At 41.8% G+C, this 144,179-nt stretch overlaps 1 protein-coding gene and 3 pseudogenes across 1 annotated transcript; 1 reads left to right on the forward strand and 3 right to left on the reverse strand.

Annotated features, from left to right (window-relative positions):
• Positions 1–12,622: 12,622 nt before the first annotated feature.
• LOC150039602 (integrator complex subunit 13-like) lies at positions 12,623–61,059 on the reverse strand (annotated as a pseudogene).
• Positions 61,060–61,116: 57 nt separating this feature from the next.
• On the reverse strand, positions 61,117–66,473 carry LOC150039603 (tripartite motif-containing protein 43 pseudogene; annotated as a pseudogene).
• Positions 66,474–69,814: 3,341 nt separating this feature from the next.
• On the reverse strand, positions 69,815–70,630 carry LOC150039604 (tripartite motif-containing protein 43-like). Its single transcript, XM_090327736.1, has one exon. The coding sequence runs from the start codon at positions 70,628–70,630 to the stop codon at positions 69,815–69,817; it is 816 nt and encodes a 271-aa protein (XP_090183862.1).
• Positions 70,631–110,571: 39,941 nt separating this feature from the next.
• Positions 110,572–111,917, forward strand: LOC150039605 (tripartite motif-containing protein 43 pseudogene; annotated as a pseudogene).
• The last annotated feature ends 32,262 nt before the right edge of the window (positions 111,918–144,179 follow it).

A 144,179-nucleotide genomic window follows, 5' to 3' on the forward strand; every position in this document is an offset into this window, starting at 1 on the left:
ATTTTTCCCTCCGTGGCTAGAGTGTGTTGTGATCTCGGATTGTTCCTTCCGGTATGGAAGAAAGCAGGCTGGGTTGATGGCACAAGTTCTTCAAAGCTTTTTTATCCAGATAATTGTTGGAATTTGCCGGCTTACGTAAATATTTATGGATTTACTGATTAGGCCTGCACCAATATGAATGGAGTCATTGCCTTTTGTCTTCCTTACTTCCTAGAATGCTTCCTTCTTTCCATTCAAGGTAAACTCTAAACAGCACAGGCTAAGGCCTAGACATCGGCCTACTGGTAGAGTGCTTGGTGAGCATGCACAAACCCCCAGGTTCTATTCCTTCCTTTCCCATATTCAAAGAAAACCACAAGTTGTGCTCTCTTTCAAATGATATAGTTCTAGCCTTGACCAAAAAAAGCATATGAAGAATGCTCTGATTTCAAGCAAAAAGAATGGGGGGAGGAGAGAGGAACACACAAGCCAACCTCAAACTCTGCCGCATACCTGATTGATCAGAAGTTCCTTAAAAAATGACGAACCCCAAAAGTGACAACATACATCCAGGGATAAAGGACAGGCAAGAATTCTGTCCAATACACTCACACTTCTTGACCACCTAACAGCAGGTACCAACAGAAAAGAAAACTTACCCTTACCCCCAGGTTTTAGGAGGGAGTGGTAGGAATTCACTGTGGATTTTCCACACCTCTGTGCATAGTCTACAGCTGTTGAATCCAAAGTACCCAACCCCCCCCAAAGACCACCAGAATCCACTACCAATGCAAGCAACAAAGAGCCCTTCACTAGCAAGCTGGAGCTTGGTCCTCCGTGCCTTAGAAACCAGTGATGCTTGGACTCCCGAGTACAGAATAAGGACAGCTTTTATAGTACAGAATAAACATTTTTCCAGTTTTCACAGCCTTAGCCTCATGTTTTGGTTAATTTTTACATTGGAACACTCCTTCATTTCTTATCGGCTGTGATGTTCCGGTTTTTCACAGAAATTTAGGTCAGGATGGCCTTGCTAGCAGTGGAACACAACTGCAGTCCTAGAGATTACCTTTGAATGTCCTTGCTAGCTGTCTGAGTAAACAACTGATTGAGCATATTACAGTTCTCCTGAGAAGAAACAGTTAGGGGATTTCTCAGACTTGACCTCTGCAGAATGGAGGCTGCTTTAACAAGATGGAGTCAGTCTAGTTACATCTAGTTTGGCTACTTCTCCTCACAGCAAGCAGTGACACCTGTGTCCAAACTCTAAAGTACCCTGGTCTTTCCAGTGACAAACTGTCCCTGAAACCAAGAAGCTAACAAAGTACTTTGCATTCCAGTCATCAGGCCCCAACACCACCAAGCACTAAGACCAAGGAAGACAATCCTGGAAGACAGCACTCACCTGCACTGATATGCATACCAGTCTCTTGTTCGCAATCCTGCTCAGGAAATTTTGACTGAAGTCCATGGTTAACAAAGACTGAAAAAGGTATAGGGGCCGGTTGTCTCTACAGAACTAATCTCCCCTCTCAGACTCTACTGGTAGAGTGCTTGCCTAGGATGTACACACATGCACAAATTCTATTCTTTGCAACCACATACATAGAAGAGCTAGAAATGCTTCCAGTCTAAGTGGCAGAACAATTTCCATGGAACAACAACCCAAGGGAAGTTGTCAGGCCCCGAGTTTCAGTCTCAAGACTAAAAAATAAAGAACAAAAAACTCTAAATGCATCCCCCCTCAAAAATTTTGTCTGGGTCTTTATGAATGCTCATGTCTTGGGCCTAACCTGTGCTGTTTCAAATGTATCTTTCAGAGAGAAAGCAACACTGAATGGAAAGAAGGAGGAATGTCAGTAGGGAAGAAAGAAAAAAGGCAATGATTCCATTTGTATTGGTGCATTCCTAGTCGAGGACTCCATAAATATTTACCTATTGCGACAAAGCCAATACACATCTGGACAAAAAAAAACCCACTTGGAAGAACTGTCTGCCATCAACCCAGCCGGCTTTCTACCATACCAGAAGGAATGAGCCAGGAGCACAACACACTCTAGCCATACAGGGAGGAGTTGGGGAGGAGACAGGCCCAGACTCTAAGAGGCAGTGACACCAGTTCTCAAGACAAAGGCAAATGGACTCTTTTGGGATGATACTTAGTTTGAATATGGTAATAAAAGGATATATAACGTTCTTCTAACTTGCTTTTTTTGGTTTCTCTCAGTAATTCAGTGTGCTGTTAGGCTGATATTTTCACACTGAACAGATAATTTCTTATAATTACCAAATGTTCTTATCAACTTTTGAGAGTGTTGAGTGAACTTGCAATCCAGACAATCAGGAGGAAGACCATATTTCTTCATGTCTTTACCCCCTTCCAGGATTTAAAGGTGTCCTAGAATTTCACACAAAAGGAATGACCGCTGTCCTCAGGTTGATTGTTGCATGGTTGCTCCCTCACCCGAGGTCCAGGCTAGGAAGTTCCAGCAAGCATCAAGTGGAATGCCATGGGTGGACAAAGCCCTGGAGTATGGGGAGTGGATATTAAAGTGGACTTAGTGATAGCATTCAAGGAGGAAATGAAGGGCCAGATGCACAGGTGCTGGTCACCGGGATTGTTGGTGGAGAAGACAAGAGGCCACACACCTGTGTTGCCCCAGGGCAAGGCCCCAGGGCAAGGGCTTCTTGGCGGATGGCCTTGACCCAGGGGCCCCAAGCGGACTAGCAAGTGGTGCCTGGGGGTTTGTGAGAAGGGCGTGGCTAGAAGGCCAGGCGAAGTGCATGTTGGTAGACCCCGGGCTGGGAAGCCAGGATTGGCTGTTGCGAACCAGGGAGGAGCTTACAGGGGAAGCTGTCGGGTGCAGCCTGAGCAGATATAAGGAGCGGAACTGGCCAGCTGGTTCTTTCTGGACGACGGCGCCTGGAGGATCAGGAGGGAGAGGAGTGCCTCGCAGCGACCGACCAGAAGGAGCAGTGCCAGAGCATGGTGAGTGAGTGATCCACGGGATCCAGCCACGTGGGTGAGTGACCCGGGCCACTGTGGGACGACTCGGCCGGGTGGGCATCGGGATGGAGGCATGGAAGTGGGTGATCAGGGCCGTGAGGCAGCTCCAGGAGCGCCTGGGCTCCAGCACCGACACGGAGGAGCTGCGAAAATCCTTGAGGCTGCTCTCGGTGCTGCCGATCACGCCCGAAATCCTGGCAGCCACGGGTGTCAGCAGGAGAGTGGAGGGCTTGCGGACACAGCCTCGGGTGTGCCTGGAGGCTCAGGTGCTGGTCCAGCGCTGGGAGACCTTGGCTGCACTGAGCCTCAAATCAGAGGTTCCGAGTAAGATCCCTGAGCAGGACGGCGCTCAGGACCCCACGAGGGAGGGTCTGGGGCAGAGAGATGGGAAGGGGGAGCCGGTCCAGGGGGAAGAGGAGCAGGAGGACGAAGACCAGAAGGAAGAGTACCAAGATGAGGAGGACCAGGAGGAGGAGCAGGAGCAGGAGGCAGAGCAGAACCGGGAGGAAATTTTGGAGTCATCCAGTGAGGACGTGATGTGTCAGAGCACCGGGGGTAATCCACTGGATCCTGGAGCTAAGGTGAGTGACACGAGAGTCCCTGAGGAGGTGGTGAGTGGGACGCAGACGGAGTGGGTTTCGGGAGCCTTGAGGCAGCTCCAGCAGCACCTGACCTCTAGAAAAGATGGGGAGGGAGTGCGACAGTCCTTGAGGATGCTGTCAGTGCTGCCTATCACCCCAGAAATGCTGGCAGCCACGGGTGTGAGAAGCACAGTGGAGGGCTTCTGCAAACACCCGCTGGTGGGCACTTTGGCCCAGGAGCTGGCCATGCGCTGGGAGACGTTGGTTCTCCTGGGCCGCAATTCGAAGCAAATGGCCGAGCTTCTGCTGGGCCAAGCCCCTGGACAACCAGGGAATCCAGAGGCCAGAGCAGAGGAGGAAGAGGAGCAGGGGGGGGAGCAATGGAAGGAGAAGGTTGCGGCCCCTTTTCAGGAGAGGTGGGCGAGTGACCTGGTGGATCCAGGAAGCCAGGTGAGGGGCCCGTGCGTCTCGGCAGCTGTGGTCGGGGGTGGACACGGGACGCAAACCCTGTCGGTATGCAGAGCTGAAGGGAAGCTCCAGCGGCTCCCGGCTTCCTGCCCCAATGCAGACCAGGTGCGCATAGCCTTGCGTCTGCTGTCTGTCTTGCCTGTCACGTCTGAGATGCTGGCTGCCTCAGGAATCAGAAGAAAGGTGAAGGGTTTCCAGAAACACCGCAGGCTGGCTGTCTGGCCAAGGAACTGGCCAAACGCTGGAAGACCTTGGCTCTGCTGAGCCGCAACCCAGCTCTTCTTCCCGCGCTTCTGGGTTGGGTGCCTGAGCCAGACAGGGCTCAAGAGCCCACGGGGAATCCTCTGGACCAGGGGATGCGGGAACAGGAGACGAGAGAGCAGGAGGAGGAGTTGGATCGGGAAGGGAAGCAGAAGTGGGAGGAGGTAGTGGAGACATCCACTGAGCATGTGTTCTGTCTGAACACGGAGCAGGACCCCCTGGATCCCGAAACCCAGGTGAGTAGTGCAAGGGTCCCTGACGAGGTGGCCATTGGCGTTCAGACCGAGTGGGTGTGGGGAGCCTTGAGGCAGCTCCAGGAACGCTTGGCATGCAGCACCCACGGGGAGGGTGTGTGCCAATCCTTGAGGCTGCTCTCGGTGCTGCCGATCACAGCCGACATGCTGGCCATCACGGGTGTGAGAAGCACAGTGCGGGGCTTCCGGAAACACTCGCAGGTGGGCACTTTGGCCCAGGAGCTAGCCATGCGCTGGGAGACCTTGGTTCTCCTGAGCCGCCGCCACCCAGTGCTTGTGTCAGCACTTCTGCTGCACAGGCTCCCTGAGCAGCTAGGGTCTCCAGAGCTCAGAAGGGAAGGTCTGGGACTGGGAGAGAGGGAGGGGGAGACATGGAAGGAGACAACTCTGGCTCCTTTTTGTCAGAGCAGGGAGGGTGGCCTGATGGATCCTGGAAGCCAGGTGATTGGCCGGTGCGTCTCTGCCGATGTGGTGGTTGGTGGCCATAGGTCGCAGCTGGAATGGGTGTGGGGAGCTGTGCGGCAGCTCCAGGAGCGCCTGGCCTCCAGCAGCGATGCGGCAGAGCTGAGCCAGGCCTTGAGTCTACTGTCGGTCCTGCCTGTCACGCCTGAGATGCTGGATGCCACGGAGCTCAGAAGGACAGCCAAGGCTTTCCGCAAGCACCCGGTGGTGGGCTGTTTGGCCAAGGAAGTGGCCAAGCGCTGGAAAACCTTGGCTCTCTTGGGCCGCAACCCAGCGCTCATGGCAGAGCTGCTGGGCCAGGTCCCTGAGCACGCCGGTGCTCAGGAGCCCAGCAAGGCTTCAGTGGGGCCGGTGGAGTTGGGGCTGGCACGGAAGGAGAAGTTTTTGGAGTTGAGTGCAGGTGGAGGCTCCTGGGGAAAAGGCGGGTTTCCAGGGCGCCAAGGTCACAGCTGCGGGCCAGTTCAACCATGGCCCCAGGGGCCGTGTGAGGTCCAGTGGGCTGGCAAGCGGTCTGCCAACATTTGTCCAGGCAGCGGACAGGAGAAGCGTCCACGAATGGTCCCAGCATCCCCTGGAGTCAGCAACGGAGGGCTTCCTTGGTCTTCGGAAGGCCGCAGAATCCCACAGGTGGCCGACTCCACGGGTAGTGAGGGCTTGCTGAGCAGTCGGTGCCCGGTTACCCTGAAGATGCCAATGAACTCACTCCCCAAGCCCGGCTTCCTGTCCCCTGTTCCTGCCCGGCGGGTCCACTCTCTCATGCCACCCAGGGCCCCAGTGGCTCGCAGGCAGCCCCAAGTTGTCAGGCCAGCACCCTATGCCAAGCCCATCACAACTACCCAGCAGCCCGGTGGAGGTAGCGATGGCCTGAAGACCCTGGGGCCCGGCGGCACGGAGCGGCTGTGGCAACTGTGCTGTGCCCGAAAATTCAAGGGCGCAGAGCCGGGCCCTGGCGAGTCCTGGCGCCAGCTGTTCCTGCGACTCTGTGGAAACTCAGAGCAGCGCCTGCCAGCCGCCATCCCTGGGTCTCCGGCTGTCCAGGCCCACAGGAGCCAAGGTGGACAGCGCAGGGGCTCCAACACCCACCCACCGAAAAGGCCCCAAGCCAGGCCCCCGGTTGCGGAGTCAGGATCGCAGGGGCAACCACGTCCCAGGTAGTCCAGCCGCTGCCGGCCCTGGCCCGCACCTGGAACTGGCAGGGACCTGCTGGCCTGATGGGCACCAATGCCAGCTCTGCCCACACTGAAGCAAGAGGAGCAGGAGGAGGGTAGCAAGCTTCTGGGGGCACTGGGGCAGGTGCTGTGGGCCGCGAGAGATTTCATCCCACAGGCATGAGGGCACCCTGGGCCCCCTCGGGCTCCATCACAACTGCTCCTACGCCCTCGGTCCACACCAACAAAGCAGCTGTCAAGAGAACTGCCCAGCTCATGGCCAAGTTCATTGGCCCTTACATCCATGGCAAGCACAGCTTGCCTGGCCACTAATCTCGGGAGGCCTGGACACCAGGGGCCTGGGCAAAGGACCTTGCCCTTCGGCTCTCCTAGGCTACTGCTGGGGTCACCGCCTCTCAATGGGCCAATACTTCACTTACCACCACACCCTTACACCTCCTAGCTCCTCCTCCCTCCCTAATGTTCACCTAGCACACCTGCAAGCAACGTGTCCTCAGACACACATATCCCACTGCCATTGGCTTTCGTGTCCTACCTACATCCATAAGGAGAATACTCAGGGAAGGAGGAGAATGTCTGTTCAAATCCAGAGCACAGGTGTGTGGGGCTTCTCCATCAATGCAAACACGTGCCCCAAGAGTGCACACATTGAGCAGACAAGATGTATTTAGGGCAAAAGTGATCAAGGCAGTAGAAACCTAACACATAACTTTTCTATACCAACACATAACTGATCAAGGACAGAATCACAGGGAATTTCAAATCACAGACAATGCCCGTATGCACCAGAAAACTTACACAATCACACACACACACACACACACACACACACACACACACAGAGAGAGAGAGAGAGAGAGAGAGAGAGAGAGAGAGAGAGAGAGAGAATATTTTTGCAACCTTTCTCTCACTTACAATGTGTGTAGCTTTCTTAGAATGAATGAAGTGTTGACCACTCTGAAGGACTCTGGGAAGGGCAAAGAAATCAAATGGGTTCAAAACATTTGGGATGATACTAGACTTTTGGCTCTAGTTTGCAATCCTACTCAGAAAATTTAACTTTATATCCGTGGCTACCCAAAACAGGACAAAAGGAACAGGGCCTGATATCTCTACACAACTAAGCTCTTCTCAAGGACTCTACTGGAAAGATTGCTTACCTAGGATGCACAAACACTTGAATTCTATTCCTTGAAACCTCATACATAGCAAAGCTAGAATTGGTCCTGTGGCTTAAGCAGTATAGCAATAGCATTGGAACAGCAACCCAAGGGGAGTTCTCAAGCCCTTAGTTCTAGTCTCAGGACTGTGGAACGAGAAAACAATGGATTAGCCTTCCCAAATCCAAAACTCATTTTGCTTGCTGTTGAATGGCCCCACACCTACAGCCTCTGCTTCTGTCCCATCACCTGGAGGTAATGGTGCATTTTGTCTTGGGTTTTACCTTCTGTTAAGTGGAAAGGAAGTGTGGGTGGATGGAGCACAGTTTTTCACTGTACTTCATCCCCTGATATGTGTTGGCATTTTCTTTGTTGGTAATTGTTTTTATCGAATCTCTAATCAATCAGGATGCCACACACTTTATGGTGCTCCTGGGATTTTTTTATTCGTTTGTTTTTGTGTTTTTGTTGTGTTTTTATTTATCAAGCCTGAGGCTTAAACTCAGTGCCTGACCACTTTCCTTGAGATTCTTCTTCTCCGGGCTAGGACAACCATTTGAGAACATGCTTCACTTCCTACTTTTTTTTGGTATGTGGAACCAAAGACTATTACTCGGATCTTCATGTATGCTAGTCAAACATACTTCCACTGGGCCAAAATTTGGCCCTAGTCTGTGCTTTTTAGAGTCTCTTTCTGAGAAAAAGTGTAGTGTTGAGGGGATGAAATAAGGAAGGAATGAAGGAAAGAAGTAAGAAAGGAAGGAAGACAAAAGGCCATTACCTCCAGTTGCGTTGGTGCAGTACTAATCATTCTGTTCTAATAATGATTACTTCCACTTTTACATCCATCACACTGCAATAGAACAGGAAATCAGCTTCATCTAATTATAAAACAAGAGACCAGCTACAAGAGACCTGCTTCTAGGGACTGAGCTAAAGAAAATGAATTTTTACCAAGTCAAAACAGTTAAGCTCCAGAGTCTTCTAATCTCATGCCTTCTATCCACAAGCAATGATTCCAATGAAAACATAGCCGAAATAGTTTAGTTTAAACACTGAAAATTACATTACTATAGCTCATTTGGGGATGGTATTCGCTGCTGATTTACCCTGTTGCACCATCTATGATAATTTAGGCACAGCATACACAATTGTCCTAGGATCCTCTGGTACTGAGTTGACAAGCTTCAGCTTAGACATTTGTGCACTCTGTGCCTTCAGGTCAGAATTCTATCAGAGATATAATTCAATCATTGAAAATGAGGGAAATTCCCCTGGGCCTGGACTACTCTGATTATCCTAACTTTCCTCGGTCTTCATTTCCTTAGAATGTTTTTTCTGGTTACAATTAGATGCTCATTTTTATATGTGTTATATATGTGTATATGGAATACACAAACATACATTTATAGGTATGTATTTATATATATATACATATATATACAGAGAGAGACACCACCACTCACATTCACACACACAGACACACGCACACCCATATAACATATGCCCTCAACTACTTAGGGGCATCTGGGTTAGCTCCATGTCCTAGCTATGATAAGTAATTCTGCAATGAATATGGTGTTGCTGAAAGATTTCATATGTGTTTGCTTTTAGTAACTTGGTAAATGCCCAAGAGTTAGCTTGCAAGACTGTATAGAAACTTCTTAATTAGTCTTTCAGGAACCTCCATATTGCTTCTGATATTGTTTGAAACATACACACATATGTGTGGCTCCTCAATATTTCCACACAGAGACCCAAATTGTGAGTCACTGCTTGTGCTGTTTGGATCTTATATCATCCTATTAAGGCTACTAAGCACCTGTTGTTCCTTTGTTCTTGACTTATCTCACGCAACCTGATTCCCTCTTATTTCATCCACTACCCAGTTAATGCCATTATTTTATCTTGTCTATAGCTGTGTAGAATTCCTTTGTGTGTGTATATGTAGAGATGTAGATAGATGGATAGATAGATAGATAGATATAATCACACACACACACAGAATATTTTGTTCTACTTCTATCTTCAACTCTGTGTGTATCTCTCCCAGATTCAATAAAGTACTGACTAATCCGTGGGACTCTGGGAAGGGCCAAGATCAAATGGGTTCAAGACATTGGGAAAGGCAGCAGATTTTTGGCTCTAGGTTGCAATCATTCTCAGGAACTTTTGATATGAATTCCATGGTTCCTCAAAGTCATGCAAAAGTTACAGGGCCCTATTAACCCCAGAGATCTAAGCTCCTGTCAATCACTCTACTGGTTGAGTGCTTGCCTAGGATTCACAAACACTTGAATTCCATTCTTTGCAACCACATACATAGAAAAGCTAAAATTGGTCCTTTGACTCAGTGGTATACCAACAGCTTTGGAAAAACAACCAAAGTGGAGTTCTCAGGCCCTGAGGTTAGGTCACAGGACTGCCAAAAAAAAAAGAACTAATCATCCTTAAATACATTCCTCATTTCACTTGCTGTAGGATGGCCCCACAGGTGTCAGCAACAAACAACTACCTCTTACCCCTCCGTCTTATCCCCAGGGGGATATGGGTGTGTTTTGTCTTGGTTTTGTACCTTCTGTAAGGTTGAAAGGAAGTGTGGGCTTATGGAGCATAATCCTCACTGTCCTTCATTACCTGATGTGTATTGACACTTTCTGAATTGGTAAGTATTTAGCGAATCTCTGATCCATCATTTCTGTCCAGAATTTAGGGTGGTCTGTGTTTTGTTTTTGAGACCATGGAGGCTGAAACTGAGTACCTACCACTTTCTCTGAGCTTCTTCTTTTCCAGGCTAGAACTATCACTTGTGCCCCTGCACCACTTCCTGCTTTTTCTTAGTATGTGAAACCAAAGAATAGTACCTGTGTCTTCATGTATGCTAGTCAAGCACACTTCCACCCTGCCAAACTCTTGTGACTACCCTGTGCTTTTTAAAGAGTCTCTCTCTGAGAGAAACAAGGGGTGTGGAAGGAGGGAAGACAAAAGTCCTCTGCTGCTATTTTGTTGATGCATAATATTCTAATGATTATTTCACCATCTACTTCCATCACACTGCAACGGAACAGGAAAGAATTCATGACATAATTTCTTAGTTTTTGTTCTTCTTTAATAAATATTTTTATTAACATTGATTTTTACATCGTATTTCAAATATCATTTTTAATTAACAAATATTCGATAAGGGATTCTCTATATACAATCACTCCCACATAGATTTTAAAATATAATTAAAATTAAGCTGAAGGTTTGTTTGTATGTCATAGGTCCATATCAATCTACACAATACAACATTTTTTCTAGAGTATATATCCCATCCTATATTATCTATTGTCTATGGAGTTACATTTATGTCAAGTATACCATGTCCATAATATTGGTTACGCAAATATTGAGTTATCCGTCTTGTACTGTTTGGATTTAATATCCACATATTAAGGATACCAAGAGCCTTTTATTCTTTTGGTCTTCACTTATCTCACTCAACCTGAGTAGCTCCAATTTCATCCATTATCCAGTGAATGTTATTGATTTATATTATCTGTTGGCTATGTAGATTTAAATTGTATCTATCTACCACATTTTTATTATCCATTCCTCTGTGGCAGGGCGTCTTGGTTTTTTCCACTGCTTGGCTATTGTGAACAATGCAGAGATGAGCATGGCTGAACAGGTGTCCTTATCATATCCCAGGATATTCAGCTGTGAATCCATCTGGCCTGGGGCTTTTCTTGGTTGGGAGGTCTCATTGCCATTTCTTTTCAGTACCTGAAATAGGTTCAGTGTGGGTATGTTAATATTGGCTAGAAATTCATCCATCTCTTCTACATTCTCAAGTTTGTTGGCAGAAAGTTTTAAAAAGTATTCCCTTAGGATGCTCTGGATATTGGTAATTTGTGCCGTATTTCCATTCTCATCTGTGATTTTGTTTATTTGCTTGTGATCTCTTATTGTTTTGGTTAGGTTTCCTGAGAGTCTGTCAATATTCTTAATATTTTCTAAGAATCAATTCGTTGCTTTGTTGATATTCCGTCAATGGAGAAGAAGTATCACATGTTCTTTTCTGGTCTCCTCTTCCGTTAATATTAGAAAATCCTTGGACCCAGTGTGACTGATTGTGATCTCTAGATGCCATAGCAATAGTAATCAACCTGTGCTTTCAGCACTGCTGTGGGCTGACTGCATTTTAGGAGCTTGATACATGTTTGTCTTCCAAGAAATATTTTGTCCATCAGGAGGTGTCTGTCACTCTACTCAGATCAATTCCTGAAAGGAAAGCTTGATTTCACAACAAGTTTTGACCCAGTAAGTAGTGGTGATGACTGAATAGACCCACAGGGAACCAAGGAAATCGTGGAGAGGGACAGGAATCAAGGATAGACTACCAGGGTGTTTTATTTTCTGAGTCATGAGGCTTGAACTCATCCTGAATGCTGTCCCTGAGCACTTCAGCTCAAGGCTACTTCCCCTCTCTTGAGCCAAGCCCCACTTCCCATTTTGTAGAGGTTAGTTGGAGATAAGAGTCTCAGGTCCTTTAGTGCCCTGGTTGGCTTTGAACCTTGATCCTTAGATCTGAGTCTCCTGAATATCTACGTTTACAGGCGTGAACCACCCAGACCAGCGATAATCATTTTTATTCATCATTTAGCTTGATGAAGGAAAAACTTCATGTACATTTCAGGCCCATAGTCTGGAAATTGTATATTTCAGGTTGCACTGGAAGTTCCCAAATTCACACTCAATGATTTTCTTTCCATCAAGAGAAATTCTCCTAGACCTTGAGCATTTTCCTTGAGCATAGAATTAATAAAATAAGTTCATGTGAATTTCTCTTAATTCGGTATTTATTATTATCCTTCCTTCTTCTTTTGTTTTCTTTCTGTCAGTACTATGCCTTAATTCAAAGCTTGGATTCTATCCCTGAGTTTTTGTGCACAGGGAAGCACTCCATCACTTCAACCACATCTCCAGCTCTGGGTGTTTTACTGGTTAGTTAAATTTCAGTATCTCAAACTCCCCCCCACACACATATTTGAACACAGATAAATGTCAGATGTTTGGCTTAAGGCAGGGAAGAATTACAGCAGGGATGGGTGGGCAAAATGCAGTCCGGATCCTCCAGAGGCCAACGTCCAGAATGAGCCAGCTGGCCAATTCCCCTCCTCATATTCTGCTCTAGCTTCCCCACCATTCTCTGACAGCTCCCCCTATATGCTCCTCCCTCCCTCACACCAGCCAATCCCTGGCTGCCCATCTAAGGGTTTCCCAAAGTGCACTTTCCCTAGCCTTCCAGCCACACCCTCCTCTCAACTGCCCAGGCACCACATGCTAATCCTCTTGGGGCACCTTTATAGAGGCCATCCAACCAGAGTTTCTTGCCATTGGCCATGCCCTGGAGCAACACAGTTGTGTGATCTCTTGTCTTCTCCACTAATACTGCTTGATAATCAATCCTGGTGACCAGCACCTGTGCATTTGGCCTTTCATTTCCCTCCTTGAATGCTATCACTAAGTGCATATTAATATCCAATCCCCACACTCCAGGGCTTTGGCCATCCATGCCACCCCAGGGCCCTTCATCACCACCTGGTGCTTGTTGGCACTGCACAGGCTGGACCCTTGCTGAGGGAGCAACTATGCAACAATTATCCTGAGGGCAGCGGCCATTCCTTTTGTTTGAAATTATAGAACAGCTTTGAAATCTGAAAGAGAAAATAAGCATGATGTAAGTATGGTCTTCCTATATCAGTCTCCTGAATATCTGGATTGCAAGTTCACTCAGTACTCTTGAAACTTGAGAAGAAAATTAGGTATGATAAGAAAACAGGATTATCAGTTTGTTGTGAAAATATTGGCCTAATAGCACACTCAATTACTAGGAGAAGACCAAGAAATATGGAAGCATTATATGGGTACTTTCATTACCATATTCAGGCTAAGAAACTTTCACAAAAAGTGCATTCACCTTTTTCCTGAGAACTGGTGTCTCTGCCTCTTGGAGTCTGGGCCTGTCACCTCCCCAACTCCTTCCTACATGGCTAGAATATGTTGTGATCTTGGCTTGTTCCTCCTGGTATGGTAGAAAACAAGCTGGGTTGAGGGCACACAGTTCTTTAAAGTCGTTTTTATCCAGATAATTGTTGCCAATTGGCGGCTTAGGTAAATATTTATGGAATTCCTAAGTCGGCCTGCACCAGTACAAATGGAGTCATTGCCTTTGTCTTCCTTCCTTCCTTGAATGCCTCCTTGTTTCCATTCAATTTTGCTTTTGCCCTGAAAGATATACTTTAAACACAACAGGCTAAAGCAGAGACATTGTCCTACTGGTAGGGTGTTTGGTGAACCTGCACAAAGCCCCGGGTTCTATTCCTTGGCTCCCCATACTCAAAGAAAACCAGAAGTGGTACTCTCCTTCAAGTGATAAAGTACTAGCCTTGACCAAAAAAAAGCTTAGGGAGAGTGCTCAGACGCTGACTTCAAGCAACATGAATGAAATCTCGTCTCTGTGTCTCCTTGGTTCTGCTGTCATTTGTCGCCAGATTCTTGGAAGGACAGCTGCACGAGTGGATGGCATTACAGATGACCCATTTCAAGGAAGTGGAAATCACAAATTTCTTCTGTGACCCTTTTTAAGTCCTGGATATTTCCTGTAAAGACACACTCACAAATGCTTATCTTCAAATATATTATTGCTACCATATATGGATTTCCTCCAATCTTTGGAATCCTTTTCTCTTACTATAGAATTATTTCTTTGGTGCTGAGAATTCCATCATCAGGGGGGAAGTACAAAACTCTCCTCAAGCACTCTCCTGGTAGAGGCTTGCCCAGGATGCACAGACACACAAAATCCATTCCTTGGGAGTACATACACAGAAAAGATAGAAATAGAGCTCTGCCTCAAGTGGTAGAGCAATAGGCTTTGAACAACAACTCAAGGAAATTTCTCAGGCCCTTATTTCCAGTATCAAGACTGCCAAAGAAAAAGAATTAAAAAGTCCCTAAATGCGAACCCCCCATCAACAATTTTGTGTGGGTCTGTATGAATTCTCACCCTGCACTCTATCAGTAGACCAATATTTTGGGCCTGGCCTCTGTTCTTAATAATCTTCATAATCTGAGAAGCACTAGCTTCTAAACGAGTAGTTAAATCAGTAGAACTTACAGCTACTAATGTAGAATGAATCCATGTGTGTCCCCCACCTTTTCACACATTTGAAGAGCCTGTCTTCATTAAATTATCTTAAATAAGAAAGGAAGGAATTGAACCCCCTAAAACTAGTTTCACGCCAGCTAAATGCAACCTATATGTCTTTCTCTATTAGATACTAGTAAAATTATTACATAACTTTGTCGAAGTTGAATTACAGGGTAATTCCCTGTATATCTTTATGGCATACCCAATACAACTAGGACTTCCAGATGCTACTTCACCTATCATAGAGGAGATAACTGATTTTCACGATCATACTCTCATAATCGTATTTCTTATTAGTACATTAGTCTTGTATGTTATTTCCCTTATATTAACTACAAAGCTAACACATACCAGGACAATAGATGCCCAAGAAGTAGAAACAATCTGAACAGTATTACCTGCCATTATTCTAATTATAATTGCATAATCTTCATTACGTACCCTATATATATTAGATGAGATTAATGACCCCTATTTAACTGTAAAAACTATAGGACATCAGTGGTATTGGAGTTATGAATATACTGATTATGAAGATTTAATATATGACTCATATATAATTGCTACCTCGGACTTGAAGCCGGGAGATTTATGATTACTAGAAGTAGATAACCGGGTAGTTCTACTAATAGAATTACCTATTCGAATATTAATCTCATCAGAAGATGTGCTTCACTTGTGAGCAGTAGCATCACTTGGCTTAAAAACTGATGCTACCCCAGGGCGGCTCAACCAAGCTACCTTAACTTCTTCACGACCAGGACTATTTTATGGTCAATGTTCAGAAATCTGTGGTTCAAATCACAGCTTTATGCCTATTGTCCTAGAAATAGTACCTCTAAAATATTTTGAGTCGTGAGCATCAAATATGTCATAGTCACCACTATGAAGCTAAAATTAGTGTTAACCTTTTAAGTTAAAGATGAGGTTATTATTAATCCCATAGTGATATGCCTCAACTAGATACTTCCCCTTGATTCATTACTATTTTAGGAACTATAATTACTCTATTTATCACTTTTTCAGATAAAAATTTAAAAAAATTACTTCTATAATAACCCATCTATTAAATCTTTAGGATCAACACAATCCAAAACCCCTCGAGATACAAAATGAATGAAAATCTATTTGCCTCTTTCGCTACCCTTGCACTAATAGGATTACCATTAGCTATCTTTATTATTATATGACCAACATTATTTTATTCCTCAACAAACCGACTAATTTCTAATCGCTTATCTACCCTACAAACATAATTAATACAAATAATTACAAAACAAATAATGTTAATGCACAACCCAAAAGGATACTTTTGAGCCTTTATACTAATTGGTCTTATTATGTTTATTGGATCAACTAACCTTTTAGGCCTATTGCCTCACTCTTTTACTCCAACAACACAGTTATCAATAAACATGACTATAGCTATCCCATTATGAGCTGGTACTGTGATTTTAGGCTTTCGTTAGAAAACAAAAATATCTTTAGCTCATTTCCTGCCCCAAGGTACACCTATTCTACTAATTCCTATGTTAATTATTATTGAGACTATTAGTCTATTTATTCAACCAATAGTCCTTGCAGTTCGACTCACAGCTAATATTACCGCAGGACATCTATTAATTCATTTAATTGGAGGTGCATCACTAGCAATCTATTCTATTTCATCACTTGGATCCATAGTAACTTTTATTATCTTCATCCTATTGACAATTCTTGAATTTGCAGTAGCAATAATTCAAGTGTATGTTTTCACACTTCTAGTAAGCCTTTAGCTACATGATAATATGTAATGACACACCAGTCCCACGCTTTTCATATAGTAAACCCCATTAACAGGAGCAATATCAGCTCTTTTATTAACATCTAGCCTAGAAATATGATTCCATTTTAATTCCTATACTTTACTAATTATTGGACTAACTATTAATACTTTAACAATATACCAATGGTGATGAGACATTATTTGAAAAGGGACATATCAAGGTCATGACACACCTGTGGTACAAAAAGGCTTAGTTATGGAATAGTTTTATTCATTATTTCAGAAGTATTCTTTTTTGCAGGTTTTTTCTGAGCTTTTTACCATTCTAGCTTAGCACCAACACCTGAACTGGGGGGGGGGGGTGCTGGCCACCTACAGGTATTATTACACTAAATCCTTTAGATGTTCCTCTATTAAATACATCTGTACTACTAGCATCAGGAGTGTCAATTACATGAGCTCATCATAGCCTTATAGAAGGTAACCAAAATAATATAATTCAAGCACTAACTATTACAATCGCATTAGGACTTTACTTTACCATTCTACAAGGATAAGAATATTTAGAAACTTCTTTACCATTGCTAACGGTATATATGGATCCACTTTTTTTTATAGCTACAGGCTTCCACGGACTACACGTTATAATTGGAACTACCTTCTTGTTTGTATGCTTATTACGTGAACTCAAATACCATTTTACATCAACTCATCATTTGGATTTGAGGCTGCTGCTTGATGCTGACACTTTGTGGATGTAGTCTGACTGTTCCTATATGTATCAATCTATTGATGAGGATCCTACTTTTTTAGTATATAAGTACATTTGACTTCCAATCAAATGGATTTGGTTATTAACCCCCCAAAAAAGTAATTAACTTAGCAATATCCTTAACATTAAATTTTAGCCTCTCAATAGACTTAACCATAATTGCTTTCTGAATTCCACAAATAAACATTTACTCAGAGAAAGTACACCCATATGAATGTGGGTTTGATTCTATAAATTCTGCACATCTTCCTTTCTCTATGAAATTTTTTTAGTAGCTATCACTTTCCTCCTTTTCGATCTAGAAATTGCCTTACCGCTACCGCTTCCTTGAGCTTCTCAATATCAAAACACTCAATCAATAACAATCCTATCACTAGTATTAATTACTATTCTAGCCCTAGGGTTAGCATATGAATGAAGTAACAAAGGCCTAGAGTGAGATGAATAATGGTGGTTAGTTTAACAAAAATGACTGATTTCGACTCATTAGATTATGATTTAATTCATAACCATCATATGCCCCCCACAATATTAAACCTTTACCTAGTATTCTTTATCTCTTTAATTGGAATAATAATTTTCTGATCCCATCCAATATACTCTCTTCTATGTTTAGAAGGAATAATATTATCCTTATACCTTATAATAAGTGTATCTATGGCAATAAACCACCACATTTATTCATTTATATTTCCAATTATTTTATTAGTTCTAGGAGCATGTGAAGCAGTAACTGGTCTCTCCCTACTAGTTAAAAGCTCCACAAGCTATGTATCAGATTATGTACAAAACTTAAACCCACTACAATGCTAAAGATCATTTTCCCACTAATTATAATTATTCCAATAACCTGATTATCTAACAAGATAATCTGATTCTATTCAACAACCCATAGTTTTATGATCTCCTTAGCCTCTATTATTAATCTTGTCTCCCCATATTCTAGCGTACACTTCTCCATCTTGTTTTTTTCTGACCTTCTATCCATACCTCTACTAATTCTCACTTCTTGATTAACTCCCCTAATACTTATAGCAAGTCAAAACCACTTAGCCAAAGAATCCCCATTATGAAAAAAGACATATATCTCACTTTTAATTATTCTACAAACACTGCTGATCATGACTTTCTCAGCTACAGAGCTGATCCTATTTTATATCCTATTTGAAGCTACCTTAATTCCAACCATAAGTATTATTACACGATGAGGGAATCAGACAATACGACTAAAAGCAGGCTCATACTTTTTATTCTACACTCTACTGGGCTCTATTCCACTCTTAATTTGCTCTAATTTACCTATACAAATCTACAGGAACCTTAAACATATGTTCACTACAACATATACCTAAAATTGATATACCCACATGAACAAACAATGTACTGTGACTAGCATGTATAATAGCATTCATAGTAAAAATACCATTATATGGTCTACATTTGTGACTCCCTAAACCCCATGTTGAAGCCCCAATTGCAGGTTCTATAGTACTTGCTGCAATTCTTCTAAAATTAGATAGCTAGGGAATAATACGAATATCATTATTTATCAAGCCAAACTCAGAAAAGATTATCTCTCCATTTATCTTATTAACTCTTTGAGGTATACTAATAACTAGCTCAGTTTGCCTAGGCAAACAGACCTTAAATCACTAATTGCTTACTCATCAGTTAGCCACATAGCTTTAGTTATCCTAGCTATTATAATCCAAACCCCCTGAAGTTATATAGGTGCCACAGCTATAATAGTCTCTCATGGGCTAACATCATCAGCCTTATTCTGCTTAGCCAACAGTAATTACGAACGAGTTCATAGCTGAACAATACTATTAACATGAGGCCTACAATCAAGTCTACCCCTAATAGCTATATGATGATTTTTAATCTCATTAACCAATCTAGCCTTACCCCCAACCATTAACTTAATTGGAGAACTGTTTATTATTATTTCAACTTTTAAATGAGCCACTACAACCATTCTATTAACAGGATTAAATATACTAATTACAGCAGCTTATACATTATATATACTAATCTCAACTCAACGAGGAAAACTTCCAACTCATCCTCTAAACTTAAAGCCTACCCACACTCGAGAAAACTCCCTAATTTTATTACATTTACTCCCTATTGCTCTATTAACACTAAAACCATAACTAATTTTGGGCCCTCATTTTGTAATTATAGTTTATAAAAACACTAGATTGTGAATCTAGAGATAAAGATTAAACCCTTTTAGTTACCCGAAAAAGTAATTGTTAAGAACTGCTAATTCTTATGCCCCATATATAAAAATATGGCTTTTTTACTTTTATAGGATAAATAGTAATCTGTTGGTCTTAGGAACCAAAAAATTGGTGCAACTCCAAACAAAAGTAATAAATCTAATAATTTTTTCTTTCATGTCTATTCTTATTATTCTTTTAAAACCATTAATATCAAATACCATGTATAATAAAAACTTAAGTACTCATAATATATTAACTGTAAAATGGGCATTTATCATAAGCATTATTCCAATAATCATTTACTTGAATCTTAATAAAGAGATTATTATTTTAAACTGACACTGGATTACGATTCATACTATTAACATCACAATAAGCTTTAAATTAGACTTCTACTCAATTATATTTATACCTGTAGCCTTATATGTCTCATGATCAATCATAGAATTCTCATCTTGATATATAAAACACCATCCCTATCTTAATCGATTCATAAGCTACCTTAGTCTATTTCTAATCGCTATGCTGATTCTAGTAACCGCAAACAACATGTTCCAGTTATTTATCAGATGGGAGGGAGTAGGGATTATATCCTTTTTACTCATTGGGTGATGATATGGACGAACAGATGCAAATACAGCAGCCTTACAAGCTATTATCTATAATCATATCGGAGATGTAGTACTCGTAGTTGCTATAGCATGATTTTACAAAAATTTTAACTCTTGAGAATTTCAACAAATTCTTTCTTTAAAATTGACATCAAATCTACCCTTAATAGGATTAATTCTTGCTGCTATTGGAAAATCGGCTCAATTTGGACTACATCCTTGACTACCGGCTGCTATAGATGGACCCACTCCTGTATCAGCATTATTACACTCAAGCACTCTAGTTGTAGCAGGAATTTTCTTACTAATTCGATTGCATCTCTTATTATCTAATAACCCCATAATACTATCAACTATAATATGTATTGGAGCAATAACAACCTTATTTACAGCTATCTGTGCACTCACACAAAACGATATTAAAAAAAATTATCGCTTTTTCAACCTCCAATCAATTAGGCTTAATAATAGTAACATTAGGAATTAATCAACCCTATCTAGCATTCTTTCATATTTGTACTCACGCCTTTTTTAAAGCAATATTATTTATATGCGCTGGGTCCATTATCCATAATCTTAACGATGAGCAAGATATTCGCAAAATAGGAAGTATCTCTAAATCAATACCTATTACTTTTTCAGCTATAATAATCCGAAATCTAGCCCTTACAGGAATACCTTTTCTATCTTGCTTCTACTCTAAGGACCTAATCATTGAATCAATAAATACTTCTTACGTCACCTCATGAGCCCTAACAACAACACTAATTGCTACATCATTAACAGCAGCTTACAGTACACGACTAGTTTACTTTGTCCTATCCAACCCACCACGATCAATAACTATAGTATATAGAAATGAAAATAATAAAGAACTCACCTTTCCAATCCAACGTTTATTATTAGGAAGTATCTTTGCAGGTTTTATCATATCAAGTTATATTCCACCAATAAATACACAAAATATGACTACACCTATTATAATTAAATTAACAGCTATATTAGTAACAATTATAGGAGCCATAGTAGCCATAGAACCTAATTTAATGACTCAATATATAAAAGTATACCCTAACAACTATAAATTTAATTTCTCAATCATCTTAAGTTATTTTCCACTGATTATGCATCAACTCCTAACAATAAAAACACTAAAATTTAATAAAAAATTGCAACTTCATTGTTGGATTACATGTGACTTGAAAAAGTGTTACCTAAAAATATTGAATTTACACAGAGTATGGTATCTCCAATAACTTCAAATCTGAAGGGGCTAGTTAAATTATATTTTATATCTTTCATAGTATCTATAATTATCTTAATGATATTGATTGTCTAGCCCCACGAGTAATTTCAATAATAATAAAAACTCCTACAAGCAGGGATCAGGCTGAAATAATCATAAATCAATTTCCTAAGCTATACATACTACCTACCCCGATAGAATCCTCATGGACTACCAAGATCTCTTCACCCTCATAACCCAGTAAATCTAATTCTAAAATAGGAGCTGACAATAATTTTAACTCCCCAGCATCCATAAACAAGGCAATTAAAATAATCTCTAAAATAATGCCAGAAAATAATAAGAATCATAATCAGATATTAGAACCTCAAACCTCAGGGTACTCTTCTGTGGCTAAAGCAGTTGTATAACCAAAAACTACAAGTATTCCATGTAAGTAAATTAGAAATATTATGAGTTGTATATAAGAGCATCCATAATATAAAACAATTCCACACCCAGCACCCCCACTAATAATTAACCCAAACCCCGCATAAATTGGTGATGGCTTAGCCACCACCACAACAAACCCAAGGACTATGGCTATTAAAAGAAAATTATTCAAATAATTCATAATTTCTACATGGATATTAGCCACGACTAATGACATGAAAAATCACTGTTGTTTATTCAACTATAGAAACTAATGACAATTATACACAAATCACACCCGTTATTAAAAATTGTCAATCACGCTTTTATTGACCTGCCTGCTCCACCCAATACTTCAGGTTGATGAAACTTTGGATCTTTACTGGGGATATGCCTAATTCTGCAAATCTCACCTGGTCTATTCTTAGCCATACATTACACATCAGATACTCTTACAGCTTTTTCATCAGTAACACATATTTACCGAGATGTAAATTACTGCTGACTAATCCGATATATACATGCTAATGGAGCCTCCCTCTTTTTTATTTGTTTGTACATTTATATTGGATGTGGAATTTACTACGGATTTATCTTTATGAGGAAACATGAAATATTGGCATCTTGCTCCTATTCTTAACAATATTTACAGCCTTTGTAGGATACGTTTTACCCTGAGGTCAAATATCATTTTGAGGTGCTACCGTTATTACAAATCTCTTATCAGCTATTCCTTACACTGGACAAGACCTAGTAGAATGAATTTGAGGTGGTTTTTCAGTAGACAAAGCAATCTCACACGATTTTTCGCGTTTCACTTTACCTTACCATTTATTATCGCAGCTTTAGCTATAGTTCATCTTCTATTTCTCCATGATACAGGATCTAACAACCCTCTAGGAATCCCCTCAGACCGTGATAAGATTCCATTCCATCCATACTATACCGCCAAAGATTTTTCTAGGAGTAATCCTACTCATTATATTATTTTTAATCCTGATTTTATTCTTCCCAGATAAACTAGGAGATCCAGATAATTATATACCTGCTAATTCACTTAATACCCCACCACATATTAAACCCGAAAGATATTTTCTATTTGCATATGCTATTTTACGATCTATTCCCAATAAACTAGGGGGTGTAGTAGCCCTAGCCGATCAATCCTAGTTCTAGCCCTACTACTATATCTACATACATCTAATCAACGAAGCCTAGTATTTCGTCCATTCAGCCAATCCCTATTCTGAATCTTAGTATCAGACCTGCTTCTATTTACATGAAGTGAAGGACAACCAGTAGAACCTCCCTTCATCATTATTGGTCAAACAGCTTCAATCTTATATTTCTCTATTCTCCTAGTCTTAATACCCATAGCAGGCTTAATTGAAAATAAATGACTTAAATGAAGACCGCTCTAGAAGTATAACTTTAATACTTAGGTATTGTAAACCTAAAAAGGGAGATATATTCCCTTAGAGCAGAACAAGGAAAAGATTTTTACATCCTACCACCAACTCCTAACATCCTGATTTTTGCTAGTTAGTTGAAAACAAGAGTTTCTCAGAATTCCCTGCGACAGTCTGGCTTCCACCTGTCAATCTCAGACCTCAGCTTCTGGAATAGTTAGGATTGGAAATGTGATCCACCTGCACCTGAAACAGTGTATATTTTTACGGAACAAGCAGTTTCAGCTTCCTCCTATTCATTTGGTTAAACAACAGTTTACTTGGTGAGAGGAGTTGTTCCATCAGAATCTTTTCCTGCCATATTTTACTCAATTTGTGTGTGCATTGATGCACATGACCCTATATGTATTTATGCATCATGATAATTGAGATCTAATTTCCATGTTTTAGAGAAAGAGAAATGTCCTTTGTTTCTCTGAGCCTGACACATTTCAACCAGTACCACATATGGCTATACCATTTCCCTACAATTACCATAATACCAGAAAAGGTAAGTGAAGAGGAAACAGAAGTAGATTCATGCCTGCCTGTTGTCATGGTAGAGAAGAATAAGGATGTTCTTGGGACTGGATTTTCTTTTCACTGGGCCAAAAATATTCACTGCAATAATGGATGGGAACCTGCTTTGTTCTGCTAAATCAATATTGCTATAGTGCATTGTCCTACTGCTGGCTCTTCCTGAAAACCTCCAGCCCAGTGTATAACCCAGAATCTCAATCTACACATAAAATCCCACTCTCCCACCCTCTCGGGGGATGGGCTTCCTAGAGCCTTGGACGGGGTACTGGCTCCAAAATAGGCACGCAGACAGAGACATGCATCATAAACATGTAAAACTCTGCCTTGGAATCTGTTCCCCCGCCCACACTGCACAAGAGTGGGAGGTACTGTCAGGTGATCTTGGTCAAGACAGCCTTTATGTTCTTGGCTTTCCAACACAGCTGTGTGTCACTGGACACACATGTAGAAAAAAGCCTGAGGAACAAAGCCTACCAGAGAGAGAAGATTCTAGAAGTAAGAGATTGCCAAAATTCACAAAAACTCACTAGTATACTGTACTGCACACATGGTGCATGATCCAAACTTTTTAATACTTGAGTTTCAAATATTTAGAGCTGACAATTCCTGGATATGTGTTTTGCTTTCTATCAAGATGTTTTTGTTCTTGAGCAGATATCCAGGTGATAAAGCACACAATCTAATCCAAGTTACAGATTTCCTTCTCCTGAGAATCTCAGAGGATCCAAAATTACAACCCATGTCCTTTGTACCTGATCACTGTCCATGTACCTGATCACTGTCCTGGAAAATCTGCTGATCATCCTGGCCATCAGATATGACCCCCACCTTCACACCCCCATGTACTTCTTCCTCTCCATCCTCTCCTTGGATGACATCTGCTTCGAATGACATCTGCTTCATGTCTATCACCATGCCCAAGATGCTGCTAAACCTCCAGATCACAGCAGAGCCATATCCTATGCAGGCTGCCTCACACAGATGTGCCTCCTCATCTTTTTTTGCTGTATGAACATTATGCTTCTTACTGTCATGGCCTACTTTGTGGCCATCTGTCACCCCCTGAATTACCCTCCATCATGAACCCTCATCTCTGTGTCTCCTTGGTTCTGCTGTCATTAGTCGCCAGCTTCTTGGATGGACAGCTGTATGTGTGGATGGCATTACAGATGACTGATTTCAAGGAAGTGGAAATCCCAAGTTTCTTCTGTGACCCTTCTCAAGTCCTGGATCTTTCCTGTAAAGACACACTCACAAATGGTATCTTCAAATATGTTCTTGCTACCATATATGGATTTCCTCCAATCTTTGGAATCCTTTTCTCTTACTATAAAATTATTTCTTTGGTGCTGAGAATTCCATCATCAGGAGGGAAATGCAAAGCCTTCTCCACCTGTGGCTCTCTCCTGTCAGTGGTGTGTTTATTCTTTGGGACAGCATTGGGTTTTATATTGGGTCAGCTGTGTCACATTCTCCCAGGGGCAGTGCTGTGTCCTCAGTGATGTATTCAGTGGTCACTCCTTTCCGGTATCCCTTCATCTACATCCTGAGGAACAAGTACCTCAAAAGTGTCGTGATCAGGTTGTTCAAACTAGGAGCTGACACCAGGAGGTAGAAAATCCGTCTGTAATATGGTTGTGCAGAGGAAAAAGATTTAATCCAAATTCCTGTAAATCCTACCTGTCTGTACGCATTCTTTGTATTTGTCTAGTTTCATTAGTATAATTGATGACACAGGAGTACTAGAGAAAATTGCTGGCTATGTCAAGGTTATTCATGAGGAAGGATCCAATTGTTTTAATGCATGTCTGGAGATGATAGTCCAACTGAATTTCGCAATGTTTGAGATGTGAAGTTTCCATCATAGATATTTACCTCAATAAAAGTGGAGAGAAACAGATTATTGTACTTTTAGTAGCCCTGGTGTTTGAATTCATGGCTTTCTCATTTCTTGGGAAATGCTGTAATCCAGCTGTTTTGTTTTTAGCTATTTTATACATAGGCTCCAGGGATTTATTTCTTTTTTCATATATTTTTTATTGTAATTAATTGAAGGATTACATTATATTTGCCAGATAGAAGGTACATTAGTTCACATATATTGATACCCTTTCTTATGTCTTGGCCCCCATTTCCCTCCCCCCACCCCCTGGACTAGAATTAACTCCAAATGGATCAAATACCTCGAGGTAAAAGCCGACAAACTGAAAACTTTACAAGAAGGATTAGGAGATACACTAGGCCTCCTTGGCACAGGGATATATTTCTTTGTTGATCAAGGTGGTGAACTCAACCTGAGCGCTGTCCCTGAGTTGTTCAGATCAAGGCCACTGCCCACAATTGGCCAAAGCCCCACGTGCCATTTTCTAGAGGTAAATTGGAGAGAAGAGGCTCAAGTCCTTTTTTGCTCAGGCAGGTTTTGGAACTTGATTCACAGATTTCAGCCCCGTGATTAGCTAGGATTACTGACTAGAGCCACCCTAAAGGCTAGGATGTAGTGCTTGTTAAAGGAGAGGTCTGGCTTAATATCAGAGCTAAGCCAAACCACTTCTTTTGAATATATGTCAATGATATAGGTGTACTTTTACTTGCTTCTTATGTCACTTGCATTTTCCTCTTCTGTCTTCAGGATTTTCTAGCTGTCCTGTGAATGTAATTAAGTTATTCTGGCTAGAAAAAAGGTTTGAAAACCCATTTTAATTATTCAGTAAACAGGAAGGCTGGAGATGTAGTTCAAATAAGGAAAAAAGAGATGAGAAAACAGGATAGAAACAGGAGATCCTGAATTTCAACTCTGGTATTGGACAGAAAACCCCACTGGTGTTATCATTATGTTTCATGTCAATCCATGAAATTGTAATTGGGCATAGCTCAGATGTAAGGTTAAGATAAGTACGACCATATTCATAACTAGAACCCTATACAAAGAGTGTGTGTGCACATGTGTGAATTGTGAGCATGTGACTATGAATAATACATGGGGTTTCTATAATCTCCATGTGTGGGGCTACTGATACTTTTAACTCAGGTTTAATCAATGGATTGCCAGAAGCACTGTGGTATCAGAGTAGGTTTATGATGTCACAATAGGACAGTGATGTCACAGGTATTCTAAGGTCAAAATAGTTTTCTGACATCACAATGGCACAATGATGCCAAAATACTGATGTGAGGTCGTGATGATTTTTTGCTGTCACAATGCCTGTCATGTCTGAAACTTAGGCTAATATCAAGACATTAGGTCAAAGCTTCTCTGCTATCAAAATGGCCATGTAATGTCACATAGGTTAGAAGGTTATTGTAGGTCAGTGATGTCATTCCATCAATGTGATGTCACAAACAAAAGAACTTGTTATTATTGCAGTGTTTGGAATATTCACAAGGTTGTTTCACAAAGAGAACAGACTGAAATGAAGATATCTGTGTTGCTTTCTTAATAACAGATAGCTGTTTAAAAAATAAAAATGGAGGTAATATGGGGATCTTAAAACTCCATTGGCACTACAATGGGGTATGGAAGTATAAGTGGACAATGTGTGTGGAGAAACCCTGATAAAAACAGAAAATTGCTAGTTTGTCTTTTGTTTTACCTGTGTGTAAGCAGTAAGAGACAGCCAATGGATTCCAAATGTTTAACATGACACAGTGATCCTGTCAAAGACAGGATGAGTTCCTGATATCTACCTCTTGGAATGTATTCTTTGATCTGTAAAACAAAACTGCCCCCAACTAATATATGGAAAGACCCATTAAAAATGGAAGATGGTGCCCCAGTGCAGTGGCTCACGCCTGTAATCCTACCTACCCAGGAGACTGAAATCTGAGGATCACAGTTCAAAGCCAGCCTTAGCACCAAAACTAAAGAACATGAAACTCTTCTCTCAAGCTAATCAGTGGAAAATGGGAAGTGTGGGTGTTGCTTGAGCTGATGAGCCTTGAGCTGAAGAGATCAGGGACAACACCCAGGCCCAGAGTTCAAGCCCCATGACCCACAGGAAAACAAACAAACAAACATGGAGGATGGAGAAAGCTCAAGATTTTAGGGGTCTGCCTTTCTTCTGTCATAATATCCACTGGAAAGAACCAGGAGTAATGCAGACAAATGTTCCATACAACTCCATAGTGCAACTGTGCACCTGTGATCCTAGCAACCAGCACAGACATGATTCCACAATCTCTCCTTTTAAGATCAAGAAGTGAGCAACATGGCTCACTTGAAAATTTAAAAAATCAGTACATGAATATTATTCAGGCAGCTACCACTCAACACATAATATAAGAATATCTCTTAGAACTAGATTTGCAATATTGCCTCTCAGGAAGTGTGTGTGTGTATTGGGACTTGAACACTGGTCCTGCTTGGCTTTTTTGCTTCAAGGCTAACACCCTACCACTTGAGTCATACCTCTACTTACAGCTTTCTGTTGAGAACCTGGAGATAAGAGTTTCATAGACTTTACTGTCCGGGCTGGCTCTGTACTGCAATTCTCAAATCTCTGCCTTCTGAGTAGCTAGGATTACAGGCATAAGCCGCCACCGCCATGAAGCAACTATTTATACCACTGTTGATGGGAACCTGTATTTTTGATAACTGAACTGAAGACACCAATAAGTATTTTCACTATGCTCACATTCCATCTGTAAGAAGGTTCTACAAAAAGGGACCCCACTACACTGCTAGTGGGAGTGTAATCTAGTACAAACCACTCGGGAAAGCAGTCTGGAGGTTCTTCAAAAACTAAATGGGCCAAGAGCGTGGACTAGTGGTAGAGTGCTTGCCTAGAGTGCAAGAACCCCTTGGTTTGTCTCCTCAGTACCACATACACAGAAAGAGCCAGAAGCGGTGCTGTGACTCCAGTGGTAGAGCTCTAGCCTTAAGAAAGCCCAAGGACAATGCTTGGACCCTGAGTTCAAGCCCCACGACTAGCCAAAAAATAAAAAAATAAAAAAATAAATACAACTAAACATAGACTTTCCCAGCCATACCACTCATACACATCTACTCTGAACACCATGAAACAGGATATAAGGACATGCGCACATTCACGTTCATTGCCATAGCATTCACAAGGGCCAATATATAGAAACACCCCAGATGTCCCACAGTAGATGGACACAGCAGTAGTAGTATCCACAATGGAATTTTACACCGCCATTAGAAAGAATAAGGTCATTTGTAGGGAAATGGATAGAACTAGAACAATTCATGTTAAGGGAGATAGAGAAGTCAAGCTCCAAGATACAAAAGATGTGTTTTCTCTCTGACACAAAAGTTAGATCTAAAATGCACTAGGAGGGGCTGAGAATGGGGCTTAGTGGTAGAGTGCTTGCTCCGCATGCATGAAGCCCTGGGTTCAGTTCTTTAGTACCACACAATAGAAAAAGCCAGAAGTGGTGCTGTGGCTCAAGTGGTAGAACACTAGCATTGAGCACAGAGAGGCTCAGGGATAGAGCCCTGGACCTGAGTTCAAGCCCCAGGACCAGATTAATTAATTAAAGCAAGCAGTGGAATATGACAAATTTAACAGAATTCTAGGAACTCACACAAGGTTATGGAACTTGAACTCTGGGCCTGGGCGTTTTCCTTTAGCACTTCAGCTCAAAGCTACCACCCTACCCCTTGAACCACAGCACCACTTTAGAGACTTTCATGCCAGGGCAGGCTTTGAACTGCAAGCCTCAGATATCAGCCTCCTGAGCAGCTAAGATTACAGGTGTGAGCCACTGCACCTGTCTTTTTTTTCTTTTTTAAATATTCTGTCTTCTTTACCTGATGTACATATTCCTGGGTATATCTTTGGGAGGGTAGGAAAAAGCACAGAACTTGAGGGGAAAAGGGTGAGAAGGGCAGCAGTGGAGCTCAATGGACAGTGATGAAAGAGGGTAGAAACAGGGGAGACGGATGGGAGACAGTGAGGGAACAGAAGACATTGCACAAATGAAAGGGCATGTACTCATTACACTACTCATGTAATTTTAATACCTCTGTAAAATAACATTTCTAAAATAACAATAAATTAAAAATAAAACAAGCAAAAGTTGTATGGATTTATAAAAATATAACAAGTTTTTTTTCAATGACTTAAACTGTACCAACTGTAATTTCTACATTTACCTAATGACAAATCTTAGAAATGGTATCGAGAGGGGGCCTGATGAAAATATTTATCCAAACTATTACATTTTGTTGCCAGGATACTGGGTCATTAATTGAAAACAACTTTGTCTAACAGAAATTACCTCTGATAAGAAATATCCTTCAGGCTGTTAGTTAAGTGTATTTGGCACAGTGTGTGTGTGTGTGTGTGTGTGTGTGTGTGTGTGTGTGTGTGTGTGTGTGTGTGTTGATAATAGGTGATTAACTCAAGGCTTGGGCACAATACCTGAACTTTTTCAACCAAGGCTGAGACTATACCATGAGTCATATCTCTACTTCTGACTGTTTGCTGGTTATATAGTGATAATCAAACTGACTTTCCTGCCCAAGCAGCCTTCAAACCTCAATCATCAGATCTCAGCTATCTGCGTAGCTAGGATTACAAATGTGAGCAACTGATGTCACCAGATTACCACTATTTAAACAACAACAAAAGCAGGCTCATCTTGTTCCTCAGTTCCTGGTGTCTTAAAGGAAAACCTAAAAGTAACAACACTATAAATAGGTGTGCTCAAGCACCAATGCCACCCATGCTGGAGTGTGATATTTTGCTTTTAGTTACATAGAATACCCCTGTTTCTTAACATTAACCTTAGTGAAAACAAGATCCCAGCCTCAGAAATGAGAGGAGCTATTAACAAGCTTCAAAAAACCACCAATCTGGTTTTATTAAGAAATGGTTCCTTTTAACTCTGAGAAACCTAAATATTGTTATAAAAATATGAATATATCGACATGCTCTAGAAACAAGACTTAGCAGATAAAATAATCACTGATTATTTAAATTGATAATTGTTCAAGTTGATGTCATAATTTCTCCTTTGTATTGTGAAATATTTACCCTATGAAGCACAAGTTACCCTGGTCATCCTTTAAAGAATTGTTCAGCACCTCATTCTGGAATTATGCTTTAGGAAAAATATTCTAAATGTTGCCTACTGCTGGAGGTTCGCACCTGCAATCCCACTCTGGAGGCTGAGCTCTGAGGATAGCTGTTGAAGCCAGCTCAGTCCATGAGACTCATCTCCAATTAACTACCAAAAATTCAGAAATTAAGCTGTGATTCAAGTGGTAGAGCAACAAAAGCTCTAGGACAATACCCAGTTCTAGGGTTCAAGTTCTGTCTCAGCATTTTTACTCAGGACTGACTGATGCTTTACCACTTAATTCACACCTCTACTTCCAGCTTATTGCTGGCTAATTGAAGATAGGAGTCACAGAGACTTAGGATCTCAGGAGGCTGAGATCTGAGAATTGAAGTTCCTAAAGCCAGCCTGGGTACTAAAGTCCATGAGACTCTTATCTCCAATTAACCACCAGAAAACCAGAAGTGGCCCAAGTGGCACTGTGGCTCAAGCGGTGAGGGGTGGTAGCCTTGAGATGAAGAGCTCAGGGACAACACCCAGGCCCAGAGTTCAAGTCCCATGACCACTTTAAATTGGATCCTGAGGATCTCAGTCTCCTCAGTAGCTAGGATAAGAGGCATGAGCCACTAGCACCTGGCCTCTAACCTCCACATTTGTGTACCTAGATTTCAGATATGTGCCACTAGTCTTGGCCTCCCATTGTATTTTGAGATAGAGGAACGGAGGGAGAATAAGAAAAGGATGATACTAATCAAGATGCATTATATTCATAAAATTATGTTGGACTGAAATCCACTTGTACATCACTTAAATTAGAAAATGTTGAAAATAAGGAAACATAATCAAATATTAAATTAAGTTTGCATCTATCTTAGAAGACTCTGTCTGAAGCTGCAAAAATTTAGATTTTATGGCCCATTCAGATAGCATATTAAGACAAAGGTATAGATTCAAGCATAAAAAAATGCCAATATAGCCGGATGTGGTGACTCATACCTGTAATCCTAGCTACTCTGGAGGCTGAGATCTGATGATCGAGGCTCAAGCCAGCCTCATGAGACTCTTATCTCCAATTAACCAGTAAAAACCAGAAGAGGTGCTAAGGCTCAAAGAGTAGGGCAGTAGCCATGAGCTGAAGGGCTCAGGGACAGCACCCAGACCCAGAGTTCAAGCCCCATGACTGACCCGTCCCCACCCCCAAAAAAAGCCAGAACTCAATATTTTTATTTATCAATTTACTTTTTAGTGTTCTGCACTTGAGCCCAGCACCACTTCCAGTTTTTTTCTTTTTTGTTGGTGTTTGTTTTTTTTGTCAGTCCTGGGTCTTGAACTAAGGACCTATCCTTGGGCTTTCTCAAGACTAGAACTCTACCCCTTGAGACACATCACCACTTTTTTTTTCTTTGTGTGTGGTACCAAGGAATCGAACCTGCATGTTCATGCATGCTAATCAAGTACTTTACCATGAGGCCAAACTCCTGGCACTACACTCCCAACTTTTTCTGTGTAAATGGTACTGAGGAACCAAACCTGAGTCTTCGTGTATGCTAGGCAAGTACTCTACCCCTAGGGCAAACTCCCAGCCCAATACTCAATATTTTGCATATAAAAGGCAAGTAGCTAAGTATGTTCAATCAAATATGCTCAATGTAAATAAATTCACATATTACAATTTCCTAAATTAAGTCTAATGCTTCAAAGCTTTATGACACTGTGGAAAATCCCATATACTCTCACTTTGGCAACCCCTCTGTAACAAACTAACATCTGGATGCTGCTTTCCTACATGTACACATTTAGAGACCTGCTGTGAATCTATACAGGCTGACAATCTTAATGGTTTCAGACAATAGGTGATGAACCTCCCAAACCTAGCTATTTACTGTTCACATTGATACTTCCAGGAACCCCCAGTGTCAATCAATGATAGAACATGTGCATATGGTGATTTTGAACAAGGTTCTAGCTCACTAAGACTTTCTGCAGTAAAATCTCATTGGATTTATATTTACCAAATATCACCTGTAACAACGCATACAAAATTATTGTGTTCATGTATTGTAAAAAGTATAATTGAGGGCCGGGAGTTTGGCCTAGTGGTAGAGTGATTGCCTAGCATGCACAAAGACCCGGGTTCATTCCTCGGTACCACATACATAGCAAAAAGGCGGAAGTGGTGCTGAGGCTCAAGTGGTAAAGTTCTAGCCTTGAGAAAGTCCAATGACAGTGCTCAAGCCCTGAGCCCAAGCCCAGGACTGGCATGCGTGCGTACATATATATGTGTGTGTATGTATATACACACACACACACACACACACACACACAAACACACACACATATATATATATATGTATATATATATATAAAATTGAGCTTTGGGTCAGTATAATCTCTGTAATAGAACTGAAAGCAGAATCTTTTTCTTCAGGGATATCTTTGATACTTATAATAACTAAATGTGTACTTAAGTTTCCAGGAAAATAAATGAAACAAAGGACTTTTCCCTTCGCTAATAGACAATCACAGAGAAGAGAGGGGGGGTGGAGGAGGGAGAGACAGAGACAGAGACAGAGAGAAACCTAGAAATAGTATTTAACAATTTTCTTACATCATAGTATAAGCTTCAAGTTGAACAGTATGAGAGTAATTCCAATAAACAACCATAAACATAAACCAGGACTTTTTTTAAGTATGAAGAAATTAAACTATCCAGGGATGAAAGTAGTAAGTTTTCTTTCTTCTAAGTTTGTAATCTCATTTATGCTTTTCTTTCAATATGAAAATAGAAAGTACATTTTTTACTAAAAGTAACATCTAACATTAGAAATCATAAATGTACACAAGCTACCTGGAAATTCTGGTTTAAAGTGTAGTTTTAAACACACACACAAAGGCAAAAATAAAGACAATAATCTTTCTTGGAAAAGCATTACGATTTATAAGACATAGACTAACATAAATTTGATATCACATATTGCAAATCTCATCTAAACCTTAAATTTTCCAAATTTTATCATTAGGTATTAAATGAATAAAATAGCATCTTTTCCAAAGTGACACTATAATATTTTGCACTTTAGGTTTTTAACAGTTTTATTTGGCAAAGAGAAGCCTAAGAATCTTTACAAAAACATTTCTAGAGGGAATACATTTTAGTATAAAATAAACATATTTGATTAGAGAGGACAGATCTCAAATGTATATTTTTGATTTTGCCAATATTATAGCTAGTACAAAAAAGATAGTTCATTGAAATATTTCAAAAATGTAAAAACCAGTCTAGCTAACATAAGCTATACAACCTTGCTGTAAAAGTACTTTTATCAAACTCTGCCCAAAATATTTTTGTAATTATACTCAGAAAATTCAGTTCCTTGGATCATTTTTCACTGCTGACTAGCTTTTCCATTTTCTGTTGTCTCCATTCTGAAAAAAAAAATAGGTTGGTAAAACATTAACTATATCCAGAAAAAAATCATATTAAGTGAAGTAAGCCAGACCCAAAGGAACATGGACTCAGTGGTTTTCCTCATTTGTAATAATTAGTACACATCTAGGACTCTCCTAGCAGAGGATTACAATAGCTCAAAACCTAGGTACTAAGGTCACATAGGATGAGACCAAATGAAAGGAACTGTAGGATATGGAAACAAGAGCTTTATCTTGTGTGATTTTTGTTTTTAATGTACTATGTTATTTCTCTTCTCTTTTTTTGCCCTTTGATAAGGCATTTGATGAGACATTAATCTCATATTGTGACTGTATCTGACTTTGTTACTTGGTATACTACGTATAAGTTTATTTGAAATAGGAAAGGGAAGGGAGGAACACAAGATGATTGGGAGGAGGTGGGAGGAGGGTAATAGAGACAAAAACCATGAGAAGGGGTATCAATGTGTGAAAAGTAATGTACCTACTACCTGGGGAATGTAACTGTAACCCCTCCATAAATAATCCCGACAATAAAAAAATATATAACAACTAAATTAAAAAAACATTAACTATAACCATATTTCATCTACTTCTTATATGGAAATGAAAACCTAATATACTCAAAGAACAAAATACAAGCACATTAGGCAGAAGAATAATAGTTAGGGGCCCTCTAATTAACAGAAGTTTTCTCATGTTGAAGATAAGTGAAAATGGACCCTGGAGAGATTAAGGGCTGTCCCAAAATTACATTTCAAAAGCCATCAGTGTGTGTGTGTGTGTGTGTGTGTGTGTGTGTTTATGATACCACTCTTTCTCTTAACAAAACTAAGGAAAGCATCTCTGTTATTTAATAAGAGTTTTATTCCTTTGCTATTAAAGGAATTCCTTTACCAATACACTTTAAAAAATTTCTTCTAAATTGCTCAAAATCAGAGGCCAGGAGTTTGGCCTAGTGGTAGAATGCATGCCTAGCATTCATGAAGAGCCAGGTTTGATTCCTTGGTACTGAATCCATAGAAAAAGCCAGAAGTGGTGCTGTGGCTCAAGTGGTAGAGCTCTAGTCTTGAGAAAGCCCAAGGACAGTCCTCAGGCCCTGAGCTCGAGCCCAGGACTGCCAAAAAATCTTTCTAAATTGCTCAAAATCACTAAATGTAGGATTCACTATTCTATTATAAATAATGCTTTAATATTATATTACTTATCATACAAATATTTCTCTTTGTTTTCTGGTTTTTGTTTTGTTTTGTTTTCAGTCAGTCATGGGGCTTGAACTCTGGGCCTGGGTGTTATCCCCTGAGCTCTTTTGCTCAAAGTTAGCACTCTACCACTTTGATCTACTTCTGATTTGCTGGTGGTTTAAGAGTTTCATAGACTTTCCTACACATGCTGGCTGTGAACTGTGATCCACATATCTCAGCCTACTACACAGCTGGGATTATAGGCATGAACCACGGTGCCAGGGTCCTCTGTGTTATCTTACACACACTCCGTGCTCTCTGAGATTTTCTAAAATGCCTACTAACCATTAAAAGCATTACTGGTATGAGCACACTATAAATCAGTAAAATCTGACCTTGTATACACACCAAAGTCAAGTGTTTTTTGTTGTTGCTGTTTCTTACTTTCTGTTTTGGTAGTAAGGCTTGAAAGCAGGCCCTTGTGCTCTCATGTGGCTTTTCTACTCAGGCTGTTGTTGTACCATTTGAACATACCTCACTTCTGGCTGTTCTACTGATCAATGGAAATAAAGAGTTTCACAAATCTTCCTGCCTACTGCAGCTTTGAACTGAGCTCTTCAGATTTCGTATGGGCCACCACAGTGCCTGGCTACAATACCGTGTATTCAAAATTCTACCACTCAACAGTAGTAACAAATTTGCTTTCAACCAACAAGCAGTGATTATCAAGCACTGTACAGACAATAAAATAATTTTCAACCATAATAACACAAACCCATTTTCCTCCTTAAGATGTTGATATAACTCGGCTCTGTTGTTAACTGAGTTTAAACGTCCAGCAAACTCCTAATGTTTTCTGGAATTGGCAGTATGGATTCTATTACTCCACAAGGACAATAAGGACACAGGCCCTGGTGATGTGTAACAAAGAAAAGGAAAGACAAAAGGTGTATGATCACAAAACTTATAAATAAAACAGGCTTACTTTTAATATGATTGCTCGTGTTACATAACCAAGCCAGTAACATTTTTTGCATATTCTAAAATTTACATGTGTTTTAAGGTCTTTCAATGTACTCACTCTGTTCAGTGAGTTTTTGGAAAGATTCAAATGACTAAATACAAAATTATATATATGTGACTAGAATGTGTGCATATTTTGTATGCAAAAGCTAAGGGACAGTGAGTTCAAGGCCTAATGGGGTTTGGGGGAGAAAGCGGGTAGGGGTGGAGGAGAAGAACTCATTGAGCTATCTGATACAAATGTTAGAAGACTCTTTACAACCTGACTTCAAGATTTAATGTGAAAAGGACAGATACACAGACCAACAGGGGACTAAAGAGAACCTAGTAACATACACATATAGTCCACTAGGTTCTTACAACTTACAAAGGCTCTTCAGTGAAGAAAGGATACTCCTTTAACAAATGCTCCTACAACAATTAGAATACTAAATGTAAAAAAAATTAATAAATCCTGACTCATGCTTTTCACAAGAGCAAGGAAAATTATCATATCTTAAATATACAAACTAAAAATCTAGAGTTCCTAAAAGAAAATGTAAGAATAACCTTTCTGAACTTGGATGTCATTTCTTAACACATGATCCCCAGAACATCACAAAAGTTAAAACGGATATATTTGACATCCTCAAAAGTAGAAATTTCTACATTGCAAAATCAACAATTCACAGGAGCAATACACTTACACAAAGCATTCCTGTTACATACCTAAGAATTCATAAACAACCCAACTTAAAAATTATATCATTGAATATTCACTGAATTAAACATAGCAGATGACTAATAAATGAGTAAGGGCTTATCATGGCTAATACAAAGAAAATGTAAATTAAAGTAATAATGAATTATCAATGAATATTATAGCTATTAGAATAGCTAAAATAGCAAAAAAGGTAATCTTGACATATCAAATGCTAATATAAACACAGAACCACGAGAAAATTTCTTTTACAGTGGAGAGTTCAAATGGTACAGATACATTAGAAAAGTAATCTGGCACTTTCAATGTCAATGGACTTAACTCTCCAATTAAATGGCATAGGCTGTCTAGTTGGATCAAAAAGCAAGAGCCATCGTTCTGCTGTCTTCAAGAGACACATCTTGCACAAAAAAAATCATCTTTGAAAGTGAAAGGTTGGAATAAACTCTATCAAGCTAACGGCCCAAAAAACAGGCTGGAGTTGCCATCCTCATATCAGATAAAATAGACTTCAAACCAAAATTAGTAAGAAAAGACAAAGAAGGTTACTACATACTACTAAAGGGATCTTTCCTCCAGGAAGACATAACGATCCTAAATATTTACACACCCAATCCCGGAGCTCCAAACTTCATCAAGCAAACTTTACTTACACTGAAACCATACATAGATCGAAATACAGTGATTGTCGGTGACTTTACCACACCACTCTCCCCTATGGACAGATTGACAAGGCAAAAACTCAACAGAGAAACCTTAGAACTGAACAACTATATAGACCAACTAGATCTAACAGACATCTGCAGAATATTCCACCCAGCAACAACACAATATACGTTTTTCTCAGCAGCACATGGAACATTTTCCAAAATAGACCACATCTTAGGCCATAAAACAAACCTGGACAGATTCAGAAACACAGAAATTATACCATGCACACTCTCAGACCACAAAGGCATCAAACTGGAACTGAACACACATCTCAACCAACGAAAACCCTGTAACTCATGGAGACTGAACAACACATTGTTGAATCACCAATGGGTCATCGAAGAGATCAGAACAGAAATCCAACAGTTTATGAAATTTAACAGTAAGGAGCACACAAACTACCAACTCCTTTGGGACACAGCAAAGGCAGTACTCAGAGGAAAATTTATAGCGCTGAGTGCCTACAACAACAAGTTGGAAAAATTGCAAACCAACAAGTTAATGTCTCACCTTAAGATACTGGAAAAAGAGCAACAAACCAACCCTAATCCCAGTAGAAGAAAGCAAATTATTAAAATCAAAGCAGAATTAAATGATTTGGAATCCAAAAAAACTATAGAAATAATCAACAAAACAAGGAGTTGGTTCTTTGAAAGAATTAACAAAATTGACAAGCCCTTAGCAAATCTTACCAAAAAAAGAAGAGAGCATATCGAAATAAACAAAATCGCAGATGAAAATGGTAATATCACGACAGAAATTACCAAGAGCCAGAATATCATGAGGGAATACTTCTCAAACCTTTATGCCAACAAATTTGAGAATCTAGATGAAATGGATGAATTCCTAGCCAATATTATCATACCCACACTGAACCAAGAAGAACTAAGCCAACTCAACAGGCCTATTTCAAGCTCTGAAATAGAAATGGCAATTAGAGAACTTCCACCTAAGAAAAGCCCAGGGCCAGATGGATTCACAGCTGAATTCTATAAGGTCTTCAAAGCAGAGCTCACACCAATACTCCTCAAGCTCTTCAATGAAATTGAAAATGAAGGTTCTTTACCAAACTCATTCGGTGAAGCCAGTATAACCCTCATGCCCAAACCAGACAGAGATTCATCAAAGAAAGAGAACTATAGACCTATATCTTTGATGAACATCGATGCAAAACTTCTCAACAAAATACTGGCCAACCGTCTACAACAACTCATCAAAAAAATTATACACTATGATCAAACTGGATTCATCACAGGGAGGCAAAGCTGGTTCAACATACGCAAATCAATTAATATAATTCAACACATCAACCGGAGCAAGGACAAAAATCACATGATTGTCTCAATAGAGGTGGAAAAGGCATTTGACAAGATCCAACACCCCGTTATGTTAAAAGCTCCCTTTGACAAGGGAGCCAAAAAATAGAATGGAAGAAAGACAGCCTCTTCAACAAGTTGTGCTGGCAGAACTGGTTAAGCACCTGCAGAAAACTAAAGCTGGATCCTTGTTTGTCACCATGCACTAGAATTAACTCCAAATGGATCAAAGACCTGGAGGTAAAAGCTGACACATTGTAAACTCTACAGTAAGGAATAGGAGATACACTAGGCCTCCTTGGCACAGGTCAAACTTTCTTAGTAAGGACCAAGAATCACAACAAATCAGAGAAAGGCTGGATAAGTGGGACTGCATTAAACTGCAGAGCTTTTGTATAGCAAAGGACGTAGCTAGTAAACTATTCAGGAAGCCTACAGAGTGGGAGAAGATCTTCACCAACCAAACAACGGACAAAGGCCTCATATCTAAAATATATCAACAACTCAAAAAATTGAATCACTCCAAAACTAACCTCCAAAGTAACACCCATCCCATTAAAAAATGGGCCAAAGACTTAAAGAGAGTCTTCTCTGAAGAAGAAACAAAAATGGCCTATAGACACATGAAGAAATGTTCAACATCTCTGGTCATAAAAGAAATGCAAATAAAAACAACTCTAAGATTCCACCTCACTCCAGCTAGAATGGCCAAGATCAGGAAAACAAATGACAACAGATGCTAGAGGGGATGTGGCCAGGAGGGATCACTACTACACTGTTGGTGGGAGTGCAAACTCATTCAACCACTATGGAAAGCAGTGTGGCAGTGTCTCAAAAGGCTAAACAGAACTCCCCTTTTACCCAGCAATTCCACTACTTGGCATTTACCCAACCACCCAGAAACAAGGACATACTAAACCCACTAGCACAACAATGTTCATTGCAGCACTATTCACCATAGCAAAGATATGGAACCAACCTAGATGTCCCTCAGTTGATGAGTGGATCACCAAGTTGTGGTATTTGTACACAATGGAATTCTGTGCTGCTGTCAGAAAGAATGACTTTGCCCCATTTGTTAGGAAATGGAAAGACTTAGAAAAAATCATATTAAGTGAAGTAAGCCAGACTCAAAGGAACTTAGGCTCAATGGTTTCCCTCATTCGTCATAATCAGTAGAAACCTTGGGCTCTACTAGCAGAGATTTGCAATAGAGCAAAATCTTGATACATAAGGACATATAATGTGAAGCTAATTGAAAGGACCTCCAGGATAGTGAAACAAAAGCCATATAATGAATGATTGTTGTCCTTAATGTACTATGTTGTCTCTCATCTCCTTTGCTGTCCCTTGGCTATATCATATTGGTATAGTATCTCACTTTGTTATCTGATATATTGAACTTATTTGTATTTGGATATTTGAAATTTGATAGGGAAGGGGGGAAAACCAAGACGGGTGTGGGGTGTGGGGGGGGAGGGAAAAGGGTACCAAGACATGTGAAAGGGTATCAATGTATGTGAATTAATGCACCTTCTATCTGGCAAATATCATGTAACCCTTTTACTAATTACAATAAAAAAAGAAAAAAAAGAAAAGTAATCTGGCAGGTTTTCCTTTAAGAAAGTAGCAATATAGGGACTGAGATTTTGATCTAGTGGTAGAGTGCTTGCCTAGCACGCACGAGGACTGGGGTGTAATTCCTTGGTACCACATACAAAGAAAAAAAGCCAGAAGTAGTACTGTGGCTATAGTGGTAGACCTCTAGCCTTGAGAAAATTCAATGACAGTCCTCAGGCCCTGAGCCCAAGCCTAGGACTGAGAAAAAAAAAACAAAAGGAGCATATACATAGGAAACTCAAGTGTATTAAGCCATTTAAAAGTCCAGCCTCAAAACTCAGCATATTATTTGATTTCATTTAAGGCACTCTGAAAAAGGCACAATTTTGAGTTGAGCACCGTTACTCGTATCTATAATCCTAGCTACTCAGGAGGCTGAGAACTGAGGATGGCAGTCTAAAGCCAGACTAGGCCCTAAAGGGTACTCCAGTCTGTGAGAGGCTTATATCCAATGAATCACTAGAAAATGGGAAGTAGGGCTGTGGCTCCAGGAGTAGGGCGGCAGCCTTGAGCTAAAGAGCTCAGGGACAGTGCCCAGGCCTGGCACCCCCCCAAAAAAAGCCAAAAAGCTACTTAAGAAGTTGGGAGTTTGGCCTAGTAGTAGCATGCTTGCTTAGCAAGCACAAAAAACCAGGTTCAATTCCTCAGTACTACATACAGAGAAAAAGCCGGAAATGGTGCTGTGGCTCAAGTGGAGAGCTCCAGCCTTGAGAAAGCCCAAGGATAGCACTCAGGCCCTGAGTTCAATCCACAGGACCGAACAACAACAACAACAACAACAAAAAACTACTTAAACAAAATAAACTTTTTTAGTCATTGCTAAGTTTGAAAGGCTCAGTGCTATCCTCAAAGTTGCTAATGAACAACAAAATAGTTGAGTTTCTCTGTTACTGTCACACAAAGGGAACTGAAGAGATTTTTAACCAAATCTATGAAATTAGAATGATCCACTTTTTGGAGAGGGGGGCAGGAGGAAGGGTCATGGGACTTGAACTCTGGGCCTGGGTGTTGTCTCTGAGCTCTCTAGCTCAGGGCTACTGCCCTACCCTTTGAACCACAGTGCCACTTCTGGTTTTCTGGTAGTTAATTGGAGATAAGAGTCTCACAGGCCTTTTGAGTTTTTTAGTGGCAAGGGCTGGCTGTCTTTGAACCTGGACCTTGGATCTCAGATCTCAGCCTCCTGAGTAGCAAGGATTACAGGCATTTACCACCAAGCTGGGCTAGAATAATCCAGTCTTAAGAACAATGCACAAAAAATTGACTTTGTAAAGTCATAGGGGAATGAAAATTCCAAAGCAGATAAAACAAGGTAGTATACCGGTGTATGGAAACTTTTTCAAACAAAATTGGGATCGTAAGACTGTATGAGTCTGTAGCCTTCCCAGGACTCCCTTATTACTACATATCCATGAACTCGTTCATTTAGCAAATACAACTGACAGAAGCACACCAGAGGCTGTATGTTGGGCAGCAGTGATTTAACCAGTTAATGAAAAATATTCTCTTCCCTTAAAATGTTTCATACTGACAGCAGAAACTATGTACTACTGCTACACACTACCTGAGTAGCTAGCAATCCCGGAAAACAATTGAAGCATAAAGAAGCAGCACCTGACTAAACTGTGAAAGGACATCAGGGATCTTTCCTTGGGAAAGGATTTGATTTCCACTAATACCTGAATTTTAGGCAGACATTACAAGAGAAGAAAGGGCATTCGTAGGAATACCAAATCTTGAGCTATATAAATTCTGCCCTATGAACCACTGTCATTTAATCATTCATTTTGTGTTTCGTTGTCTCTAATTATTTGCCACCATAAATACTTTTTTTGGCCAGGCCTGGGTCTTGAATTCAGGGCCTAGGCACTGCCCTTGGGCTCTTACCTCCAATTAACCACTAGAAATCCAGAAGTGCCGCTATGGCTCCAGGGGTAGGGCAGTATCCTTAAGATGGAGACCTCAGAGACAGAGTCCAGGCCCAAAGTTCAAGCCCCATGACTGACAAAAAAGACTGGGAGTTTGGCCTAGTGGTAGAGTGCTTGCCTAGCATGCACGAAGACCCGGTTTTGACTCCTTGGTACCATACACATAGAATAAAGCCCGAAGTGGTGCTGAGGCTCAAATGGTAGAGCTCTAGCCTTGAGAAAGTCCAAGGTCAGTGCTCAGGCCCTGAGCTAAAGCCCAGGACTGGCCAAAAAAATACTAAGCTTAATTAGAAAAATCTTTATGAATATAGTTAACCATGATTATACCTTACCTTTTGATTTTTCTACCTGTGGAGTTTCATCCATTTCAACAAGAGGCTTTTTGTTTGGAGGTTCTGGAGAATCAGGAGAATCTTTTATAATTTCAGCTTCAGCCAATTCTTCCTTTCCACGTTCTAAAATTCCTTTCAATCTTTTAGAGATAGAAATAATAAAATGTTAAGAAACTTTTAGAAATCTATAAATGGTTCTGATAATTAAACATTATGAATATTAGTTTTTATAAACCAGAGCTGATCACACAAAGTAAAACTAAGAACCAGCAACTTCTATGAAAAATCCGGTATGAAACAGAGCATAGGTGGCTTATGCCTATAATCCTAGCTACTCAGGAGGCTGAGATCTGAAAAAGTGGTTTAAAGCCAGCCCAGGCACTAAAGTCTGTGAGACTCTTATCTCTAATTAACTACCAGAAAACCAGAAGTGGAGCTGTGGCTCAAAGTTATAGAGCACTAGCCTTGAGCTGAAGAGTTCAGGTCAGGGACAGCACCCAGGCCCAGAGTTCAAGCCCAATGTCCAATCACCGCAACCACCCCACCTATCCCGCCCACAAAAAAAAATGAGATGTAAGAATTAATGAATTAAATTCAAATTTCTCTTTGCCTTATAATAATGGAAATCAGGAGTTAGTTCAGGAATTAGCTATAAAATGGAAAAAACTAGGAAATATGAAGCTAAAATTTATAAGGTGAGATGGCATTTCAAAGATCCTGCACAATTTTAAAGATATGGAGAAAGTACTCCAAATCACAAATAAGACTAAGATATTTACTGTTACTTGTTTTGTTTTCTATGTAGTATGGAAACATATTTAATTTCCACAACTTAGAAACTTAACTCTAAGCTTTTACGGGGGAACACCATCACTTTCAAAACATACAGAGGTAAATCTGAAGGTCAGTGCAAAATGAAGGAGTTCTTTTTTCCTGTTCTTAATAGTGAGCAATTTCATTTCAGATGCTAAGAGCCCAAAGGAAAAACTAAACTTGCCAAGTTTAAGAGAATAGTATTCTTTCTATTTACAAAATTGTGTCATTTCTAGAATTACTGTGAAAATATACCAGTGGAGCTTTTGGTAGGGATATGGATATGAGTTATAGATATGTATCCACCTTAAAATATATGGGCAGGAAAGATATTTATCAGCATTTATATAAAGAAAAAAGTAATCTCGTACACAAACAACAACAAAAAAAACGTATACATTGTAAATATCAAGAAGTCACGTCTCTGAATCCTGCCAGGATTTTTCCTGTTCATAATCTTTTGTTACTTTGTCTGACTTATCCTCCTTGTCCTCCCACTTTCTGCCCCTTTTCTTTCTTTCTTCTTCTTCTGGGGGATTGCTCCTGCATGCCATCAGACATTCCAAGATGCTTCTCAGAGTTGTTGATATGGGCTCTGACAAGTGTTTCCAATTCATTCCACATGATACGGTACTGTTCATCTCTGCAGTGAAGAGTTAAAATAATGTTCTCACAATGCCCTTAAATAATATTTAAACATAATACTGAAGTATCACTTCATACATGCTCACATTAAAAAAAGAAAAATAAGTAGTGTTGCACTTCTATGAAATCTTAAGAAAACACTTTTTCTGTAAATTCTGTGTTTATGAGTTATGAAGACAGCCAGATGCTAATGGATACCCTCTTTAATCTTAACTGCTTAGTAGGCTGAGATCTGAGAATCATGATTTGCAGCTAGCCAGGAAGAAAAGCCCGAAACTCCTATTTACAATTAGTCAGCAAAAAGCAATAAGTAGCAGAGTGCCGACCTTGAGTTATAATACCAAACAAAAACATGAGGCTAGTATGGACACAAGAAATAAAATTAATGAAGTATAAATACAGAAATTTAAATCAATTTATGGTCATGAAAAGGAAATACACCTTCCTTCTTTTTTTCTTTTCTTTTTTTTGCCAGTCCTCGGGCTTGAATTCAGGGCCTCAGAACAGTCCTGGGAGCCACAGCACCACTTCAAGCTTTTATCTATGTTTGTGGTACCAAGAAATTGCACATGGGTATTTGTGCATGGTAGGCAAGCACTATACTACTAGGCCAAATTCCCAGCCCCTCTTCCTTCTTTCTTACTGGACATGATTAATGGATTCTAAGTCAGAATGAACTCATTTTAACTACATCATATTGCATATGTGTATATATACTTACTTTCATTTTTTTCCATGCCAGAATGGGGGCTTGAACTTGCAGCCTCAAACTCTTGCTTAGAATTTTCTCTCAAAGCTGGTGGTCCAGCAGTGGAGCTATACCTCCACTTCCATATTTTTTGCTGGTCAATTAGAAATAAAGAGACTCATACATTTCTGCCCATGCTGGCTTCTAACTATAATCCTCAGATCTCGGCCTCCTAAGAAGCTAGGATTATAGGTGTGAGCCATCAGCACCAGTTCGTATTTCACATTTTTAATCTCATGTTTAAATTACTTACATGTGAAGTAAGTTATCTTAAAAAATTCAATTCAAATGATTGTAAAGAATAAAGGGGAAAAAACACTACCTTTTATGACCCTTTCCTCTGTTACCAACTGTGGAAATAAGTAGAGGATCGTTTTTTCTTTCCATATCAACTAAGTTGTATATTGTTTTTGACAGTTTAACACATCTTCTTCTGTCAAACATTCTTTCACAATAAGACTGGCTAATGGAACTACCTGTTAGGATTTGGTTTTTTTTTAAAGAAAAGAGAAAAATCTGTCTTGAAATCAAATTTATCGAAGTATGGAGACACAATCTGACTTTATTACCACAGTAAAGGTATCTGTAACTATTAACTTCAGTTCTCAACTACTAATCCTTTCATTGTAACCAACTCACACATTTCTTTTTTTTTTGGTTTGAGAAATGACATTAGTTGCAAATAGTTTCTTTCTACAAAGAAGATATAATAGAGATAGAAAAAAAGAAAATTATATTTAACACTTACCGCTTGCATGTTGAATATGGTGGTTTGTGGAATAATCATGGGCCAGTATCGAGTGTGTTTTTCTAATTGATCTTTTGCTTGTTCCAAAGGGATCTCAAGACTTCCATCGATTTTATATCTGGGGTCTAGAAAAGGAGTTAATCTGTTTTCCCTCATAAATTCACCAAAATCCTAATGATAACCAAACAAGATAAATTTAGAAACTATGTCTGATGTTTCAGTATGGGTTACATGTAATAATCTCTTCCCTGTCTTCTGTCCTGTGATTTATTTCAAAGTACTTTCTCTAGCAGTGGCTCTCTCCTCACTACTTTGTTCTCTCCTTATGAACTTTGTTTTTATTGAATGGAAATGAAGAAAGCTTCAAACACGCACCGGTGGTGCATTTTCCCTTCAAAATTCCCAGAAACATTCATTTTACTTTATCTGGATAATTTAAGTCTTCTCTATTGTATGAAAAAATTAGTTAATGCATCAGAAAGAAGATCAATTTGCTTACTCTAAAACCTACCTAGGATAAATTAGCAAAATGTTAACAGTGGTTATCTTTGAATGATTATAACTTGTTCACAATTTTTTGTTTTTGGTTTTTCAGATATGTCCCACAAATAAATACTAATGAATCTTCCTCTACCAAAAATATTAAAAAAAAGGTCTGTTTAAAAAGAGAAAAGTAGTTACTTAAAATAAATTGCAGGCCAAGTGATGGTTGCTCATATCTATAATCCTAGCTGAGCAGAGTGAGAGCTGAGCAATATACTTTGAGGCCAGCCCAGACAAGAAAGTCTTAGAGACTCTTATCTCCAATTAAACATTAAAAAGCCAGAAGTGGAGGTGTTGCTCAAGTTATAGAGTGTTATGTGCAAAGCCCAGGTATAGCACTAAGTTCAAGGCCTACTACACAAACACAAACACACACACACACACACACACACACAAACACACATACAATTATGACAGCAATTACCTAAAATAAATGGCAGAAAACACTTTGCTGGTTATAAAGTATGTTCATGTGTGTATAAATTACATTTTAATTTCCATAACCATGCTAAAGGTAGATATCCATAAAGTATAAGTATGAAAAGGGAGGCAAAATTGAAACAAAAACAATAGAATTTCTATGAAAAACATACACCATTTCCTTGTATTATATCCTATTTTTGTATATTCTAAAAATAATACACAAATTAATGTTACTTTAAAGCAACAGCAAATTCAAATGTTTCTGCTTGCAATTTAAATTTTTAGAAATTTATTTCCATAAATCTTAGATCAAATTAATTTTCCATCTCTATAATTCCAATGTTTCAGTAGATTCCAGTTACTTCTAAGTATACAATGAATACCTACCATGAAAATCTCTATCACGATGGAAGGAAGATGGCACCGAGACAATAGGGACGCTGCCTAGCTCTCTCTGACAAAAAGAGAGAACCAGGGAATCCCACGAGCCAACTACCTAAAGAAATCCACAACAACAAACTCAAAAAGCAATGGAGAAGGACTCAAACTGGAAAAGAAATCCAGATAAAGCTCACATCCAACTATCTCAAAGAGTTTGGAACGTGAAGAGCCCTCCTCCAACTCTCGCCGCCGGATCCAAGCTGCCAAAGCCATGGCAAGCTGCGAAAAGTGGCAGCTAGCGCCGGATGAAGCCACGAAAAGCGGCTTGAGCGGGTGCCGGCTCCACGCTGGGAAAGTGGCGGCGGGCACCAGCTCTAATCCACGAAAAGCGGCGGTAGTGGAGGGCACCAGGATGGGAGCCCAGCGGCTGCAGAAACCAGCACAGAACCGGGCCAGCGAACAGCGGAAGCAGCGGAACCCAGACGCGGAAGCAGACAGCGAGCAGCGGAACCCAGACGCAGAACACAGGCGGCGGCAGAGACCCGAGGGGAGTGAAAGACTCCCCACTACAGTGGAGCATCCGCAGACGGACTCAGAGGCCTGAGTAATACAGCGCATCCCCAAACACATCGGGAAAGCAGAGCGGGTGCCAAGCAATAGAACTTAACTCAGACCCCAACACCCCGCCCCGGGAAAGACTGGCGGGAGCAGGGGGGCAAGGAATTTAGAATCCTGTCCCTTCTCTCAACAGCCCCCTCCCTCAGGCCATTGACTGGAGATTGACAAGCAGGCTACCCATAAGACCCAGCATCCCACCAAGGGAGGCGGGGCTGTCCCAACTCCCATCTGCCCAACGGGCTCAACCCCAGCCCCCTGACTGGAGACTGACAAGTGGGCAGACCCTAAGACTCAGCACCCCACCAGGGGAGGCGGAGCTGTCCCAGCTCCCACCCGCCCACCAGGCTCCTTTCCCAGGCCACTGGATCTGGAGAGTGGAGGGCTTTGTGGCCCTGCCTTACAACAGTGGGTAGGGGGTGCAGGAAAATAGGAGCCAGAATCTGCCCACCCTCAATTCTTGAGCGGGGCATCCTCCAGCTGGGAATCCTGAGCAAGACTCCACCTAGGGGCCCCCCACAGTCACAGACTCTGACAAAGCAGTGGAAACACAGCAGGGATCTGAAGGCCCGACCAGCAGCCAAGCTCCCCTTCTGAGAACCAAAAAGGCGCGGCTCCGCCCTTGGAGCCCATGTCCCCAGCTGGGCCCCGCCCCTGGGAAAAGAGGGGTCTCCTGCTGGTCCTGCTGAGAGCCCCTGAAACTCTCAATCCCCAGACCCTTGGGTTGGGGCCGCCCCTGGAAGCAGCACAGGAAAAAGTCCGCCAACCGCGCTCAGAGGGAAGCTCGCAGATCCATCCCATGGTCCACTGTGAGGCCACTGGTTGGGGAAAGAGCTAGTCGTGCAGCAACACATAAGTTTTATTCTAATACTTTCCAAAATTTGTACTCAAATACGCTACCTACTTACCCCCTGACTTCTCCCATTCTATTTTTCTATCTCTGGACCTCTGCTCGTCTTTCAACCCTTATACTGCATGGATCTACACTTGATAGCTGTTGAGCAACACTGTATATCTAGGTGTTTAATTATTCTCTAGGCTCAGAGGGACTTAAAGACAATAGAGATTGGATTGAGAGGCTTATTGTTTTGGGTATAAATCGCTTATTAGAGTGGTCGGTAACTGCACAAAAAGAAAGAGTGATAACACCAATAAAAACTTGTGAACATCTAGAGTCTGCCAGCTACAGAGGTCTAGGTTGGTTATATCTGAAAAACTATAATCGTGTTTAGTATTAATCTTGCTCCCATTTTCATATGGGCAGAACAAGAAACTCAAGAAAAATGTCAAATCAAGAAACAACAACCCCCACCCCCCTCACCCAAGACACAGAGAAGAAACGGGTTTGATTCCTTTGTACCACAGCCAGAAGTGGTCCCAAGTGGGAGAGCTCTAGCCTTGAGAAAACCCAAAGACAGTGCCCAGGCCCTGAGTTCCAGCTCCAGGACTTGCGAAAAATAAAATAAAAAATAAATTTTAAAAAAGCAGTGTGTAAATTACTATCCCACAATCCATAAATAGATCATCTAGGTGAAATATTAACAAACTTCACGGCTAACCTATGGCAAAGACCAAATTGATAATAGGCATATGCAGAATATTCTACCTACCTAAAGAAAAATAGGCATTCTTGATGGAACTTCCACCCAAAACCATAAAGCAAGTTTTAGTAAATACAAGAAAAGTAAAACATTTTTTGCCCTTCGGTTAATCTTACATTGTTACTGTATCTGACTTTGTTACCGGGTGTATTGTACATTCATTTGTTTATTTGAAAATAGGAAAGGGAAGGGGAAACACAAGAGGATTTGGAGGAGGTGGGGGGAGGGAAATGGGGACAAAAACATGAGAAGGGGTATCAATGTGTGAGAAGTAATGCACCTACTACCTAGTGAATGTAACCCTCTATATATTACCCCAACAATAATAATTAAATTAAAAAATTTTAAAAAGAAAAGTAATTTTTGTATCTTTAATAGATACAAAAGGGATCATAATAGAATAAAATTACTATCAGGAAAAACTATAAAAAGCTACACAAACACATAGAGACTAGATAGTATATTTTTAAATGAATAGTGAGTTATTAAAAATAATAAAAAAGGATTCCCTTAAAAGTAAAAATTAAAATCCAAAATACTTGTTTCTCAAGAAGCTGAGATCACAGTTTGAAGACAGTAGGAAAATCCATCAGAATCTTAAACCACTGAGAGAAACCCAGAAGTGGTGTCTGGGGGGAGATTTGGGGAAATCCAAAATACCATACCAACAGGATGTTGGTGGGTTTGCCTATAATCCTTGGTACTGAGGAGGCTGAGATCTGAGGATTACAGTTTTTTCATTGTAATTAGTAAAACGGTTACATGATATTTGCCAGATAGAAGGTGCATTAATTCACATACATTGATACCCTTTCACATGTCTTGGTACCCATTACCCTACCCCCACACTCCCCACCCGTCTTGGTTTTCCCCCCTTCCCTATCAAATTTCAAATAACCAAATACAAATAAATTCAATATATCAGATAACAAAGTGAGATACTATAACAATATGAGATAACCAAGGGACAGCAAAGGAGATGAGAGACAACACAGTACATTAGGGGCCACAATCATTCGTTATATGGCTTTTGTTTCAATGTCCTGGAGGTCCTTTTCATTAGCTTCACACTATATGGCCTTATGTACCAAGATTTGGCTCTATTGCAGATCTCTGCTCGTAGAGCCCAAGGTTTCTACTGATTATGACGAATGAGGGAAACCATTGAGCCTAGGTTCCTTTGAGTCTTACTTACTTCACTTAATATGATTTTTTCTAAGTCTTTCCATTTCCTAACAAATGGGGCAAAGTCATTCTTTCTGACAGCAGCATAGAATTCCATTGTGTACAAATGCCACAACTTGTTGATCCACTCATCAACTGAGGGACATCTAGGTTGGTTCCATATCTTTGTTATGGTGAATAGTGCCGCAATGAACATTGTTGTGCTAGTGAATTTAGTATGCCCTTGTTTCTGGATGGTTGGGTAAATGCCAAGTAGTGGAATTGCTGGGTCATAGGGGAGTTCTATGTTTAGCCTTTTGAGGCACTGCCATACTGCTTGTACTGTATCTTTAAATAGACTAATTACTAGGTAGATTGTTGAAATGTTGAATGTATTTGACTTCAGTTTAAACAAAAAAGCAAAGTGAATAGTTAATTCCTTTTTTTTTCAATCAAAACCAAGTTATTGTGCATGTTTTAAATTTTGCTTGAAGGAAGAACAACATGCTAACACATCTGCCAACAGGATGTTGGTGGCTTTTACCTATAATCCTTGGTTATGAGGAGGCTGAGATCTGAGGATTATAGTTTGAAGCTGGCTTAAGCAGAAAAATGTGTGAGACTCTTGTCTCCAAATAACCAGCAAAAAAAGCCAAAGCAGAGTTGTAGCTTAAGCAGTAGACTGCTAGACTTCAGCAAAAAAGCTCAGGGACAGTGCCTAGGCTCTGAGTTCAAGCCCCAAGACGGAAAGACGAACAGACACACAGACACACACACATACACACATACCCCAAATGCCAAAAACTATGGGATGCGGAGAGGGCAGTTTTAAGAAAGAAGATTGTAGCTATCTAGTACTTTCATTAAAAGCAAATAATTCATACATTTCATAAAATACATAAAATAATGAAACATTTTAAGAACTGAGGGAAAACAAGAACAAGCAAATCTCAAAATCAAGAAATGAAAAGAAAGATAAAATTCAGGAAGAAAAACAATGGCAATCATTTCTTCCTAATCACAATATCAAAATAATGCAATGACATAGCTCAGTACTCAGAGAAGACTTAAATTTTAAATGCACAACTAATTACACCCTGTCCTAATCTATTTAGAAAAAACATTAGCTAAAGGGTCCAGGAAATAAATACACAAATAATATATGCGTGACTGCCATTCACAAAAACCACAGTAAAGCACAGTTCACTGGATTCCTCCAGTAACAACAAGTACATGTAGAGTAACAAAACTGACAAATGTCTGCATAAGTACAGGGATAAGAGCACTTCTAAATGAAAGATCCACAGCTTTCTTGAGAAGTAATGATCAGGCCCTAGGCACAGTTCCTATGTTCTTTTGCTCAAAACTAGTAATCTTCCACTTTGAGGCATAGAGAAACCATTTCTATTTGCCAGGAAACGTTTTCAAAATTAATTAAACCATTACATTTCCAAAGTTTGCCACATTCTTTTGTTAAACATTAATATATATTTATTAAAATAAGTTTGCTTCTGTTAGAAACTAGCAGTTGAGGGCTGGGAGTTTGGCCTAGGGGTACAGTGCTTGCCTAGCATGCACAAAGACTCGAGTTCAATTCCTCGGTACCACATACATAAAAAAAGCCAGAAGTGGTGCTGAGGCTCAAGTGGTAAAGCTTCTAGCCTTGAGAAAGTCCAAGGACTGGCAAAAAAAATCTGGGATATGTCACAAGCATATAAGCATATCTACAATATCTACAGTCCATCACTATCTCACTTCAGAACAAACACATATCACATGACCAAAGTCAATCACTTATTCTCTGACAGCACCTATCTACATAAAAGAGCATTATAAAGAGTTTAACCAAATGTCAAGGCTTAAAGGTTTAGAGAATGACGTTTAAATCTTAAAATTGCCTTAAATATCCAATCCTAATTGGATGAAGAATTTACAATTCATCTAAGCCAGCTAATTTATAAGCATTGAATGTGAGTTCAAAATACTGTGTGATTTCCTTCATCCTTAGTATCTTTTCCAGTTCCTGTTAAGACTCATCCACTTATATTTTTGGTCTGGTAACAGCTGTTTTTTAAATATTTTTGTAGATTTATATGCCCTTAATAATTCAATGGTAAATTTATTTTCATGTTAAATTATATCACTGCTGGAAATAAAGTATTTCATATTAAATTTTTAAAAATGCAAATCAGCCAGCCATGATGGGTTGCACCTGTAAGCCCAGCTATTTAAGTGGCTGAGATCTGAGGATGAAGGTTCAAAGCAGCCCAGGCACTAAAGATTGAGAGACTCTTATCTCCAATTAACCTCCATAAAATGGAAAGTGTGGCTGTGGCTCTGGGGATAGGGCAGTAGCGCTGAACTAAAGAGCTCATGGAGGGGCCAGGAATTTGGCCTAGTAGACTGTTTCCTAACATGCATAAAGACCCAGGTTTGATTCCTCAGTACCACATACATAGAAAAAAGCTGGAAATGGTGCTGAGGCTCAAGTGGTAGAGCACTAGCCTTGAGAAAGTCCAAGAACAGTATTCAGGCCCTGATGCCCCTCAGCAGATAAATGGATCAAGACAATATAGCAACATGGTACTTATACACAATGGAATTCCATGCTGCCATCAGAAAGAATGACATCGCCCCATTTTTAAAGAAATGGAAAGACTTGGGGAAAAAATCACAGTAAGTGAAGTAAGCCAGATCCAAAGGAATATACGTTCCATGATTTCCCTCATTTGTAATAATTAGTACACATCTAGGATTCTCCTAGCAGAGGATCACAATAGCTTAAAAGCTATGTACATACAGGATGAGACTATACAAAAGGAACTCTAAGATATGGAAATAAGAGGTTTATCTTTGTGACTATTGTTCTTAATATACTATGTGCAGTTATTTCTTTTCTCTTTTTTCCCCTTATGGTTAATCTTATGTGGTTATTGTATCTGACTTTCTTACCTGGTATATTATATGTATGTTTATTTGTTTCTTTGAAATAGGAAAGGGAAGGAGGAAAACAAGATGATTGAGAAGGGGACAGAGAGAGGGAAAGGGGGAAAAACATGAAAAAGTGTATTAAGTTTTGAGAAGTAATGTACCCACTATCTGACAACCGTAACTGTAACCCCGTAACATTACCTTGACAATAAAATACAATTTAAAAACAAAAAAAGTTGCATTGTACTTGTAACCCCTCTACACAACTACTTTAAAGGTAAATTTTTTTTGCCAGATCTGGGCTTGAGCACAGGGCCTGAGCACTGTCCTTGGACTTTCTCAAGGCTAGAGCTCTACTCCTTGAGCCTCAGCACCACTTCTGGCTTTTTTTCTATGTATGTGGTACTGAGGAATCAAACCCGAGTATTTGTGCATGCTAGGCAAGCACTCTACCACTAGGCTAAACTCCCAGCCTATTAAAGGTAATTTTTAAACTAAAGACAAAATAAAACAGAAAATCAAAACAGCTCTTTCCAAAGTGGTATATATTCAAAACCAAGTGTTAACTACTTGGCTATAAAGGAGGAGGAAATGTCATCTGCAGAGTGGAAATCATCATGTTAAGTAAAATAGACCAGATTTGAAATAGTACATACGACATCCAGCTTTCAAAATGAAAGACACAAAAGGAGGGAGGATTTGAAAGGGGTCCTTGGGAATGGGAGTAGGAAAGGGTAATGGGTGGGTCAACGTGATTGTAGTATGTTAGATGCATGTGTGAAAAAAGTCACAACAAACCCATTATTTCATCCAATAAAAAAAACCCAGCTCTTTCCCATGACTCACCGCTCTTCAGGAAATCTACATGAGCATCCTTGTGATGAAGCAGTTCCACGTCATAATTGGCAGATATGTTAGCATGTTGTTCTTCCTTCAAGCAAAATTTAAAACATGCACAATAACTTGGTTTTGATTACAAAACAAAGGAATTAACTATTCAGTTTGCTTTTTTGTTTAAGCTGAAGTCAAATACATTCAACATTTCAGCAATCTACCTAGTAATTAGTCTATTTAAACATACAGTACAAAAGTAACAATGTTCTTAGGTAACAATGAATATAGAAATTTTGGAGTTTCTGTTTTACTAATTAGCATATTTTTTACACGACATGAAAATAACGTACATATACTGAAAGTGAAATAATGGTTAAAAGAGAAAAAGCATCTTCAAATACCTACAGGGAATTTAATGAACACCAGTTATTTAAGATAGCAAATACAAGCTAATAAGTAAGCCTTCTAACTTGTTTTAATATAATAAAAATTTGAACACTATATATTTACTTAAGTGAGTAAAGACTAAAAGATATAATGGCAGAAGCAAACAAATGTCAGCTATAATAAGCAAGTAATCAATATAGTCAGTATTTTTATAAGGTGTATTTGTAAAAAAAAAAAGCATATAAGTGCATTTGTTATTTTGTCAATTGTTTCTACATTAGGAATATGAGCCTAAGGTATGTCCCCCACAGGCCCTTCTTGTTGGTTATAGGGCTTGAACTCAGCACCTGGGAACTGTCTCTTAGCTCTTTCACTCAAGGCTGGCGCTCTACCACCTTGAGCCATAGCTCCACTTCCATTTTCCCTGGGGGTTAAATGGAGATAAGAGTGGACTTTCCTGCCCTTGCTGGCTTTGAACTGCAATCCTCATATCTAAGCCTCCTGAGTAGCTGCGTTTACAGACTTAAGCCACCAGAGCCTTACAATATAGTAATAAGGAACCAGCATATGGAATTCAGAGGAAACTAATAATGAAAGAATTATATTTCCCCAAAAATTGAATGCTGATACTTAATGGCAGAGCAAAGTGAAACTGAACTGGGGCCGGGAGTTTGGCCTAGTGGTAGAGTGCCTGCCTAGCACGCAGGAAGACCCAGGTTTAATTCCTCAGTACCACATACATAGAAAAAAGCTGGAAGTGGTGCTGAGGCTCAAGTGGTAGAGCTCTAGCCTTGAGAAAGTCCAGGGACAGAGCTCAGTCCCTGAGCTCAAGCCCAGGACCTGCAACACCCCGCCCACCCCCACCCCGCCAAAAAAAAAAACCTGAAAGTGAAGCCAGGTATGGTGGCATATAGTTATAATCTCAGTCCTCAGAGCTAAAATGGGAAGGTCATTAGGTCAGGATTACACAGAAACATCCTGTTACCTCCACTAAACTGAAACTAGTACAACAACGTCAGTGTGAAGTCTTAGGTAGAATAGTTACTCAATATTTTGGGTATAATCAATACAGTTAAATTCAAGTCTGCTCAGAAACAACTCTTAACAGCTTACAATATACCCACCACTATGCTGACAACAGACAACTTACTATAATGCAAATGAACAAGAAGCAACAGATTCCTAAGAAACCCTATTAGTTAAATCATAGGACTCACATCTCTGAATTTTCAGCCATAAAATAAACAATTGCAAGCTATGACTTCTTCTCTAGTTAGAAACAAAAGTAGCATAATGATTCACTAGAATATAGCAAGTATGTAAAATCTAATGCCTCCGAAAAAGAATCACAGAAAAACAATTTAAAATACAGGTTATGTTTAATGAAAATAACAAGAACACAACTGTTCTTTATCTTATTTTACACATTCATAGCGTAAATAAAAGTACAGGATTTTGTTCTGTGATCTTTTCCTGTGGATTTACTAACCTGGTCACAGACACTGAATGTGGGCTAGCAAAATAAAAAATATAATACAGGGAGAAAAAGTAAAGATTACATTAAAATGAGTATGACTGGTCAAACAAATATTTTAAGAGCAAAGCTTTCCAAGTGGCAGGAAACAGAACCTTCATGGGAATATTTGTGATCGTAGTGGAAGCCAAGTCAAAATGTTGCTGTACTAAAAGATTCAATTTAGTAGCAAGATGCCGTCCCGCCCGAACACTGTGAACTTCACTGGCTAAAACAGGGGACAACTACAGAAAAGTATGCAAAAAAGAAAACTCAGACATGAGAAGAAGGTGATGAATAGGCAATCAAAAATCAACAGAATCTTTAAATTTGTTAATTCTCTTTAAACTTAACTTACTTAACAATTCAATTGTAAATGATGGAAATGTTTTCTCCATCCACCAACTCTAAAAGTATAGAATTAGTTTCTTAGTTTCTTTGTTATCAAAGAAACTAGAGTATGTTAGAGTATGTTCTTTGGTAATAAGGAAAAACAATTTTTATGTAATAAAATTAGTTATTAAAGGAAATAAAGTTCAATCAAGTACTTGGAACAATACAAACTCTTTATAGGTTTGCAACATATTTCATTAAAATAAGTGTTAGGGAAGCAAAGCAAAGAATATTTGAAAAAAATCTACAAATATAAGTCTTATGAGCCAATTGAGATATGTGCCATAAAGGTTTGCCTTGCAAATTTTGCAGAAAATATTGAGTTAATCATTTTAATTTTTAAGTTTTCCCCATATTCATTAATAACAATTCACAATAATTTTCTCATCTAACACTTATCTATACTTACTTCTTTTTTAGGACGATCAGATACAAGGCTGTCCTCACCCACTGGGTAGGTATGAATCAAGACCAACTCACATTTTTGAATCTGCATGAGACTTATAAAGAAACTTTTTACTTAAGATAAAATAGAGGATAGATAGAATATATACTCTCTAAAGAATTGAATTGAGGCAAATAAACAATTAAAATCTTAATGTACTAAAAATATAGGGCTAAAATCACATATTACTATTGTTAGGTTACAGAGTATATAATGAGTATATAAAAGTATATAATACATTTGTATTAACACTGAGAAGTAAATAATTATACAAATTGAAATAAAGTGAAAATTATTAATTTTCTGTGTATTTAAAATGCACATAGGAAAAAAATCTTTGCAGGGTGGATGAGGTGGGGAGGCAGATTCATGGGGATTGAATGCTGGGCCTGTGTGCTGTCCCTGAGCTCTTCAGCTCAAGGCTACTGCCCTACCCTTGAGCCACAGCCCCACTTCCGATTTTCTAGAGATTAATTGGAGATAAGAGTCTCCTGGCTTTGTAGTGGTCACGCTGGCTTTGAACTGTGATCCTTAGATCTCAGCCTCATGAGTAGTTAGGATTACAGGCATAAGCCACTGAACCCTGCTGTAAAATTCTTATAATTATTTTTCAATGAAAATGATAAAGGAAATAGACATTGAATATTAATTTTTCTGTGTTAATAATTTTTTGCCAGTTCTGGATCTTAAACTCAGGGCCTAAGCACTGTACTTGGGCTTTCTGTTGGCTAGTACTCCACCATTTGGGCCACAGCACCACTTCCAGCTTTTTTTTTCTGGGTATGTAGTACTGAGGAATAGAACCCTGTGTTCCATGCATACTAGGCATGCACTCTACCACTAAGCCATGCTCCCAACCCTATACTAATACTGTCATCTCAAGTACTTGGAAGACCAAGAATGAGAGCAGTGCAATTAAAGACCAATGCAAACAAAAGTTCACAAGACTCCTTCTCAACTCCTTAACGCATAACACAACACAGTGGCATGCACCTGTCATCATAAGCTCCTTGAGATGCTCAGATTGAGAGGACTGTAGAGTCTGGACAAGAAGTCTCTGAAGCACTAGCTCTACAGAAGGGCAGCTGGCCATAGTGGCAAGTGAGTGGAGCCAGTTAGCACAAAAACCTAATAGTAGGCAGATTACACCTCAAGTGCTTTAGGATAGGAAACAAGATTCTATCCTAAAAATAACCAGTGAAAAATAGGGATGAATGGAGCTGGGAGTTTGACCTAGTGGTAGAGTGCTTGCGTGAAGACCCAGGTTCCATTCCTCAGTACCAACATACATAGAAAAGCTGGAAGTAGTACTGAGGCTCAAGTGGTAGAGCACTAGCCTTGAGGAAAGCCTAAGAATAGTGCCCAGGCCTAGAGTTCAGTCCCCAGGCTAGTTAAAAAATAGGAATGGAGGCATGGCTTAGTGGTATTATGCATGCCTAGCAAGAGCAAGGGCCATGAGTTCAAATTCATGTATAGACAAAAAAAATATCACATAATGCAATAAACTATTACATTTTAGTTTGGTACATACAGAATAATGCCACTAACAATCAGCACATTTTCTAAATGTGAGCATGAGGCATCAAAACAAATACATATTAGAAATTTATTTTCTTACTGTATTTTATTGTTGCAGTAGAAATTTGTGTATTATTTTGTCCTTTTTTCTATGTATGTGGTACCCAGGAATCAATCCTGGGGCTTCATGCATGCTAGGCAAACACTCTACCACCGGGCCAAACTCCCAGCCTATTTGTTCCTTATCACTTTTCCTAGCTGAAAAAGTAATATTCTAAAGTACAAGGAAAAACAAAAAAGTTTCTAGTCAAAGTTAGAATTTCAGGTTCATCTGTTAGATCAAATAATAGAATTCCAGCAAGTATACTAATCATATTTAAATATTTTCAGCAAGAGCCGGAAGGTTGGCCCAGTGGTAGAGTGCTTATCCTGTACACACAAAGACCCAGGATCGATTCCTCAATACCACATACATAGAAAAACCTGGAAGTAATGCAGTGGCTCAAGTGGTAGAGCTCTAGCCTTGAGAAAGCTCAAGGACAGTGCTCAGGGCCTGAGGTCAAGCCCCAGGACTGGCAAAAATAAAACATATACATATATATATGTACATATATATATATCTATGTATGTATTTTTTTCCCTCAGGGCCGGGAATTTGGCCTAGTGATAGAGTGTTTGCCAAGCATGCACAAGGATAGATGTTCAGTGTAACAGGTATATTTAATTTTATTAAAATTCTTTGGAAACTGAAAGGCCATTTATACATATACTCAGAACATTTGCTTTTTGAGCTAGGAGTTTGGCTTAATGGTAGAGTGTTCAGTTAGCATGCACAATGACCCTGGTTTGGATCCTCGGAACCACATGCATAGAAAAAATCGGTGGGGGGGGCAGGAGTTTGGCCTAGTGGTAGAATGCTTGCCTAGCATGCACGAAGACCCAGGTTCAATTCCTTGATACCACATACATAGAAAAAAGCCAGAAGCGGTGCTGAGGCTCAAGTGGTGGAGCCCTAGCCTTGAGAAAGCCCAAGGACAGTGCTCAGGCCCTGAGTTCAAGGCCCAGGACTGGGATAGAAAAAAAAAAAAATATATATATATATATATATATATATATATATATATATATATATATAAAGAGAGATAGCCAAGAAGGTTACCAGTATCCTAATAACTCAGGATACCGAGATCTGAGGATCTCAGTTTGAAGCCAGCCAGGGAAGAGGAAGTCTATGAGATTATCTCTTATTAACTAACAAAAAGCCAGAAGTGGAGGGATGGTAGAGTGACACCTTTGAGCACAAAGCTAAGGAACAATACTCAGATCCTGAGTTCAAGTCCCAGTCCTAGCACAAAAACAAAAACATAAAACAAAAACAACCAAATAAAAAACTACAAATAATCCAGGAGCATAGCCTAGTGGTAAAATGCTTGCCTTGCATGCACGAAGACTTGAGTTTGATTCCTTGATACCACATAGAAAAAAGCCAAAAGTGGTGCTCTGGCTCAATTGGAAGAGCTCCAACCTTGAGAAAAAGCCCAAGGACAGTGATCAGTCTCTGAGTTCAAGCCTCTGGACTAGAAAAAAGCAAAAAAAATTTAAAAAAAACACTGTAAATAATCACATAAATACATGAAGTTAAAGACAATATTTTATGAATTATACTCACTGATCTGAATTTGCAGCTAGCTTGTTATGTTCATGAATTGTTTCCTGGACACAGTCTTCAAGCATTCGTACATGACTATCACTATGGAAAGAAAAGACAGAGAAAAAAAATTAGAAGGAAAAAAAAAACTAAAACAATTATTGGCTGTTGGTTGTATGAGCATGTAAAATTATTTCAGTAGATATATTTTTATTCAAAATTAACAAGCTAGCTTTAAAAAAAGCCTGTAATCCTAGCTACTAGATCCTCATGATCTGAGGATCATGGTTTGAAGCCAGTCCAGGCACTAAAGAATGTGGGATTCTTATCTCCAATTAACAACTAGAAAACTGGAAGTGGGGCTGTTGCTCAAAAGTTAAGGCAGTAGCCTTGAGAAGAAGAGATCAGGGACAGCACCCAGGCCCAGAGTCCATGCCCCATGACTCACAAAAAAATATAAAAGAAAACATCCAAATCTTTCCATGATGATAATCTAAATCAGTTTTCACCTAAATTGGCCCATTTTATTTAGAATTGAACACAGATATAATACCAGGGGAAAGACTGCACTGAACACTTTCAATATGCTTAAATGATTTCATGCAAACCCTAAATTTCACATAGAATCCACAACAGAAATAGAATTCCTTCAATGAAACGATGGTTGCAACTCATATATACCCCAACTTTTTGCATTAGTAATGCAGATTATTCGGCCCCTATTCCCAACACGTTCTGCATTCTCCATGAGTAAAGTCTGAGCCTCATGTTGATATTCAGTAATTTTGGAAAGGGTCTCCACTGCAGCCACAAGACCGTGCAGAATACTGCACCACTCGGGGTCTGCTCGAGGGTTAGGAGGCCCAACAGCAGCTAATGATGCCATAAGATACAAACAGGAAGAAATGGTGGTGACAAAGGAGACAAAAACACCAGAAGAAAACTATAAACCATATTTCTGAAAAAAGAGGACACAAGTATCCTTAACAAAATACTGCTATAACTCAGACATACACACACACGTACATATATACATACATATATATATATATATATACATACACACACACACAGAATTACACAGCATCATCAAGGAAGATTTACATCAGGCATAGAAAGCTGATTTGATATCTTAAATAAAAAATCAGGGGCCAGGAGTTTGGCCTAGTGGTAGAGTGCTTGCCTAGCATGCAGGAAGGCCCACATACATAGAAAAAAGCTGGAAGTGGGGCTGAAGCTAAAGTGGTAGAGTTCTAGCCTTGAGAAAACCCAAGGACAACTCTCAGGCCCTGAGTTTAAGCCCCAGGACTGATTTTAAAAAATTCAATTTATATAAAACATCTTATGAATAGAATAAAAAAAAATCAGGGCCGGGAATTTGGCCTAGTGGTAGAGTACTTGCCTAAAATGCACAAAGTTCCAGGCTACACAGAAAAAGATAAAAGTGGTGCTGTGGCTCAAATGGTAGAGTGCTAGCCTTAAGAAAGCTGAAGGACAATGCTCAGGCCCTGGCAAAAAAAATGCTCAGCACTAGCAAAAAAAAAGGATAAAAAAAACACAAAAATCATGTAACCAACTCTATAAACACAGATACAGGGACTTAACAAAATCGAGGTTTAAAAAAATACCCAGTCTACCCTTGGTTATCTCATATTGTTACACTCTCTCACTTTGTTACCTGATATATCAGATATAATTGTATTTGGTTATCTGAAATTGGATAGGAACCGGGGAAAACAAGATGAGGGGTGGGGGAGGGGGGAAAGGAAATGGCGATCACGACATGTGAAAGGGTATCAATGTGTGGGAAATAAGGTACCATTTATCTGGCAAATACCATGTAACCCTTCTATTAATTACAATAAAAATATATTTAAAAAAATACCCAGTCTAAAAAAGCTTCAGTGAACTAAGAACAAAGAAGACTCTTTGGGGCTGGGAGTTTGTCCTAGTGGTAGAGTGCTCACCTACTATGCACGAATATCCGGGTTAAATTCCTTGGTACCATATACACAGAAAAAGGCAGAAGTGGTGCTGTGGCTCAACTGGTAGAACTCTAGCCTTGAGAAAGCCCAAGGACAGGGCTCAGGCCCTGAGTTCATGCACCAGGACTAGCAAAAAAAAAGAATCTTCTTAAGTAGATACTAACAAAAACCCCACAGGGCAGAGCATTGGTGGTTTACACCTATGCTCCTAGCTACTAGCTACTAGTAGTTGAAAGATTTCCGAGTTCAAAGCTAACCCAGGAAGTTTATGAGACTCTTATTCCCAATAAAGTACTCAGAAGAGGCTAGAAGTGGTGCTATGGCTCAAACTGGTAGAGTGATGTCCTTGTGCAAAAAAAGTTTGAAGACTGCATCCAGGCTCTGAGTTCAAGCCCCAGGACCATTAAAAACAAAACAAACCACAATAGGTAACACTACACCAATTATGATGTTTAGAACCAAAAAGTCAGATAGCTACAAATTTGACAGTTCTTCAAATTGTTAAATACAGGTTACCAAATTTCCAAAAAATTAAAATATAACTTTCACACACAAATAGCATGCCTATATTACCATTATAGACAACAGCCAGAAGGTGAATCTGAATATGATTAACTGACAAGGAGATAGATAAAATGTAGGGATCTAATGCATGAGAATACTAGTCATAAAAAAGACTGAAGTACTTACTGGTGAATACTATAATATGGATGAACCTTGAAGATACTGCAAATGCTAAGTCCAAAAAGGCAGTTACAAAAGACCATATGATTCTATTATATGGCATGACTAAAACAGAGAAATCTGTTCTGTTCTAGAAAATAGATTAGTGATGCCTTGTCTGATGGGAGTATGGAGGAGATAACACATAACAGCTAAAAAGTATATGGAGAATTTTAAGGTGAAGACATATTGTAAAATTGAATGCCCATCTGTGAATATATTTTAAATGATAACTTGTAGGTTTTAAGTAGGGAAATGGCTAGATACGTGAATTATTCTTGATAAAGCTGTTTTGAAGGAAGAATATGTGTACTGGATAGACTATATATATGCCTATAGTCCCAGCTAATGGGGAGGGTGAGGTGGGAAGATCACTTCAGTCTGAAAGTTCAAGGCCAGCCTGAGCAAGGTAATAAGAGTATGTCAAAAAAGGAAAAGTATGAGGTGAATGGAAGGAAGGAGAAGACAAAAGAGAGAGGGAAGGAGAGAGTGCAGGGGAGAGGGAAGAAAAGAAGAAGACAGGATGAGCAGAGAAAAAAGAAGAAAGAATGAGGATTGCTGCGGGAAGTTGGACAGGAGGGGATGGGAGAGGAGAAGGGCAGAGGGGAGAAAAGAGAAGGCAAGAAGAGGAAAGGAGGAGAGGAGAGAGGGATGGGGCAGAGAGGAGGGAAGGGTAGAAGGGAGAGTTGCACTTCATAAGTTATAAAAGGCTATAATGAATATAGGGGCTGTAATGTGGCTTAGTGGTACAGTGCTTGCCTATCATATGTAAAGCCCTGGATTCTTTTTTCTTTTCTCTTTTTTTTGTCCAGTACTGGGGTTTGAACTCAGTGCCTAAGCACTTTCCTTGGGCTTTCTCAAGGCTAGCACCTCTACCACTTGAGCCACAGCACCACTTTCAGCTTTTCCTATCTATGTGGTACCGAGGAATCTTCATGCATGCTAGGCACGCACTCTACTGGTAGGCCAAACTCCCAGCCTAGGTTTAATTCTTCAGTATCACATAAACAGAAAAATTCAGAAGTAGCAGTAGGGCTCCAGTGGTAAAGTGCTAGCCTTAGGCAAAAGAAGCTCAGGGACAGTGCCCAGACCCAGAGTTCAAGACCCAGGACTGACACAAAAAGGAAAAAAAAAAGAACAATAGGTAACTATGTTACCAGTTGTAAGGCTACATATATATATATGTATACATATATATATATTTTTTGCCAGTTCTGGGCCTTGAACTTATGACTGAACACTTTTTTTCTTGAGGTACTTTTGCTCAAGGCCAGCACTTTACAATCTCAGCCATAAAGCCACTTCCAGCTTTTTCTGTTTATGTGGTACTGAGGAATTGAACTCAGGGCATCATGCATTCTAGGCAAGCACTCTACCACTTAGCCACATCCCCAGCCTAATCATAAATATCTTAAGATCAAATGTTATGAAAAACACATTTTCACAAAGTAATCCATTAATTCCATTTTTTAAAATGACAGAAAAAAATTACAGGAAAATTTTTAAATAATATATCCATATATTTTGACACAGATCTCTTACTCTCTCATTCAATTTTGAATTTTGCTTCTCTCCTCTTTCTTTTCTCTGAAATAATCATACTGAACCATAATGTCTGCCTTTTACTAAATTCACTTAAATTCATATTTTAGTCCCCTTCCCTAAATATTCCCTATTCATACCCTTCTATCTATAAAAAAAGGAAGTGTTTGGTTTTTCCTTTTTTATTTTTGACAGTCCTGGGACTTAAACTCAGGGCCTAAGCACTGTCCTTGGGCTTTCTCAAGGTTAGCACTCTACCACTTGAGCCACAGCACCACTTCCAGCTTTTTCCATATATGTGATGCTGAGGAATCAAACCCATGTGTTCGTGCATATTAGGTAAACATTATACCACTAGGCCAAACGCCTGGCCCAAGAACTGTTTTTTACTCATAACTTTTTTCTTTTTGGAGGCATAAAGCTGATACAACAATGTTGCGGATATACGGAAAAGGCAAAAAGAGTGAGGGAAAAAGAGAGAAAGAAAGAAAGAAAGAAAGAGAGAGAGGAAGACAGAGAGAGAGAAAGAGAGAGACACAGAGAGAAAGAAAGAAAGAAAGAAAGAAAGAAAGAAAGAAAGAAAGAAAGAAAGAAAGAAAGAAAGAGAAAGAGAGAAAGAAAGAAAGCCTAACAAATATTAGTAATAGTCCGGGAGTTTGGCCTAGTGGTTCGATTCCTCGGTACCACATAGGCAGAAAAGCCAGAAATAGTGCTGTGGCTCAAGTCGTAGAGCATTAACTTTGAGGGAATCCCAAGGAGAGTGCTCAGGCCCTGAGTTTATGTCCCTGGTCTAGCAAAATAATACTAATAATAATAATCATAATAATAATAGTGTTTAAATTGATAATAAAATTAATACAAGTAAGGTAGAGAGGAAGCAATGGTGAGGTAGTACAGAGAGTGCCGGGACTGCAACCTGGCAGAGAGGAGAGGAGGAAAAGGTCCTGGGATGCATTTGGAGGGAATCCTACAAAATTCCTGCACACCCCCAAAGCCCAGGAGGAAGAGTCATCCACGCTGAGCTCCCAGTAATGTTTTCCCGAGATGAAGACCGGGGCGCAGAGAGCAAGCCTGCGGCCGGCTCCATCCTCCCTGGAATCTGCGTGTCCCCGGTCCCATCGAGAGGTCCTCCCGTGACCAGGCAGCAGAGGTGGACTCTGTATCCAGGGACGGAAGGTCACTATCCCTCGGTACGGGCTGAGGGTCTCTGTCAGTCCGGGAACGGAAGGAGGACTGAGCTGTGGCTCCACGGGCTGGGGCATGAAGAGCAAGGCGCACTTACAGCTTACCAGAGCATCTTCCAACTGCTGAAGTTGTTCCACATCTGCCTTTTGGTAGGCTGTCATCAAGTCCTGGTACACCTGCCTCAGGTGAGCCTGCTTCTGGAGAAAGTGCCGCTCCACTGTCCACAGTTTCTCTAAACCCCTCCTTCCTTGGTTGAGAAAGCTTTCTACAAGTGGTCCTCGCCTTCCCCCTGGAGATTGGGGTGGGGCGCCGCCACGTACAATTCCACTGTCATCTCTCTGTGTCTGCTCACAAATGAAATCCACCGGTCCACGATTTCCCTCCCCTCCTCTAGGTTTCTCTGGTTTTCTTCTTTCTTCTCCCACATAGTTTCCATGTGCTGTAACATCACCTCTCGTTTCTCCTCAGCCACCCTCTCCACTGGTGGGTGGGTGTGACCCCTGTGCTCCCGAGCCTGGGAGCAGTGCTCACACAGCAGGTTCTTGTCCTCCTCACAGAACATGTGCTTGGTCACCCGGTGGGTCCCACACTGGTGCTCCTGGGAGCTCAGGAATCGTCGGAGGCTGGCTTTTCCCATGGCGGAGACCACCCTGCTCAAAACCACATTGCTTCGCACTTCTCCTTGCTGGGAGGGCTCCCTGCACGCAGGGCACCTGGCCGGAGTTGTGGCTTCTTCCCAGGCAAGGCGGGGACAGGGGCGACAGAAAGTGTGCCCACACTTGATGGTGACCGGGTCCATCAACGTGACCATGCAGATGAGGCATCTCACCTCTTCCTGGAAGGCTCGAGCAAGGACCGATTCCATCTTTCCCAAGAGCGCAATTCTAAAGAGCATGTATTCCCGCAGCCCCCTCTGCTGCTGCTGCTGCCTTGATCCTCGGTAGCCTGAGGCTGCCTGGTTCTGGCTGCAGCAGGGTCTGCTCCAAAGACAACCTCCCCGGGCTTCCAGCCCTTTTATAGGCTGAGGTGCTGTGGTCAGAGAGGGGGATGTGCACTCCCAGGGCTGGTGCCTCAGGCGATCTCATTTGCATATCAACCATACTGGCCAGGCACCAAGGGGCCACCACTCCTTTGCTTCTGCTTTCTGCCACTGGCTTCTAACTAGGTCCTCCAAGCACGACTGTGGTGTTCCTCTTCGGGTTCCTGAGGGATTCCTTCTGCTTATACAGTCCAACAGCCACTCGAGTGCGGGAAGTTTCTCTGACTTGGGGAAGGGACAGGGGGATCACAGATACCCCCGTTGGAGTGGGGAGGGGAGGGGAGGGGAGGGAGGCGAGGGAGGGGAGGAGGCCCATGCGGATGGATCCCAGGCCAAGAGTCTCACCCACGGACACCACCTTGTTCAAAAACAGAATGTGGTTTTGCTTCTGAGGTCGGGGGTGGGAGGGATGGGGACTGGCCGATGGGGAGGGAGCAGGAGGAGAGCTGGCAGGAGAGCAGGCAGGGGAGGGCAGAACAACTGGAGCCCATGCAAGTTGCCCCCAGGCCTTTGGTTCCAGGAAACCTCCATTCCTCGGTCTGCTGTGTCTTCGGGGCTTCACCAAGCCCCGAGGTGGGTTCTGACACCCAAAAACAATGCAACCCTTATGGAGCAGTAAAGTGGTGGAGGTGCGATGGGGTGGACTCTGTGGTGTCTAGAACCAGCCAGGAGACACAGGCATGGGACAGGGTTCACGGAGACACATGGCATGGTGGGAATGGCCCCTGAGCCGAGGTGGGGTGACCCTCTGCTTCCACCATCACAAACACAGCCCGGCAGACCCGGCCTTGGAGCTGGTGGTGATCCACAGGGTACCGCCGAGACCAGTCCTCCTTCCTGCTGTCTAGAAGGTCCTGGACGCCCGGAAAGGCTATTGCTTCCCTTAGGGGAATGGGTCCGAGCTAGAAATGAAAGGCCTGAAAGGAGAGTGGAAGGAGCCCATGGGGTGTCTCCAGAGAGGGTCATTCTTAGGCAGACTGGCCCAACCCGCGGTTCAGTTGTCCAGATCCAGAAAGGCCAGCACCAGAACCAGAGGCTTCTCTAGGTAGAGACCAGTCACTGGCGCTGTAGTAGAGACAGCCCCAGCAGTGGCCCCTGGCACCTAGGAGAGGATAGAAAGCTCCTGGGATGCCTTGGCAGGGAATCCTACTGAATTCTTTCAGGCCTCGCAAATCTCCATCCTCTTAGCCACACAACTCTCATTTCTGTCCTAAAGGGGTCAACTCCTCCCACTTCCTCAATCCTCTCACGTCTCTCAGCTCATTTCATCCTCAACCCTCTCAACCCTCCCAACTCTCTGAACACTCTCCACTCTGTCATCCCTCCTAACCCTTTCCTAAACCTCCCCTAAGTCTCCCAACCCCCACAACCCTCACAACAATCCCAAGGCTCTCAACAATCTGAACACTCTTAACTTCTGACATTCTAAAATCTCTCGACCCTCCCAACCCTTTCCTAACTTTTCCTAAACTCTCTCCATGACCCCTCAACCATCTCAAATCTCAACACACTCAACCCACCCAGATCGCTTAATACTCTTCACTCTCCACTGACTCGCTCATCCACTGGAGACTCTCAACCCTTTCCAAAATCTCTCCCGAACGCCTTCTAAAACCCTTAGCCCTCTCAAAACCCTCAAGCCTCTCAATCAATCATCCCTACCCACTCAGTACTCTCAACTCTCACACCTCACACCGAGTCGTCCCAACCCTCTCATCCATATCAACCCTCTCCTTCTCTCAAGTCTCCCCATTCTCCAATGTGCTCAACTCTCCAATCCTCTCAAATCTCTCAACCATCTCTACCCCACCGACCCGCTTCCAACTTTCAGTTCCCTCCACCCCCTCAAAACTCTGAACCTTCTCCTAACACTCCCATTGCTCTTAACACTCCCAAACCTCTCAGCCCTCTACCCTCCTCATCTTGCTCAGCTCCCTGTCCTAAACCCCTGCACTCACTCAGCTCCCCCCGTCTTCTCACCTCAATCAATTCACACAGTTCACTCAAGTCTGTGAATCCTGTGAACTCTCTCCCAACTCTCTCAACCTGTGGGGCTTCCTAGCTAGTGGCAAACAGGCAGGCCTAGGCTGCTACCTCTGGCACGGAATACTGTGTCTTCGGCACATACCTCCCTCGGCACAACCAGTGATGTAAGCAGTCCGGAGCTAGAGCGCTCAGGGGCTCTCCCCGCCTGGAGCAGGATCTCCACAAAACTCCCCGCAAGTGGGACATGTCTAAGGACATGGTGGACTGGCAGTCACATTCAGTAAAGACCAAACACCTGCTGCTGGTAGGATGTGGTCGCCACCGTTCAATCTGGATTGGGCACGTGAGCACGTTTTCTAAACTAAAGTTACATCTGCACCGAGACTCCGGTCTCCACAGTCTGTGTCCCCGGGATGATTCGTGGACACCACCGCCATTCCCCCCTCCCCTGCCAAGACGTCCGAGAAGGACCCCAACATCAACCCTCTCAAGCCTCTCGACCCTCTCCACTCTCTCCTAAATCTCTCAACCATCTCAGCCCTTTCACGTCACTCAATCTTCTCAACACTCTCTCTCCTCTCACAACTCTCAACTCTTCCTGAAACCTTTCAAACACCCATGGGCTAACCCGAAGCACCATCTCCCTGAATAAACACCATGTTTGAAATGAACTTTATTATTTGGCCTGGGGGGGAGGGCGAGGAGCGGGGGGCTGCCGCATGTAGTGGAAGCTGGAGGAGACGTCTTTGGGGAGGGGATAAGAGTTGGAGCCTGAGGAATTTGCCTCCATGCCCTTGGTGGCGGAAAACCTCCATGACCATAAGGCCAGCTGAGCCTTATGGTCTTCTCCCAGGCCGAGGTGGGTTGGGACTACCGAACCCAATTCAGCACCCAAGGAGCAGTGTGGCAGGGGCCGGGCGGGGGGGCGAGGGGCTTGGGCAGGGAGGGGGTCCCGCGCTGTCCGGAGACCAGCCAGGGCACCGGACAAGGGACAGGGGCCACAGAGACACATAGCATGTTGGAAAGGCCCCTGAGGCAGTCTGGGTGGCTCCCCGTTAGCCTGCCATAAAAACAGGAGGGCAGACCTGGCCTTGTGGCGCGTGGCCCACAGTGTGCCGCCCACACTGCTCCTCCTTGCTGCCGGGTACATGGTCCTTGACCCCCCTGGAAAGGCTCTCCGCCTAGGGGAATGGGTCGGCGCTGCAAATAAAAGGCCTGACTGGAGAGTGGAAGGAGCCGCTTTGGTATCTCCAGAGAAGGGAACTCTTAGCCACGTTGACAAAACTCACGGTCCCATTGCCCAGGTCCAGAAAGACTCCCAACCGACCCACAGGCTTCTCTAGATAGAGAGGAAGCAGTGGTGAGGTAGTACAGAGAGCGCCGGGACTGCTACCTGGCACAGAGGAGAGGAGGAAAAGGTCCTGGGATGCATTTGGAGGGAATCCTACAAAATTCCTGCACACCCCCAAAGCCCAGGAGGAAGAGTCGTCCACGCTGAGCTCCCCGTAATGTTTCCCCGAGATGAAGACCGGGGCGCCGAGAGCAAGCCTGCAGCCGGCTCCTTCCTCCCTGGAATCTGCGTGTCCCCGGGCCCCTCGAGAGGTCCTCCCGTGACCAGGCAGCAGAGGTGGACTCTGTATCCAGGGACCGAAGTTCACCGTCCCTCGGTACCAGCTAAGGGTCTCTGTCAGTCCGGGAACGGAAGGAGGACTGAGCTGCGGCTCCACGGGCTGGGGCATGAAACGCAAGGCGCACTTACAGCTTTCCAGAGCATCTTCCAACTCCTGGAGCATTTCCACATCTGCCTTTTGGTAGGCTGTCATCAAGTCCTGGTACACCTGCCTCAGGTGAGCCTGCTTCTGGAGAAAGTGCCGCTCCACTGTCCACAGTTGCTCTAAACCCCTCCTTCCTTGGTTGAGAAAGCTTTCTACAAGTGGTCCTTCGCCTTCCCCCTGGAGACTGGGGTTGGGTGCCTCCACATACAATTCCGCCGTCATCTCTCCATGTCTGCTCACAAACCAAATCCACCGGTCTACGATTTCCCCCCCCCTCCCCTCCTCTAGGTTTCTCTGGTTTTCGTCTTTCTTCTCCCACAAAGTTTCCATGTGCTTTAAGATCACCTCCCGTTTCTCCTCAGCCGCCCTCTCCACTGGTGGGTGTCTGTGACCCTTGTTCTCCCCGTGGTGCCGGCGCGGCCTTGATCCTCGGTACTCGGTACGGGTACCGGAGGCTGGCTGGTTCTGGCTGCAGTAGGGCCTGCTCCAAAGACAACATCCCCGGGCTTCCAGCCCTTTTATAGGCTGACGTGGTGTGGCCAGAGAGGGGGATCTGCGCTCCCAAGGGTGGTCCCTCAGGCCATCTCATTTGCATATCAACCACACTAGCCAGGCACCACCTGGCCACCACAACTTTGCTTCTGCTTTCTGCCACTGGCTTCTAACTAGGTCCTCCAAACACGACTGGGGTGTTCCTCTTCGGGTTCCACAGGGATTCCTTCTGCTTATATACATGCTGTCCAACAACCACTCGAGTGCAGGAAGTTTTTGTGATTTGGGAAAGGGACAGGGGATCACAGAGACCCCCGGTAGAGTGGGGAGCCGGGGAGAGGGGAAGGGAGGGGAGGGAAGCGGGCGAGGGGAGGAGGCCCGGGCGGTTGGAGCCCAGGCCAAGAGTCTCGCCCGCCCATGGACACCACCTTGTTCAAAAACAGAATGTGGTTTTGCTTCTGAGGTCCGGGGTGGGAGGGATGGGGACTGGCGGATGGGGAGGGAGCAGGAGGAGAGCAGGCAGGAGAGCAGGCAGGGGAGGGTAGAACAGCTGGAGCCCGAGCAGGTTGCCCCCAGGCCCTTGGGGCCAGGAAACCTCCATTCCTCGGTCTGCGGTGTCTTCGGGACTTCCCCAAGCCCCAAGGTGGGTTCGAACACCGAAAACCAATGCAACCCTCATGGCGCACTAAAGTGGTGGAGGTGCGATGGGGTGGACACCATGGTGTCTAGAACCAGCCAGGAGACACAGGCAAGGAAGAGGGTTCACGGAGACACATGGCATGGTGAGAATGGCCCCTGAGCCGAGGTGGGGTGGCCCTCCGCTTCGCCCATCACAAAGACAGCCCGGCAGACCCGGCGTTGGAGCTGGTGGTGATCCACAGGGTTCCGCCCAGAGAGGTCCTCCTTCCTGCTGTCTGGAAGGTCCTGGACGCCCAGAAAGGCTCTTGCTTCCCTTAGAGGAATGGATCCGCGCTAGACATGAAAGGCCTGAAAGGAGAGTGGAAGGAGCCCATGGGGTGTCTCCAGAGAGGGCAATTCTTAGGCAGACTGACCAAACCCAAGGTTCACTTGTCCCGATCCAGAAAGGTCTGCACCAGACCCAGAGGCTTCTCTAGGTAGAGACCAGTCACTGGCGCTGTAGTAGAGAAAGCACCAGGAGTGGCCCCTGGCACCGAGGAGAGGAGGGAAAGCTCCTGGGATGCCTTGGCAGGGAATCCTAGTGAATTCTTTCAAGCCTCTCAAATCTCCATCCCTCTCAGCCACACAACTCTCATTTCTGTCCTAAAGGGGTCAACTCCTCCCACTTCCTCAATCCTCTCACCTCTCTCAGCTCATTTCATCCTCAACCCTCTCAACCCTCCCAACTCTCTGAACACTCTCGATTCTGTCATCCCTCCTAACCCTCTCCTAACCCTCCCCTAAGTCTCCCAACCCCCACAACCCTCACAACAGTCCCAAGGCTCTCAACAGTCTGAACCCTCTTAACTCCTGACATTCTAAAATCTCTCGACCCTCCCAACCCTTTCCTAACTTTTCCTAAACTCTCTCCTTGACCCCTCAACAACCTCAAATCTCAACACACTCAACCCACTCAGATCGCTTAACACTCTTCACTCTCCACTGACTTGCTCAACCACTGGAGACTCTCAGCCCTTTCCAAAATCTCTCCCGAATGCCTTCTAAAACCCTTAGCCCTCTCAAAACCCTCAAGCCTCTCAATCAACCATCCCTACCCACTCAGTACTCTCAACTCTCACACCTCACACCGAGTCCTCCCAACCCTCTCATCCATATCAACCCTCTCCTTCTCTCAAATCTCCCCATTCTCCAATGTGCTCAACTCTCCAATCCTCTCAAATCTCTCACCGCTCTCTACCCCACCGACCCGCTTCCACCTTTCAGTCCCCTCCACCCTCTCAAATCTCTGAACCTTCTCCTAACACTCCCATTGCTCTTAACACTCCCCATCCTCTCAGCCATCTACCCTCCTCATCTCGCTCAGCTCCCTGTCCTAACCCCCTGCACTCACTCAACTCCCCCCATCTTCTCACCTCAATCAACTCACACAGTTCACTCAAGTCTGTGAACCCTGTGAACTCTCTCCCAACTCTCTCAACCTGTGGGGCTTCCTAGTTAGTAGCATACAGGCAGGCCTAGGGTGCTACCTTTGGCCCCGGGATACTGTGCCTTTGGCACATACCCCCCTGGGCACAACCAGTGATGTAAGCAGTCCGGAGCTAGAGCGCTCAGGGGCTCTCCCCGCCTGGAGCAGGACCTCCTCAAAACTCCCCGCAAGTCGGACTTGTCTAAGGACATGGTGAACTGGCAGTCATATTCAGTAAAGACCAAACACCTGCTGCTGGTAGGATGTGGCGGCCACCGCTCAATCTGGATTGAGCACGTGAGAACGTTTTCTAAACTAAAGTTACATCTGCAAGTCGATGGTGTCTTTGCTTAATTTTTGTTGAGTTGACCTGTCATTTGTTCAGAGTGGTCTGTTGAGGTCTCCCACTATGATTGTGTTTGAGTCTATCTTCTTCTGTAATTCTAAGAGAGTTTATTTGACGAATTTGTGTGCTCCCGTGCTGGGGGAGTAAATGTATAACTGTAATATTATGGGCATCAATTTTACCCTTTAATAACATATAGTAGCCATCTCTATCTTTATGTACTGATTTTACTGAGAAGTTAATTTTGTCGGAGATTAAGATTGCTACTCCCGCTTTTTTGCATGGTTCATTTGAGTGGAAAATTTGTTTCCATCCTTTCACTTGGAATTTGTTTCTGTCTTTGGCAGTGAGGTGAGTCTCTTGGAGGCAACATATGAATGGGTGGTGTTTCTCAATCCAGTCTTCTGCTCTGTGTCTTTTGATTGGATTGTTCAGCCCATTCTCATTTAGGGAAATTATGGAGAAGTGGTCAGTGTCTATTGTCGTTATTTATTTTTATTTCTGAGTTGCTTTCTCTCTCTTTTTCCCCCTTTTGTGTTTAGTGAATTATAGATATTTGCTTCTTGATGGGGGTTCTTGATGTTCCACAATTTCTTCTTGATTAATTAGTATTTTTTAACACTGGTTTAGTGTGCACGGGTTCATAAAACTTCTCTTTGGAGTGAAATATTCTTGTTTCTCCCTCAAATGTAAATGCTAGTTTTGCTGGATATATCAGTCTGGATTGGCAGTTATTGGTCTTCAGGACATCAATGGTGTTTTTACAAGCTTTTCTTGCATTTAGGGATTGCGTGGAGAGATCTGCTGTAATTCAAATTTTTTTCTCATTGTAGTACTGCTCTTTCTTTGTTTTTGCAGCATTTAAGATCAATTCCTTGGTATTCAGGTCTAGTGTCTTTACTATATGTCTAGATGAGTTCCTTCTAGGATCTTGCCTGTTTGGAGTCCTGAAACCTTCAGTAATGTGAGTATTTTCCCTTTTGTGATTGGGGAAGTTCTCTGCTATGATTTTGGTGAATAATGGTTGCATTCCTTTGTCCTGAAATTCTGTGTTCTCCTCAATCCCTATTACACTAGGATTAGGCTTCTTTGCTGCATCTGTCAGTTCCTGGAGCTCTCTCTGGTGGATTCTCACTGATTTTTCCAAGGTGGAGAGACTCTGTTCCAACTCTTGTGTTTTGTCTTCTGTTCCTGATGTTCTATTCTCCATCTCAGTCAATCTGCTGCTTAATGCCTCCATTTTTGCTTGAAGTGTGGACACTGAGCTGATCATGTCTGCTGTGAGGGTATTAATCTTTTCTTCTATTTCTCTTTTGAATTCGAGGAGCTCTTTGGTGATTTCCTGCTTATGTTCCTGGAATTTCTTTTGGAATTCTGTTTTAATCACTTTAGTCGTGTCCACAATCATCTCCTTGAATAGGGTCATGTTTCCTGTCTCTTCAGGTGTCATTTCTTGGGATGGTGCCATCTCTCTCGTCCCTTCCCTCTTGTTTCCTTTTGGGCTTTGCGTGGGATTTTGATTATTTATGTATGTCATAATTTGTCTTTGTGGTCTCCTAGGCTTGGACAACTGTTGTTGTAATTTGCTCTGAGGTCGGTAGGTGGCGGTCTTTACTTGGATTGGGACTGGTGGTTCTGAAAATCAGTGTAAACCTGTGGTTCTCGGCCAAATTGATTCCTCTGCTGACTGGGTGAGAGTTTGCAGTTTTTGCGGGTGTTTGGCCTGTTCCCAGAGGCTGTGTGCTGCTGCACGACTTGCTCTCAGCCCAACCAGTGGCCTCACAGTGGCCCGTGGGTTGGATCAGTGCACTTCAGTCTCAGCGCGCTGGGTGGTTGGTTGGTTTTCTTGCTCTGCTTCCAGGGGTGGCCCCTGGCCAAGGATCTGGAGTTTGGGAGTTGCCAGGATTCTCAGGTCGGCCAGCTGGTGGGTGCTCCTTGGTGCTGTCTTGCTGGATTCCCAGCTGGAGGGTGTCCAGCTCAAGATTTGAGGGGGACAGATGCTGGCTCCTAGACTCCCGCTCAACCCACCCGCTGTTGGAAAGCAGAGTCTCAGCGCCCCACACTCTCCAGAGTCAGTGGCCTGGGAGAGGAATCTGTTGGGCAGGTGAGCTGGGACACCTCTACCTCCTTTGGTGAGGTGCTGCATCTTAGTGCCAGCCCACTTGTCAGTCTCCTGTCAAAGGCCTGGGAGTGGACCCTGTTGGGCGGGGTGGTAGCAGGGATACCACTGCCCCCTTTGGTGAGGTGCTGGGTTTTTTGCCCGCCTGCCTGTCAGTCTCCATTCAGAGGCCCGGGAGAGGAGTCTGTTTGGTGGATGGGAGCAGGGACAGATCCGCCTCCCTTGGTGGGTGCTGGATCTTATCGCCTGCCCACCTGTCAGTCTCCAGTCAATGGCCTGGGGGAGGGGGCTGTTGAGGGAAGGGACAGGATTCTAAATTCCTTGCCCCCCTGCTCCTGTCAGTCTTTCTCAGGCAGGGTGGAAGATCCTGAGTTACATTCTAAAGCTTGGCACCAGCTCTGCTTTCCCGATGGGTTTGGGGACATGCTAGACTACCCGCTGGGCTACCCACTGGGCTACTCACTCCTCTGCGTTTGGCTGTGGGTGATCCATGGTGTTGGAGAATCATTCACTCCCCTCGGATTTCAGCCAGCCTGTGGTCCTCATCTGGGTTCTGCTGCTTGCTATTCTGGTCTGCGCTGGTTCCTGCATCTGGCCTCTGGCGACTGCTGGCCTGGTCCTATGCTAGTTCCTGTGGCGGTTGGGGCTGCCCAGCCCAGCGCCCTCCGCCGACGCTTTTCAGGCTTGAAGCCGGCAACAAGAGGTGGGGGAGGCGTCCTCACATTTCGAATTCATTGAGAAAGTTGGATGTGAGCTTTATCTGGATTTCTTTTCTAGTTTGAGTCCTTCTCTGTTGCTTCTTCAGTTTGTTGTTGTGGATTTCTTAAGTAGTTGGCTCGTGGGAATCCCTGGTTCTCTCTTTTTGTGGAAGAGATCTAGGCAGCATCCCTATTGTCTTGGTGCCATTTTCCAATCTCTGTATTTGGTTATTTGAAATTGGATAGGGAAGGGGGGAAAACAAGATGAGGGGCAGGGGTGGGGGGAGGGAAATGGGGACCAAGACATGCTTACAGTTACATAGGAGATATAAATAGCCTTTATAGTGAAGCACAACATGAAAATTGATTTTAAAATATTTTCTGCCAGGAGCATGGCCTACTGGTAGCGTGCTTTATGCATGCACAAAGCCCTGGGTTAAATTCCTCAGCACTGCATACACAGAAAAAAGCTGGAACTGGTGCTGTGGCTCAAGTGGTAGAATACTAACCTTCAGAAAACCCAAGGACAGTGCCCAGGCCATGAGTCCAAACCCCAGGACTGGTAAAAATATTTTTTCTATTTTTTTGCTGCCCTAATTCATAGTAAACTTATATATATATATATGCATATATATAATACAGATATATATATATATATATATATATATATATATATATATATATATAGCTCAGCACACCATTCTAGGCACATACTTCTAAAGTTATCATGCTAGATCATAAGCTTTTTAGAAGAGAATTTGTGTTTTGCTAGCACCAAAAACATTTGCTGATCTATAAGAGTAACTTTGTTTTAGTAATTAACAACTTAGCATAGAGCCAAATATTTCACTTAGACTTTTTTCTCCTACTATAGAAAACCAAGAAAGCTCCAACTATCTTATGTAGGACATGAGCTTACATGTAGAAGAATGAAAACCTAAACTTTGTATTCTCATGACTGTGTCCAAATGACTCATTCACAATGTGCCATTCCAGGGATTAGTGCCATTTGAGGATGTGGCTGTGGACTTTAGCAGGAAAACATTTGACATAAATCCTACACTTGGTAAACATCAGAAAATACACACAGGAGAGAATACATATGTATGTAGTGAATGTGAAAAATCTTTCATTAGTAAAGTAAATCTTAAAACATGTCAGAGAAAATATCCCAAGGAAAAGCCTTATGACTATAACAAATGTACAAAACCTTCTGTCAGAAGTCAGACCATGATTTCCAACCTAAGACACACATGGGAGAGAAAAATCTTGAATATAACAAGCATAGCAATTCTTTTTACTGCACATCAGAGGTCACTGTACATCAGAAAACTCACATAGGAGAGAAACCTTAGGAATGCAATGAATGTAGGAAATCTTTCAATTGGAAGTTAGATCTCAGCAAGCATCAGAGAATGCACACTGGGGAGAAACCTTATGACTGTAACAAATGTGGAAAGTCTTTCAAATGGTTGTTCAATCTCAATTTGCATCAGAGAACACACACTGGAGAAAGACCTTATGGCTATAAGAAATGTGGAAAGTCCTTCAACAGGAAGTCAAGTCTCAACATGCATCAGAGAATTCAAACAGGAGAAAAACCATATGAATGTAACACATGTAGAAAGTCTTTCTATTACAAGTCATACTTCAATGGAGAGAAACCTTACGACTGTAGCAAGTGTGGAAAGTATTTCAACAATAACTCATACCTCACTGTGCATCAGAGAACACACACAGGAGTAAAACCTTATGAATGTAACAAATGTGGGAAGTCTTTCAACTATAAGTCATATCTCAGTGTGCATCAGAGAACACATACTGGAGAGAAACCTTATGAATGTAACAGATGTGGAAAATCTTTCAACCAGTTATCAAGTCTTAACTTGCATCAGCAAACACACACAGGAGAGAAACTTTACAAATGTAACAAGCGTGCAAAAGTCTTTCACGCAGAATTCACACCGCAGTGTGCATCAGAGAACACACAGGAGAGATCACATATAAAAATAATGAACAGGAGCTAGGTGTGGCGGCTCAGATCTGAGATGAAGTTTCAAAGCCACCCTGGGCACACAAAAAAAAACCTGAGACTCTATCTCCAACTAATCCCTAGAAAATGGGATGTGGGGCTTGGCTCTAGGGTAGGGTGGTAACATTAAGCTGAAGAATTCAGGGACAGTACTCAGTCTGAGTCAAGCTCCGTGACCCACAAAAAAATGAACAGGAATACCTTTAACCTGAAGTCATACCTCAACAGGCATCAAAGAATTAAACCCGGTGAATATTGAATATGCTAAGTCTTTGAACCAGAAGCCCAACTCACACAGATAATAAAACCTGTGTAGGAAAACCTTCTGACTTAAATCTCATCTCACAAATCTTCAGAATTTATATAGGAAAATTCTCATGGCAGTGATTAGCTGAGTTTTCTGAAACTATTTTCTCTTGCACACATACTAAACCCACATTTCCCAGAATTTTTCATTCTAAATGGGGCATTGCACCTGAATACTGTCCAGAGGATTTTAACACTAGTGATGTCCATTATTTCCAGGGTTAATAAGAAATGATCAATGGTCTGATACTCTGCATAAGAGTGAAGTTGAGGGTTGGTCAAGTTAATTTTGCTACATTTTCTCTGAAATGGTAAATCCTGCTCTTTCGGAATGGAGTCAGACGATTCTCTGAGATATTTGGGGGAAATATAGATGGGAGCCAAGGGTATGAACATAGATTTCTGTACTACTAGCCCAAATCCCTATTTTGTACTTCATATTACTGTAAAATATATACTTGGGTTAAGCCATCGTATGTGTGATCTGTGTATTATAACATAGATAGCTCACTGTTACCAGTTCAGTGTTTGAATATGAAAGACCTAAGGAAAGATATCACTCTATTAGAAAATATACACTGGCTGGGTATTGGTAGCTCACATCTATAATCCTAGCTACTCAGAAGACTGAGATCTAAGAATTGTGGTTCAAAGCCAGTCACATAGTCCCCATGAGACTCATCCCCAGTTAACCACTCAAAAATAGGAAGTAAAGGTGTGATTCAAAGTGGTAGAGAACTACTACCCTTGAGCAAAATTTCAAAGACAGTGCTGAGTTCAAGCCCCACAACTAACAAAAATGAATGTACAAAGGAGTGAAACCTTTGCTACACCTTATCGATATCACATCATTTCGTGGAACATTCAGAGATCATATTTGGAGGGCTCGTTAAGCATTCAGAATGAAATAAATTTTTATAAGTGTCATTGTCAGTTTTGATTAAAATTACAAAATTGTGGTGCTCCAGTCTTGGCATAAAAAATCTCAGAGTGCAGGTGCTCTCCTTGAGCTTCTTTCCTTAGGACAAACACTACCATTATAGCCACAGCTCCACTCCAAATCTTTTGGTGGTTAAATGAAATTAAAGAGTCTCAAAGACTTTCCTGACTAGACTGGCTTTTTACCTTAGATTTCAGTCTCCTAAATGGCTAGGATTAAATGTGTGAGCCATTGGAGCCCAGTTTAGGACTGTTTTGTGTAGCAGAATGTATAATAAACGCTGAAAATGGGCAATATAGACAGATAGAAGGGTTAAATATCATGGAAACTGTAAAGCAGTTGACAACATAGCAGTGGATCTGTGCCACTAGCTTGGATTCCCAGTTTGTATTTAACATGAGGATACACCAAAACCTGTAAAACATATAGATTATACAGGTGATTTTCTGTGTTAATGTTTTTTGCTTATTGAAACCTAACCAGTCCCTGTAAAACATATAGATTATACGGGTGATTTTCTGTGTTAAGTTTTTTTGCTTACTGAAACCTAATAACTAAAAGTACTTATCCTTTAACCTAAATGCAGTGACAATTAGGATTTTCCACATTCCATGCTGCCTTTGATTCCCTTAAAGTTTGTCACATGTATGAGAAATTACTTCATGAGTTGGTGATACTAAATCCTGGATCATTCCAAGCAGTTATCTAAACCATATTAATTCTTTAACATGTACAAGTTTTTATTTCCATAGTGTTTTCTGTATCCATAACATGTCAGGTGTTTCTTAAATTGTTGAAAATGAATGTGGTTAAACTTGAAATGGTCATAGATACCTTTTGTTGTTGCTGGACTAGTTTTGGTATAGGATGACTACACCAAAAATGACTTCCATGTTACTTCCTTATATCTAATTATTCACTTATGATTAATTCACTCCTAGCCCATTCTGTTGGTGTTCTCAAGCTACTATAATAGAGTCTGCAGTGTGAATAATGGGAACTGAATGCATTTTCTCACTGTTCTGGAGGCTGAGTGTAATAGTTTAGGTGTTGATAGCTCTAATGAGTACGAATGTCTTTCTTAAGCCAGTCAAATCCCTTCCTCCAGCTCCCTCCAGGTCAGTTGTCCCAGAACACAACTGCAAGAGGCTTTGGGGCAAAAAAATCCTTGCACCAATATTAAACATGACAAAGATAGAATAACCAAGTGATCCAAGGCAAGAAAAAGAAATAAATCCTAGGAAACTAAAATTTAATCAGAGTTTCTAGTGAAACTTCTAAGTCAAAAGGTTTTATTATAAATACAAATTTAGAAAGAACAGAGGAGCTGGGACTGTGGCCTATACTTCATAGTTACCTGGCCAGGCTGGATTCAAACTGCTATTGTTAGATATCAGTCTTCTGAGTAACTAGGATTATAGGTATGGGCCACCAATGGGCAGGTTTTTCTTTGTATTTTAATAGGAAGTATATTGGATTCTTAATATCTTTAGTTTCAACAGTCATTTAAATGCTTTGCTACATCTCTTCAAACTACTTCAAATGGACTCTGACCTAAGAAACGGCATGCAATAATTTTAACACAAACCCATGTAGACCAACAAATTCTGATGAGGTTAGATCAATTAGACAAGCTCATAAATGGCTCTAAGAATGTCAGCAAGCACTGTTTGAGAGATAGGAATATATATATACATATATATATTTTTTTTAAAGAATGGGATTCAGGAATACATATATATATATATATATATATATATTAAAGAATGGGATTCATTGGAGTTCCTGTCTCTCAAACAGTGCTTGCTGACACAGGAAGCTAAAATCTAAGCATCATGGTTTGAAGCAACACTGGGAAATAAAGTCTTTGAGGTTCTTGCCTCCAAATGAACCACCAAAAAGCCAGAAATAGAGCTGTGGCTTAATGGCTAGAGCACTAGCTTTGGGCAAAAGAAGCTCAGAGACAGTGCCCAGGCCCTGATTTCAAGCCCCAAGGTACACACACACACACACACACACACACACACACACACACACACACAATCTGTGTGTGTGTATGTGTATGTTAGTCCTCAACACTATAATTCTTTTTTTGCATTTTTTATTGTAATTAGTAAAAGGGTTACATGATATTTGCCAGTTAGAAAGTGCATTAATTCACTTACATTGATACCCTTTCACATGTCTTGGTACCCATTTCCCTCCCCCCCCACATCCCCCACCCGTCTTGGTTTTCCCCCCTTCCCTATCAAATTTCAAATATCCACATACAAATGAATTCAATATATCAGATAACAAAGTGAGATACTATAACAATATGAGATAACCAAGGGACAGCAAAGGAGACGAGAGACAACATAGTTCATTAAGGCAAAAATAATTCATTGTATGTCTTTTGTTTCAATATCCTGGAGGTCCTTTCAATTAGCTTCATATTATATGGCCTTATGTATCAAGATTTTGCTCTATTGCAGAGCCCAAGGTTTCTACTGATTATGATGAATGAGGGAAACAATTGAGCCTACGTTCCTTTGAGTCTGGCTTACTTCACTTAATATGACTTTTTTCTAAGTCTTTCCATTTCCTAACAAATGGGGCGATGCCATTCTTTCTGATAGTAGCATAGAATTCCATTGTGTACAAATAACACAACTTGATCCACTCATCAACTGAGGGACATCTAGGTTGGTTCCATATCTTTACTATGGTGAATAGTGCTGCAATGAACATTGTTGTGCTAGTGGATTTAGTATGTCCTTGTTTCTGGATGGTTGGGTAAATGCCAAGTAGTGGAATTGCTGGGTCATAGGGGATTTCTATGTTTAGCCTTTTGAGGCACTGCCACACTGCTTTCCATAGTGGTTGAACGAGTTTGCACTCCCACCAACAGTGTAGTAGTGATCCCTCCTGGCCACATCCCCTCCAGCATCTGTTATTATTCATTTTCCTGATCCTGGCCATTCTAAGTGGAGTGATGTGGAATCTTAGAGTTGTTTTGATTTGCATTTCTTTTATGACCAGAGATGTTGAGCATTTCTTCATGTGTCTATAGGCCATTTCTGTTTCTTCTTCAGAGAAGATTCTCTTTCAGTCTTTGGGCCATTTTTTAATGGGATGGTTGTTACTTTGGAGGTTGGTTTTGGAGTGATTCAATTTTTTGAGGTGTTGATATATTTTAGATATGAGGCCTTTGTCCGTTGTTTGGTTGGTGGAGATCTTCTCACACTCTGTAGGCTTCCTAATTAATTTACTAACTATGTCCTTTGCCATACAAAAGCTCTGCAGTTTAATGCAGTCCCACTTATCCAGCCTTTCTCTGATTTGTTGTGATTCTTGGTCCTTATTAAGAAAGTTTCGACTGTGCCAAGGAAGAAGGAAGATGGTGCCGAGACAATAGGGATGCTGCCTAGCTTTCTCTCACAAAAATAGAGAACCAGGGAGTCCCACGAGCCAACTACCTAAAGTAATTCACAACAACAAACTCAAAAAGCAACAGAGAAGGACTCAAACCAGAAAAGAAATCCAGATAAAGCTTACATCCAACTTTCTCAAAGAATTCGGAACGCGAGGACCCCTCCCCCAACTCTTGCCACTGGATCCAAGCCGCGAAAGCCGCAGAAAGCCGAGAAAAGCGGCAGCTGGCGCCGGCTCCAAGCTGGGAAATGCGGCTGAGGGTGCCGGCTCCACGCCGGGAAATCGGCGGTGGGCGCCAGCTCCAAGCCATGAAAAGCGGTGGCAGGGACCGGGAGTTTGGCCTAGTGGTTAAAGTGCTTGCCTAGCATGCATGAAGACCCGGGTTCGATTCCTCGGTACCACACACATAGAAAAAAGCTGGAAGTGGTGCTGAGGCTCAAGTGGTAGAGCTCTAGCCTTGAGAAAGTCCAAGGACAGTGCTCAGGCCCTGAGCTCAAGCCCAGGACTGGCAAAAAAAAAAGTGATGGCAGTGGAGGGCCCCAGGCCGGGAGCCCAACTGCTGCAGAAACCAGCACAGAACTGGGCCAGCGAAAGGCGGAAGCAGCAGAACCCAGACATGGAACCAGAACAGCAAGAAGTGGAACCCAGATGCAGAACACAGGCAGTGGCGGAGACCCGAGGGGAGTGAAAGACTCCCCACCACCGCGGAACACCCGCAGACAGACGCAGAGGCGTGAGTAATACAGCATGTCCCCAAACACATCGGGAACGCAGAGCGGGTGCCAAGCAATAGAACTTAACTCAGACCCCTCCACCCCGCCCGAGAAAGACTGGTGGGAGCAGGGGGGCAAGGAATCGAGAAAATAGGGAAAATAGGAGCCAGCATCTGCCCCCCCTCAGTTCTTGAGTGGGGCATCCTCCAGCTGGGAATCCTGAGCAAGACAGCACCGAGGGGCCCCCCACAGTCACAGACTCTGACAAAGCAGTGGAAACACAGCAGGGATCTGAAGGGACTACCAGCAGCCAAGCTCCCCTTCTGAGAATCAAAAAGGCGCGGCTCCGCTCTTGGAGCCCAAGTCCCCAGCTGGGCCCCACCCCTGGGAATAGAGGGGTCTCCTGCTGGTCCTGCTGAGAGCCCCTGAAACTCTCAATCCCCACACCCTTGGCTTGGGGCCGCCCCTGGAAGCAGTACAGGAAAACGTCCGCCAACTGCGCTCAGACGGAAGCTCACAGATTCATCCCATGATCGACTGTGAGGCCACTGGTTGGGCTAAGAGCTAGTCGTGCAGCAACACATAAGTTTTATTCTACTACTCTCCAAACTTTGTACTCAAATACGCTACCTACTTACCAACTTAGGTCAGTTATCCTTACGCTATACCTATTCTTCATTACTACAATATTCTTACACTTCTACTCCTATTTTTCTGTCTCTGGACCTCTGTTCATCTTTCAACCCTTATACTGCATGGATCTACACTTGATGGCTGTTGAGCAATACTGTATATCTAGGTGTTTAATTGTTCTCTAGGCTCAGAGGGACTGAAAGACAATAGAGATTGGATTGAGAGGCTTATTGTTTTGGGTATAAATCGCTTATGAGTGGATGTATTAGACTGGTCGGTAACTGCACAAAAAGAAAGAGTGAAAACACCAATCAGCACTATAATTCTACACACCATAATTGGCAGAGAAAATTTTACATTCCCAATTATTACCCCAGCTAAATGACTGCAAAGCTGTACTCATCTGTCAGTTCTCAAGGAACTACAAGGCAGTTTCAACTTGGTTTTTCAGACTTAACTTATATATACTGGTGTTTGCTAGGGAAAGAACTTGTTATTATTGCAGTGTTTGGAATATTCACAGGGTTGTTTCACAAAGAGAACAGACTGAAATGAAGATATCTGTGTTGCTTTCTAAATAGCAGATAGCTGTTTAAAAAAATAAAAATGGAGGTAATATTGGCATCTTAGAACTCCATTGGCACTGAAATGGGGTATGGAAGTATAAGTGGACAATGTGTGTGGAGAAACCCTGATAAAAGCAGAAAATTGCTAGTTTGTTTTTTGTTTTACCTGTGTGTAAGCAGTAAGAGACAGCCAATGGATTCCAAATGTTTAACATGACACAGTGATCCTGTCAAAGACAGGATGAGTGCCTGTTCTTTAGCTTGCTTATATACTCTTAACCTGATATCTACCTCTTGGAATATGTTCTTTGATCTGTAAAACAAAACTGCCCCCAACTAATGTACGGAAAGACCCATTAAAAATGGAAGATGGTGCCCCAGTGCTGTGGCTCACGCCTGTAATCCTAGCAACTCAGGAGACTGAGATCTGAGGATCACAGTTCCAAGCCAGCCTTAGCACCAAAAATAAAGAACATGAAACTCTTCTCTCGAGCTAATCAATAGAAAATGGGAAGTGTGGCTGTTGCTTGAGCTGATGAGCCTTGAGCTGAAGAGATCAGGGACAACACCCAGGCCCAGAGTTCAAGCCCCATGACCCACAGGAAAACAAACAAACGAACATGGAGGATGGAGAAAGCTCAAGATTTTAGGGGTCTGCCTTTCTTCTGTCATAGTATCCACTGGAAAGAACCAGGAGTAATGCAGACAAATGGTCCATAAAACTCCATAGTGCAACTGTGCACCTTGGGCTCTACTAGCAGAGATCTGCAATAGAGCAAAATCTTGATACATAAGGCCATATAATGTGAAGCTAATTGAAAGGACCTTCAGGATATTGAAACAAAAGCCATATAATGAATGATTGTTGTCCTTAATGTACTATGTTGTCTCTCATCTCCTTTGCTGTCCCTTGATTATCTCATATTGGTATAGTATCTCACTTTGTTATCTGATATATTGAATTTATTTGTATTTGGATATTTGAAATTTGATTGGGAAGGGGGAAAACCAAGACGGGTGGGGGATGTGGGGGGGGAGGGAAATGGGTACCAAGACATGTGATAGGGTATCAATGTATGTGAATTAATGAACATTCTATCTGGCAAATATCATGTAACCCTTTTACTAATTACAATAAAAAAAACTCCATAGTGCAACTCTGCACCTGTAATCCTAGCAACCAGCACAGACATGATTCCACAATCTCTCCTTTTAAGATCAATAAGTGAGCAACATGTCTCACTTGAAAATTTAAAAAATCAGTACATGAACATTATTCAGGCAGCTACCACTCAACTCATACTATAAGAATATCTCTTAGAACTAGATTTGCAATATTGCCTCTCAGGAAGTGTGTGTGTGTATTGGGACTTGAACACGGGTCTTGCTTGGCTTTTTTACTTCAAGGCTAACACTCTACCACTTGAGCCATACCTCTACTTACAGCTTTTTGTTGAGAACCTGGAGATAAGAGTCTCATAGACTTTACTGTCCAGGCTGGCTCTGTACTGCAATTCTCAAATCTCAGCCTTCTGAGTAGCTAGGATTTCAGGCATAAGCTGCCACCGCCATGAAGGAACTATTTATACCACTGATGATGGGAACCTGTATTTTTGATAACTGAACTGAAGACACCAATAAGTATTTTCACTATGCTCACATTCCATCTGTAAGAAGGTTCTACAAAAAGGGACCCCACTACACTGCTAGTGGGAGTGTAATCTAGTACAAACCACTCGGGAAAGCAGTCTGGAGGTTCTTCAAAAACTAAATGGGCCAAGAGCGTGGACTAGTGGTAGAGTGCTTGCCTAGAGTGCAAGAACCCCTTGGTTTGTCTCCTCAGTACCACATACACAGAAAGAGCCAGAGCGGTGCTGTGACTCCAGTGGTAGAGCTCTAGCCTTGAGAAAGCCCAAGGACAATGCTCGGACCCTGAGTTCAAGCCCCAGGACTAGCCAAAAATAATAAATAAATGCAACTAAACATAGACTTTCCCAGCCATACCACTCATACACATCTACTCTGAACACCATGAGGCAGGATATAAGGACATCTGCACATCCACGTTCATTGCCATACCGTTCACAAGAGCCAAGATATAGAAACACCCCAGATGCCCCACAGTAGATGGACACAGAAGTAGTAGTATCCACAATGGAATTTTACACCGCCATTAGAAAGAATAATGTCATTTGCAGGGAAATGGATAGAACTAGAACAATTCGTGTTAAGGGAGATAGAGAAGTCAAGCTCCAAGATACAAAAGATGTGTTTTCTCTCTGACACAAAAGTTAGATCTAAAATGCACTAGGAGGGGCTGAGAATGGGGCTTAGTGGTAGAGTGCTTGCTCCGCATGCATGAAGCCCTGGGTTCAGTTCTTTAGTACCACACAATAGAAAAAGCCAGAAGTGGTGCTGTGGCTCAAGTGGTAGAACACTAGCATTGAGCACAGAGAGGCTCAGGGATAGAGCCCTGGACCTGAGTTCAAGCCCCAGGACCAGATTAATTAATTAAAGCAAGCAGTGGAATATGACAAATTTAACAGAATTCTAGGAACTCACACAAGGTTATGGAACTTGAACTCTGGGCCTGGGCGTTATCCTTGAGCACTTCAGCTCAAAGCTACCACCCTACCCCTTGAGCCACAGCACCACTTTAGAGACTTTCATGCCAGGGCAGGCTTTGAAATGCAAGCCTCAGATATCAGCCTCCTGAGCAGCTAAGATTACAGGTGTGAGCCACTGCACCTGGCATTTTTTTTCTTTTTTAAATATTCTGTCTTCTTTACCTGATGTACATATTCCTGGGTATATCTTTGGGAGGGTAGGAAAAAGCACAGAACTTGAGGAGAAAAGGGTGAAAAGGGCAGCAGTGGAGCTCAATGGACAGTGATGAAAGAGGGTAGAAACAGGGGAGAGGGATGGGAGACAGTGAGGGAACAGAAGACATTGCACAAATGAAAGGGCATGTACTCATTACACTACTCATGTAATTTTAATACCTCTGTAAAATAACATTTCTAAAATAACAATAAATTAAAAATAAAACAAGCAAAAGTTGTATGGATTTATAAAAATATAACAAGTTTTTTTTCAATGACTTAAACTGTACCAACTGTAATTTCTACATTTACCTAATGACAAATCTTAGAAATGGTATCGAGAGGGGGCCTGATGAAAATATTTATCCAAACTATTACATTTTGTTGCCAGGATACTGGGTCATTAATTGAAAACAACTTTGTCTAACAGAAATTACCTCTGATAAGAAATATCCTTCAGGCTGTTAGTTAAGTGTATTTGGCACAGTGTGTGTGTGTGTGTGTGTGTGTGTGTGTGTGTGTGTGTGTGTGTGTGTGTGTGTGTTGATAGTAGGTGATTAACTCAAGGCTTGGGCACAATACCTGAACTTTTTCACCCAAGGCTGAAATTATACCATGAGCCATATCTCTACTTCTGACTTTTTGCTGGTTATATAGAGATAATCAAACTGATTTTCCTGCCCAAGCAGACTTCAAACCTCAATCATCAGATCTCAGCTGTCTGCATAGCTAGGATTACAAATGTGAGCAACTGATGTCCACCAGATTATCACTATTTAAACAACATCGAAAAACAGGCTCATCTTGTTCCTCAGTTCCTGGTGTCTTAAAGGAAAACTTAAAGTAACAACACTATAAATAGGTGTGCTCAATCACCAAAGCCACCCATGCTGGAGTGTGATGTTCTGCTTTTAGTTACATAGAATACCCCTGTCTTCTTAACATCAACCTTACTGAAAACAAGATCCCAGCCTCAGAAATGAGAGGAGCTATTAACAAGCTTCAAAAAACCACCAATCTGGTTTTATTAAGAAATGGTTCCTTTTAGCTATGAGAAACCTAAATATTGTTATAAGAAATATGAGTATATCGACATGCTCTAGAAACAAGACTTAGCAGATAAAATAATCACTGATTATTTAAATTGATAATTGTTCAAGTTGATGTCATAATTTCTCCTTTGTATTGTGAAATATTTACCCTATGAAGCACAAGTTACCCTGATCATCATTTAAAGAATTGTTCAGCACCTCATTCTAGAATTATGCTTTAGGAAAAATATTCTAAATGTTGCATAGTGCTGGAGGTTCGCATCTGCAATCCCACTCTGGAGGCTGAGCTCTGAGGATAGCTGTTGAAGCCAGCTCAGTCCATGAGACTCATCTCCAATTAATTACCAAAAATTCAGAAATTAAGCTGTGACTCAAGTGGTAGAGCAACAAAAGCTCTAGGCCAATACCCAGTTCTAGGGTTCAAGTTCTGTCTCAGCATTTTTACTCAGGACTGACTGATGCTTTACCACTTAAGTCACACCTCTACTTCCAGCTTATTGCTGGCTAATTGAAGATAGGAGTCACAGAGACTTAGGATCTCAGGAGGCTGAGATCTGAGGATTGCATTTCCTAAAGCCAGCCTGGGTACTAAAGTCCATGAGACGCTTATCTCCAATTAACCACCAGAAAACCAGAAGTGGCAAAAGTGGCACTGTGGCTCAAGCAGTGAGGGGTGGTAGCCTTGAGATGAAGAGCTCAGGGACAACACCCAGGCCCAGAGTTCAAGTCCCATGACCACTTTAAATTGGATCCTGAGGATCTCAGTCTCCTCAGTAGCTAGGATAAGAGGCATGAGTCACTAGCACCTGGCCTCTAACCTCCACATTTGTGTACCTAGATTTCAGACATGTGCCACTACTCTTGGCCTCCCATTGTATTTTGAGATAGAGGAATGGAGGGAGAATAAGAAAAGGATGATACTAATCAAGATGCATTATATTCATAAAATTATGTTGGACTGAAATCCACTTGTACATCACTTAAATTAGAAAATGTTGAAAATAAGGAAACATAACCAAATATTAAATTAAGTTTGCATCTATCTTAGAAGACTGTCTCAAGCTGCAAAAATTTAGATTTTATGGCCCATTCAGATAGCCTATTAAGAAAAGGTATAGATTCAAGCATAAAAAAATGCCAATACAGCCGGATGTGGTGACTCATACCTGTAATCCTAGCTACTCTGGAGGCTGAGATCTGATGATCGAGGCTCAAGCCAGCCTCATGAGACTCTTATCTCCAATTAACCATTAAAAACCAGAAGAGGTGCTAAGGCTCAAAGAGTAGGGCAGTAGCCATGAGCTGAAGGGCTCAGGGACAGCACCCAGACCCAGAGTTCAAGCCCCATGACTGACCCGTCCCCACCCCCCAAAAAAGCCAGAACTCAATATTTTTATTTATCAATTTATTTTTTAGTGTTCTACACTTGAGCCCAGCACCACTTCCAGTTTTTTTTCTTTTTTGTTGGTGTTTGTTTTTTGTTTTTGTCAGTCCTCGGCCTTGAACTAAGGGCCTATCCTTGGGCTTTCTCAAGACTAGAACTCTACCCCTTGAGACACATCACCACTTCTTTTTTCTTTGTGTGTGGTACCAAGGAATCGAACCCGCATCTTCATGCATGCTAATCAAGTACTTTACCATGAGGCCAAACTCCTGGCACTACACTTCCAACTTTTTCTGTGTAAATGGTACTGAGGAACCAAACCTGAGTCTTCGTGTATGCTAGGCAAGTACTCTACCCCTAGGGCAAACTCCCAGCCCCAATACTCAATCTTTTGCATATAAAAGGCAAGTAGCTAACTATGTTCAATCAAATATGCTCAATGTAAATAAATTCACATATTACAATTTCCTAAATTAAGTCTAATGCTTCAAAGCTTTATGATAATGATGAAAATCCCATATACTCTCACTTTGGCAACCCCTCTGTAACAAATTAACATCTGGATGCTCCTTTCCTACATGTGCACATTTAGAGACCTGCTGTGAATCTATACAGGCTGACAATCTTAATGGTTTCAGACAATAGGTGATGAACCTCCCAAACCTAGCTATTTATTGTTCACATTGACACTTGTAGGAACCCCCAGTGTCAATCAATGATAGAACATGTGCATATGGTGATTTTGAACAAGGTTCTAGCTCACTAAGACTTTCTGCAGTAAAATCTCATTGGATTTATGTTTACCAAATATCACCTGTAACAACTCATACAAAAATATTGTCTTAATGTATTGTAAAAAATATAATTGAGGGCCAGGAGTTTGGCCTAGTGGTAGAGTGCTTGCCTAGCATGCACGAAGACCCGGGTTCATTCCTCAGTACCACATACATAGCAAAAAGCCGGAAGTGGTGCTGATGCTCATGTGGTAAAGTTCTAGCCTTGAGAAAGTCCAATGACAGTGCTCAAGCACTGAGCCCAAGCCCAGGACTGGCATGCATGAATATACACATACATATATATATATATATATATATATATATATATGTGTGTGTGTGTGTGTGTGTGTGTGTGTGTGTGTGTGTGTATATATGTATATATATATATATATAATTGAGCTTTGGGTCAGTATAATCTCTGTAATAGAACTGAAAGCAGAATCTTTTTCTTCAGGGATAACTTTGATACTTACAATAACTAAATGTGGACTTAAGATTCCAGGACAAATAAATGAAACAAAGGACTTTTCCCTTCGCTAATAAACAATCAAAGAGAAGAGAGGGGGGAGGAGAGAAGGAGGGAGAGACAGAGAGAGACAGAGACAGAGAGAAACCTAGAAATAGTATTTAACATGTTTCTCACATCATAGTATAAGCTTCAAGTTGAACAGTATGAGAGTAATTCCAATAAACAACCATAAACATAAACCAGGACTTTTTTTAAGTATGAAGAAATTAAACTATCCAGGGATGAAAGTAGTAAGTTTTCTTTCTTCTAAGTTTGTAATCTCATTTATGCTTTTCTTTCAATATGAAAATAGAAAGTACATTTTTTACTAAAAGTAACATCTAACATTAGAAATCATAAATGTACACCAGCTACCTGGAAATTCTGGTTTAAAGTGTAGTTTTAAACACACACACAAAGGCAAAAATAAAGACAATAATCTTTCTTGGAAAAGCATTACGATTTATAAGACATAGACTAACATAAATTTGATATCACATATTGCAAATCTCATCTAAACCTTAAATTTTCCAAATTTTATCATTAGATATTAAATGAATAAAATAGCATCTTTTCCAAAGTGACACTATAATGTTTTGCACTTAAGGATTTAACAGTATTATTTGGCAAAATGAAGCCTAAGAATCTTTACAAAAACATTTCTAGAGGGAATACATTTTAGTATAAAATAAACATATTTGATTAGAGAGGACAGATCTCAAATGTATATTTTTGATTTTGCCAATTTTATAGCTAGTACAAAAAAGATAGTTCATTGAAATATTTCAAAAATGTAAAAACCAGTCTAGCTAACATAAGCTATACAACCTTGCTGTAAAAGTACTTGTATCAAACTCTGCCCAAAATATTTTTGTAATTATACTCATAAATTCAGTTCCTTGGATCATTTTTCACTGCCGACTAGCTTTTCCACTTTCTGTTGTCTCCATTCTGAAAAAAAATAGGTTGGTAAAACATTAACTATATCCAGAAAAAAATCATATTAAGTTAAGTAAGCCAGACCCAAAGGAACATGGACTCAGTGGTTTTCCTCATTTGTAATAATTATTACACATCTAGGACTCTCCTAGCAGAGGATTACAAGAGCTCAAAACCTAGGTACTAAGGTCACATAGGATGAGAGCAAATGAAAGGAACTGTAGGATATGGAAACAAGAGCTTTATCTTGTGTGATTGTTGTTTTTAATGTACTATGTTATTTCTCTTCTCTTTTTTTGCCCTTTGATAAGGCCTTTGATGAGATCTCATATTGTGACTGTATCTGACTTTGTTACTTGGTATACTGTATATGAGTTTATTTGAAATAGGAAAGGGAAGGGAGGAACACAAGATGATTGGGAGGAGGTGGGAGGAGGGTAATAGAGACAAAAACCATGAGAAGGGGTATCAATGTGTGAGAAATAAGGTACCTACTACCTGGGGAATGTAACTGTAACCCCTCCATACATTACCCCGACAATAAAAAAATATATAACAACTAAATTAAAAAAAGCATTAACTATAACCATATTTCATCTACTTCTTATATGGAAATGTAAACCTAATGTACCCAAAGAACAACACACAAGCACATTAGGCACAAGAATAATAGGGGCCCTCTAATTAACAGAAGTTTTCTCATGTTGAAGATAAGTGAAAATGGACCCTGGAGAGATTAAGGGCTGTCCCAAAATTACATTTCAAAAGCCATCAGTGACTGGGTGTGTGTGTGTGTGTGTGTGTGTGTGTGTGTGTGTGTGTGTGTGTGTGTGTGTTTGTTTATGATACCACTCTTTCTCTTAACAAAACTAAGGAAAGCATCTCTGTTATTTAATAAGAGTTTTCTTCCTTTTCTATTAAAGGAATTCCTGTACCAATACATGTTACCAAAATTTCTTCTAAATTGCTCAAAATCAGAGGCCAGAAGTTTGGCCTAGTGGTAGAATGCATGCCTAGCATTCATGAAGAGCCAGGTTTGATTCCTTGGTATTGAATCCATAGAAAAAGCCAGAAGTGGTGCTGTGGCTCAAGTGGTAGAGCTCTAGTCTTGAGAAAGCCCAAGGACAGTCCTCAGGCCCTGAGCTCGAGCCCAGGACTGCCAAAAAGTCTTTCTAAATTGCTCAAAATCACTAAATGTAGGATTCATTATTCTATGATAAATAATGCTTTAATATTATATTACTTAACATACAAATATTTCTCTTTGTTATCTGGTTTTTGTTTTGTTTTGTTTTTGGTCAGTTATGGGGCTTGAACTCTGGGCCTGGGTGTTATCCCCTGAGCTCTTTTGCTCAAAGTTAGCACTCTACCAGTTTGATCTACTTCTGATTTGCTGGTGGTTAAAGAGTTTCATAGACTTTCCTACACATGCTGGCTGTGAACTGTGATCCACATATCTCAGCCTACTACACAGGTGGGATTATAGGCATGAACCACAGTGCCAGGGTCCTCTGTGTTATCTTACACAGACTCTGTGCTCTCTGAGATTTTCTAAAATGCCTACTAACCATTAAAAACATTACTTGTATGAGCACACTATAAATCAGTAAAAATCAGACCTTGTATACACACCAAGAGTCAAGTGTTTTTTGTTGTTGCTGTTTCTTACTTTCTGTTTTGGTAGTAAGGCTTGAAAGCAGGACCTTGTGCTCTCATGTGGCTTTTCTACTCAGGGTGTTGTTGTACCATTTGAGCCTACCTCACTTCTGGCTCTTCTACTGATCAATGGAAATAAAGAGTTTCACAAATCTTCCTGCCTACTGCAGCTTTGAACTGAGCTCTTCAGATTTCGTATGGGCCACCACAGTGCCTGGCTACAATACCGTGTATTCAAAATACTACCACTCAACAGTAGTAACAACTTTGCTTTCAACCAACAAGCAGTGATTATCAAGCACTGTACAGACAATAAAATAATTTTCAACCATAATAACACAAACCCATTTTCCTCCTTAAGATGTTGATATAATTCGGCTCTGTTGTTAACTGAGTTTAAACGTCCAGCAAACTGATGTTTTCTGGAATTGGCAGTATGGATTCTATTACTCCACAAGGACAATAAGGACACAGGCCCTGGTGATGTGTAACAAAGAAAAGGAAAGACAAAAGGCGTATGATCACAAAACTTATAAATAAAACAGGCTTACTTTTAATATGATTGCTCGTGTTACATAACCAAGCCAGTAACATTTTTTGCATATTCTAAAATTTACATGTGTTTTAAGGTCTTTCAATGTAATCACTCTGTTCAGTGAGTTTTTGGAAAGATTCACATGACTAAATACAAAATTATATATATGTGACTAGAATGTGTGCATATTTTGTATGCAAAAGCTAAGGGACAGTGAGTTCAAGGCCTAATGGGGGTTGGGGTAGAAAGCGGGAAGTGGTGGGGGAGAAGAACTCATTGAGCTATCTGATACAAATGTCAGAAGGCTCTTTACAACCTACTTCAAGATTTAATGTGCAAAGGACAGATACACAGACCAACAGGAGACTAAAGAGAACCTAGTAACATACATATATAGTCCACTAGGTTCTGATAACTTACAAAGGCTCTTCAGTGAAGAAAGTATACTCTTTTAACAAATGCTCCTACAACAATTAGAATACTAAATGTAAAAAAATAATAAATTCTGACTCATATTTTCACCAGAGCAAGGAAAAGTATCATATCTTAAATATGGAAACTAAAATTCTAGAGTTCCTAAAAGAAAATATAAGAATAACCTTTCTGATCTTGGATGATATTTCTTAACACATGATCCCCAAAACATCACCAAAGTGAAAACGGATATACTTGACTTCCTCAAAAGTAGAAACTTCTACATTGCAAAATCGACAATTCACAGGAGCAACACACTTATAGAAAGCATACCTGTTACATACCTAAGAATTCATAAACATCCCAACTTAAAAATTACATCATTGAATATTCACTGAATTAAACATAGCAGATGACTAATAAATGAGTAGGGGCTTATCATTACTAATACAAAGAAAATGTAAATTAAAGTAATAATGAATTATCAATGAATGTTATAGCTATTAGAATAGCTAAAATATCAAATAAAGGTAATCTTGACATATCAAATGCTAATATAAACACAGAACAATCAGAAAATTTCTTTTACAGTGGAGAGTTAAAATGGTACAGACACATTAGAAAAGTAATCTGGCAGGTTTTCTTTTAAGAAAGTAGCAATATAGGGACTGAGAGTTTGATCTAGTTGTATAGTGCTTGCCTAGCATGCATGAGGACTGGGGTGTAATTCCTTGGTACCACATACACAGAAAACAAAAGCCAGAAGTAGTACTGTGGCTAAAGTGGTAGAGCTCTAGCCTTCAGAAAATTCAATGACAGTGCTCAGGACCTGAGCTCAAGCCTAGGACTGACAAAAAAATTAGCATATACATAGGAAACTCAAGTGCCTTAAGCCATTTAAAACTCCAGCCTCAAAAGTCAGCATATTATTTGATTTCATTTAAGGCACTCTGAAAAAGGCACAATTTTGAGTTGAGCACCAGTGGCTCGTATCTATAATCCTAGCTACTCAGGAGGCTGACAACTGAGGATGGCAGTCTAAAGCCAGACCAGGCACAAAAGGGCACTCCAGTCCGTGAGATGCATATATCCAATTAATCACTAGAAAACAGGAAGTAGGGCTGTGGCTCCAGGAGTAGGGCGACAGCCTTGAGCTAAAGAGCTCAGGGACAGTGCCCAGATCCGGAATTCAAGCCCCATGACACCACTCCCCCCCCCCCAAAAAAGGCAAAAAACTACTTAAGAAGTTGGGAGTTTGGCCTAGTAGTAGCATGCTTGCTTAGCAAGCACAAAAAACCAGGTTCAATTCCTCAGTACTACATACAGAGAAAAAGCCGGAAATGGTGCTGTGGCTCAAGTGGTAGAGCTCTAGCCTTCAGAAAGCCCAAGGATAGCACTCAGGCCCTGAGTTCAAGCCGCAGGACCGAACAACAACAACAACAACAACAACAACATATACTACTTAAACATAATAAACTTTTTTACTCATTGCTAAGTTTGAAAGGCTCAGTGCTATCCTCAAGGTTGCTAATGAACAACAAAATAGTTGGGTTTCTCTGTTACTGTCACACAAAGAGAACTGGAGACATTTTTAACCCAATCTATGAAATTAGAATGATCCACTTTTTGGAGAGGGGGGCAGGGGGAGGGGTCATGGGACTTGAACTCTGGGCCTGGGTGTTGTCTCTGAGCTCTCTAGCTCAGGGCTACTGCCCTACCCTTTGAACCACAGTGCCACTTCTGGTTTTCTGGTAGTTAATTGGAGATAAGAGTCTCACAGGCCTTTTGAGTTTTTTAGTGGCAAGGGCTGGCTGTCTTTGAACCTGGACCTCGGATCTCGGATCTCAGCCTCCTGAGTAGCAAGGATTACAGGCATGAACCACGAAGCTGGGCTAGAATAATCTACTCTTAAGAACAATGCACAAAAAATGACTTTGTAAAGTCCTAGGGGAATGAAAATTCCAAAGCAGATAAAACAAGGTAGTATACCGGTGTATGGAAACTTTTTCAAACCAAATTGGGATCATAAGACTGTATGAGTCTGTAGCCTTCCCAGGACTCCCTTATTACTACATATCCATGAACTCGTTCATTTAGCAAATACAACTGACAGAAGCACACCAGAGGCTGTATGTTGGGCAGCAGTGATTTAACCAGTTAATGAAAAATATTCTCTTCCCTTAAAATGTTTCATACTGACAGCAGAAACTATGTACTACTGCTACACACTACCTGAGTAACTAGCAATCCCGGATAACAATTGAAGCATAAAGAAGCAGCACCTGACTAAACTGTGAAAGGACATCAGGAATCTTTCCTTGGGAAAGGAGTTGACTTCCACTAATACCTGAATTTTAGGCAGACCTTACAAGAGAAGAAAGGGCATTTGTAAGAATACCAAATCTTGAGCTATATAAATTCTGCCCTATGAACCACTGTCATTTAATCATTTATTTTGTGTTTTGGCTGTCTCCAATTATTTGCCACCATAAAAACTTTTTTTGGCCAGTTCTGGGTCTTGAATTTAGGGCCTAGTCACTGCCCTTCGGCTCTTACCTCCAATTAACCACTAGAAAACCAGAAGTGCCGCTATGGCACTTGAGATGGAGAACTCAGAGACAGAGCCCAGGCCCAAAGTTCAAGCCCCATGACTGACAAAAAAAGACTGGGAGTTTGGCCTAGTGGTAGAGTGCTTGCCTAGCATGCAGGAAGACCCGGGTTTGATTCCTTGGTACCATACACATAGAAAAAAGCCCGAAGTGGTGCTGAGGCTCAAGTGGTAGAGCTCTAGCCTTGAGGAAGTCCAAGGTCAGTGCTCAGGCCCTGAGCTAAAGCCCAGGACTGGCCAAAAAAAAACTAAGCTTAATTAGAAAAATCTTTATGAATATGGTTAGCCATGATTATTCTTTACCTTTTGATTTTTCTACCTGTGGAGTTTCATCAATTTCAAAAAGAGGCTTTTTGTTTGGAGGTTCTGGAGAATCAGGAGAATCTTTTATAATTTCAGCTTCAGCCAATTCTTCTTTTCCACGTTCTAAAATTCCTTTCAATCTTTTAGAGATACAAATAATAAAATGCAAAGAACCTTTTAGAAATCTATAAATGTTTCTAATAATTAAACATTATGAATATTAGTTTTTATAAAGCAGAGCTGATCACACAAAGTGAAATTAAGAACCAGCAACTTCTATCAAAAATCAGGTATGAAACGGAGCATAGGTGGCTTATACCTGTAATCCTAGCTACTCAGGAGGCTGAGATCTGAAAAAATGGTTTAAAGCCAGCCCGGGCACTAAAGTCTGTGAGACTCTTATCTCTAATTAACTACCAGAAAACCAGAAGTGGAGCTGTGGCTCAAAGTTATAGAACACTAGCCTTGAGCTGAAGAGCTCGGGTCAGGGACAGCACCCAGGCCCATAGTTCAAGCCCCATGACCAATCACTGTCCCCCCGTCCCCTGCCTATCCCGCCCACAAAAAAAATCAGGTGTAAGAAATTAATGAATTAAATTCAAATTTCTCTTTGCCTTATAATAATGGAAATCAGGAGTTAGTTCAGGAATTAGCTATAAAATGGAAAAAACTAGGAAATATGAAGCTAAAATTTATAAGGTGAGATGGCATTTCAAAGATCCTGCACAATTTTAAAGATATGGAGAAAGTACTCCAAATCACAAATAAGACTAAGATGTTTACTGTTACTTGTTTTGTTTTCTATGTAGTATGGAAACATATTTAATTTCCACAAGTTAGGAACTTAACTCTAAGTTTTCAAGGGGGAACACCATCACTTTCAAAACATACAGAGGTAAGTCTGAAGGTCAGTGCAAAATGAAGGAGTTCTTTTTTCCTGTTCTTTATAGTGAGCAATTTCATTTCAGATGCTAAGCAGCCCTAAGGAAAAACTAAACTTGCCAAGTTTAAGAGAATAGTATTCTTTCTATTTTAAAAATTGTGTCATTTCTAGAATTACTGTGAAAATATGCCAGTGAAGCTTTGGGTAGGAGTATGGATATGAGTTATAGATATGTATCCACCTTAAAATATATGGGCAGGAAAGATATTTATCAGCATTTATAAAAAGAAAAAAGTAGCCTTGTACAAAAACAACAACAAAAAAAACATATGCATTGTAAATGTCAAGAGGTCACCTCTCTGAATCCTGCCAGGATTTTTCCTGCTCATAATCTTTTGTTACTTTGTCTGACTTATCCTTCTTGTCCACCCTCTTTCTTCACTTTTTCTTTCTTTCTTCTTCTTCTGGGGGTTTGCTCCTGCATGCCATCAGACATTCCAAGACCGTCTTATGCTTCTCAGATTTGCTAATATGGGCTCTGACAAGTGTTTCCAATTCATTCCGCATGATGTGGTACTGTTCATCTCTGCAGTGAAGAGTTAAAATAATGTTCTCACAATGCCCTTAAATAATATTTAAACATAATACTGAAGTATCACTTCCTACATGTTCACATTAAAAAAAGAAAAAAGTAGTGTTGCACTTCTATGAAATCTTAAGAAAACACTTTTTCTGTAAATTCTGTGTTTATGAGTTATGAAGACAGCCAGGTGCTAGTGGATATCCTCTTTAATCTTAACTGCTTAGTAGGCTGAGATCTGAGAATCATGATTTGCAGCTAGCCAGGAAGAAAATCCAGAAACTCCTATTTACAATTAAGCAGCAAAAAGCTAAAAGTAGCAGAGTGCCAACCTTGAGTTATAATACCAAACAAAAACATGTGGCTAGTATGGACACAAGAAATAAAATTAATGAACTATGAATACAGAAATTTAAATCAATTTATGGTCATGAAAAGGAAATATACCTTCCTTCTTTTTTTTCTTTTCTTTTTTTACCAGTCCTTGGGCTTGAATTCAGGGCTTCAGAACTGTCCTGGGAGCCACAGCACTACTTCAAGCTTTTATCTATGTTTGTGGTACCAACACATTGCACATGGGTATTTGTGCATGTTAGGCAAGCACTATACTACTAGGCCAAATTCCCAGCCCCTCTTCCTTCTTTCTTACTGGACATGATTAATGGATTCTAAGTCAGAATGAACTCATTTTAACTACATCATATTGCATATGTGTATATATACTTACTTTCATTTTTTTTCATGCCAGAACTGGGGCTTGAACTTGCAGCCTCAAACTCTTGCTTAGAATTTTCTCTCAAAGCTGGTGGTCTAGCACTGGAGCTATACCTCCACTTCCATATTTTTTGCTGGTCAATTAGAAATAAAGAGACTCATACATTTCTGCCTATGCTGGCTTCTAACTATAATTCTCAGATCTCGGCCTCCTAAGAAGCTAGGATTATAGGTGTGAGTCATCAGCACCAGTTCGTATTTCACATTTTTAATCTCATGTTTAAATTACTTACATGTGAAGTAAGTTATCTTAAAAAAATTCAATTCAAATGAATGTAAAGAATAAAGGGGAAAAACACTACCTTTTAGGACCCTTTCCTCTGGTACCAACTGTGGAAATAGGTAGAGGAGCGTTTTTTCTTTCCATATCAACTAAGTTGTATATTGTTTTTGACAGTTTAACACATCTTCTTCTGTCAAACATTCTTTCACAATAATACTGGCTAATGGAACTACCTGCTGGGTTTGTTTTTTTTTTAAAGAAAAGAGAAAAATCTGTCTTGAAATCAAATTTATCGAAGTATGGAGGCACAATCTGACTTTATTACCACAGTAAAGGTATCTGTAACTATTAACTTCAGTTCTCAACTACTAATCCTTTCATTGTAACCAACTCACACATTTCTTTTTTTATTTTGGTTTGAGAAATGGCATTAGTTGCAAATAGTTTGTTTCTACAAAGAAGATGTAATAGATATAGAAAAAAAGAAAATTATATTTAACACTTACAGATTGCATGTTGAATATGGTGGTTTGTGAAATAATCATGGGCCAGTATCGAATGTGTTTTTCTAATTGATCTTTTGCTTGTTCCAAAGGGATCTCAAGACTTCCATCGATTTTATATCTGGGGTCTAGAAAAGGAGTTAATCATTTTTCCCTCATAAATTCACCAAAATCCTAATGATAACCAAACAAGGTAAAGTTAGAAACTATGTCTGATGTTTCAATATGGGTTACAAGTAATAATCTCTTCCCTGTCTTCTGTCCTGTGATTTATTTCAAAGTACTTTCTCTAGCAGTGGCTCTCTCATCACTACTTTGTTCTCTCCTTTTGAACTTTGTCTTTATTGAACGGAAATGAAGAAAGCTTCAAACACGCACCTGTGGTGCATTTGCCCTTTAAAATTCCCAGAAACATTCATTTTACTGTATCTGGATAATTTAAGTCTTTTCTATTATATGAAAAATTAGTTAATGCATCAGAAAGAAGATCAATTTGCTTACTTTAAATACTACCTCGGATAAATTATCAAAATGTTACAGTGGTTATCTTTGAATGATTACAAGTTGTTCACAATTTTTTGTTTTTGGTTTTACAGATATGTCCCACAAATAAATACTAATGAAGCTTCCTGTACCAAAAATATAAAAAAGGTCTGCTTAAAAAGAGAAAAGTAGTTACTTAAAATAAATTGCAGGCCAAGTGATGGTTGCTCATGTCTATAATCCTAGCTGAGCAGAGTAAGAGCTGAGCATTATACTTTGAAGCCAGCCCAGACAAGAAAGTCTTAGAGACTCTTATCTCCAATTAAACATTAAAAAGTCAGAAGTGCAGGTGTTGTACAAGTTATAGAGTGTTATGTGCAAAGCAAAGGTATAGCACCCAGGCACTAAGTTCAAGCGCTACTACACACACACAAACACACACACACACACACACACACACACACACACACACACACACACATACAATTATGACAGCAATTACCTAAAATATATGGCAGAAAACACTTTGTGGGTTATAAAATGTATTCATGTATATATAAATTACATTTTAATTTCCATAACCATGCTAAAGGTAGACATCCATAAAGTATAAGTATGAAAAGGGAGGCAAAACTGAAACAAAAACAATAGAATTTCTATGAAAAACATACATCATTTCCTTGTATTATATCCTACTTTTAGTATATTCTAAAAATAATTCACAAGTTAAAGTTACTTTAAAGCAGCAGCAATTCAAATGTTTCTCCTTGCAATTTAAATTATTAGAAATTTATTTCCATAAATCTTAGATCAAATTAATATTCCATCTCTATAATTCCAATGTTTCAGTAGATTCCAGTTAATTCTAAGTATGTAATGAATACCTACCATGAAAATCTCTATCACGATGGAAGGAAGATGGCGCCGAGACAATAGGGACGCTGCCTAGCTCTCTCTGACAAAAAGAGAGAACCAGGGAGTCCCACGAGCCAACTACCTTAAGAAATCCACAACAACAAACTCAAAAAGCAACGGAGAAGGACTCAAACTGGAAAAGAAATCCAGATAAAGCTCACATCCAACTATCTCAAAGAATTTGGAACTTGAAGACCCCTCCCACAACTCTCGCGGCCAGATCCAAGCTGCGAAAGACAAGGCAAGCCGCGAAAAGCGGCAGCTGGCGCCGGATGAAGCCGCGAAAAGCGGCTTGACCGGGTGCCGGCTCCACGCTGGGAATGTGGCGGCCACATACAATTCCACTGTCATCTCTCTGTGTCTGCTCACAAACCAAATCCACCGGTCCACGATTTCCCTCCCCTCCTCTAGGTTTCTCTGGTTTTCTTCTTTCTTCTCCCACATAGTTTCCATGTGCTGTAACATCACCTCTCCTTTCTCCTCAGCCGCCCTCTCCACTGGTGGGTGGGTGTGAGCCCTGTGCTCCCGAGCCTGGGAGCAGTGCTCACACAGCAGGTTCTTGTCCTCCTCACAGAACATGTGCTTGGTCACCCGGTGGGTCCCACACTGGTGCTACTGGGAGCTCAGAAATCGTTGGAGGCTGGCTTTTCCCATGGCGGAGACCACCCTGCTCAAAACCACATTGCTTCGCACTTCTCCTTGCTGGGAGGGCTCCCTGCACGGAGGACTCAAACTGGAAAAGAAATTCAGATAAAGCTCACATCTAACTTTCTCAAAGAATTTGGAACGCGAAGACCCCTCCCCCACCTCTCACCGCCGGATCCAAGCCGCGAAAGCCGCGGAAAGCCGCGAAAAGCTGGGAAAGTGGCGGCGGGCCTAATCCACGAAAAGCGGGGGCAGTGGAGGGCACCAGGCTGGGAGCCCAGCGGCAGCAGAAACCGGCACAGAACCGGGAGAGCGAACGGTGGAAGCCGCAGAACCCAGACAGGGAACCAGAACACCAAGCAGCGGAACCCAGACGCAGAACACAGGCGGCGGCGGAGACCCGAAGGGAGTGAAAGACTCCCCACCACCGTGGAGCACCCGAAGATGGACGCAGAGGCGTGAGTAATACAGTGCGTCCCCAAACACATCGGGAAAGCGGAGCGGGTGCCAAGCAATAGAACTTAACTCAGACCCCAGCACCCCGCCCGAGAAAGACTGGCGGGAGCAGGGGGGCATGGAATTTAGAATCCTGTCCCTTCCCTCAACAGTCCCCTCCCTCAGGCCATTGACTGGAGATTGACAGGCGGGCTACCCATAAGACCCAATACACCACCAAGGGAGGCGGGGCTCTCCCAACTCCCATCTGCCGAATGGGCTCAACCCCAGCCCTCTGACTGGAGACTGACAAGCGGGGGGACCCTAAGATTCAGCACCCCACCAGGGGAGGCAGAGCTGTCCCAGCTCCCACCAGCCCACCAGGCTCCTGTCCCAGGCCACTGGATCTGGAGAGTGGAGGGCGTTATGACCCTGCCTTACAACAGTAGGTAGTGGGTGCGGGAAAATAGGAGCCAGCATCTGCCCCCCCTCAATTTTTCAGTGGGGCATCCTCCAGCTGGGAATCCTGAGCAAGACACCACTGAGGGGCACTCCAAAGTCACAGACTCTGACAAAGCAGTGGAAACACAGCAGGGATCTGAAGGCCCGACCAGCAGCTAAGCTCCCCTTCTGAGAACCAAAAAGGCAAGGCTCCGCCCTTCGAGCCGACGTCCCCAGCTGGGCCCCGCCCCTGGGAACAGAGGGGTCTCCTGCTGGTCCTGCTGAGAGCCCCTAAAACTCTCAATCCCCAGACCCTTGGCTTGGGGCTGCCCCTGGAAGCAGCACAGGAAAACGTCCACATCCGCTCTCAGATGGAAGCTCACAGATCCATCCCATGGTCCACTGTGAGGCCACAGGTTGGGCTATGAGCTAGTCGTGCAGCAACACATAAGTTTTATTCTAATACTTTCCAAACTTTGTACTCAAATACGCTACCTACTTACCCCCTGACCTCTCCCATTCTATTTTTCTATCTCTGGACCTCTGCTTGTCTTTCAACCCTTATACTGCATGGATCTACACTTGATGGCTGTTGAGCAACACTGAATATCTAGGTGTTTAATTATTCTCTAGGCTCAGAGGGACTTAAAGACAATAGAGATTGGATTGAGAGGCTTATTGTTTTGGGTATAAATCGCTTATCAGTGTTATTAGACTGGTCGGTAATTGCACAAAAAGAAAGAGTGATAATACGAATCAAAACTTGTGAACATCTAGAGTTTGCCAGCTACAGAGGTCTTGGTTGGTTATATCTGAAAGACTATAATCGTGTTTAGTATTAATCTTGCTCCCATTTTCAAATGGGCAGAACAAGAAACTCAAGAAAAATGTCAAATCAAGAAACAATATCCCCCACCTCCCTCATCCAATGTAAACAGCCAATGGAACAGTTACTGGTAAACCTAGAGGAGAGTCTTCCAAGTGCTGTACAAATGCAATTGATAAACAACATTAATGAAAAATGTGAAAATATAAAGAAAGAGATAAGGGAGGAAGCCATAAACAAGGTGATAAATGAAAAAGAAGAAGCCATAAAGGAGGCCATAATAAAGGTTTTTCAAAGAAAGATAGATGAATTCATACAATCCACAAATAAAAAGGTGACTGAACTCCAGCAAATGTTGAAAGAAAATAAAGCTACTGAGCTAACCACTCAAATGGAAATCAAGGAGCTAAAGAAATCCATACATGTTCTAAAACAAGAGATGCAAGGCATCAAAAATGAGCAATTAGAAGCAAGGGAGATGAAAAATAAAGTAGATAGCTTTGATAGCAGGTTAGACAATGCAGAGGAGAGAATTTCCGGGGCTAAAGATTAGTTATTATAGAGAAAGAACAGAAAATGAGTCAATCCAAATCTAGGAAAAATGAGAGAGCGCTTCAGGAGGTCCAAGATACAATTAAGAAGCCTAATTTAAGGCTAGTTGGAATTGAGGAGGGCGTGGAGAAAGAGGTCAATGGTATTGGAAATATACTTCAGGGAATCATCTCAGAGAATTTCCCAAATATCCAGAAGGGCAGGCCCATCCAGATATAAGAAGCTTTTAGAACCCCAAACAGACCTGACCAGAAAAGAACATCCCATCGCCACATCGTAATCCGAACTGGATCAATAGAAAAAAAAAAAAGGATCCTAAAGGCAGCCAGGGAAAAGGGTTCAGTAACCTATAAAGGAAAACCAATGAGAATAACTCCAGATTTCTCAGCAGAGACCATGCAAGCAAGAAGTGACTGGAAGCATATATGTCATGCCCTGAAGTCAAATAACTACCAACCAAGAATACTGTACCCAGCTAAGTTCTCATTCATAACTGAGGAAACAATAAAAACATTCCATTCCAGGGAAAAGCTGCAATAATATGTTGCAACAAAACCAACACTACAGAGAATTCTGAAAGATGTTCTATACATAGAAAACCAAAATAAATGCAATATAGGGAAAGAAATGGCACCTAAACAGCATACCACCTAAGGACCACAAGAACTGTCAAGACACAGGCCCAAATAAAAGCTTTTAAAAATGGTAGGACCTAATAAATATCTCTCAATGCTAACTCTCAATATCAATGAACTCAACTCTCCAATTAAATGGCATAGGCTGTCTAGTTGGATCAAAAAGCAAGAGCCATCGTTCTGCTGTCTTCAAGAGACACATCTTACCCAAAAAATACAAGCATCTCTTGACAGTGAGAGGTTGCAATAAACTCCATCAAGCTAACGGCCCCCATAAACAGGCTGGAGTTACCATCCTCATATCAGATAAAATAGACTTCAAACTAAAATTAGTAAGAAAAGACAAAGAAGGTTACTACATACTACTAAAGGGATCTTTCCTCCAGGAAGACATAACGATCCTAAATATTTACACACCCAATCCCGGAGCTCCAAACTTCATCAAGCAAACTTTACTTACACTGAAACCATTCATACATCGAAATACAGTGATTGTCGGTGACTTTAACACAACACTCTCCCCTATGGACAGATTGACAAGGCAAAAACTCAACAGAGAAACCATAGAACTGAACAAATATAGACCAACTAGATCTAACAGACATCTGCAGAATATTCCACCCAGCAACAACACAATATACGTTTTTCTCAGCAGCACATGGAATATTTTCCAAAATACATCACATGTTAGGCCATAAAACAAACCTGGACAGATTCAGAAACACAGAAATTATCCATGCACACTCTCATACCACAAAGGCATCAAACTGGAACTGAACACACATCTCAACCAAAGATAACCCTGTAACTCATGGAGACTGAACAACACATTGTTGAATCACCAATGGGTCATCGAAGAGATCAGAACAGAAGAGAAATCCAACAGTTTATGAAATTTAACACTAAGGAGCACACAAACTAACAACTCCTTTGGGACACAGCAAAGGCAGTACTCAGAGGAAAATTTATAGTGCTGAGTGCCTACAACAACAAGTTGGAAAAATTGCAAACCAACAAGTTAATGTCTCACCTTAAGCTCCTGGAAAAAGAGCAACAAACCAACCCTAATCCCAGTAGAAGAAAGCAAATAATTAAAATCAAAGCAGAATTAAATGATTTGGAATCCAAAAAAACTATAGAAAGAATCAACAAAACAAGGAGTTGTTTCTTTGAAAGAATTAACAAAATTGACAAGCCCTTAGCAAATCTTACCAAAAAAAGAAGAGAGCATATCGAAATAAACAAAATCGCAGATGAAAATGGTAATATCACGACAGAAATTACCAAGATCCAGAATATCATGAGGGAATACTTCTCAAACTTTTATGCCAACAAAGTTGAGAATCTAGATGAAATGGATGAATTCCTAGCCAATATTAACATACCCACACTGAACCAAGAAGAACTAAGCCAACTCAACAGGCCTATTTCAAGCTCTGAAATAGAAATGGCAATTAGAGAACTTCCACCTGAGAAAAGCCCAGGGCCAGATGGATTCACAGCTGAATTCTACAAGGTCTTCAAAGCAGAGCTCACACCAATACTCCTCAAGCTCTTCAACGAAATTGAAAATGAAGGTTCCTTACCAAACTCATTCTATGAAGCCAGTATAACCCTCATCCCCAAACCAGACAGAGATTCATCAAAGAAAGAGAACTATAGACCTATATCTTTGATGAACATCGATGCAAAACTTCTCAACGAAATACTGGCCAACCGTCTACAACAACTCATCAAAAAAAGTATACACTATGATCAAACTGGCTTCATCACAGGGAGGCAAAGCTGGTTCAACATATGCAAATCAATTAATATAATTCAACACATCAACAGGAGCAAGGACAAAAATCACATGATTGTCTCAATAGACGCCCAAAAGGCATTTGACAAGATCCAACACCCCGTTATGTTAAAAGCTCTGGAGAAACTAGGAATCCATGGAATATTCCTCAATGTAATAAAGGCTGTGTATGAGAAACCTACTGCTAGTATTACACTTAATGGTGAAAATCTAAAGCCATTCCCTCTAAAATCAGGAAGGAGTCAAGGATGCCCTCTCTCTCCACTCCTCTTTAATATAGTACTAGAATTCCTAGCCAGTGCAATAAGGCAAGAAGGAAGCATAAAGGGGATCCAAGTAGGGAAAAAGGAAATAAAACTATCCCTCTTTGCAGATGACATGATTCTGTATTTAAAGAATCCTATAGACTCTACTCCCAAGCTCCTTGAGCTGATTCAAAGATTTCGAAGAGTAGCAGGCTATAAAATCAACCCTCAAAAATCAACTGCCTTCCTTTACGCCAACAGTGAGAGGAACGAGGCAATAATCAGGAAAGAAACTCCTTTCACAATAGCCTCAAAGAAAATAAAGTACCTAGGAATTAGCTTAACAAAGAATGTAAAGGACCTTTTGACGAAAACTATAAAACCCTAAAAAAGGAAATTAAAGCAGAACTAAGGAAATGGAAAAACCTCCCATACTCCCTGATTGGAAGAATCAACATTGTGAAAATGACACACTTGCCAAGAGCTATCTACAAATTCAATGCAATACCCATCAATATCCCAATGTCATTCTTTAAAGAAATAGAAGAGGCAATCCAAAATTTCATATGGAATAATAAAAGACTCCGTATAGCAAAAACACTTCTTAGCAGAAAGAACAGCGCCAGAGGAATTTAAATTCCAAACTTTAGACTCTAGTACAGAGCTATAATTCTCAAAACACCTTGGTACTGGCACAGGAACAGGCCTGAAGACCAATGGAATAGAACTGAGGACCCAGATATTAAATCACAGACCTATGGCTACCTAATCTTTGAGAAGGGAGCCAAAAAAATAGAATGGAAGAAAGACAGCCTCTTCACCAAGTTCTGCTGGCAGAACTGGTTAAGCACCTGCAGAAAACTAAAGCTGGATCCTTCTTTGTCACCTTGCACTAGAATTAACTCCAATTGGATCAAAGACCTGGAGGTAAAAGCTGACACACTGAAAAGTTTACAGGAAGGAATAGGAGATACACTAGGCCTCCTTGGCACAGGTCGAAACTTTCTTAACAAGGACCAAGAATCACAACAAATCAGAGAAAGGCTGGATAAGTGGGACTGCATTAAACTGCAGAGCTTTTGTATGGCAAAGGACATAGCTAGTAAACTAATCAGGAAGCCTACAGAGTGGGAGAAGATCTTCACCAACCAAACAACGGACAAAGGCCTCATATGTAAAATATATCAACAACTGAAAAAATTGAATCACTCCAAAACTAACCTCCAAAGTAACAACCATCCCATTAAAAAATGGGCCAAAGACTTAAAGAGAGTCTTCTCTGAAGAAGAAACAAAAATGGCCTATAGACACATGAAGAAATGCTCAACATCTCTGGTCATAAAAGAAATGCAAATCAAATCAACTCTAAGATTCCACCTCACTCCAGTTAGAATGGCCAGGATCAGGAAAACGAATGATAACAGATGCTGGAGGGGATGTGGCCAGGAGGGATCACTACTACACTGTTGGTGGGAGTGCAAACTCGTTCAACCACTATGGAAAGCAGTGTGACAGTGCCTCAAAAGACTAAACATAGAACTCCCCAATGACCCAGCAATTCCACTACTTGGCATTTACCCAACTACCCAGAAACAAGGACATACTAAACCCACTAGCACAACAATGTTCATTGCAGAACTATTCGCCGTAGCAAAGATATGGAACCAACCTAGATGTCCCTCAGTTGATGAGTGGATCACCAAGTTGTGGTATTTGTACACAATGGAATTCTATGCTGCTGTCAGAAAGAATGATATCACCCCATTTGTTGGGAAATGGAAAGACTTAGAAAAAATCATATTAAGTGAAGTAAGCCAGACTCAAAGCAACATAGGCTCAATAATTTCCCTCATTCATCTAATCAGTAGAAACCTTGGGCTCTACTAGCAGAGATTTGCAATAGAGCAAAATCTTGATACATAATGACATATAATGTGAGGCTAATTGAAAGGACCTCCAGGATAGTGAAACAAAAGCCATATAATGAATGATTGTTGTCCTTAATATACTATGTTATCTCTCATCTCCTTTGCTGTCCTTTGGTTATCTCATATTGGTATAGTATCTCACTTTGTTATCTGATATATTGAATTTATTTGCATTTGAATATTTGAAATTTGATAGTGAAGGGGGGAAAACCAAGACGGGCGGGGGTGTGGGGGGGAGGGAAACGAGTACCAAGACATGTGAAAGGGTATCAATGTATGTCAATTAATGCACCTTCTGTCTGGCAAATATCATGTAACCCTTTTACTAATTACAATAAAAAAATTGTTTCAGGAAAAAAAAAAAGAATTGCGCTCTTGGGAAAGATGGAATTGGTCCTTGCTCGAGCCTTCCAGGAAGAGGTGAGATGCCTCATCTGCATGGACACGTTGATGGACCCGGTCACCATCAAGTGTGGCCACATTTTCTGTCGCCTCCGCACTCCACCGGGGGTCTCTGAGATTCCCGTGTCCCTTCCCCAAGTCAGAGAAACTTCCCGCACTCGAGTGGCTGTTGGACAGCATGTGTATAAGCAGAAGGAATCCCTGTGGAACGCAAAGAGGAACACCCCAGTCATGTTTGGGGGACCTAGTTAGAAGCCAGTGGCAGAAAGCCCAAGCAAAGGAGTGGTGGCCAGGTGGTGCCTGGCCAGTGTGGTTGATATGCAAATGAGATCGCCTGAGGCACCACCCCTGGGAGCGCACATCCCCCTCTCTGGCCACAGCACCTCAGCCTATAAAAGGGCTGGAAGCCCGGGGAGGTTGTCTTTGGAGCAGACCCTGCTGCAGCCAGAACCAGCCAGCCTCCTGGTACACAGGAACAAGGCAGCGGTGGCGGCGGAAGAACCTGCTCTTTAGAATTGCGCTCTTGGGAAAGATGGAATCAGTCCTTGCTCGAGCCTTCCAGGAAGAGGTGAGATGCCTCATCTGCATGGACACGTTGATGGACCCGGTCACCATCAAGTGTGGGCACAGTTTCTGTCGCCCCTGTCTCCGCCTTGCCTGGGAAGAAGCCACGACTCCGGCCAGGTGCCCTGCGTGCAGGGAGCCCTCCCAGCAAGGAGAAGTGCAAAGCAATGTGGCTTTGAGCAGGTTGGTCTCCGCCGTTCGAAAAGCCAACCTCCGGCGATTCCTGAGCTCTCAGGAGCACCAGTGTGGGACCCACCGGGTGACCAAGCACATGTTCTGTGAGGAAGACAAGAACCTGCTGTGTGAGCACTGCTCCCAGGCTCGGGAGCACAGAGGTAAAACACACCCACCAGTGGAGAGGGCGGCTGAGGAGAAACGGGAGGTGATCTTACAGCACATGGAAACTTTGTCGAGAAGATAGAAGAAAACCAGAGAAACCTAGAGGAGGGGAGGGAAATCGTGGACCGGTGGATTTGGTTTGTGAGCAGACACGGAGAGATGATGGCGGAATTGTACGTGGCGGCACCCCACACCAGTCTCCAGGGGGAAGGCGAAGGACCACTTGTAGAAAGCTTTCTCAACCAAGGAAGGAGGGGTTTAGAGCAACTGTGGACAGTGGAGCTGCACTTTCTCCAGAGGCAGGCTCACCTGAGGCAGGTGTACCAGGACTTGATGACAGCCTACCGAAAGGCAGATGTGGAACTCCTCCAGCAGTTGGAAGATGCTCTGGAAAGCTGTAAGTGCGCCTTGCGTTTCATTCCCCAGCCCGTGGAGCCGCAGCTCAGTCCTCCTTCCGTTCCCGGACTGACAGAGATGCTCAGCCGGTACCAAGGGACGGTGACCTTCGGTCCCTGGATACAGAGTCCACCTCTGCTGCCTGGTCATGGGAGGACCTCTCGAGGGGCCCGGGGACACACAGATTCCAGGGAGGAAGGAGCCGGCTGCAGGCTTGCTCTCGGCGCCCCGGTCTTCATCTCGGGGAAACATTACCGGGAGCTCAGCGTGGACGATTCTTCCTCCTGGGCTTTGGGGCTGTGCAGGAATTTTGTAGGATTCCCTCCAAATGCATCCCAGGACCTTTTCCTCTTCTCCTCTGTGCCAGGGAGCAGTCCTGGCGCTCTCTGTACTACCTCACCACTGCTTCCTCTCTACCTAGAGAAGCCTGTGGGTCGGGTGGGGGTCTTTCTGGACCTAGACAATGGGACCGTGAGTTTTGTCAACGTGGCTAAGAGTTCCCTTCTCTGGAGTTACCTCAGCGGCCCCTTCCACTCTCCAGTCAGGCCTTTCATTTGCAGCACCGACCCATTCCCCTAGGCGGAGAGCCTTTCCAGGGAGTCCAGGACCCTGTAGGTGGCAGGACGGAGGAGCAGTGTGGGCGGCAAGCTGTGGGCCACCCGCCACAAGGCCGGGTTTGCCCTCCTGTTTTCATGGCAGGCAAAGGGGGAGCCACCCAGACTGCCTCAGGGGCCATTCCAACACGCAGTGTGTCTCTGTGGCCCCTGCCCCTTGTCTTGTGGCCTGGCTGGTCTCCACACAGCGGGGTACCCCCTCCCTGCCCAACCCCCTCGCCACCCCGCCCGGCCCCCTACACTGCTCCTTGGGTGCTGAATTGGGTTCGGTACTCCCAACCCACCTCGGCCTGGGAGAAGACCATAAGGCTCAGCTGGCCTTATGGTCATGGAGGTTTTCTGCCACAAAGGGTATGGAGGCAAATTCCTCGGGGTCCAGCTCTTATCCCCTCCCCAACTACGTCTCCTCCAGCTTCCACCACATCCGGCAACTCCCGCTCCTCGCCCTACCCCAAAGGCCAAATAATAATGTTCATTACAAACACGTTGTTTATTCAGCGTAAAGGTTGCCTCGCGTTAGCCCATGGGTGTTTGAGAGGTTTCAGGAAGAGTTGAGAGTTGTGAGAGGAGAGAGAGTGTTGAGAAGATTGAGTGAGGTGAAAGGGCTGAGATGGTTGGGAGATTTAGGGGAGAGTGGAGCGGGTCGAGAGGCTTGAGAGGGTTGATGTTAGGGTCCTTCTCGGAAGTCTAGGCGGGCGGTGGGGGGGGGGGAAATGGCGGTGGTGTCCATGAATTATCCCGGGGACACAGACTCTGGAGACCGGAGTCTCGGTGCAGATGTAACTTTAGTTTAGAAAACATGCTCACGTGCCCAATCCAGATTGAGCGGTGGCCACCACATCCTACCAGCAGCAGGTGTTTGGTCTTTACTGAATGTGACTGCCAGTCCACCATGTCCTTAGACACGTCCCACTTGCGGGGAGTTTTGTGGAGCTCCTACTCCAGGCGGGGAGATCCCCTGAGCGATCTAGCTCCGGACTGCTTACATCACTGGTTGTGCCGGGGTGGGGGGTGGGGTGGGGTGGTGTATGTGCCGAAGGCACAGTACCACGGGGCCGCAGGTAGCAGCCTAGGCCTGCCTGTTTTCCACTAGCTAGGAAGCCCCACAGGTTGATAGAGTTGGGAGGGAGTTCACAGGGTTAACAGACTTGAGTGAACTTAGTGGGTTGATTGAGGTGAGAAGATGGGGGATTTGAGTGAGTGCAGGGGGTTAGGACACAGAGTTGAGCGAGATGAGGAGGGTAGAGGGCTGAGAGGATTGGGAGTGTTAAGGGCAATGGGAGTGTTAGGAGAAGGTTCCGAGATTTGAGAGGGTGGAGGGGACTGAAAGGTGGAAGCGGGTCGGTGGGGTAGAGAGGGTTGAGAGATTTGAGAGGATTGGAGAGTGGAGAACATTGGAGAATGGGGAGACTTGAGAGAATGAGCGGGTTGATATGGATGAGAGGGTTGGGAGGACTCGGTGTGAGGTGTGAGAGTTGAGAGTACTGAGTGGGTAGGGATGGTTGATTGAGAGGCTTGAGGGTTTTGAGAGGGCTAAGGGTTTTAGAAGACGTTCGGGAGAGATTTTGGAAAGGGTTGAGAGTCTCCAGTGGTTGAGCGAGTCAGTGGAGAGTGAAGAGTGTTAAGCGATCTGAATGGGTTGAGTGTGTTGAGATTTGCGATTGTTGAGGGGTCATGGAGAGAGTTTAGGAAAAGTTAGGAAAGGGTTGGGAGGGTCGAGAGATTTTAGACTGTCAGGAGTTAAGAGGGTTCAGATTGTTGAGAGCCTTGGGAGTGTTGTGAGGGTTGTGGGGGTTGGGAGACTTAGGGGAGGGTTAGGAGAGGGTTAGGAGGGATGACAGAATCCAGGGTGTTCAGAGAGTTGGGAGGGTTGAGAGGGTTGAGGATGAAATGAGCTGAGAGAGGTGAGAGGATTGAGGAAGTGGAAGGAGTTGACCCCTTTAGGACAGAAATGAGAGTTGTGTGGCTGAGATGGATGGAGATTTGAGAGGCCTAAAGAATTCAGTAGGATTCCCTGCCAAGGCATCTCAGGAGCTTTCCCTCCTCTCCTAGGTGCCAGGGGCCACTCCTGGCGCTTTCTCTACTACAGCGCCAGTGACTGGTCTCTACCTAGAGAAGCCTCTGGGTCTGGTGCGGGCCTTTCTGGATCTGGACAACTGAACCGCGGGTTTGGCTAGTGTGCCTAAGAATTCCCCTCTCTGGAGACACCCCATTGGCTCCTTCCACTCTCCTTTACGGCCTTCCATTTCTAGCGGGGACCCATTCCCCTAAGGGAAGCAAGAGCCTTTCCAGGGCCTTCCACACAGCAGGAAGGAGGACCGGTCTGGGCAGTACCCTGTGGATCAACACCAGCTCCAAAGCCGGGTCTGCCAGGATGTGTTTTCGATGGTCGAAGCGGAGGGCCACCCCACCTCGACTCAGGGGCCATTCCCACCATGCCATGTGTCTCCGTGAACCCTGTCCCTTGCCTGTGTCTCCTGGTTGGTTCTAGACACCATGGTGTCCACCGCATTGTACCTACACCACTTTACTGCTCCATGAGGGTTGCATTGTTTTTGGGTGTCAGAACCCACCTCGGGGCTTGGTGAAGCCCCGAAGACACAGCAGAACTAGGAGTGGAGATTTCCTGGCCCCAAGGGGCTGGGGGCAACCTGTGCTGGATCCAGCTGTTCTACCCTCCCCTGCCTGCTCTCCTGCCTGCACTCCTCCTGCTCACTCCCCATCGGCTAGTCCCCATCCCTCCCACCCCAGACCTCAGAAGCAAAACCACATTCTGTTTTTGAACACGGTGGTGTCCATGGGCAAGACTCTTGGCCTGGCATCCATCCCCCCGGGGCCTCCTCCCCTGCCCCGCTTCCCTCCCCTTCCCTCCCCTTGCCTCCGCACTCCACCTTGGGTCTCTGTGATCCCCCTGTCCCTTCCCCAAGTCAGAGAAACTTACCGCACTCGAGTGGTTGTTGGACAGCATGTGTATAAGCAGAAGGAATCCCTGTGGAACGCGAAGAGGAACACCCCAGTCATGTTTGCAGGACCTAGTTAGAAGCCAGTGGTAGAAAGCCTAAGCAAAGGAGTGGTGGCCAGGTGGTGCCTGGACAGTGTGGTTGATATGCAAATGAGATCGCCTGAGGCACCACCCCTGGGAGAGCACATCCCCCTCTCTGGCCACAGCACCTCAGAATATAAAAGTGCTGGAAGCCCGGGGAGGTTGTCTTTGGAGCAGACCCTGCTGCAGCCAGAACCAGCCAGCCTCCTGGTACCAAGGGTCAAGGAAGCGACGGCAGCGGGAGAACCTGCCCTTTAGAATTGCACTCTTGGGAAAGATGGAATCGGTCCTTGCTCGAGCCTTCCAGGAAGAGATGAGATGCCTCATCTGCATGGACACGTTGATGGACCCGGTCACCATGAAGTGTGGTCACACTTTCTGTCGCCCCTGTCTCCTCCTTGCCTGGGAAGAAGCCACGACTCCGGCCAGGTGCCCTGCGTTCAGGGAGCCCTCCCAGCAAGGAGAAGTGCGAAGCAATGTGGTTTTGAGCAGGGTGGTCTCCGCCGTGCGAAAAGCCAACCTCCGGCGATTCCTGAGCTCGCAGGAGCACCAGTGTGGGATCCACCGGGTGACCAAGCACATGTTCTGTGAGGAGGACAAGAACCTGCTGTGTGAGCACTGCTCCCAGGCTCGGGAGCACAGGGGTCACACACACCCACCAGTGGAGAGGGCGGCTGAGGAGAAACGGGAGGTGATCTTACAGCACATGGAAACTTTGTGGGAGAAGAAAGAAGAAAACCAGAGAAACCTAGAGGAGGGGAGGGAAATAGTGGACTGGTGGATTTGGTTTGTGAGCAGACAGGGAGATATGATGGCGGAATTGTACGTGGCGGCGCCCTACCCCAGTCTCCAGGGGGAAGGCGAAGGACCACTTGTAGAAAGTTTTCTCAACCAAGGAAGGAGGGGTTTAGAGCAACTGTGGACAGTGGAGCGGCACTTTCTCCAGAAGAAGGCTCAACTGAGGCGGGTGTACCAGGACTTGATGACAGCCTACCAAAAGGCAGATGTGGAACTCCTCCAGCAGTTGGAAGATGCTCTGGAAAGCTGTAAGTGCGCCTTGCATTTCATGCCCCAGCCCGTGGAGCCGAAACTCAGTCCTCCTTCCGTTCCCGGACTGACAGAGACCCTCAGCGGGTACCGAGGGACGGTGACCTTTGATCCCTGGATACAGAGTCCACCTCTGCTCCCTGGTCAAGGGAGGACCTCTCGAGTGGCCCGGGGACACGCAGATTCCAGGGAGGAAGGAGCCGGCTGCAGGCTTGCTCTCGGCGCCCCGCTCTTCATCTCGGGGAAACATTACGGGGAGCTCAGCGTGGACGACTCTTCCTCCTGGGCTTTGGGGGTGTGCAGGAATTTTGTAGGATTCCCTCCAAATGCATCCCAGGACCTTTTCCTCTTCTCCTCTGTGCCAGGGAGCAGTCCTGGCGCTCTCTGTACTACCTCACCACTGCTTCCTCTCTACCTAGAGAAGCCTGTGGGTCGGGTGGGGGTTTTTCTGGACCTAGACAATGGGACCGTGAGTTTTGTCAACGTGGCTAAGAGTTCCCTTCTCTGGAGTTACCTCAGCGGCTCCTTCCACTCTCCAGTCAGGCCTTTCATTTGCAGCGCAGACCCATTCACCTAGGCAGAGAGCCTTTCCAGGGAGTCCAGGACCCTGTAGGTGGCAGGAAGGAGGAGCAGTGTGGGCGGCACGCTGTGGGCCACCCGCCACAAGGCCGGGTTTGCCCTCCTGTTTTCATGGCAGGCAAAGGGGGAGCCACCCAGACTGCCTCAGGGGCCATTCCAACACGCAGTGTGTCTCTGTGGCCCCTGTCCCTTGTCTTGTGGCCTGGCTGGTCTCCAGACAGCGTGGCACCCCCTCCCTGCCCAACCCCCTCGCCACCCCGCCCGGCCCCCTACACTGCTCCTTGGGTGCTGAATTGGGTTCGGTACTCCCAACCCACCTCGGCCTGGGAGAAGACCATAAGGCTCAGCTGACCTTATGGTCATGGAGGATTTCTGCCACCAAGGGCATGGAGGCAAATTCCTCGGGCTCCACCTCTTATCCCCTCCCCAACCACGTCTCCTCCAGCTTCCACCACATCCGGCAACCCCCGCTCCTCGCCCTCCCCCACAGGCCAAATAATAAAGTTCATTACAAACACGTTGTTTATTCAGCGTAAAGGTTGCCTCGAGTTAGCCCATGGGTGTTTGAGAGGTTTCAGGAAGAGTTGAGAGTTGTGAGAGGAGAGAGAGTGTTGAGAAGATTGAGTGAGGTGAAAGGGCTGAGATGGTTGGGAGATTTAGGGGAGAGTGGAGCGGGTCGAGAGGCTTGAGAGGGTTGATGTTGGGGTCCTTCTCGGAAGTCTAGGCGGGCGGTGGGGGGGGAAATTGCGGTGGTGTCCACGAATCATCCCGGGGACACAGACTCTGGAGACCGGAGTCTTGGTGCAGATGTAACTTTAGTTTAGAAAACGTGCTCACGTGCCCAATCCAGATTGAGCGGTGGCCACCACATCCTACCAGCAGCAGGTGTTTGGTCTTTACTGAATGTGACTGCCAGTCCACCATGTCCTTAGACACGTCCCACTTGCGAGGAGTTTTTGGAGCTCCTGCTCCAGGCGGGGAGAGCCCCTGAGCGCTCTAGCTCCGGACTGCTTACATCACTGGTTGTGCCGCGGTGGTGGGTGGGGTGGGGTGGTGTATGTGCCTAAGGCACAATATTACGGGGCCGCAGGTAGCAGCCTAGGCCTGCCTGTTTTCCACTAGCTAGGAAGCCCCACATGTTGAAAGAGTTGGGAGGGAGTTCACAGGGTTAACAGACTTGAGTGAACTTAGTGGGTTGATTGAGGTGAGAAGATGGGGGGATTTGAGTGAGTGCAGGGGGTTAGGACACAGAGTTGAGCGAGATGAGGAGGGTAGAGGGCTGAGAGGATTGGGAGTGTTAAGAGCAATGGGAGTGTTAGGAGAAGGTTCCGAGATTTGAGCGGTGGCCACCACATCCAGCAGGTGTTTTTGGGTGTCAGGATGCACGTCGGGGCTTGGTGAAGCCTCGAAGACACAGCAGACCGAGGAGTGGAGGTTTCCTGGCCCCAAGGGGCTGGGGGCAGCTTGCGCAGGCTCCACCTATTCTACCCTCCCCTGCCTGCTCTCCTGCCTGCTCTCCTCCTGCTCTCTCGCCATTGGCCAGTCCCCATCCCTCCCACCCCCGACCTCAGAAGCAAAACCACATTCTGTTTTTGAACAAGGTGGTGTCCGTGGGTGAGCTGGCCTTATGGTCATGGAGGTTTTCTGCCACCAAGGGCATGGAAGCAAATTCCTCGGGCTCCAGCTCTTATCCTGAGGAGCATACAATATATCTATATATTTTCTATAAACCTATGTTAGTCCTAAGTTTTTTCTGTCTTAATACAAACTTTTAGGACAACTTTATTTTTAAATTTTGTTCAGAAACAATTTTTAATTTTTTTTATCTTTTACATTTTTTTAACTGAAACACTTAACAATTTAGTCTTTATTTGCATTTGAAAATTTTTTAAGGGCTCAAGGAACTCCCTTTGCCTTTTAGTAGAGGTCCTTTTTTTGCTGCAGTTAAGATTACTGCCTAGAACTCCAACAGTTTAAACCCAAATAAGTTTTTCCTTAATGCAAGAACTACAAACATCATCAGTGCACCCAAATTATACAGAGATAAGCTTTAAAACATTTTTCAAAATACTAATTACAATACCCAGACTTTACCATCAGATTTCCAGTGTCAGTTGCAAAGAAAAAGAGGACGAAGATGGTCCACTCTTGTTTGTTTGGGTTATGTGTCCTGTTAAATGTTTGTCTTAAATGCAACAGCTAAAATTTAAAAGGTTTACATCAGACTGATATGTCTTTGAATGACCAGGGAGAATGCCTCAGGGGCCATTCCAACATGCAGTGTGTCTCTGTGGCCCCTGTCCCTTGTCTTCTGCCCTGGCTGGTCTCCAGACAGCGTGGGACCACCTCCCTGCGCAACCCCCTTGCTACACTGCTCCTTGGGTGCTGAATTGGGTTCGGTAGTCCCAACCCACCTCGGCATGGAAGAAGACCATAAGGCTCAGCTGGCCTTATGGTCATGGAAGTTTTCCTACACCAAGGGCATGGAGGCAAATTCCTTGGGCTCCAGCTCTTATCCCCTCCCCAACGACATCTCCTCCAGCTTCCTCCACATCCAGCAGCCCCTGCTCCTCGCCCTCCCCCCAGGCCAAATGATAAAGTTCATTTCAAATATGGTGTTCATTCAGTGTGATGGTTGCCTCAGATTAGCCCATGGGTGTTTGAGAGGTTTCAGGAAGAGTTGAGAATTGTGAGAGGAGAGAGAGTGTTGAGAAGATTGAGTGAGGTGTACCAGTGGTAGAGATTGCAAAATGTAAAATGTGATTGTGTTTGAGTGCAATTAGGATTGAATATTAACTGTTTCTTTGACATGTATTAGGTGATTTCATTGTAGGTGATTCTGGAGCCCATGTTTTAAATTCTTGGACTCAAGAAGACCAAAATTTATAAGAGGTATGATATATTTTGTTGTATGCCTATTTGAAAGAATTATTTAAAAGTAGTGGTACTTTTAAATAGGATTAGGTTTTTTTACTCATGATTTATTTGCGCATAGTTTTGCAATCCTAAATTATATTTTTAAAATGTAGTTAAGTTCATTCCAGTCTCCCTCTAATCTACAACTGTAGTTTTTTTCTTTTTTTTTTTTGGTCAGAAGTGGGACTTGATCTCTGGGCATGGGCGTTATCCCTTGAGCTCTTCAGCTCAAGGCTACTACTGCTCTACCTAGCGCCACTTCTGGTTTTCCTTTCTTTTTTTTTCTTTTTTTTCCAGTCCTAGGCTCGGGCTCAGGACCTGAGCTTTATTCTTGGGTGTTCTCAAGGCTAGAGCTCTACCACTTGAGCCACAGCACCACTTCTGTCATTTTTTTCTATGTATGTGGTACCAAGGAATCAAAGCCAGGTCTTCATGCATTCTAGGCAAGCACTCTACCACTAGGCCAACCTCTTGGCCCCCACTTCTGGTTTTCTGGTGGTTAGTTGGAGTTGAGTCTTAAGGACTCAAGTGCGTGGGCTGGCTTTGAACCATGTTTCTCAGATCTCAGCCTTCTGAATAGCAGTGATTCTCAGATTTCAGCCTCCTGAACAGCTATTATTTACATGAACCACCACAATTGTATTTTCAAATATTTACTTCCATAGTAAATAGAGTTCTAAACTATGTCTTACTTGTATTAATTGTATATCAATTTAAACATTATTATTATAATTATTATTATTACTATTATTTTGCTAGACCAGGGACATAGACTCAAGGCCTGAGCACTGTCCTTGGGATTCCCTCAAAGTTAATGCTCTACGACTTGAGCCACAGCACTATTTCTGGCTTTTCTGCCTATGTGGTACCGAGGAATCGAACCACTAGGCCAAACTCCCGGCCTATTATTAATATTTGTTAGGCTTTCTTTCTTTCTCTCTTTCTCTTTCTTTCCTTCTTAATTTCTTTCCTTCTTTCTTTCCTTCTTTCTTTCTTTCTTTCTTTCTTTCTTTCTTTCTTTCTCTCTTTCTTTCTCTCTCTCTCTCTCTCTCTCTCTCTCTCTCTCTCTCTCTCTCTCTCTTCCTCTATCTCTTTCTTTCATTCTTTCTGTCTCTCTTTTTCCCTCACTCTTGATGCTTTTTCCTTATATCTTCAACATTGTTTTATCAGCTTTATGCCTACAAAAAGAAAAAAACTTATGAGTAAAAAACAGTTCTTGGGCCAGGAGTTTGGCCTAGCGGTATAATGATTACCTAATATGCACGAACACATGGGTTTGATTCCTCAGCATCACATATATGGAAAAAGCCGGAAGTGGTGCTGTGGCTCAAGTGGTAGAGTGCTAGCCTTGAGAAAGCCCAAGGACAGTGCTTAGGCCCTGAGTTCAAGTCCCAGGACTGGCAAAAAGGAAAAAGGAAAAACCAAACACTTCCTTTTTTTATAGATAGAAGGGTATGAACAGGGAATATTTAGGGAAGGGGACTAAAATATGAATTTAAGTGAATACTAAAAAGGCAGACATTATGGTTCAGTATGATTATTTCAGAGAAAATAAAGAGGAGAGAAGCAAAATTCAAAATTGAATGAGAGAGTAAGAGATCTGTGTCAAAATATATGGATATATTATTTAAATAATTTCCTGTGAATTTTTTCTGTCATTTTAAAAAATGGAATGAATGGATTACTTTGTGAAAATGTGTTTTTCATAACATTTGATCTTAAGATTTTATGATTGGGCTGGGGATGTGGCTAAGTGGTGGAGTGCTTGCCTAGCATGCATGATACCCTGAGTTCAATTCCTCAGTAGCACATAAACAGAAAAAGCTGGAAGTGGCTTTATGGCTGAAGTTGTAAAGTGCTGGCCTTGAGCAAAAGAAGCTCAAACAAAAGAAGTGTTCAGTCATAAGTTCAAGGCCCAGAACTGGCAAATATATATATATATATATATATATACATATATCGATATAGATGTAGATATATATAGCCTTACGACTGGTAAACATAGTTACCTTTTGTTCTTTTTTTTCCTTTTTGTGTCAGTCCTGGGGCTTGAACTCTGGGTCTGGGCACTGTCCCTGAGCTTCTTTTGCTTAAGGCTGGCACTTTACCACTGGAGCCCTACTGCTACTTCTGAATTTTTCTTTTTATGTAATACTGAAGAATTAAACCTAGGCTGGGAGTTTGGCCTACAGGTAGAGTGCGTGCCTAGCATGCATGAAGACAGGGGTTTGATTCCTCGGTACCACATACATAGGAAAAGCTGAAAGTGGTGCTGTCGCACAAGTGGTAGAGGTGCTAGCCTTGAGAAAGCCCAAGGACAGTGCTTAGGCACTGAGTTCAAGCCCCAGGACTGCCCCCCCCAAAAAAAAGAAGAAAAGAAAAAAGAATAGAATCCAGGGCTTCATATATGGTAGGCAAGCACTCTACCACTAAGCCACATTACAGCCCCTATTATAGCCTTTTATAACTTATGAAGTGCAACTCTCCCTTCTACACTTCCTCCTCTCTGCCTCATTCCTCTCTCCTCTCCTCCTTTCCTCTTCTTGCCTTCTCTTTTCTCCCCTCTGCCCTTCTCCTCTCCCATCCACTCCTGTCCAACTTCCCGCAGCAATCCTCATTCTTTCTTCTTTTTTCTCTGCTCATCCTGTCTTCTTCTTTTCTTCCCTCTCTCTTCCGTCTTCCCCTCCCTTCCTTTCCCCTCATACTTTTCCTTTTTTGACATACTCTTATTACCTTGCTCAGGCTGGCCTTGAACTTTCAGACTGAAGTGATCTCCCCATCTCACCCTCCCCATTAGCTGGAACTACAGGCACATATATAGTCTATTCAGTACACATATTCTCCCTTCAAAACAGCTTTATCAAGAATAATTCACGTATCTAGCCCTTTTCCTACTTAAAACCTACAACTTATCATTTAAAATATATTCACAGATGGGCATTCAATTTTACAATATGTCTTCACCTTAAAATTCTCTATATACTTTTTAGCTGTTATCTGTTATCTCCCCCATACTCCCATCAGACAAGGCATCACTAATCTATTTTCTAGAACACAACAGATTTCTCTGTTTTCATCATGCCATATAATAGAATCATATGGTCTTTTGTAACTGCCTTTTTGGACATAGTATTTGCAGTATTTTCAAGGTTCATCCATATTATAGTATTCACCAGTAAGTACTTCAGTCTTTTTTATGACTTTTTTATGAGTAATATTCTCATGCATTAGATCCCTACATTTTGTCTATCTCCTTGTCAGTTAATCACATTCAGATTCACCTTCTGGCTGTTGTCTATAATGGTACTATAGGCATGCTATTTGTGTGCGAAAATTATATTTTAATTTTTTTGGAAATTTGGTAACCTGTATTTAACAATTTGAAGAACTGTCAAATTTGTAACTACTGACTTTTTGGTTCTAAACATCATAATTGTTGTAGTGTTACCTATTGTGGTTTGTTTTGTTTTTAATGGTCCTGGGGCTTGAACTCAGGGCCTGGATGCAGTCTTCAAACTTTTTTTGCACAAGGACATCACTCTACCAGTTTGAGCCATAGCACCACTTCTAGCCTCTTCTGAGTACTTTATTGGGAATAAGAGTCTCATAAACTTCCTGGGTTAGCTTTGAACTCGGAAATCTTTCAACTACTAGTAGCTAGTAGCTAGGAGTATAGGGGTAAACCACTAATGCTCTGCCCTGTGGGGTTTTTGTTAGTATCTACTTAAGAAGATTTTTTTTTTGCTAGTCCTGGTGCATGAACACATGGCCTAGCCCTGTCCTTGGGGTTTCTCAAGGCTAGAGCTCTACCAGTTGAGCCACAGCACCACTTCTGGCTTTTTCTGTGCATATGGTACCAAGGAATTTAACCCGGGTATTCGTGCATAGTAGGTGAGCACTCTACCACTAGGACAAACTCCCAGCCCCAAAGAGTCTATTTTGTTCTTAGTTCACCGAAGCTTTTTTAGCCTGGGTATTTTTTTAAATATATTTTTTATTGTAATTAATAGAAGGGTTACATGGTTTTGCCAGATAAATGGTGCCTTATTTCCCACACATTGATACCCTTTCACATGTTGTGGTCCCCGTTTCCCTTTCCCCGTCTCCCACCCCTCATCTTGTTTTCCCCGGTTCCCTATCCAATTTCAGATAACCAAATACAATTATGTCTGATATATCAGGTAACAAAGTGAGATAGTGTAACAATATGAGATAACCAAGGGTAGACTGGGTATTTTTTTAAACTTTAATTGTGTTAAGTCCCTGTATCTGTGTTTATAGAGTTGGTTACATGGTTTTTGTGTTTTTTTATTCTTGTTTTTTTTTTGCTAGTGCTGAGCATTTTTTGCTATGCCTGAGCATTGTCCTTCGGCTTTCTTAAGGCTAGCACTCTACCATGTGAGCCACAGCACCACTTTTACCTTTTTCTGTGTAGCATGGAACTTTGTGCATGCAAGGCAAGTACTCTACCACTAGGCCAAACTCCCGGCCCCGATTTTTTATGTAAGATATCAAATCAGCTTTCTATGCCTGATGTAAATCTTCCTTGATGATGCTGTGTAATTCTGTGTGTGTGTGTGTGTATGTATATATATGTATGTGTGTGTGTGTGTGTGTGTGTGTGTGTGTGTGTGTGTGTATCTCTGAGTTATAGCAGTATTTTGTTAAGGATATTTGTGTCCTCTTTTTTCAGAAATATGGTTTATAGTTTTCTTCTCCTGTTTTTGTCTCCTTTGTCACCACCATTCCTTCTTGTTTGTAGCTTATGGCGTCATTAGCTGCTATTGGGCCTCCTAACCCTTGAGTAGACCACGAGTGCTGCAGTATTTTGCACGGTCTTGTGACTGCAGTGGAGACCCTTTGCAAAATTACTGAATATCAACATGAGGCTCTGACTTTACTCATGGAGAATGCAGAACGTGTTGGGAATAGAGGCCGAATAATCTGTATTACTAATGCAAAAAGATGGGGTATATATGAGTTGCAACCATAGTTTCATTGAAGGAATTCTATTTCTGTTGTGGATTCTATGTGAAATTTAGGGTTTGCATGAAATCATTTAAGCATATTGCAAGTGTTCAGTGCCGTTTTTCCTCTGGTATTAAATCTGTATCCAATTCTAAATAAAATGGGCCAATTTAGGTGAAAACTGATTTAGATTATCATCATGGAAAGATTTGGATGTTTTCTTTTACATTTTTTTTGTGAGTCATGGGGCATGGCCTCTGGGCCTGGGTGCTGTCCCTGAGCTCTTCTTCTCAAGACTACTGCCCTACCTTTTGAGCAACAGCCCTACTTCCAGTTTTCTAGTGGGTAATTGGAGATAAGAGTCTCACATTCTTTAGTGCTTGGCCTGGCTTCGAACTATGATCTTCAGATCATGAGGATGTAGTAGCTAGGATTACAGGCTTTTTTGTTTTTAAAGCTAGCTTGTTAATTTTGAATAAAAATATATCTACTGAAATAATTTTACATGCTCGTACATCCAACAGCTAATAATTGTTTTAGTTTTTTTTTCCTTCTGATTTTTTTTCTCTGTCTTTTCATTCCATAGTGATAGTCATGTACGAATGCTTGAAGACTGTGTCCAGGAAACAATTCATGAACATAACAAGCTAGCTGCAAATTCAGATCAGTGAGTATAATTCATAAAGTATTGTCTTTAACTTCATGTATTTATGTGATTATTTACAGTGATTTTTTTGTTTTTTTTTTATTTTTTTTGCTTTTTTCTAGTCCTGAGGTTTGAACTCAGAGACTGATCACTGTCCTTGGGCTTTTTCTCAAGGCCGGAGTTCTTCCAATTGAGCCAGAAGACCATTTTTGGCTTTTTTCTATGTGGTATCAAGGAATCGAACTCAAGTCTTCGTGCATGCAAGGCAAGCATTCTACCACTAGGCTAAGCTCCTGGATTATTCGCAGTTTTTTATTTGTTTTTTTTTGTTTTTGTGCTAGGACTGGGACTTGAACTCAGGACCTGGGTGTTGTTCCTTAGCTTTGTGCTCAAAGGTGTTACTCTACCATCCCTCTACTTCTGGCTTTTTGCTAGTTAATGAGAGATAATCTCATAGGATTCCTCTTCCCTGGCTGGCTTCAAACTGAGATCCACAGATCTCAGTATCCTGAGTTATTAAGATACTGGTAACCTGCTTGGCTCTCTCTCTCTCTCTCTCTCTCTCTCTCTCTCTCTCTCTCTCTCTCTCTCTCTCTCTCTCTCTCTCTCTCTCTGTATATATATATATATTTTTTTTTTTCTTTCCCAGTCCTGGGCCTTGAACTTAGGGCCTGAGCACTGTCCTTGAGCTTTCTCAAGGCTAGGGCTCTGCCACTTGAGCCGCAGCACCACTTCCAGCTTTTTTCTTTGGACTTTCTCAAGGCTAGAGCTTTACCACTTGAGCCTCAGCACCACGTCTGGCTTTTTTCTATGTATGTGGACACCAAGGAATTGAACCTGGGTCTTCGTGCATGCTAGGCAAGCACTCTACCACTAGGCCAAAGTCCTGCCTTCCCCCCCCCCACCACAGCTTTTTTCTATATATGTGGTTCCGTGGAATCAAACCAGGGTCGTTGTGCATGCTAACTAAGGACTGTACCATTAAGCCAAACTCCTAGCCCAAAAAGCAAATGTTCTGAGTAAATGGCCTTTCAGTTTCCAAAGAATTTTAATAAAATTAAATATACCTGTTACACTGAACATCTATCCTTGTGCATGCTTGGCAAACACTTTATCACTAGGCCAAATTCCCGGCCCTGAGGAAAAAAAATACATACATATATGTATATATATGTTTTAGTTTTTTCAGTCCTGGGGCTTGAACTCAGGCCCTGAGCACTGCCCTTGAGCTTTCTCAAGGCTAGAGCTCTACCACTTGAGCCACTGCATTACTTCCAGGTTTTTCTATGGATGTGGTATTGAGGAATCGAACCTGGGTCTTTGTGTGTACTAGATAAGCACTCTACCCCTGGGCCAACCTTCCGGCCCTTGCTGAAAATATTTAAATATGATTATTATACTTGCTGGAATTCTATTATTTGATCTAACAGATGAGCCTAAAATTCTAACTTTGACTAGAAACTTTTTTGTATTATTTTGCCCTTCATTTTTCTATGTATGTTGGTACTGAGGAATGGAACCTGGGTCTTCATGCATGCTACGCAAGCACTCTACCACTACATCAAACTCCCAGCTCCATTCATCCCTATTTTTCACTGGTTATTTTTAGGATAGAATCTTGTTTCCTATCCTAGAGCACTTGAGGTGTAATCTGCCTACTATTAGGTTTTTGTGCTAACTGGCTCCACTCACTTCCCACTATGGCCAGCTGCCCTTCTATAGAGCTAGTTCTTCAGAGACTTCTTGTCTAGGCTCTACAGTCCTCTCACTCTGAGCATCTCAAGGAGCTTATGATGACAGGTGCATGCCACTGTGTTGTGTTATGGGTTAAGGAGTTGAGAAGGAGTCTTGTGAACTTTTGATTGCATTGGTCTTTAATTGCACTGCTCTTATTCTTGGCCTTCCAAGTACTTGAGATTACAGAGACTTAGCCGAATGCAGTGGCTCTAGCCTGTAATCTTCGATCCTCAGGAGGCTGAGATCTGAGGATCTTGATTCAAAGCCAGCCCAGTCACTAAAGTATGAGAGACTCTTATCTCCTGTCAATCATTAGAAAATGAGAAGAGGGGCTGGGGCTTGGGATCAAGGGTAGGGCAGCAGCCTTGAGCTGAATAGCTCAGGGACAGCGCCCAGGCCCAGAGTTCAAACCCCATGATCCACCAAAGAAAAAAAAAAGATTACAGAAACCTGAGCCAGTGATTCCTCGCTTGCACTATGTGGACTTTTAAAAAGGACAAAGCTACTGCAAATGAAAACTTTTTTTTTCTTATATTGATCAGTTCTCCAACTCTACATTCTCGACTGTTTCCTGCAGTTCGGTTATACCAGTATAAATTTCATGGTGTCAGTGCTCAATATATAAATCAGGAGCTCAATCCCATAGACTTCCATCCATCTTCAGCCACCATATTGAAATAGATCCCAGAGCTGGGCGCAGTGGCTCATGCCTGCAATCCTAGCTACTCAGGAGGCTGAGTTATGAGGACAAGGTTCAAAGCCAACCCTGGCACAAAAAGACCTGAGACTTATCTCCAACTAACTTCTAGAAAATGGGATATTAAAGATAGGGTTAGGGCCATATTTCCTTTTTAAGCATAGATATTAAGGATATATTTAGGACAATTACACTATGTTCTGTAACTTGGAGTGATTATTTTCTTAGATGAAATAGTATTGCTCTAGTAGGATTATTCTTTCAAGGAGTAGGTACTCAAGTATTTAGGAGTGTCCTTTGCAGTATATTTGCAAATGACTTAAAGAAAAGAGTTGTCTATTTGGTATATGTATAGAAAGCAAATACAACTAATGCATAATGCAGGATGTATGAGTGTTTATTGAATATTATACTTTGGAGCGTGAACTCAGGTCCTGGGCACTGTCCTTGAGCTTTCTTCAGGGTAGTGCTCTACCACTTGAGCTATACCACCATTTCTGGCTTTTTCTGTGTATGTGATATCACAAAATTGAACCTGGGGCATTGTGCATGCTAGACAAGCACTCTACTGCTAGGCTTGACTACTCTGGCCTTGACTATTACACTTTTATTTCAATTTTTCTTTTGGTCTAGAAATTTCAAAATAATATGTTGGTGATATTTTTTAGTGTTACTGATTCAGTGTTGTTAGAAATAATCTGTTATAGGTAACAGTTAATAGAAGCTGATTTGAAAAAATTATTAGTATAGGGCTGGGAGCATGGCTTAGTGGTAGAGTGTATGCCTAGTATGCATGGAACTCTGGGTTCTATTCCTCATTACTACATACCCAGAAAAAAAACTGGAAGTGGTGCTGCGGCCCAAGTAGTAGAATACTAGCCTACAGAAAGCCCAAGTACAGTGCTTAGGCACTGAGTTTAAGATCCAGCACTGGCAAAAAAATCATTAACACAGAAAAATTAATATTCAATGTCTATTTCCTTGATCATTTTCATTGAAAAATAATTATAATAATTTTACAGCGGGGTGCAGTGGCTTATGCCTGTAATCCTTACTACTCAGGAGGCTGAGATCTGAGGACCACAGTTCCAAGCCAGCGTGGCCACTATAAAGTTAGGAGACTTTTTTTGCCAGTCCTGGGCTTGAGTTCAGGGCCTGAGCACTGTCCTTGGACTTTCCTCAAGGCTAGTGTTCTATCCTGAGCCACCAAACCACTTCTGGCCTTTTCTATGTATGTGGTACCAAGGAATCAAACCTGGGTCTTCGTGCATGCTAGGCAGGCACTCTATCACTAGGCAAAACTCCCGGCCAAAGCCAGGAGATTCTTATCTCCAATTAATCACTAATTGGAAGTGGGGCTGTGGCTCAAGGGTAGGGCAGTAGCCTTGAGCTGAAGAGCTCAGGGACAGCGCACAGGCCCAGCATTCAATCCCCATGACTGCCCCTCCCGCAAAGAATTTTTCCTATGTACCTTTTAAATACACAAAAAATTAATAATTTTCACTTTATTTCAATTTGTATAATTATTTACTACTCAGTGTTAATACAAATGTATTATATACTTTTATATACTCATTATATACTCTGTAACCTAACAATAGTAATATTTGATTTTAGCCATATATTTTTAGTACATTAAGATTTTAATTGTTTATTTGACTCAATTCAATTGTTTAGAGATTATATATTCTATCTATCCTCTATTTTATCTTAAGTAAAAAGTTTCTTTATAAGTCTCATGCAGATTCAAAAATGTGAGTTGGTCTTGATTCATACCTACCCAGTGGGTGAGGACAGCCTTGTATCTGATCGTCCTAAAAAAGAAGTAAGTGTAGATAAGTGTTAGATGAGAAAATTATTGTGAATTGTTATTAATGAATATGGGGAAAACTTAAAAATTAAAATGATTAACTCAATATTTTCTGCAAAATTTGCAAGGCAAACCTTTATGGCACATATCTCAATTGGCTCATGGGACTTATATTTGTAGATTTTTTTTCAAATATTCTTTGCTTTGCTTCCCTAACACTCATTTTAATTAAATGTGTTGCAAACCTATACAGAGTTTGTATTGTTCCAAGTACTTGATTGAACTTTATTTCCTTTAATAACTAATTTTATTACATAAAAATTGTTTTCCTTATTACCAAAGAACATACTCTAACATACTCTAGTTTCTTTGATAACAAAGAAACTAAGAAACTAATTCTATATTTTAGAGTTGGTGGATGGAGAAAACATTTCCATCGTTTACTATTGAATTGTTAAGTTTAAAGAGAATTAACAAATTTAAAGATTCTGTTGATTGTTAATTGCCTATTCATCACCTTCTTCTCATGTCTGAGTTTTCTTTTTTGCATACTTTTCTGTAGTTGTCCCCTGTTTTAGCCAGTGAAGTTCACAGTGTTCGGGCGGGATGGCATCTTGCTACTAAACTGAATCTTCTAGTACAGCAACATTTTGACTTTGTTTCAACTACGATCACAAATATTCCCATGAAGTTAGGTGGTTCTGTTTCCTGCCACTTGGAAAGCTTTGCTCTTAAAATATTTGTTTGACCAGTCATACTCATTTTAATGTAATCTTTACTTTTTCTCCCTGTATTATATTTTTTATTTTGCTAGCCCACATTCAGTGTCTGTGACCAGGTTAGTAAATCCAAAGGAAAAGATCACAGAACAAAATTCTGTACTTTTATTTACTCTATGAATGTGTAAAATAAGATAAAGAACAGTTGTGTTCTTGTTATTTTCATTAAACATAACCTGTATTTTAAATTGATTTTCTGTGATTCTTTTTCAGAGGCATTACATTTTATGTACTTGCTGCATTCTAGTGAATCATTATGCTACTTTTTTCCTAACTAGAGAAGAAGTCATAGCTTACAATTGTTTATTTTATGGCTGAAAATTCAGAGATGTGAGTCCTATGATTTAACTAATAGGGTTTCTTAGGAATCTGTTGCTTCTTGTTCATTTGCATTATAGTAAGTTGTCTGTTGCCAGCATACTGGTGGGTATATTGTAAGCTGTTAAGAGTTGTTTCTGAGCAGACTTGAATTTAACTGTATTGATTATACCCAAAATATTGAGTAACTATTCTACCTAAGACTTCACACTGACGTTGTTATACTAGTTTCAGTTTAGTGGAGGTAACAGGATGTTTCTGTGTAATCCTGACCTAATGACCTTCCCATTTTAGCTCTGAGGACTGAGATTATAACTATATGCCATCACACCTGGCTTCACATTCCGGTTTTTGTTTTTTTTTTAGGGCGGGGTGGGGCGGGCGGGCTGTTGCCAGTCCTGGGCTTGAGCTCAGGGACTGAGCTCTGTCCTTGGACTTTCTCAAGGCTAGAGCTCTACCACTTGAGCCTCAGCACCACTTCCAGCTTTTTTCTATGTACGTGGTACTGAGGAATTAAACCTGGGTCTTCCTGCATGCTAGGCAGGCACTCTACCACTAGGACAAACTCCCGGCCCCAGTTCAGTTTCACTTTGCTCTGCCATTATGTATCAGCATTCAATTTTTTGGGAAATATAATTCTTTCATTATTAATTTCCTCCTAATTCCAAAATCTGGTTCATTATTACTATACGGTAAGTCTCTGGTGTCTTAAGTTTGTAAACACAGCTACTCAGGAGGCTTAGATATGAGGATTGCAGTTCAAAGCCAGCAGGGGCAGGAAAGTCCACTCTTATCTCCATTTAACCCCCAGGGAAAATGGAAGTGGAGCTATGGCTCAAGGTGTTAGAGTGCCAGCCTTGAGTGAAAGGGCTAAGAGACAGTGCCCAGGTGCTGAGTTCAAGCCCTATAACCAACAAGAAGGGCCTGTGGGGGAGATACCTTAGGCTCATATTCCTAATGTAGAAACAATTGACAAAATAGCAAATGCGCTTATATGCTTTTTTTTTTACAAATACACCTTATAAAAAATACTGACTATATTGATTACTTGCTTATTATAGCTGACATTTGTTTGCTTCTGCCATTATATCTTTTAGTCTTTACTCACTTAATTAAAGATATAATGTTCAAATTTTTATTATATTAAAACAAGTTAGAAGGCTTACTTATTAGTTTGTATTTGCTATCTTAAATAACTGGTGTTCATTAAATTCACTGTAGGTATTTGAAGACGCTTTTTCTCTTTTAACCATTATTTCACTTCCAGTTTATGTACGCTATTTTCATGTTCTGTAAAAAATATGCTAATTAGTAAAACAGAAACTCCAAAATTTCTATATTCATTGTTACCTAAGAACATTGTTAGTTTTGTACTGTATCTTTAAATAGACTAATTACTAGGTAGATTGCTGAAATGTTGAATGTATTTGACTTCAGTTTAAACAAAAAAGCAAACTGAATAGTTAATTCATTTGTTTTGCAATCAAAACCAAGTTATTGTGCATGTTTTAAATTTTGCTTGAAGGAAGAACAACATGCTAACACATCTGCCAGTTATGACATGGAACTGCTTCATCACAAGAATGCTCATGGAGATTTCCTGAAGAGCAGTGAGTCATGGGAAAGAGCTGGGGTTTTTTTATTGGATGAAATAATGGGTTTATTGTGACATTTTTTTTCACATATGCATCTAAGATACTACAATCACGTTGACCCACCCATTACCCTTTCCTACTCCCATTCCCAAGGACCCCTTTCAAATCCTCCCTCCTTTTGTGTCTTTCATTTTGAAAGCTGGATGCCATATGTACTATTTCAAGTCTGGTCTATTTTACTTAACATGATTTCCATTCTGCAGATGACATTTCCTCCTCCTTTATAGCCAAGTAGTTAACACTTGGTTTTGTATATATACCACTTTGGAAAGAGCTGTTTTGATTTTCTGTTTTATTTTGTCTTTAGTTTAAAAATTACCTTTAATAGGCTGGGAGTTTAACCTAGTGGTAGAGTGCTTGCCTAGCATGCAGAAAGACCTGGGTTTCATTCCTCAGTACCACATACACAGAAAAAAGCCAGGAGTGGTCCTGAGGCTCAAGGGGTAGAGCTCTAGCCTTGAGAAAGTCCAAGGACAGTGCTCAGGCCCTGTGCTCAAGCTCTGATCTGGCAAAAAAATTTATCTTTAAAGTAGTTGTGTAGAGGGGTTACAAGTACAATGCATCTTTTTTTGTTTTTAAATTGTATTTTATTGTCAAGGTAATGTTACGGGGTTACAGTTACGGTTGTCAGATAGTGGGTACATTACTTCTCAAACCTTGATATACTGTCTCATGTTTTTCCCCCCCTCTGTCCCCTTCGCAGTCATCTTGTTTTCCTCCTTCCCTTTCCTATTTCAAAGAAACAAATAAACATACATATAATATACCAGGTAAGAAAGTCAGATACAGTAACCACATAAGGGGAAAAAAGAGAAAAGAAATAACTGCACATAGTATATTAAGAACAATAGTCACAAAGATAAACCTCTTATTTCCACATCTTAGAGTTCCTTTTGTATAGTCTCATCCTGTATGTGCATAGCTTTTAAGCTATTGTGATCCTCTGCTAGGAGAATCCTAGATGTGTACTAATTATTTCAAATAAGGGAAATCATGGAATGCATGTTCCTTGGGATCTGGCTTACTTCACTGACTGTGATTTTTTTTCCCCAAGTCTTTCCATTTCTTTAAAAATGGGGCGATGTCATTCTTTCTGATGGTAGTATAGAATTCCATTGTGTATAAGTACCATGTTGCTATATTGTCTTGATCCATTTGTCTGCTGTGGGGCATCAGGGCCTGAGCACTGTTCTTGGACTTTCTCAAGGCTAGTGCTCTACCACTTGAGCCTCAGCACCATTTCCAGCTTTTTTCTATGTATGTGGTACTGAGGAATCGAACCTGGGTCTTCATGCATGCCAGGAAACACTCTACTAGGCCAAATTCCTGGCCCCTCCATGAGCTCTTTAGCTCAGGGCTACTGCCCTATCCCCGGAGCCACAGCCACACTTCCCATTTTCTGGAGGTTAATTGGAGATAAGAGTCTCTCAATCTTTTGTGCCTGGGCTGGCTTTGAACCTTGATCCTCAGATCTCAGCCACTTAAATAGCTGGGATTACAGGTGCAACCCATCATGGCTGGCTGATTCGCATTTTTTAAAATTTAATATGAAATACTTTATTTCCAGCAGTGATATAATTTAACATGAAAATAAATTTACCATTGAATTATTAAGGGCATATAAATCTACAAAAATATTTTTAAAAAAATAGCTGTTACCAGACCAAAAATATAAGTGGATGAGTCTTAACAAAACCTGGAAAAGATACTGAGGATGAAGGAAATCACACAGTATTTTGAACTCATATTCAATGCTTATAAATTAGCTGGCTTAGATGAATTGTAAATTCTTCATCCAATTAGGATTGGATATTTAAGGCAATTTTAAGATTTAAACGTCATCTTCTAAACCTTTAAGCCTTGACATTTGGTTAAACTCTTTATAATGCTCTTTTATGTAGATAGGTGCTGTCAGAGAATAAGTGATTGACTTTGGTCATGTGATATGTGTTTGTTCTGAAGTGAGATAGTGATGGACTGTGGATATTGTAGATATGCTTATATGCTTGTGACATATCTCAGATTTTTTTTTGCCAGTCCTTGGACTTTCTCAAGGCTAGAAGCTTTACCACTTGAGCCTCAGCACCACTTCTGGCTTTTTTTTTATGTATGTGGTACCGAGGAACTGAACTCGAGTCTTTGTGCATTCTAGGCAAGCACTGTACCACTAGGCCAAACTCCCAGCCCTCACCTGTTAGTTTCTAACAGAAGCAAACTTATTTTAATAAATATATATTAATGTTTAACAAAAGAATGTGGCAAACTTTGGAAATGTAACTCAAAGACCTGTGAGGTGGTTTAATTAATTTTGAAAGCATTTCCTTGCAAATAGAAATGGTTTTTCTATGCCTCAAAGTGGAAGAATGCTAGCTTTGAGCAAAAGAACATAGGAACTGTGCCTAGGCCCTGATCATTACTTCTCAAGAAGGCTGTAGATCTTTAAATTAGAAGTGCTCTTATCCCTGTACTTATCAGACATTTGTCAGTTTTGTTGCTCTACATGTACTTGTTGTTACTGGAGGAATCCAGTGAACTGTGCTTTACTGTGGTTTTTGTGAATGGCAGTCACACATATATTATTTGTGTATTCATTTCCTGGACCCTTTAGTTAATGTTGTTTCTAAATAGATTAGGACAGGGTGTAATTAGGTGTGCATTTAAAATTTAAGTCTTCTCTGAGTACTGAGCTATGTCATTGTATTATTTTGATATTGTGATTAGGAAGAAATGATTGCCATTGTTTTTCTTTCTGAATTTTATCTTTATTTTTCATTTCTTGATTTTGAGATTTGCTTGTTCTTGTTTTCCCTCAGTTCTTAAAATGCATCATTATTTTATGTATTTTATGAAATGTATGAATTATTTGCTTTTAATGAAGGTACTAGATAGCTACAATCTTCCTTCTTAAAACTGCCCTCTCCGCATCCCATAGTTTTTGGCATTTGGGGTATGTGTCTATGTGTGTGTGTCTGTGTGTCTGTTTCTCTGTCCGTCTTGGGGCTTGAACTCAGAGCCTAGGCACTGTCCCTGAACTTTTTTGCTGAAGTCTAGCACTCTACTGCTTAAGCTACAACTCTGCTTTGGCTTTTTTTGCTGGTTATTTGGAGTCAAGAGTCTCACACACTTTTCTGCTTAAGCCAGCTTCAAACTGTAATCCTCAGATCTCAGCCTCCTCAGTACCAAGGATTATAGGCAAAAGCCACCAACATCCTGTTGGTATGGTATTTTGGATTTCCCCCAATCTCCCCCAGACACCACTTCTGGGTTTCTCTCAGTGGTTTAAGAGTCTCATGGATTTTCCTACTGTCTTCAAACTGTGATCTCAGCTTCTTGAGAAACAAGTATTTTGGATTTTAATTTTTACTTTTAAGGGAATCCTTTTTTATTATTTTTAATAACTCACTATTCATTTAAAAATATGCTATCTAGTCTCTATGTGTTTGTGTAGCTTTTTTACAGTTTTTTTGCTAGTAATTTTATTCTATTATGATCCCTTTTGTATCTATTAAAGATACAAAAATTACTTTTCTTTTTAAAATTTATTTAATTTAATTATTATTGTTGTGGTAATATATAGAGGGTTACATTCACTAGGTAGTAGGTGCATTACTTCTCACACATTGATACTCCTTCTCATGTTTTTGTCCCCATTTCCCTCCTCCCACCGCTCCCAATCATCTTGTGTTTCCCCCTTCCCTTTCCTATTTTAAATAAACAAATAAATGTGTATACAATATACCCGGTAACAAAGTCAGATACAGTAACAATGTAATATTAATTGAAGGGCAAAAAATGTTTTACTTTTCTTGTATTTACTAAAACTTGCTTTATGGTTTCAGGTGGAAGTTCCATCAAGAATGCCTATTTTTCTTAGGTAGGTAGAATATTCTGCATATGCCTATTATCAATTTGGTCTTTGCCACAGGTTAGCCGTGAAGTTTGTTGATCTTTCACCTAGATGATCTATCTATTGATTGTGGCAAACTAAGTTACACACTGCTATTTTTTTAAATTTATTTTTTCAAGTCCTGGAGCTGGAACTCAGGGCCTGGGCAATGTCTTTGGGTTTTCTCAAGGCTAGAGCTCTCCCACTTGGGACCACTTCTGGCTGTGGTACCAAGGAATCAAACAAGTGTCTTCTCTGTGTCTTTGTGCATTCTAGGCAAGCACTCTACCACTAGGCCAAACTCCCAGCCCCTGCCTACTGTTATTGTATTTGGATCTATCTGTTCCTTTTTTTTCCAGTGCTGTTTATTTTATGAAGTTAGGTACACCCAGTTTGATGAATATATATTTAAAATTGTTCCCATTACTACTAAAGCTCTAATTCTTCTTGATAGTGTATCTCTTACTACTCCTAGTCTGAGTATAGCTTCTTTCTTCTACATTCTTTTTTTTTGGTTGGTTGTGAGGTTGAACTCTGCGCTGGGGCACTATCCCTAAACTCTTCAGCTCCAGGCTACTGTTCTACCCCTGGGCCTGGATGCAGTCCCTGAGCTCTTCACCTCAAGCCTACCACCGTACCTCTTGAGCCACAGCCCCATGTCTCATTTTCTAGTGGTTAATTGGAGATAAGAGTCTCAGGGTCTTTAGTGCCCAGGCTGGTTTTGAACTGTGATCCTCAGATGTCAGCCTCTTCAGTACCTAGGATTATAGGCATGAATCATTGGTGCCCAGGTTATTTTATCTTTCTTTATTGTTTTTCTTCTTTTTATTATTATTTATTTTTTTCCAATCCTGGGCTTGAACTAAGGGCCTGAGCACTGTCCTTGGGCTTTCTCAAGGCTAGAGCTCTACCACTTGAGCCACAGCACCACTTCCGGCTTTTTTCTATGAATGTGGTACCAAGGAATTGAATCCGGGTCTTCGTGTATGCTAGGCAAGAACTCTACCACGAGGCCAAACTCCCAGCCCCCTTTTTATTGTTATTATAAAGGTGAAAAAGAGATAATAGTTACTTAAGTCAGGTAATGAGTACATTTCTTTTGGATAATGTCACCCTTTCCTTGGCTCTCTCTCAGTTTTTCTCTGACATTCCCCCCCACATTTTTTCTCCTTAATGGAGAGTCCTTTCAACCAAAAGAGAGAAATCAGGCATGAATAAAAACCACAACAATTAAAATCACATTCAATATTTAGATGTAGTATAAAACTATTGGAAACAGTAACTACACGCACTGAGATTAGAAAGGAAAGGATATGTCAAGATGCTGAAAGCTCACAACTGTAATTCTAGCTATTTAGTTGGCTGAGATCTAACGACTGAAGTTCAAGGCCAATCTGGGCAGGAAATTCCTGAGTGAAAAAGCTCAGGGGCTGTACCTGGGCCCTGAGTTTAAGTCCTGTGATTGGATGGCTAGGTGGAAAGGAAAGGAAAGGATATGTTGAAAATTAAAAAAATTTATTAGATCTAAAGGTACTGATAATGAAGTAGTAATAAAGAAAAATGGAGGAAAGAGAAGGATTGAAGCAGCAAATCAGGAGAAGAAAAGAAAACAGAATGGAGATATTGGCAAAACTAAAATATTAAGAAGAGAAAACAGGGAAAAATGAGTACAGCAGAAGGCAAAATGATCAAAAGAGAAAAATAGGCAAAACAACAAAGAGCAAGCTACAACAATCCAACGACAAATACAACTAGAAAAAGGAAACTCCATTCCTGGACCTCTGCCTTTCTCATTGCTGGATGTGCATTCGCTACAATGTTTCCTGTCTGCACCTGGTGAGTGACTCCTGCCTGCAGGCCTCTTTTCTGTCTCCTTTAACCAAGCTGCCTAAGTCTCTCTCCCTGTGTTTAGTTTAAGACCCCCCACCCCCAATGTGTTCTGGTGAGATTGGATTCCTCCTCCCCCCCATATCCTACTTTCCCACTCAACATCCTTATTGACTCTACCCAATGACATCGTCACTCACTCCACCTCCAGTCTCCACTGACTTCACCCCTCCCCTGGTGTCCTCCCTGGCTGGGCGCCCGCAACCATGTCCACACTAACTCTTCCCCTACTTCCTCACTGACCACCCCCCACCCTCACAGACTTCACTTCCTCTTAGTGTTTCTTATTACAAAGGGGTCTCATCAGTCTCACCCAAGTCAGGACAACTCCTTGGGATATATTTTACGCTCTTTAGATGTTCTTCTACTCAGAGACTCCATAAAGCCAAAACTGTTCATCTTTTATTGCAGTTGTGTCTGGCCAAAGTATAGGCTAGAGACCTGGTCTCAGTGGCCCCCAAATGGGACTTTGGATTATAATATTCTCAGGAATTTAGACAGTTTCTGCCGACGCAATAGTAAATGGCCAGAGGTTCTATATATTCAGGCTTTCTTTGCTCTCCATGCTTGCCTTTCTCTCTACCATTCCTGTTCAACTTCCCCTATCCTACTGGCAAAGGGGCATCCTGTCCCTGCCAAATCACCTAAGAGCCTGGAGTCTCTTCCTAAACCTAAAGTGCCTGATCCCCTACTCAACATTGAAGATTCTGCTTCTCCTCCCCAAGCTGAACCTTTCCTTCCTTCTCCTCCTCCTTCATCTCCTTTTGACTCAGCTCCTGCTACTCATACTCGGTCTTGTACCGGTAGGTCACAGCTTCATCCAGCCTCCTTATATCCTTTGCGGTATGTGGCAGAGGCAGAAGGGGTCATTCGTGTGCATGCCCCCTTTTCAATGACAGATCCTTCCCAGATTGAGAAGCAACTAGGATCATACTCCCAAGACCCCAATAATTATACCAAAGAATTTAAATACCTTGTTCAGACATATGACCTCACCTGGCATGGCTTATGTATAGTCCTGTCCTCTACCCTTACCTCTGAAGAAAAGGAAAGGTTTGGGGTTGCAGCCCAAACACATGTGGTGAAACCCACTGCCTACACAATACTTTCCCAGTAGGGGCAACGGCTGTGTCCAGGGAAGAGCCCAAATGGGACTATGAAAATAATGCCACTTGTAGGGTTATCAGAAATAGGATGGTAACCTGCCTGGTAGCTGGCCTCCAGAAGGCAGCCCACCATGCAGTCAACTGTGATAAACTAAAGGAGGTTACCCAGAGATCCCCTGAAAACCCAGCCAAATTTCTTGATCGCCTTACAGTGGCACTCCAGAATTATACTAAGCTGGACCCTGTGTCAAAAGAAGGTATACTGGTCCTTAATACCCATTTCATTTCCCAATCAGCTCCTGATATTAAACAAAATTGAAAAAGGCAGAGGATGTCCTTCAAACCCCTCAAGGAGATCTGGTGAGCATGGACTTTAAGGTTTTTAACAACCGGGAGGAACAGAAAAAAGCTGATAAAGATGCCCGTAATAGGAAAAAATGCCAGCTCCTGGCGGCTGCCCTTTGGGCTCCTCAAAGAAGAAGCACCCAATGCACACCACCCAGACCATGCTTTAAGTGTGGCAAGAAAGGCCCCTGGGCAAGAGCTTGTCCTACTCTAAAACCACCACCTGGACCCTGCCAAAGTGTGGGTAGCCGGGACACTGGGGAATTGAATATCCCTCCTCATCTCTACAAGGTGTGTCAGTCCCTCACATACCCACCACAGACGGTGAGGAGTTCAACTTATCCAAGATGCTCAACTTGGCAACGGAAGTGTGATGCTGCCCAAGGCCGCTGGATCCCTCAAGCATCATGATAGAGGAGACCAGGGTATGTCTCCAGATTGCAGGCAAGCTACTTGTATCCTTTCTTTTGGATATGGGAGCCAGTTAATCGTTGTTACCTGAGTATTCCAGCTTGTCTTTTCTCTCTCAGAACTCAGTGGTGGGTGTAGATAGGCTTACTTGTTCTGTAACTACCCATGTAGATTAGATAACTTTCCTTTTTTACATTCCGTTCTAATCTTAACCCAGTGTCCCATATCCAAGACTCCCTCAGCCCCTTAAAGCCCTTTTCCTTCTCCCCCAATTTTGCCTGAGGATCAAGTCTTCCTTAAGACGCTTAATCTTTCTGGTTTACATCCTAATTGGACAGGCCCTCATCAGCTCCTGCTGACCGCTCCCACTGCAGTTTAGCTCAAAGGAGAGCCACAGTGGTGTCTTTTGTCAGGAGTGAAAAAAAGGCTCCTGCTCTTGCTCCTTCTATGACGCCAAGGTGTCTCGCATCCCTGAAGAAGATGGCACCCTGCCTTTTAAGACTTCTTTTGAATTTCATCCAAGGACACATATGCACGTTCACTACCATGGAGCGTTTACTGCTCCTTCTGGATGGACAGCATCCCCACGTTCTACCCTCAATGTCCACGCCCCTTCTCAGTCGGAAGTACCAGAAAGATTCTGCTCCTCTTTACAACTATCAGAAGGTGGGAATGTTAATTCTGCCTGGAAGAAATGACTTCTTCCCTTGGATCTCCCCCCCTGCACCCTGGAAATCCCTGCCCAGCACATGTAACCCTGGCAACTGGCATGCCTGGGGGCAGTGTTAGGTCCCCACAGAGGTACTTCCCCATTATCTGAGGTCATATCCACTTCCGCTGTGACTATTCCCTGCCCCATATATAATCTCTCAATTCCCACCCTAAGCTTTCTTCCTTGCCCAGACTCCATTTTGGAAGGCAGGAGTCTATTCTTTCCTCACACATACCCTATTCCTTCCTGTTTCTCGCTGACCAATAGGATCTGAGACTTGGGGCCACGCCCACATTCCACACTGCCTAGCAACACTGGTGTGGTCTCTGTAGGCTTACACCAGTACCAGGAGCTGATGGAGGTAGAGGTGGCTGAGTGGTGAGCCAGAGAATCCAGGTCATTTGGCAATAGAGCAAGGAGACAGGGATACTTTTTGGTGAGTGGGAAAGTACAGGAGACTTCAAAGAGCCTGGAAATGTGGCCCGTCCATATTTCCCATCCCAGAGTTGGCATGTCAGAAAGAACAAGTCCAAGAAAGAAACGAAATCAGGAACACCAGCAGCAGAACTGTGGTCATGGACTTGAAGAATTCAAGAGCAACAGGAAAAAGAAAAGGGGAGCCAAGCCTAAGCTCAACACCAACACCAGTGAAATCTGTAATCCACGTGAGGGTGCTGCGAGAGACCATGCTGACCTTCAGCTTCGCCTGCCTTTGGGCAGATTCGGAGCAGCCAATGTCAAGAGGGCTCCGGGTCCCAAGAAAAACGATCTGGAGAAGCACTACAAATGCCTGCTGCTGGCCCTGGACTGGAGCAAAGTAAGACAACAACAGCTCTTCAGTGAAATCCACCAAGTGAAGCAGCTAAAGCAAGACCTGCAGGAACAACAACAGGAAGAAAAGGAGAAGATGGCCCAGGTGTAAGAAACACTGAAAGCAGAGTTAGAAGACCACAAGGTAGCCATCCAGATGTTGCTTTCAGAGAAAGGCCACTTACAATCTGCCCTGGCCCACATGGAAAAGGAAGCCAAACGAAGTCAAGTGGAGCATGAAGATCTGACCAGCTGCCTGCAGGCTTCCCAGCAGCGCAGCTTAGACCTGGAGATGGCCTTGTCTGCACTCACCACCATGCAGAAGGACACTGAGCAGAAGAACAGACAGCTCATCCAAGGTCTGGGGGATGTGAAGCTGCAGCTCGAGGCAAAGAGCAGAAGCTGGGACAACCTGCAGGAGCTGAATGCTGCCTTGCAGGGGAAGCTGGATGTGCTCTGGACCCAGAAGTCCAACATGAAGTTTAGATTGGAAAAATTCCAACGTGCACTAAGGGACCGGGCAGTGCTGGAAAGAAGACTACAGAATGTATAAAATGTGGTGAGCACATTGAGGTTGGAGAGGGACAAGTGCGTGGAAGACCTGAGGGTGGAGAGGTCCACGTGGATGGAGAAGGTGCGGCGGCTCTCATAGGAGATGAACCAACTCACAGACGAGCGCAAGGAAGACCTGTGGCAGATGGTGGATCTAGAGAAGAAGCTGGCAGAAATGGAGAAGAAGCTGGCAGAGGCGCAGCACCCTGTAGGACCATCTCAGGCTGAGCAGCAGCACCAGGCCCAGGCCTGCCACACAAAGGAGGACTTCAAGCCTCAAAGGATATATGGATAGCTACTGCCGTGGTCTCCTTATTGCTTCACTTCATCTGGAACTGGGTGGGACTGTTAACTTTACAAGATGAGAATGGTTTGCGGATTGTTCCTGAGTTGAAAGAACAGATGGCCAACAACAGAGTTTGTGTAGCCTTTGAGCTAACAATCCCAAACTATACCATGTCATTTAAAGTTATGGCACTTTGTGGCTCAAGTGGTAGAGCTCTAGCCTTGAGAAAGCCCAGGGACAGTGCTCAGGCTCTGAGCTCAAGGCTAGGACTGGCAAAAAACCCCAAAACTAAACAAAACGAAACAAAAATGAAATACAATACAGAGAGCCGACACCAAATTTTGTTGGAGATGGAACGCTGAGATGTCTTGGGAAAAGGTTGTATGTAGCTTCTCATTTTTATCTGCCACATAATCCCAAGGATTTCCTTTTTTCTTTCTTTTACCTTAATTATATAACATGTAAATAGAAGTCATATAACTAGAAACTGCTTAACTTGTGTTGATGTGATTCTGTGTATCAGAAAATTAATGTGGAATTGTAAAAACAGAGCCATATCTTCTAATGTAAAAACTATTTATACATGATAGGTATTCTTGTCAAAATTAAAATTTTTAATATCTCACATAAAGTTATAGCACTATAGCACTTGATAACCAGATTAATAATACTTCAGCAAATGTCCTCATCATATATGCTGATAATGAATCGCTACTACATTTAATGGTGTGTATTGAGCAGTATGTAATAAAAGGAAAAGTTTGTATCATGAACTCACAGTTGGATTTAACCACAAGGAGAACATATTTCATACAAGGTTCATTTCATGTGTCATACATTTTTTTCACAGATTTTGTCAAGGCAGTTAGACCTTCCAAATACCCAAAAGAGTTGTTCCTTGCTAGGCTGTGATCTCTCTTTTAATTGTTCACATTCTGAGTCTGACTGTGTAACATGGAAAAACTGTCCTCACGAAGCTTTCTTGGGTTGGTTGCCTAGGCACATTTTTGACATGACTATATCTGAACACAGTAACAATATATACAACTCTGTGTATGCTGTGGCCCAGACTCTGCATGAACTCCTTCTTCATCAAGCAGAAGTACAAACAATGAGAAATAGGAAAGGGATAGTATCTTCCTCTGTACAGGTAAGGACTTCTCTTTTGGATGACTCAAACTATGAGCCAAGTCACTTCCTTGAGGTATTTCTTACCATATCACATTAAATATTTCAGATATTTTTCCAAAACTGAAGAAATTATACTTCTGTAAGTGTTTGTTAGGCAATCTAAACATGTGTTCATGCGCTCTTAAAGAAGAACATGCCAATAACAAGGACCAAAAGAATTCCATGTTTTACAAATTCTTTAAGTTACAAATAGACTCAATATATTTGTAACTAATGTTTTAAAAAAGAACAAATGTATACACTTCCCTATTAGTTTCTACGGTCTGCTGAACAAAAGTAACTATATATACATATATGTGTGTGTGTGTGTGTGTGTGTGTGCACATATATTTGTAAGTGACTTAGTTGCAGTCTACTGTAGGTGTTACAATTTTCAGGAACTCAAAGTATAGACTCTGATAGTTTATGTTGTGGCAAACTGGGAATAGCTATATGAGAAATGTCTCATTAATGATTATTTATGTGAAATAAGAGTCTCTTCAAAAAATGCTTTCTACTCCTTTGCCAATTGATCAAGCTTCAGAAAGATTATTTTTACTCCATCAAAGATTTTCCTCTGGAGAGGAATCAGAGATTAAAAGCAATCAGAAACTTCTCTCAGTTCAGGTTTTCTATCTGAACCTTGGAATATGCTTCACCATAAGATAATGTATCTCATTCTGATACACTATTTTCTTAAAAACATCATTATTTTACAGTCCTGGTGGAGATCAGGTGATTTGAGATGACAACAGAAAATTGGTGGCAGAATATGACATTGTGAACATTTGGAGTTTTCCAGAAGGTCTTGATCTTGATGTGAAAATAGGAAAATTTTCTCCAAATGTACTACATGGTCATCAACTG

Source organism: Megascapheus bottae, unplaced genomic scaffold (assembly GCF_031878675.1).
Source record: "Megascapheus bottae isolate mThoBot1 unplaced genomic scaffold, mThoBot2.hap1 HAP1_SCAFFOLD_41, whole genome shotgun sequence".
Lineage (NCBI taxonomy): Eukaryota > Metazoa > Chordata > Mammalia > Rodentia > Geomyidae > Megascapheus > Megascapheus bottae.

What these genes read in the sequence shown, in the direction of transcription:
- LOC150039604 (XM_090327736.1), bottom strand. Translation starts at nt 70,630, where the DNA reads ATGACGGCGGAATTGTATGTGGAGGCACCCAACCCCAGTCTCCAGGGG.